Genomic DNA, 114,283 nt, shown 5'->3' on the forward strand with positions numbered 1-114,283 from the left:
GCACTGTGTGCTTCAGCACTCTGCAGCCCCACTCTGTGAGTTTGTGTGGTCTACTGTTTCGTGGCTGAGCTGTTGTTGCTTCTAGGTGCTTGCATTTCATATTAATAGCACTTACAGTTGACAGGGGCAGATCTAGCAGGACAGAAATTTCACATGGTGACTTGTGGCAGAGGTGGCATCATATGACAGTGCCATGTTTAAAGTCTACTTGGAAAAAAGTCTGGTTACATTGACTTACACTAAAAGTAAGGTGTGTTTTGTCCTTTTCTTGTAGAGTTATCACTTTGGAGATATGTGGGAGTGAAGTTTTTAATAAGTTTCTTTTTTCGTTCTTCAATTACAGGGTCCACTCTAGGTTAACTGATTACAGGCGGGCATCAGTGAGTCACATTTCTGGGCAGAGCTGTGATTCACACAGCTGTTAGCTGTTATTCTGTTGCCTGGCATCGCTGTTTCTGCCAACAAACAAGTGCTAAACTGGCCATCATTTTTTTCTCCTACATTAAGTTCACATTACAACTTGTAAGTGTGTGTGTGTGTGTGTGTGTGTGTGTGTATGGATGAAGAGGAAACCAAAATGAAAGCAGTTCTCCATCTGCTTCCTCTTTATGCGATCCATCATTCAGTGCAGTCCTCATTGAATTAATTGAGCATTTTGATGACTGCTATCTTAACTCTGGCAGCAAACTGCTGAGTTTCTAACACTACTAATTAGTCTTCAGTGGATGCAGTGAGCGCTGGAGCCTCTCCATTCCAGTTGTCAGGGTCACTCAGTGGCATTCAATTCCAGCTTTCTGAAGCACTACAAGGGCATAAAAACATAACAGGTTTTCACTGCTTCACTCTGTCATTTGTTTTGGTGCATCCAAAATCAATTACTACATATTATACACTTATTCTCAGCAGGGCGACAGACTATCTTCCTGCTTGGTTTAGTGCAGAACTCAAGTGAGGAACTTTCGGACATATTGTATCGTGTCCTTTAGTACTCCAGCAAGATTAATGTTTCAGTAACCACATTATTCATGAAACAGTAGATGAAAAGTACAACCCCATTTCCAAAAAAGTTGGGACGCTGGGCAGAATGTAAATAAAAATAGAATGCAATGATGTGCAAATCATGTAAACCATATTTTTAAAGGTAAATACTACAAAGACAATATATCGAATGTTGAAACAGAGAATTTTTTTTTTTTAAACAAATATGCCCATTTTGAATTTGATGCCAACAACAGGTTCCAAAAAAGTTGGGAGGGGGGCATGTTTACCACTGTGTTTCATCACCTCTTCTCTGTAAATGTTTGGGAACTGAGGAGACCAACTGCTGTAGTTTTGAAAGTGAAATGTTTTCCCATCCTTTTTGATATAGTATCTTAGCTGCTCAGCAGTTCGGGGTCTCTTTTGTCATATTTTTCATTTCATAATGCACCAATTGTCTTGAGTGGGTGACAGGTATGGACTGCAGGCAGGTCAGTGTGGCACCAAATGCTGCTGTAATACATGCAGAATGTGGTTTAACATTGTTTTGCTGAAATAATCAAGGCCTTCCCTGGAAAAGACATCATCTGGATGGCAGCATATGTTGCCAAAACATGTAGATATCGTTCAGCATTAATGGTGCCTTCACAGATGCCATGTGCACCAATACACCCCTAAACCATCATTAATACTGGCTTTTGACATGTGCACTGATAACAAGCTGAGTGGTCTTTAGCCCGAAGGACACAGTGTCCATGATTTCCAAAAAAAAAAATTCAAATGTTGATTCGTCAGACCACAGGACACTTTTCCACTTCACCTCAGTCCATTTTAAATGAGCTCAGGCCCAGAGAAGGCCTGATGGTTTCTGGTTCCTGTTTATATATGGTTTTAACTTGCATTTGTGGATTCAGCAAAGAAATGTTTTCACAGACAGAGGTTTTCAGAAGTGTTTCTGAGCCCATGCAGTAATTTCCTCTATAGAATCATGTCTCTTTTTAATGCAGTGCTGCCTGAGGGCCCAAAGATCATAGCCAGCAAATACTGGTTTTTGGTCTTGTCCCTTGCATACAGAGATTTCTCCAGATTCTCTGAATCTTTTAATGTTATTATGTACTGTAGATGATGAAAAGCAAAAGTTCTTTGCTATTTTACATTGAGAGACATTATTCTTGAATTGTTGCACAATTGTTGAACCCCTCCTCATCTTTACTTCTGAAAGACTCAGCCTCTCTGGGATGCTTTTTTATACCTAATCATGTTACTGACCTGTTGCCAATTAACCATCAGGTGTATTTTTTTAGCATTACACAACCTTACCAGCCTTTTGCTGCCCCTGTCCCAACTTTTTTGGAACATGTTGTTGGTGTCAAATTTAAAATGGGCATATATTTTTCAAAAACAATAACATTTCTCAGTTTGAACATGATATGTTGATACTGATATGTTGTCTTTGTACTATTTTCAATTAAATATAGGGTTTAAATGATTTTGCACATCATTGCATTTTGTTTTTATTTACATTTTGCACAGCGTCCCAAGTTTTTTGGACATGGGGTTGTAACTGGAAGCCATACTACAACTGTTCAAAATCCAGACTGTGGAAACACTGCACACCACTCAGTGTTCAGACTTATGGAAGGGTCCTGAAGAAGAAAAATATCCCCAAATTTCCCACTACCTCCACCATGTCTTAATTTTGGTGTGATATTCCAGTTGTAAAATGCACCTGCTTTATGGACTTGTCAATAGACGAGCATTGATGAGTTGTTTCTTGTGGTTAGTGGTGTTTTCTGCCTTGCTGCTCTTCCACTTTTCTCCAGTTGTTTTCTTACTGTGGAGTCATGAACACTGACCTTAGCTTAAGCTAGGGAGACCTGGAGTTCATTGGATGTTTTCCTCAAACCATTGGTTACTTTCTGGGATGAGTTGCCCCTGTGTCCTTGGGGAAATTTTATCAGGCTGGCCACTCCAGGGAAGATTCGCCAGTACTTCTCTCGATACTCTCAATTTGTAGGTAATGGTTTTCACTGTGGTTCAGTGATGTCCTCGAAACTGCTTTTCTAACCCTTTGCAGGCTGACATATTTTTAAAACCTTTTTTCCTCATCTCCTTTGGATTATTTTTTTGTTTCCTTGTATGCTTGTAAAACCTTTCTATCGTTTTAATTTCAGTATAAGTGAAGTTTTTTATTCAACGGTTCTGGCTACATTCAAGTCTGTGTTCAATTTGATTTCTTGCGTAACTAAGGGAGCACTTTTTAACATGGGTGATTTACATACTGGATAAATATACAATTTAATAATTTAAAAAATGTTTTCTGTTTGAAAACCTTATCCTTATCTGACACTCATTTTGTTTAAAGTTTGAAAAGCATTCACTGTGACACGTTTGCCATTATAGAGAAAAATATATATAACAACTCATACAGTATATCAAATACTTTCCCACAGCACTGTGGTATATACATTCTTTAAAAAGTTGGTTCTTCAAGGGTTCTTTTGTACGGACAATAGTTCAATATAACCGTTCGCATGCTTAAGTTGTTCTTTGCATTGTGAAATAGTTCTACACATTGATGGAGAATGGGTTGTGTATGGTTCTATATAGAACCTTTTGAAAATGGTTCTATAAGTTTGACATCATAACAATAGCAGAACCCTATTAGGTGATATATTTAAGCAAATGATTCTTTATGTGTTTATGGTTCTATATACCTTCATTATCTTTACTAAAGAACCCTTGAAGAACCATTTGTCTGTATTGCTTTGTTGGCTGGTTCACATTTACCATTCTGCACCTGTGTGTTTCGTTTGGTGCAGTTACCACGTCTTTCCCTGTTATTTCACAGTTCGACTGCCTGTTCGGTTCATGTTTTCTGCGAAAAGAACACCTGATTCACCTCTAAGGCTACTGTTGTGGTGTGCTGTCTATGAACAGTCTGTGCCATTTCGGACACAGCTTGTATGTCTGAGCCACAGGTCTGCTGTGCTCAAGCTCCTGCACGCCACACAAAACCACTTTAAACTGCTGCAACAGTTGCTATGACAACGGAAATAAAAGCAATTAAGGGTGATTTAAGAAGAAAAAGCTGATGAGTCGTAATTTCCACATGGCCTTTGGAGCTCTGCGAGTGCCAGGTGCTAATGTGCTCCCTTATCCCTTCCCAATCTCTTTGCGCGTGATTTCAGAGCAAAAACGCTGACAAATGAGTAGAAGTTTCCGTTTGGAGTGTTGTGTTCCAACACTGAGAAAAAAGAGTTTGCTAATGGAGGATTAATTTGGATGTGCATAAATAATGCTGACTGACAAGTTAGGACTTTTCACCAGTCAAAGGAGCAGCTCTGTTAGCATGGCCTTGCCAAAACTGGCTCCAACTGAGCTAAAATGTTGGGAAATCTGACAGGTTTTACTTTCAGAGTTCACCCTGACTGAAACTGTCTGACTTGTAATTGGCTGAGGGAAACTCAAATAAACATATAACTGCATGCCAATTTTTACACCCTGACACCCCCAGCTCACGCACACTCTGACAACAAGACCTGGTCACGTGCACAAAAACCTGAGGTACCTGAGAATGTGTCCTGTGGAAAAGTCTGAGTCACTGCTCATGTTCTTCTGCTTGTGTTCGTCTCTCCAAAACTCCTACAGAGACGTAGGTGCCTTCTTTCATCAACCATATAACGTCACATTGTTACACTTCTGATAAGTTCATCAAAGCTTGTATAACCCTAGTAACCCTAGATACACAGCAGGGGCATAACTGGACTATTATGAAACACTCAAACACAATCTTCAACATTTGGCCTAAATGTCTACACTACACTCTCAGAAAAAAAGGTATGAAACTGTCACTGTGGCAGCAGCCCTCTTGGTACCCTCAAGGGTACATCTCAGTACCCTTTGGTGGGGGACATAATTGTACTATAATCCATTATAATTATCTTTTCTAAGTTGTATTGATGCCACACACCCCATCTCATCTCCAGGCTTTTTATTTTATTGTTCTGTTTTAAAACATTTGGTTATGAAAAGGTACAAATATATACTATTCCACTGGGAAGAACTTACTTAAAGAACACCTTAAAACCACTGTTGTATGTTTGAGGGTATATTTACTTTATTGGTACCTTTCTTGATGAACGAAAAATGTCTATCTCTAACGGTGTAGGCCTGCCATGACGATGAAACAAACTGTATAAATTGTATAATCATAGACAAATTGTATAAAGTGTGTCATGTAGTCTCCCCCCTACCCCTACTCTACTTGGACTCTCCCTGGCACTGCCCACTTGCACACCTGCAATTCATCCTGGACTCGGTAACTGCCTCATATAAACCCCTTTGTTTGGTTTTAGAGTTTACAAAGTCTCTGTGTTGTTAACTTGAGTTTCTGAGCCTGTTCCTTTTGTACTGTTTTCTCTGTTTTGACCCTTGATTCTTCATATCTATAATGAAACTGTCTAAAGACCCCAAATTGGCCTTATTCATGAGCATGGCATTGTGAACTCAATCATAGTAATGTTTTTTCAGATTCCTTCTGATCCGCCAATTTATTATTTTGTGATCTCTGACCTTTACTATTGAGGTGTGATCTCTGACCTTTACCATGCGTGTGATGTTTTGATTTTGATTTCATCATTACAAATACTGAATACTCTTAACGATTCCAGGCTTTATGTCTTAATGTCTACGTTTACATAGATATTGCTCCCTGTTTACATTTACTTGTCATTATTTTGCTTCACTTAAAAAATAAATAACTACAATACTGGTTTACAGATGGTCTTCTTGAAAAAAAGTGTGGGTTTCAAACTAACACACTTTTTAAAGCAGATTAACTTACTGGTACATGTTTGGCACGTATTTACATATAAGTTTACTACATAATATGAGCACATAATACACAATAGAGTTGTCTACAGAGGTGAAGTAAAGCAAGTAAAGCTCATATAGAAAGTGTAGTTGAAATTCTATCTGGGTTGTAACTTGACTTCAGAAGTGATCTAGTGAATAAATGATGAAAGTCCAAACTTAGTTGGAAGAGAACAGTAGCACCAAATTTCACTCAAGATTTGGGCTTTCATCAGTATTGTTTAAATTTAGGCCTTGCTAGGCATGAGTGTGCTTTTTCATATTTTGATTGTATTGTCAGGTCTTGTTGCAACCTAGCAACCCATCAGGTTGGGGAAATGGACAGAACATTCAGTTAAGTGGAAATGGCTGAATAAAACAGCTTCAAATAGCAAAAGTTGCGGGACTAATAGAAAGCTCACACATATGGAACAACCTGTTCCAAAGATTCTGCAGACTGCCTGCCAATCAGGCTGTGGTAAATAAATATGATGTAACTAAACTGCTTCCTTGTGAGAAAATAGCAGGCCTAAGTATACATTAAGTGAAGAAAAAAACAGGCATTTATGGCAAACAAAAAACATCTGTACATGTTCTATATTAGGTATGAGTAATTCTGAATATGAAACATAAATGTCAGCTACCATAGACAACTGTGATTTCAGATACATCGTGGTCAAGTCAAGTTTGTTTCAAAGGAGTTACACAGAGGTATCACTAGTAGTTCCCTATATGCCTAAAAATTAAGGTTCCAAAATGGTTCTTAGCTTGGCTGTACAGTTCTAGGAAAGAAAAAACACTTCCAGTTGCATAAAATGTTTACATTACGGGGAGATTCCTGTTCAGTGACACCTTCATTGAAAGGTTCATTAGGCAGGGATGGATTACTGACCAGGCCATTGGAGCCAGTGCTCAGGGGCATCTGACTGCATTGGGGGTCTTAGAGGTGACTCAAACACTTAGGACAACCCACTGTATTATATGAAAGAATAGCCTTCAAATATGTCTGGATGGCCAGATTAATAAAATAAACAAAGAACTTTATCTGTTTTTAGGCTCCACAAGTTTTATATTATTACTGACTAAGAGATTTTGTTGTGACCATTCAAAAGGGATGTTTAAGACAGAATGTGAACGTGGAGTTCACTCTTCCATATGTGTAGGACTACTTCTGGTTTTGCATTACTACTCAATTTGGCTTGAAAGAGAAATAAAAAGAGAAGAAATTATGATTAAATGACAAAAGTCATAATCACAAACTATTATAATGTAGGCACAATAGAATATTTCTAATCACCAGGCCCCGTGCACAGACATTTTGGAGGGCAGGGCTCAAGGGGGTAAATGGGAAACCTGAACGTGAATTAAACTTACTTTCATTTACAGCATATAGCAACCACTCTTATCAAGAGAGACAGTGTAATTATGTTCCAGAGTGAAGCCAAATGTTAAGTGTACTTAAACACATATGGATTTGAACCCAGCTCTATCCCCACTACCGTACAAGGCTATAATGTTACCCACAACTATGCTACCTAATTTCGAGAAGCTAGGGAGTTATAACTGTTATTTTTCTATAATTATAAAAGCATACTTTAGTAAGTAATTAGCACCCTTTACTGCTGTTTGTTTGTTTTTTTGTTCCAAATAACCACATTATGCAATGTGATGCTTTTTTGAGATTATTAGTGCTTTATTGGTGGGATTTCCAGCACTGTGGTGCTGCGTGTATCTGAGACAATTCAGAGGTACTGAGGTGAAACATCCACAGGTGGTACTACTGCACCTGAGGGAGTGACCTTAGAGCCATGAATCCAAATGAGTTCAAAATGACCCGCAAACTGTATTATTAAGGCGATGCTGAGCTAAAATGGATTTTGAAAAATTTAAAACAACTCTCCATGCCAAATGAGAGCACTTGTACAGTCTGAGGACAAAGAGGCAAGGACTCTAGCCCTCCTTGGGGTCTATCTGTGCACATGCCTGCTAATCATTAATAAGGCTAATTTTGATTAGATTTCTCTTTTCATTAGTGTGTTATATAGCTTTTTGTGCATGTAAACAATCTGCAAAGTTATATAGCCCAAACTTCACACCAGAAGGAGGAACTCTCTCCCACAGAAACCACTTTTCTTGTTGGAATTCCAGCCCTTTTCTCTATTATAGTCTCATAACACAATCCTTGTTGCCTGCCTACAGGCAAGCTTGGCACACCCTGACACAAGAGAGCTACAAAGTAAAACTGTACCACTTTGAAACGTCCTGCTCCAGCCTAGCTTGCATAGCTTGACTGTGTCCAGCAGCTCGTTCCACTTGACTTTCACGACTGGACTCTGGTTCAAACTGATATGGCAGAACCGACGGCATTCTAAGAACAGCCACAGTGGTGTAGTGGCAGAACTTATAGCAGGATGCTCTGGCTCTGGCAGTTGACCAGTCAGAACACAGTTGGTGAGCTGACCAATTAGGTCACACTGGGCTCATTGGGAGTGGGGGCTTAAAGACATAGGAGCTCTAACAGAGAGTTTCAGAAAAAGGGTGAATAGAGATGAGTATGAGAACATTAATGTGTTTTGGAGAAACTGAAGCATATATATCTACTTTAGTAGGCCCCAAAAATAAAATTATTTACACTGAAAATGAACATAATCAGTCCCCTTTAAGAGCAAAGAGTGTATGAATTTGGTGTGGATGCTCAGGATAACAGGTTAAAAAGGTTTTTTTGTCTTTTTAGACATTAAATCCTAGGTCCAGTCACAAAGCAGATTGTAGAAAAGCGCATTTAACAGAAAAGTTTGCAGAAAAAGGGATTAGTCAGTTAGAGTTTATGTCTGTAGGCACGTGCATAATCTACACACTCAAATTGCACAATCTGCTCTTTTCTTCCTGTTACAGAAGAGGCACCTCTTATCAAGTGCAGTAGATAGAAAAGATAAGTAGCTTCATTCGTCATCATGCATACTCTTCTCTCTAGCCGAATTGATGAACATAAGCTGAAGGGTGCAGTCTGCGCATGCAGATTTGTTTCTTAGTCCTCCTTGTCTAATCTGAGCCACTCGCTTGCCTTCCAAACAAACACTTGCCTCTTCTCTCGCCCCCGGCAATAACAAGAGCTGACAGCTGAGGCGTACTGGCAAAATTAATATGAAAGGAATGGCGTTTCTTTTTTGTTTCACTCCACACCGCTTTGTGTTATAATGACGGTAATGGCCCCCTTGCTTCCTGTTCAGAGACCTCCTGCCTCTCTGTCTGCCTTTCAAAAGGTGAAAAGCTTTTAAGGTATAATGGGGACGCAAATGTTACCTCCTGGCACCGGAGAATTAGCCATGCCCCGTCACCTTTAACCACTAGCCGGGGGAAAAACATCCTTGACTGAGAGGTGTATTTGAGGCCAGAGTGGATAGTTCCTTGAGAAGCATGTGCACCATCAACTGCACTACAGTCATTCAGCGATGAATGTAAGCTGGTTCAGGGCTGTTTCATTGTTCATCTGTTTAATCTTTTACTCACCTGTCTTTACATTATGTGCTGAATGCAACTACATCATACTGCAGGACAAGTGCATATGGCATCCTGAATGTAGGCACATGTATATCTACAGCTATTTATACTCATCCAAGTGCAGCTCTAGGTCTTGCAGTGCTATCAAGGGAGATCAGCAAGGTCATCTTCTATGATGTTTGCAGTTGCTTTACCATTTGCATTGATCCACTTTTGACACGTGTTCTGTGTGGACGAATGCTAGTTGAAACGTCCTTCATGGCTTGATGGGCAGGAAATCGTTGTTTAAAGAGAATGTAAAGAGAAATCTTTAGAAAGGGCAGTGAACTGTGCATAGTTGTTTTTTTGTTATTTCAGATATCAGGGGGTTTCATCTGACCAAATGAACCTGAGGTTAACATTTTTAAAAATGTTTTTATTGATATTTTTATTGACCAAAGGAAGCCATATCAACTGTCAAGAAAAACAACTCTAAACTCAAGTCAAAGTCTTAGAAAGTCTGTTATATAGAAGCATGGAAGTTTATTCAACTATAGGACAAGAGCATACTTCTGTATGTCCTGTCTGGAAAGTAAAAATATTCAGCTTAGGGCATTCAGGTATCTTAGTTGGGACTAAAGGGCTACAATATGGCCAATATGTCATTCCAAACTTACTTTACAATTGAGATGTTCAGTGGAGTAAAGTGCAGATCTGGAAATACTGACACATAAAAGTAGTGTAACAAGGAGGTTAGGTCAGTTTGTGATACATGATACAATCGTACTACAATAGTCTAAATCTTGTACTGCTCATTTCAGTTTAACGTATTTCAAGTAAAGTCAAGTCAAAGTTTATTTATATTGGGCGTTTTACAACTGGCATTGTCAAAAAGCAGCTTTACAGAAAAACCCAGATCCGAGCCCCAGTGAGTAGGCCAATGGCGATAGTGGCAAGAAAAACTCCCTAAGAACAAGAGGAACAAACCTTGAGAGGAACCAAGACTCAAAAGAGGAACCCATCCTTCTCTGGTTGACACCAAAAGATTTTCATTCAGTATTTTCATTCATCTTTTGAAATGTCCTCATGTAAAACATAGATCCAAACCAGTCTCTTGCCCTTTGAAGATTCTTTACACACTCTTAAAAAATAAAGGTTCCTAAATAGTTTTTGGCTTCAATATATGTTTCTGGGACAAATACTTTAATCAGTATAAGAGATGTTCAAAAGTCACTTCATACGAGTGACAAGTCTCAAGTCTCTGGAGAGCTCTCAAGATTTTAATAGAGAATTTTAGTTTAGTTGTGTTATTAGCTGCAGTCATTGCCTTGTATAAAAGTAAACATCTGTTAAAATCCTATCAGGTTTGACATAGCTTAATCAAAGCTTCAGCCTGAAGGACAGATCTGAAGCTCTACACACAGTAACTGCAGTGTTTAAAGCAAAAGTTTTAAAGGAATATAATCTGTTGCTTATTAAAACTTCAGATAGATTAGCTGACAACTTCAGCTAAATTAGATATTGTGATAGTAAATTCAAACAGTTTTGTTCATGTTCTTGAGTTTTGAGTCTCGAGTTCAAGTCAGCAAAGTGAGAAGTCAACTGGGCGAGTCTGAGTTGCAACTTGAAGTGAAATGAAGTTGACTGCAGAAAAAAAAAATAGTTCTTTAAAGAACCATCCCTAGTAAGATTCTTTGGAGAACCAAATGTTGTTCCTCAAAGACAAAGCTTGGAGGAAGATTTTGCTTAAAGGGTTTAAATTTTAGGCTAGCTATTAATGTTATGGTAAAAAGTTAAATCTGCTCTTTTCTCCTCTGACTTGACCTACTCTACTTGAACTGAGAGTCCTCAGTCTGGACTGAACCGAAAGGAGTGACCTTCCCAGTCGCCCACAGCAAAGACCATTCAGGCTAATTTGCACAGCACATTCAACTTGAATTCAATTTGGATTCATTCAACTTAAAGTTTAGAAGACTTTGACTTTGTCTGGTTCCTTTTCCAATCACATGCTTTTAGAAAATATCTCCTCAGTTATCTCTAAAGGGAAAATCAAAGTATCTCCACAGACTTTCTCCAAAGGGGAGAATTACAGAGGCCCAGTCTCAGCTGAACTGCAGCCAGTGCTCGCATGTGGAGCCAGAGGGCAGGGACATGCCGCTTCGCTCTGAAGGCTGATCCAGAGATGGCAGTAAGGGCCAGCCAGCCTGGGCACTCGTCTGTCCTGCAGAGAGGAGCTGCAATGTGGCCTATGATCACTTCTGCCTGCTGAGAGCACCTAAGAGGAGCAAAATATTCAGACTAAGCTCCTGAGACTTGTTAGCTTAATGCTCATTACTAAGGCTGCTGGACCATGAAAGTTCCACAGGATACTTTTGGGGAATGTATTTGTTCAGAAACAATTTGTTTAATGCTTCCACTAGACAAAGATCTTGTTAATGTTTAAACAGCAGGAATAAGGGCAAAAAAACAGGCAGGATGTAAACTCATCATCTAAATCATTGGTCCCCAACTCTATACTTGGAGAAACTCCTGCGTTGCATGGTTTTATGTTTCTTGATTGAGGTCAATAAGAGGTTTTTAACTAGTTAATGACAAGAGTCAGGTATATTAGTAGCCCTTCAGTAGCCCCTCTGTAGCTTATGCAATTTGCCTGTAGATGAGGTGTTGTGCCCGATACACTCATACCCACATTACACCTGCTAACATGGCACTTCCATGAGGGTATGGCTGCTAAAATAATATATGGTCAGTGGTGGTCTTGAGGTAGTCCCTTTCTTTTGATAGATGGAGTAGGGGTGCTGACAATTGTAAATATATAAATTACACCTATATTATGTTTCTGCTGAAATGACGGTAAGTAAATGGTACCTAATAGACACAGTTGAGCAAAATACATTAAAAAAGTAGTGATAGCTGAATACTGACTACACTGACCTAAAATGTATCCAGTAGCGTGTTCCATTACAATACATAAAAAGTAAAATATTCAGAATACATTTAGAACACATTTACAAACAATCTTGGAAAGGCACATTGGATTTTTTTTTTAAATTCACTCTATTCTTCACTGTTTCTGTTGTACTCAGGCTTTAGCAGAGCTCAGTAACACTGAGATTAATGACTGATCATCACATTGATTTATCCGTCTACTCAGGCTTCAGTAGGAGCTTCAGTGTTTTTAAGAAGCTGTTAGTTGAGGTCCTTTTTTGAGTTTATCTAACAAGCATGTAACATGCTGTACACTGATTCTACAATAGTTACTAAACAGTTATTGGTGATATTTCTTCAAAGATGTTATATATACATTTTAAATTTAGTGGGTAAGAATTTTAAATGTATTCTTCTAAAAATATAAAAAATGACTGTATTTTGAATACTGATTTTGACAAAATGTAACTTGGACTGAATACAGATACTTAATCCTGTATTCTAAATACATATTCCCAGTACTTGTGTTCTGTTACATCCCAACCCTGCTATTTATTGCAATAAATTGGCAATTCAGCATAGATCTCACAGTTAAATCTAAAATCTTCTGTATTATACGTTCTTCTCTTTAGCATAACGCTTTATGTGTGCTTCATTTGAAAGTTGAGTAGGTAACAAGGTTAAGTAAATCAGAGAAGCTGACAAAGAGCACTGAGGTACACTGCTATGCTCTTCAATCACAGCTGGAATTACTTAAGCAGTCCTTAATTATTTCATTTAGAGCACTCATGCATTATTAATGTCCACAGTTATTAATTAAGTTCATGTTTCATATTGTTTATGATGCATGCTGCCAGCTCCCATAAGGAATTTTCCTAGAATTTACCTTAAGAAACATATATAAAGAAAAAAAAAATTGTTTCAGGCACTGAGGCAAGGGATACTGGAGAGCCACTAAAATGTAACTGGCTTTTGTCATGGACATTAATTTGATTACACTCGTTACTCCACAGACTTGTTTGATAATGCAGTTCCCTTCAAAAGCCTGATATAATCTAATCCCAGTGGGCTGTGTTCATATTGAGCTCTGGATTTTGATTGCATTAACACATAGTGTATTCAGCACTAGTGTGGGGGATAAATGAATCTGAGGAAGCGTTTCGCCAGATATTACAAGTACACAGCAATTACAGATAATAATGAAGGATAAATAGCATTGCCAGAGGGGTTTATTTAATTGCTCTGATGAACAAAGAAACACGTTGTACGTCAGAGTCCTAACAGGCAAATGTAGAGCAAGAGTTGGCATGAAATAAAGCCCAGCTTCAGAAAGTGCTGACAGCCTTAACTTTGTGATATACATGTAATATAGATGTGGTGGCTATAAAATGCTCATTATTTATTCATTAACAGTGTTAAAGGCCAAATCTGAAGATTTTATGCTTTCTGTTGCACTGACCAATTCATCTGTCAATACAAAACAACTCTAAAGGTTCTGAAATATATCATAGTGCGGGTGTCTTATAGATACAAATGGGTTTTATTCAATAGAACCCACATAATGTCCATTCTTAGTTGTGAAATTACAGTTGTCTCAGGGGCCAAATGAATGAAAAGAAGCATTGCTGCTGTGTAAGCAAATGAAAATGATATTTGATTGTTTGAGAAATGATGAAAGATGAAGTTGCAGTGTTTGATTTCAAGACAAACAAAATTACCCAGTCACTTGTTTTTCTGTTAATCTGAATGGAAAGACTAGAACTTTAACTTTCCATTTAAATAAAATAGTAATCAAAAACTGTGCTATAGAGGAAAATGAGGGAAAAACTGTAAAATTAAACTGTGAGTTTAGGATATACAGAATGATGAAGTATAAACTAACATGCAGTGATGGGAAATAAATTGAAACAGCATCCAATTTTGTTTTAATAGCACAAAAAAAGAATATCTTAAAAGCAGGCATGTGAATCAAACTACCAGGGCAAAATTACCCCTTTCCATGTGTAAGAAGCCTCTCTTGTGAATCTTGCACGCTCTTGTGAATTTCTCATATAATTTGTACAAAATGTGTAATTTATATGTCAAACTCTATGTGTAGGGGACTTCTTGTCCTAAAGGTCTGACTTTATTTTTCTATTTCAAAAGCAAAAAAATCCTCTCAAAACCAAATGTACTATTCTCTCCAACCCCATCTACAGAATCATATACTGTAAAAACAAAAAGATCATACTTATGTAAATGTCATTTATATGTCTCTCCCAGCCAGTAAAACTTAAACAGCAGTCTCTTTATTCATTCATCAACCCTGAGACTTCTCATTCATCAACTTCTATAAATTATTGTGAAACAATTCTATAACTTATGTAGTTATGACATTTATTTGAAATTGATCAAACATAGAGACCCTTAAGAGTTTAAGGGAAGGGGTTAATGGTTAATGCCTTTTGTACACTGTATACAATAAAGCTCGTGTAAACTAAAACTGCAGTGTGATTCTTTAAAGAATTGTTTAAAGGTTGTTTAGGGAATCTAAAGTGATATGGCTTCACTCTACCTTTGCTTTATTTTTAATAGTGTTGTTCCTTGAAGAAGAAAGAGTTGAAAGTCAGTGGTGCCTTTTCATTTTGAGGTGCTTTCAACATAGCCAGGGGTTAGAAAACCTCAACTAGCAACCTGAATGAAATACCATGGTACAACTGTATAACAGCCTTTTGTTGAAACTGTGGCTCGGTCAATATTCTGTGTTTTTAGGCCATTTGTTGGCAACCATTTAAAACTTGGCTCCTTAAATCAGATTAACCGTAAATAAAGCAAGTCATCTGTACTGGACCAGCATATATATACAGTTACATTTCAAACATTTCAAAGAATGCTAACTCACACTTGTGCTTGTCTCCAGTCTCTCCCTTTCCTCCTGCTTGTTACTTTTAATGAGGCTGTGCTAATCTACGTGAAATTTCCTGCAAGGAATCCAAATCAAACTGACTGTTCAATATCTTATCCACACTCACACAAATAAAGGTGCCAAAAGGACTCTTTGGAGTGATGCCATGGAATAACTACTTTTGAATGGTTCTTCAAAGGACCATTTTTGTAAATATGATGTAAGTATGAAAAACCATTTTAAAGTTGAGCCTAGACATATTGCAAAAGCTCTTTTCCAATTAAAGGTTTATACTACATACTTAAGCCAACCTTTATTTTAAAGAATTAATTATCCAAACATGCCATATCTATAGCCCATAAAAAAACTACAAACCTAGACTGTTCTTTGTTTACTAGCCCAGAAAACTGGTTCCAGAGTGTGGTTTTAACACAATTGTAAGCACCTTCATTCTCCAAGAAAAAAAAGTCTAAACTTTATGTCTTGTTCAAAACATTGTGTTGAAGTACTGGCATCTTGTGCTATACATATTTCATTTTGTCCACACTGTCAAGGATGATGGATTTAATATTGTGGACATGTGAAAATGTTCCATTTGGCCTGTTTGGCCAGAACTCATTTTGTGGCAATAAAAGCATTTACTTTGTGTAAGTTCACTTAACAATTCTTTACATAAAATATATATTTGGAGAAGGAACATGGAGACGAAAAAAGACAATGTTTTCATGAAAGTGTCAGCTCTTATGTATGAAATACCTTTGTCGTTCAAAGCACTGTTGGTCTTGTGCCACAACTGTTGAAACACAGGATACAGCACACCACATTATATTTCCAAACCTCATATTAGGTACAGTCCTAAATCTTATATTTTTTCATGTGTACTCTCTTCTAGCAGTCATACCCATGAAATAAGCGATGCTACAACAACAGACTGTAGAGCTGGTCTCACATCCACAAAGTTATGTAGTTACATCTGTCTGACACTGTTTTCTTTCTCTGTATAGTCCCGTCTTGCCGTGCTATCTATGAGTCACAGTGCAATCTGTGCAAAACAATGCATTGCGACGCAGAGGCGCAGAATGCTGATGATGTTTTTATGAAGACAGATGTGAAAATTGCTATTGGCAACCCTCTAACTTTGTTTTTCTATAACATCAGTGGAATGCAAAAACATGGGTTATTGCCGCCATCATTTTGTTATAGAAAGATCAGACAATATTTTTGTATGTAAAAGTGTTAAAGCTTTGTTTTTGTGTAGTGCATTTTATACATGTATTGATTCTTTTTCACTACTTTGGGGCATAACTTGAATAAACTACCCTATTACTATAAGACATTCATACATTACAGTCATTATTGCAACTCTGGAGTTAAACACTCAGAGCTGGTCAAATTGTTATCTTATTCCTTCAGAACGAATGATAGCAGCTACTCCTACAAAGTTCAGAAATAACAATACAATATTGTGCTTCCAACACAATTTTACAACCCAAACCCACAAGTGGTACCTGTCGCCATACACTGGGACACAAAAGTATGGGCACAATAACACTTCTCTTCAGTGCTTTTCAGTGCAATGACTCTTTCATGACCGTTTACTTTTTACACCATTTAAATAAATGCAGCTGCTCTTTATGCTATGTGACCATTTCATTATGAATGGACTAATATTTCGTTACTATAATATTGTTTATATCAGAGGTATTTCGAAATTCTGTCTCCTTTTTAGCAAAGCTGACGGTCTGGACTTTACCTCAGACAGACAGATAGTCCCAGTAGCATCCAGCAGCTCTGCAGACCAAGCCCCAGGCTGGGCAAAACCTTTGGGTAGAAGAAACCCCAGCTTGACTAAATGTTAGCCAACTAGCTATCTAGCTAAAATGTTGGCAAGGTAGCTCATATTAACCATAAGGTAAAAATGGTACATTTAGGGTTATGATTAATTACTTCCCCAACCACATTTGCTACTGCAAAATGTTCAGAACAAAAGGGGGAGGTTTAGAGTCAGCATAAGAAAGAGAGTTAGCCACACTCTCAACCACGTTAGCAAGTTAGCTAGCTAGCACACACCAAAAGAGTGACTTTAAGTCATTCAACCTTATGTAATTGTATAATGTGTCTGCACTGCATGCTGGTTTATGCAGATCTAAGCTGGTTTATGCTGGTTGACAATCATGACAGCATCCAAAACACAACATACTGTCATTGTTTTTCATTTCAGCTCAGCAGCTGCTCTCTACATTGTGTTGAAATTTCATGATGAATGGACCAATAGAAATGCTTCAAAATTGCTCATGTTACATTAACTTACACTAAAGGGTAAGAACATTTTTGCTGTATCAAATGACCATTGGTGGATACACTTGTTTTCTTTGGAGTTTTTTTTTTTGCTTGTGACTAGCTATGTTGATCTGTGCTGTTTTTTCTAGCAGGGATACTACAGCATACCTTCTCTGAAAATAATAGTTGTGCTAACAAATACCAAAGAAAAACTGACCTACATTTAATGTTAATGTCAGCTCCTCAGCACTTTAGCTAGCTAGCTAGCTAACTTATGTAGCTTGCTAGCTAAGCAAAGGGGCTGGGTCTGCTGGGCAGCAGTTAGATGTCCTTCTTGCAAATAATTCTGGAATTCATGCTATATTGGAATAAAATATTAGCTGCATATCTTTATAGTTTATTCATTTGCTTTTAGTTTGAACCTATAGATGTGGTCTTTACAGCCTTTCCTATTTAAAATTCTGTTAATCGTTAGCCCTAGTGAAACACAAACATGCCCACTGACTTTGCCCTTTTACATCCCAGTGACCGAAACACTAAACACAACTGACCTATCAGTGCTTTCTCTTAAGAACTGCTGCTAGACTGGACAAGCTTTACAAAACCAGCATTTCATTCAAGCTAATGAGAAATTGTAATGCAAAACTGAGTTTTTGTCAAAATACTTACATTTAGAGTGTCTTGTACAGTTTTCATTTATTTATTTATTTATTTATTTATTTATTTATTGTCATGTAATCGCCCACCTAATTATATGACATTTTCATTTACCACTTGCCTAGATTCAGTTAGTTACAACTAATCCCAGTAGCAAAGCATTTTAAATCAGAGACTGAATGTTACATATTGGAAAAAATATATACAATATTCTTATAAAGCTTGTCCATCCTCACAGTTGGTATGAAAAAAATGCTCATGTTTGCCCATAGCAACCCATCAACTCTTGCAAAAAGCATCTATTGTCAACCCATTAATTTGCCCATGTTGAGCCCCGGCTCAGTTTAAACCCAAAATATTTCCCATGCGTAGCTTGCATGGATATATTGACTGGAATAGTAGACACACAGGACTGAGAGGTGGCTTTATCTCCAACAGAGGAATTACTGTGTTTTCTCAGTAAATTCCCTTTTTTTAATTAAAAGTCCTGAAAACTCATTCAAGGTTTAAGAGTGTAAACATGCTTGCTATGAATCTTTGCATTTGTTTATATCAGCCTTGTATGATCTGTGAAGTGTTAGATTACATGGGGAGCATTCTTATCCTGTAACATAAGGTATATAAGATTTTTGGTTTAACTGCTCACAAGTATAGTAAAAATAGTAATGATTTGATCAGAACAATCCTTTTTGGGGAAGATGCATCCCCAGCTTCTATTTCAAAATGAGATAAATATAGTATCCATTTTCCAACCATGTCATTTTGTTAGAAAAAGGCATTACAATGTTATATTCTGACACACTAATACCAAACACCATGAACTTCTGCTGTATGAAACAAAGAACGTAAGAGGGTTTGCTGCATGGAACAGATGTTACACAGACAATATCAGCCCTTGGAAACATTAAATATGTATCCAAGAAAACATCTAACAAAGGATTCTCTGCTGTCAGAACGCACCTTGAAATCCAGAACAATGCTGGAGTAGGGTGGAAGGAGACCACCTCAAGTGCTACTACTGCTTCTATTCCTCCTACTACTAGTTCTGTTACTATTACTACTTATTTTACTACTACTACTATTCCTACTATTATACACTTCCCTAATGTACACTAATATACTACTATACACTATTTCTGTTCCTCCTACTACTACTGCTACTTCTATGACTACTCTTACTACTGCTACTTTTATTCCTACTACTACTGCTATTACTTCTATTACTACCACGTCTATTACTATTACTACTTCTATTTCTACTACTACTGCTTTTATTCCTCTTATTACTAGTGCTACTTCTATGACTACCCTTACTACTACTTCTATTCCTACTGCTACTGCTTCTACTACTACTTCTATTACTACTGCTACTACATGTATTGCTACTGCAACTTCTATTCCTAAAACTGCTGCTTTTATTCCTCTTACTGCTCCTGCTACTTCTATTCCTAATACTACTGCTACTATTTCTACTACTACTATTTCTATTCCTGCCCCTACCACTGCTTCTATTCCTACTACTGCTACTATTCCTACTACTACTTCTATTCCTGCTCCTACCACTACTTCTAGTACTACTACATGTATTACTACTGCAACCTCTATTCCTTTTACTACTTCTATTACTACTACTACTGCTTTTACTCCTTTTATTACTACTACTTCTATTCCTGCTTCTGCTACTACTGCTATGATTACAACCAGTACTACTCTTACTTCAACCACTACTAGCAGTATCACTACTACTACCACTACTTCTTGTTCTGCTGCTACTATTAATACTACAATTATAATAACAATAGTGATAATAACAACAGGCTACTGCTACTACTGCTTCTGATTTTCTACTATTACTACAGATAATAATTTTAGGCAACTTCTACTACTTGTAATAGCCTATTACGTCTGCTACTAAGACCACTACTACTACCCTATTACTAGCAGTACTTCTACTACTAATAATACCAATATGTGTTTGTTGTTTTGAACACAGTCTCTCACGTGTACTGTCTGTCTGTGTGAATGGTACAGTCTGCTCGGTTCTCCTAATAAATCGCGCGCCGCGCAGCTGTCCTTTCCCAGTATCCCTCTCCCTGCCTAAGCAGCGCTCGCGGTGTTGGTGTTGGGTGAATAAAGCGCGCGTGACCCCGTTTTTACTGCTCGCACCTTTTTCACTCTCTTCGTGGTCTCGGGGTTGCGCGGCGAAGTGCGGGCGCGCGCAATTTCCTCGCTCTTGCGCTTCGTTTTTTCGCGCGCGCGGAGTGGAGAGAGGGAGAGAGAGAGAAAGAGAGAGAGAGTGACAGAGGCGCAGGAAGGCGCAGGGAGCTCGAGTTTGTCTCTCGCGCGCTGCTCGCGGCCGGGCTCGGCGGATGCTCGGCGGGATACATGCGCGAACCCCGGCTGCTTCTGCGCCGCCGATGCACGAGGAAATATGCAGCGAAGCTCGGCCCTCTTCCTCCTCCTCCTCTTCCTCCTCACCGGCCTGCTCGGGCTCGGCTCGAGCTCCAGTTTCCCAAGTAACATCAACATAGGTGAGTAGAGGAGGCTCGAGCGCGGCGCGAATCTGCTCGATTCTCACAGGCGCGCGCCTCGGAAGTTTCGGGATAGAGAGTGGACGGAGACCACGAGAGTGGACGTAACTTTACTTTAGTGGGGTTTTTAACCACAGTGGACGTTTCGATATTACAGTAAATATTTAGTTTATTATTGTGTTGTGTCAGCGTGCTCGGCACATATGCTTTTATTATTATATTGAGCCTGTTTGTGTTCGCTTTCTCCTGAACGGCTCCATTTTTCCGTTTATCTCTGCAGGGGGTCTGTTCCCGACCGACTCCCACGAGTATGAAGTGTTTCGGTTTGCGCTCTCTCAGCACCAGGAGGTGCCCAAACTGGTACCACAGGTGGACATGGTCGACACGGGCAGCAGTTTTGCCATGACGTACGCATGTAAGTCTCTTTCTGTGACATATTTTGGTAAATTTAGCGTGATGGTGCTGTTTTCACGGTCACCTGTTAGCCGTTAGCAAGTCTTAACGCTGTCTGGTGAGATGGAGCATTTCAGTCATGCTGTAGAAAACAGGCTGGCTGGACGACGGACCAGCGTGAAACAAGGAGAGATAAGAGATAACACGGCGAGGTGTTTGAAAACCGAGCGAGAAATGAAAGGTCACAGTAATGCTTTGGTTGGCTTGGTCTTAGCTGTGAAGAGGACCTGATGGACATACTACAGGAGTGAAACAGTGAAAAGTTATGCAGTGAATGTCCAGTATTCAGTATCAGGGGTCTCGAGGTTCAGTCCTGGAAAGTTGGCACAGTTTGTGAATTTCTTTGCTCAGATTCATACTCCAAATTCATTTGTTGATTACCAGGTATGGAAATTGTGTTTGAACGTGAAAATCACCAAACTGGGCTGGACATTAGCTCTTAGTTTGAGATCACTGGTATACAATTATGCCAGCTCTATTAGCCTGTTATGCTCTTAAGACATCGGTGAGCTGCAGTTTCATAAATGAGACAGATTTCCTTTTCTTGTGCTTCTTATTCGTTTTTGCTAACCACATTTAACACATTTTGATAGAAGCAGCATCAAATGTAATCCATTTTCATCAAATGTTCATGGTGGTTACACAATCTTAATTAATTGGAATAAATGTAGTAGAACGTGAGAAAGCTAGTATCTTTTCATCTTTAAGCATGTTCACTTATCAGACCGAGCAAATCAGATATTCTTCTGATCCCCGAAAGAGACATTAGAAGGCTTGGCTGTCGCATTGTTGGGAAGATTACAGTATGATTTGCTTAACATGAAGAATCTTTTAACATCAAAAGGGATGGTGTTTGTGGAGCGTGAAGGCGAGAGGTGCGTTGGTGCGCTCCAAATCCCGCTGATATTAGCAGCTCCTGACAGGCTGGATGATGACAGCATCCTCACCCAAGACTCGGCTGGCGGTGTCACTCAACGACTGCTTCTTGTTTGAAGTCGAAGGTTGACTCAGGCAACTGACATTATTTATTTCAACTCCAGCCAGAGACTGCCTGAACAGTGTACGACCCCCATTGACACAGAGTTAGAAGACCCGTGATCAAGGAGCGTTTGGGACGGTTCTGATGACATCGGTAGGGATGAAGGCAGGGAGTTCTATAAAGACCTCCAGCAGAGCGTGGTACATAAGTCTGCTGTGTTTATTATAGTGTATCTGTCAGTCTCAGGTAGAGGCACCACTAAAGACTAGTATCAATGCTATAGGTCTTCCTCCTAGTACATTCCCCTTTTATACTTCTCCAGAATAAGAAATGAAAACCCAAATGAACCTGTGTGAAAGGAGAAGAACATTCTAGAGACTTGTAAAAAAATTTACCTATCCATGCTCCGCCCACAAATGCATTTTTTCTGTTATGAAGCTTTACAGAACACTGGCAAAGATCCCATTTAACTGAATGAGAAGTTATAGTGCACTTTGTTTAGTGCCACTACTAGAGATCGGTATCAGGTCGATATCAGCTGAAAATGCTGGACTGGATATTGGAGGGACATAAAGAATGAATCTCATCCAGTCCTGTAATCTCACATTGTGTCATGTCTTGTTGTTAGCTATATTTAAATAATTAAAAAATAATTAGATGTGGTATTGTACCATCATTGGCCAGTACACGTAGAATTACCAGTTAAAAATGCTAGGCTACTAAGCCGGACCTTGTTTTTATAGCTAATCGAAGTTACGCAAATTCACTGGCAAGTTCATTGTGCTAACATGCAAACATTAGCAATTGCAGGAGAAAAACACCACACCCAGTCTATTGTCATCGTAACAGTATTTTTACAAAAAAATGTCGTTTCTAGGGTTAAATGGAATTGTTGTCAGTGCTCAGTGACAAAGCTTGTCCTACCTAGCAACTGTTGCTATGACAGAACAAACCTGTGGGCGGAACATGGAAAGAACAATCACATGCTAGTATGATACATCAGCCAATGGGTCTGGGCTTGCTGGTGTTTGCTGGTGGGTCGTGTGCTCTGGGCTTTATAGGCAGTGAAGTTCCTTCTAGAGAGTTCTTCATGCTTTACACAAATTACACATCAGTGGTGCCCTCAGCAGCTTCTGTGGTGCCTGCTGGGCTTTTGGAAAGGCAACATAATTGTCCTTTGGGGGTGTGGAGATGATTGATCCTGAGGATGATCATGTTAGGTGTGAATATGAAGCATGTTGGGAGAGGGAGGACTTCAAAGCACAGTAATACATAGGTGCCACATCTGTGTGTGTGAAGTGTGAAAGCAATTTAATGGAGCTAATTACCTACATGGCCACAGAGTCTTCTCAGTGGGGTCTGTTAGTAGGACATGGTTTCTGTGTCATCCCCCCAATTATGTGTAAACAGGGGTAGACAGATTTGCACCCCCCCCCCACACCAACCGACACCCACCAAGTCCACCCTGACGTCACCCAATTGAGGTTAGGGACTGTTTAGCTAATCATTAGGTAGTATAGTGGTCAAAAGATACAGTATGTCTACTCATTAGGTAGTATAGTGCTCTTTATGTACAGGTTATCTACTCAATATGTAGTATAGTGCTCTTTATGTACAGTATATCTACTCAATAGGTAGTATAGTGCTCTTTATGTATAGTTTATCTACTCAATAGGTAGTATAGTGCTCTTTATGTACAGGTTATCTACTCAATATGTAGTATAGTGCTCTTTATGTACAGTATATCTACTCAATAGGTAGTATAGTGCTCTTTATGTATAGTTTATCTACTCAATAGGTAGTATAGTGCTTTATGTATAGGTTATCTACTCTATAGGTAGTATAGTGCTCATTAGGTACAGTTTATTTACTCAATAGGTAGTATAGTGCTCTTTATGTATAGTTTATCTGCTCTATAGGTAGTATAGTACTCATTAGGTACAGTTTATCTACTCAATAGGTAGTATAGTGCTCTTTATGTACAGTTTTTCTACTCAATAGGTAGTATAGTGCTCTTTATGTATAGGTTATCTACTCTATAGGTAGTATAGTGCTCTTTATGTATAGTTTATCTACTCTATAGGTAGTATAGTACTCATTAGGTACAGTTTATCTACTCAATAGGTAGTATAGTGCTCTTTATGTACAGTTTATCTACTCAATAGGTAGTATAGTGCTCTTTATGTATAGTTTATCTACTCAGTAGGTAGTATAGTGCTCATTAGGTACAGTTTATTTACTCAATAGGTAGTATAGTGCTCTTTATGTAAAGTTTATCTACTCAGTAGGTAGTATAGTGCTCATTAGGTACAGTTTATCTACTCAATAGGTAGTATAGTGCTCTTTATGTACAGTTTTTCTACTCAATAGGTAGTATAGTACTCTTTATGTACAGTTTATCTACTCTATAGGTAGTATAGTGCTCATTAGGTATAGTTTATCTACTCTATAGGTAGTATAGTGCTTATTAAGTACAGTTTAGCTATTCAATATGTAGTATAGTGCTTATTAGGTACAGTTTAGCTACTCATTAGGTAGTATAGTGATTATTAAGTACAGTTTAGCTATTCAATAGGTAGTATAGTTCTCATTAGGTACAGTTTAGCTGCTCCTTATGTAGTGTAGTACTCATTAGGCACTGTTTAGCTACTCATTAGGTAGTATAGTGCTCATTACGCACAGTTTAGCTACTTATTAGGAAGTATAGTGCTCATTATATACTGTTTAACTGCTGCAGTACTCATTAGGTAGTATACTACTCATTAGTATTTTTTAGCTGCTCATTAGGTAGTATAGTACACACTAGGTATTGTTTCGCTTCTTCTTATGTAGGTTAGTACACACTTGGTACTGTTTAGCTACTCATTTTGTAGTGAAGTACTCATTAGGTACTGTTCAGTGAAAGTGTAACATCAACTTATTTAACACATTCTTGTTTAAGACCAGGTTTCATAAAGTGATATTAGCAGTGATATTCAGCCAGTGGAACAGCATCTATGACAGCAGGCAGACCAGCTTGACAAGGGTGACCACCACAATCACCACACCATCACTTCACCTATTAGCAGTGGTTTACAGTTAATGAATTTTGACAAAATCTAATTTGATGCAGTTTGTTCCATGTCTGACCAAACAGCTTTTTTTTTAAAAGGAAAGAAGAGAGCACAAAATCTCCAAGACAAGTGGCCTACAGGCTTTGCCAAAACATGAAATGTGAAAAGGCAGTATCTATTCCTGTGTGCAACTCTCTGGCTCTACCAAGTATGATGAAAGAGGGGAGAGCAGTGTGCTTTAAAGACCATCAAAATGAAATTCTGCCCCTCATAATAAGATCCCAATCTTGTTTACTCCGTTTTATATGCTCTGCCAATTGCTATCACACCAGTCCAGAGAAACTGAGAGCTATCAAAAGAGGAGAAAAATGAAAAAGAGCTTTTGGAAGTGTGATTAGAAGGGTGGTTTGTCTATTACGCTGAACTCATTCGCCATATCCACAAATATTTATCTGTTTGTTCTGGTAAGAAACAAGTACACAGTCTTGACAGAAAAAATGTTTGTCATGTATAACTAGCTCACCACTTTTAGTGCATGGTTGAATATGAGATTCTTTGTTTTATTTGCTTTGTGCTTTTGTCTTTGCGCTTAGGTGCTTTGAAGCTGGTCTTCGGGTTTCATATCACAGTGCTCAACAAAAATGCTGTTTACCAGTAGAGGGAAAAAAAACACTTTTTAAATAGCTGCTGTGGCCTATTATGCATTCTATTGTAAGTGCCTAAGAAATGCCAATTCATGCCCTGAAAATGTCAGCCACGCAGTATAGCAGTTGGTGCGGTAATATAAATGTCTGTTAAACCCAGTAATTTCATGCTCATTTTGGTCTGTTTGTGTGTGCATGATTTGCTTGTCGGTTGCTGTCCTTCCTGAACCCAGTTCCCTAGCGAAAGATTAACTATTAAATAGACACAGAAATGCAAATGAAGGGTATTAGTCACAGTGCCCTGTAGTGAAGATACACATTATCATAATCTGTCATTGAAGATGATTAAAAGAAAAACAACACGTTCATACATAACCGATGTGGTGACCAGCGCATGAATTTATGTTATACTGAAATATGCATATTAAGTAGCACTCTCTACAGTCATGTGAATTAAATCCTTATCAAGCCAGGACTGCAGTCCTTAAGTGGCAAAGCAATTGAATGAGCAGTTGTGACTAAATTTTTGTCCCTTTTTTAATCAAAATATACAACTAACCTTTCCTTTTATTTTCACTGCCAAGAATCAGCCTTGTCTTATGGATTATCATCAAAATCTTTATTTGAGTATGTTTACATGTGTCTCCCAGCTGGGATGAGGCCTTGGTGTTTTAAAAAAAATGACCTGATATGTGTCACAGAGCAAGCAGTGATGTTAGTACATGAAGGGGATGCTTATGCTAACACATTCACAGTGCAGTGCAGGTTTGCTGTGACAGTTGCCTGAAAGGGCTGCCTAAGTGGCCTTGTCTCGGAGGAGCTCCGCTAATCGTTCAGCGCAGCCCGGCTCTGCCACGTTCATTTAATCTATTATTCATTGCATCATAGCTAAAGTGATTATTTTCCGAAGTTAAGACGTGTGCATATGCGGCAGCACTCCTCTCATGCCTGGCAGAAGTAAAAGGGGAGTGCAGTTGTTAAAAATCCATTTATGCTGGGAGGGGATTGGCAATATTTAACTGGAGCAGGACAGGTGCTCTCTGGGGGATGAAAAGTGATTAGAATTACCATATCAAGGAGGACACAGCATATTCAGATGATAGAGAAGTCCAGGATGTTCAAGAAAGTGCCTAAAAACCTCCAGTTATTCCTAATATTGGGACACTGGAAACAACAATACATGGACTGAGGGTGGAATATTCTTCCCAAGTATAAGCGGAATAGCCGAAAAATATATTTCACAGTGTAACTAAGATTTCTGGTATATCACACTATGTTATATTTATGTATCTATTTTCTTGTAAGCAAAACCTTTTAAATGCAAAACATGGCAAACTGGCTGGTGTCCATGTTCGGCTAAAGGCTAACCTCAAGAAACTGGCCATTCTTTAAATTTTTCTCTATAGTGTCCACTGACTCGACAACAGACTGGCAGAGGACTTTAGCATTTTCTTTTTGTCACTGAATAATGACTGAAACATCCCTGACTCCATTCAGCTAAACAGGATGTCTCTAGTGTTTTATCTGCACTTACTTGTGGCATAACATTATAAAGGTTACGACAAAACCGATACCTTTAGAAGAATTTCAACCGGCATAACAGATGAACTGGTATATCGCCCACTACTGCTCCAGAGACATACCTTTATTTCTCTTTCTTCCCTAGTATAAATGATTTTTGCTGTAGTTGGTAATGGGAAGGCCTCTAGGCATCAGGCTTGCTTAAGGGGGAATAAGCTTTTATTAAAATGGGTTGTATATAATACTAAAAAAGTTCTATGACTGCTGAACCCTTTTCGGTTCTATACACTCTTAAAGGTGCAAGTGGAATTGGACAAGACAAAATAGGGAGAAAAAAGGGAAAAAATACCAAATGATAATAATAATAAAAAATAAAATTAAGGTGCCTAAAGGGTTCTTTGCCACGCTGCCATAGAAGAATCGCTTTTAGTTCCCTAAAACCTTTCAGCGGCTGGTTCTTTGAAGAACAATTTTTGTAAATGAACTTTGAGAGTATGAAGAACCTTTTGAAGGTTAATAAAAAAAGGTTCAAGGAGAAGGTTCTTTGAACTTCTAAAAGGATCTTCACCTTCACAAATCTCTTTCTTTAGGGAACCAAAAGTGTTTTTCTTTGGGCATGTCTCAAAAACCATTTTTAGAAGATTTTTTACAGAACCACATACGTAAGAGAAAAAATGGAACCATTTAAGGATTCAAATAATTCTTTGAGCCACTATTCTTTTGTATATAGCACTGTCTTTATTTAATAAACACTTGAAGAACCCCCATTTTTAAAGGATTTTTTATCATAAGGCATACGTACATTTATTTGTAATGTAAACACATATGCTCTTTAATATGAGAATTTAAAAATAATGAATGAGGAAATAATTAAGTGTGAATACAAGAGGCAAAATCCCAGTAAGTTTGACAAGTCTCAGAGACAAGGCCTAGTACAATTGCCAGGAAATTTATCTAAAGGGCTTTTGTGTGAACAACAGCTAATAAATTACCGGGAAAGAGGATGATGTCTTTTTTACGTAATTATTCTGTTGTGCGCAGGTCATTTAACATTAACAATGAAGCAACCACAATAGGAAAGCTTGAAATCAATAAAGAAGAAGGACAAGGGGGCTGTCTGAAAATTGTAGTGTTTCAGAGATGGAGCAGCTAGTGGCCATTTGTGTGAGGACATCACAGCCAGTGTAATGAAACTTTCCTGGCAAATGTGGATGTGTGCATCCCAGTAAAAGGCTGTATGTTCGAACAGGCACGTGTACCGGTAGACCCTAGGGGGTGCTTGAGCCTCTGTCCTTTTGCCCTCAGACATGACAAACGCCTTTTGGTCAGCATGTATAATAATTGTCCTTTATATAGCCATTCTTCATGACATGTTTCAGTCTGGTACAGTGCTGGTGCCTGCGGAAATTTCTCTGCAGAAACCCTGACCTGTTACATGCACCATCTCAGTGCTGGAAATTCCGTCAGGAAAGCACTTATAATCTATTAAATAAAATGTAACATTGTATTATATGGCTAAACAAAGTTTGTTATTGTAAAAAACTTGGATTTATGCCAGGCTCTCTGGCGCTCTGAAAAAGAGTTACAATTCTAAGGTGCATAACCATCAAGTAGCGTAGTGGGTAACATTGCATTATATGTTTCCAAGTACTGTTTGGGCAGTAAAGATAATATTTTGGCAGTCTTGTGAAAAAAAACTCTATGTTTGGTTATCTGCAACATAATTACACTGTCTCTCTTGATAAGGGTGATTACAGTATGCTGTAAAGTAAATTTACATTGCTCTTTTTCCCTTGAGGCCCTGCCCCCTAGTATGTCTATGTGACACAAAGCCCAACAACGTATACCAATAATGTCCCTGGTTTTGAGTGTGAAAACACAAACATACTACTAAAGAAGGTGCCTTTTATTCTATGAGAGTGGATTGTATGCTGCTGTTGGACTGATAATTGACATCTACAACAGTGTACTGTCTCACAGAACATTGATGCTACATCCTCCTGAGAACCCTCAGGAATTGTCAAGCCAAACAAGATACAGAGCAAATGGTAATTGCTGAAAGCTGTTAATTAGAGCTGCACCTAATATCACATTGTTGTTATATTGCTGTGTGCTTCAATTACTATGACTTGCTATGAAACTCATCCCACACTTAACATTTTCTTGTGACATTTAAAAGCACTTGTTTTGTTAAGACTTTTGTCGACTCATATCTCATCTTAATGCCTGCCTTGCCTGAGAAGGACTCTGCCTTTTGGTTGAGTGGATACTACAAAAATTGGCTAATGTTCTTCTTGAAAATTAGGAACTGTACGTGAACAAATTGTTTTTGTGATTCAGTCAGTTAATTGTGCTGGCTTGTTAATTTTGGAAAACAGCCACGTCTGAGTAGAAATCGTTGTAAATAACTCAAATATCAAACAATATCAAACTCTTAAGAACGTTTTTAGGTGAATAGAGCTGCTGAAAATGTGGTGATGCTGGCATTTTATTACAATTTTAACACATCAGCCCTTTCTGACTTGTCATTTTGATTCTTACTGACAGACTCACATTGTGCATTGTGATTCAGATTTATCTTTCCGATATGAATCATGTGAAGGATATCCTGGCCTGCATAGACAAGGCACCTGCAGTGGCGTAAGGCTTTATGACAGCCTGTTCAGGGCATTCATCTGATCAGGCCCTGTCGGCCCTCGTTTCTCCACATATCAGTCCCTTTATCGCCCTGACAGGCAGCCAGGCCAAATGTCCGTAGCATGTCAATCAGCAAGGCTCCAAAGGGACCCATTGAGTCAGCTTACGTCAGACCAAGGCTCAGAACAAACAGCGCTTTGTGGGTCCTCTCTTAGGATTACATGGCTCATCTGAAGAGTACTGAGGAGGTGTTACCTGCTTGCTAACTGCAAAGGTGAACTCAACAAGTGACGAAAGACTTCAGAGAGAAAATGTGTCCTGATGTAAAGGGGTATCCTGACTGTGGGGCTTGCTCTCTGTCCTCATAATACAGGTCATAATCTGATATCGTCACTCTTGGATCAGCTGCATGGCCTTTAGCAAGAACTTCCAGCTCTCAGAGGATTTCAAAATAAAGCCCTGTCAGACAGTGAGGGCTGTGTTTGGCTCTTGCGGCATAGGTTGGCTCGGGGCGCTTCATTGTTGATTGCGTATGACAGGAATCTCATTAGCCTGATGTGGTTGGCTACTAGGAAAAAGAACCTGTCCTGAGGGGATCATGGAGGCAGCTGAGGATTTAGAGTGAGAAATCAGGCATGTTTATCTCATGATGTATTTCTCTGAGGGGCCAGATGACCTCTGCCCTTAACTGATATCATGAGATCAATGAGATGGTTAGCTTTAGTAACTTGGCTTAACTGCATTTCAAACACATCAACACTGTACATGGCATGATAGATAACAAAGAGACTGTTGTGGGTGGAAATAACAGAAATTTATCTGATACAGCTTGTATGTGGTTCATAAACTATGTGACATGACACAAATTAATTTTGGAGAATTTGTTGACCAGTTACCAGTGCTAGCTGTCATAATTAGCATCTTCTGAAGCCCACAGTGCTGGTTACTGTAGCTAGCTAGATGCAGTAAACAAAGCTAGTTCACTGCTAGTCTGTGGTAAATTATGCTAGTTTGTTAGCTAGCTCTTATTTTACCATGAGAATGCAGTTAGCAAAAGTAGAACAAAAAGTACAACTATCTTGTGACTGGAAATCTCCAATTTAATCTGGAGGTGTAATCCAAAGGTTTCCAATACAGTCTTAAGCAGAAACAAATACAGTTCCACTTAACAAAATATCCATGCTGATTATATAAACAGCACAGCCAGCCACTTGCTCTGCTCTTGCATTGTCAACCACTATCACAGCCCTAAGGCTTTCTGGTCTATTTCAACCAATTTCACCATTCTTTGCTGATTTTGATTTGCTTCTCATGGGTTATTCAAAGTACAGTCTGTAAAATCTCTAGGATTCTGCAGACTGTACCAGAATGTGGTTAATTTTCACCCTGCTTGGGGCAAACGGTAGCATTAGTTATACTATTTATATGTGAATTTTAATGTTTGCAAAATCCAGGTCTTCACTACAGAATATCTGTAAGTGTTAAATGCTTGTGCTGGACCAGTGCAAACCTTTAATAGGCATTCTTCCTGTTATTTCAATCCTTCATCAACATTTTTCAGGTAAATGGTACTTTGCCTCTAGAAGCAGGGATATAAAATGACATCAAAATCATATTGGCATTGGACAGATGTTTATATTCCGCCAATATTTCAAAACAGTATTTGATGACATATTTATTGTACTCCGGAAATAAATGTTAAATTGTCTGTAATGCTAATCTAGGTGGATGTAGTCTCAATTTCTACATTTTACCAATGTTCATTTATCAGCTTCAGCAAATAAGTACATGGAAAATATCAGACCTCTGCATCTGCCCACAATTCCCAGATCCATGCATTCCTACTTAAAAGTCATAGATACCACAAATGATAACAAAAGCATGATGCAATTTGATATTCATTCCTGACTCACAGCTCACTGAAACATGCGGTTTCTAAAATTTCATCTGATGAAATGTTTTATTATGATATGATTTTGATGAAAAGTTGTTGTATACAGTCACCATTTGCTGAAAGAAAAACATGCTTTATATTTTTGCCACACTTGTCATTTTTTGACATTGAAACAACCTGGAAAATTTGGAAGCACAAACTGTCGAAACAGAATGCAAATCAGATGTAAATGTAATTTGTTGCATAATTCGCTATATGTAAAAATCTATATATCTAAATGCAATATATACACGTGTTTGGTTCTCTCAAGATATCCATGCAGTTCTTCATTTTTCCATACCGTATCTACAGACAGGGTGCACAAAAACAGAGCACAGGCTCCCAGAGCAAACCAATGCACCCGCTTTCCCCAGATCTCCACAGGGGAGCCTGGAGATCAGAGGGGATAGCTCACCTCTGGACCCGGCTGTCACAAACATCGCACCATCGGCAAGATCGCCTCAGGCCAAAAGCTGTTTTTCTCCCCTGTCTGACTTCACCGCACATGCGACCCCGTACGCACAAGCACACAACCCTGCTAGAAGTACGCCCTACCAATCTTTCCAAGCACCACTGCTTTGGAATCTGTTAAACCATGTTCTTTTATATGACATTGGAAGAGGAAAGACTGATAAAAAGAAGCTGTGGTTTGCGCATGGAAATATAGCGTTATCTCTTCAAATGATACAGATAATGGCTTTGTGCAGCCTTGCACTGCTGTTTTATCTCCTGCAAAAAAGATAAGTATCTTGAAGTAATGACAGAACATTTGTTAATTTGCGCTATCAGTGCAGTGGCTGGGAGAATGCTGCTGATTTGTATGGAGGATGATGTATGAATGGAGCTGAGGGTGGTGGGTGGAGAGTGAAATAGTAGAGACTTGCTGCTAGAGAAGCTATTCCCAGTGGGCTGTTCTGGTTTGGTTTGAAAGTTTGCTTTGCCTGGAGGTAAGATTTCGAGTTCATATGTGTCACTGTAGTAGCACAGCCTTCATTCACATTCCTCTGAGCCCAAGGGAACGGACGTGGCTCAATGCAAATGACAAGACACTCTGCCACAATGATGGGCTTAGTGGGTCAAGTGTGATGCCTCGGCTTTGTTTTAGGAACCTATTACATCCGCTGTAAGAAATCTTGATTGGGCCAAAAATAAAAAATGACTTAAAATGAATGATAACGCAGACTAAAATATATGCTTAAAAAAGATGATTTTCAAGGGTTCTTTTGTAAAGACAATGTTTATATATAGAACCATCACACCTCAAAGATCCTCAAATGGTTCTTTGCAGTTCAGAAAATGGTCCTATTTATGTGTGCCATTCTAATTATGGTACAGTTGCCTCTACTGGGTTATGATAGATAGTTATTATATTCTCTATTGCAAAAATTGGGAAATTGAATGATGAAAAATAGTAATACAGCAAAAATAATCCAAAATGTGGCAGCAAGGAATGACGCTGGCTCATCCTGTTTGTCTGAAAAGTCTCAAGTGTGTGGTGTGAAGATTCTCTCTTCTTTCTACACACTTGCTGTGTTCCCTCCTTATCTACTTGAAAAATACAAACAGCTTGCAGAGTCCTGGGTCCCATTAGTCTCTCAGAGTTTGGGTTTCAGTATGAAAGCATGTTCTTGCAGAAGCCCCAAAACATCTGCCCTCAACTCAAAATGTGACTCTTTTTATGCTATGAATGGACATAGGTCAATACCTCGTCCCCTGTTGGGCACCAATCCGTGATGTCTTATCTTTATCAGAGGAGGAGGCAGTTGACTGGCTGAAAAATGAAGGCGATAGATTGGTCAGCATGGCTTTTGTATTGTGAGAAGGACCACAATTCAATATAAGAGAGACAGTCGCCTTGTTGGTATTGGCAGGAAGACGTCCCAAGTTGTGGAGACAGGGACGTCTACTAGCTACAACAACCTGAAAGATAATTTTTTTGTGTTTGAGCCAAAAGCCACAAATGATTAATACAGTTTGTGTTAGATTTTACCCATGATTTCAAACATATTTCTGAAATGTTAGCTTTCATTTTTGGGTTTACAGGTTTTTACTCAGTCAAGTAGATAGGAACCTGATCTTGTATGACTGGAACCGACTGCTTGGTGTAAAAGGTTCTTTTGTAAAGACAGTGGTTCTATATGGAACCATGAACACTCAAAGAGTAATTTGCATGATTAATTGGTTTTTTGAATGGTGAAATGATGGAGAATGTGTTGTATATGGTTCTATACAGAACTATTTTAAAATTGGTTCTATATAGCACCAAAAGGGGCTTTGCTATTGTGACAATAGCAGAACCCTTTTGGAGCTATATAGGTCCGTTTTTTTTAAATCGAGGAATTGGACTCTTTGAATAATCTTCAAAACAGTCACCATCAGATAAACAGTACTTAAAGCTTTCATCTTTAAGAGAGAGGATAAAAATCAAGCTCCACTTTTACTTTAAATCTGAAAAAAACAGGTTTCTTCCCATTCTTCCACTGTGAGAAGACAGTTCAAACAGATGTGTAGCTGTCAAGAAGCCACTACTGAGAACAGCAAATAGATGAAAAAAGGAACATTTGCAAATCAAACAAAGTAGGGATGTGGGAAGTGGGGGCTGCAGCCTGCATTCCCTGATTTCAGGATTTCAAATGATAAAAATAATAACAACAATAAAACATTCTGAACTTATCATTTGAGCATAGTAAAGACCTGTGTTTGCTTGTTTTAGAGTGGAGCTGGCATTTCTATATTTTAAAATCCGTATTAGCCCTGCATTGTTTAAGTGAATGCCGTATTTTCATTACAGTGAGCTGAAAACTGGACGCTTTGGCGCCGTGTCACAGGTTAAGGTGCAAAGAGGGGCTAGAGGTTAGTTCTGAGCCCCAAAGCAGCCTAATATTGCTGTTTTGCCTTAAAAATACCATAATAATACAGTAATAAGATTTAGATTAGATTAATTGTATTAGATTAAAAATGTTTAATCAATGTCCCCCACTTGATGGAGTTCCAATGTTGAATCTCAGTGTTTGACTGTGGCTGAAACAATTGGCCACATATCAACAATGTGAGTGGTCGCCGCTCAACTCATTTGCAGTTCGTCCAGAACGAGATAGCAAAGAGACAATGTGCATCAGCTGATTGATGTGTCAGTTATATGTATATATTGTTGTCTCTAGCTTCATTATAGCACTGTATGACATGTTCTGTTTAATGTAAAATAACAAGAAAAAAATCAAATGAAAAAAAGGCAAATCATCGTGCACAACATCCTCAGTCATGTCACAAATACGCTGTTTAAAATTTCAGCACCCCCTACTTAAAACACCTTCTTGCGTCCCTGAAAGAAAAAGAAACTGCTGGTGTTCTCAGAACAATCGACTGACTACCTCACAGCCCGTCATTTAGATCATAAGAAGTAGAACATGCAACCAAATTCTTAAGACTGAACTTTGGAGGAGTGGAAAAATATCCCTGCAGATTTCTTTAAAAAACTAAAAGCAAGTCTCCTGAAAAGAATAGATGCTGTAATAAAGGCAAAGAGTAGACAAATAAATACCGAAAAATTTGAAATTCTGTTTATAGTTGTCAAGGCTTTTGTTAAACATATGTTTTTTGCTTTTTCTGGCAAAAACTCACTGACTTTTGCACAGTAGTGTACCTAAAATTTTGCTTTTATCAGCCCCATACTGTGACAGAAGATGTGTCCTCTAAAACATCTTTTGAACTTACATGACATTGATGTCAGAGTGAAGGCACCTTAAGGCCTATGGACATGCAGATAAGCAATGCTCATATGGAGCAGAAAGAGGCAAAGAATTTTCTTTCAGACCAAAAACAGTTCACATCTCATATGCTTATATCATAAATCATATGAATAATCACATAATCATTAAACATATAGGCTACTGATTAATAAAGAGCTATAATTATAGCTAGCCAGTCCCTCACTTTAACACCTCTATAATCGGTGTTAAAGACTTGTTAATGACAAATATGGCACCCTCATTCAATCAAGATAAGGTGTAATACAACTGTATAGAACTAAGATATATAAAGATATTTTCTGAAGCTTTGAATTCTAGAGCACTCCTTCATAATTTCTCTATAAGGTAAAACTGTTAAGAAGTGAATGTTTTGGTGATGGAGTTGCCCCTGACAGCTACACTAATGTCTGGAAGCCCTTAGACTAAAATCAGAATGGAGTACTGTGGAAATGATTGGCTCTGACCAGCCTAGCTTTCAGGAGCTGTTACATGATTCATTAGAGCAGGATGACTGAGTTGTGTTTGAAATATTCTTGTCTGTAAAGGGCTTTGCATGTCCCTGGATATGAAAACTAGCTTCTGTTCCTGACTCTTATAACTACATACCTAACATATAACTTTAATAGTAGTTACTGAATAATTCATAGGATCGGATACTGAATACTGAATAATAAGCCTTTAGATTAATAGCTAAATAATGATAGAATGTCCATAACTTATTTCAGCAAAACTTTAATTGAAAACGGACAGAACCAAGCCATAAACATGTCATATGCAGTGATGAGTTGTCATGATAGATTATGTTCAGTAATATTATAGTCACATGTTACCATTACTGGCTATTCTCATGAGAGATGGCATAATGATTGATGTGATAACTAGAGTGCACATAGTAAAAATTATCATACACCATCATGACATCTGCCATGACATGTTTATGGCATGGTTATGACAATGTTATGTAGCAGGGTTCAAGTAAAGTACTTTTTGCTTTTTCAACATGTGTAATTGGTGTCAAATGATGTATCTAAACCATGGCCAGGACAGGGCTTCCTAACTTTCTGTTGCTCTTTTTCACAGTTTGCTCCCAGTTCTCTAAAGGAGTCTATGCCATCATTGGTCTGTACGACAGGAAGACCATGAACATGCTGATGTCATTCTGCGGGGCTCTGCATGTCTGCTTTGTCACGCCCAGCTTCCCCATCGACACCAACAACCAGTTTGTGATCCAGCTGAGGCCTGAGCTCCAGGATGCCCTGATTGCCCTTGTGGAGCACTACAAGTGGACCAAGTTTGTCTACATGTACAGCTCTGATTCAGGTAGCCTGTTTCCTCTCAGACAACATGAGGTTCTTTATACTTCAAAAATATTAATTTGCAGAAATAATTCTTTGAAGAACCATTTGTTTAAAGGTTATTTAGGGAATTAAGTATGGTTCTTTTAGGGCATTGCTCCAAAGACCCCTACTCTTTGTTGCTCTATAGAGTTGGTATATATCAGCATAGCATAACTGCTATCTTATGCAGGGCCAAGAATAATGCACATCATTATACCTGCCCAAGAAAGTAAAACAAATTCTAGGGTGATGTGACAGTTTCTATGCTAGTTTCTTTTGCTGGTATGATCAAGGAGTGTTTTATGAACTTTTCAGACTTGCAGTATTTATCCTATACAAATTTTTAATGAGGAGCTTTCTGGAGCCTGCTGTGAGAGCTTTGTTATGTTGATATGCGAGGAGGAATGTGATGCTCAGCAGTGCTGTTGGGCTTGGCTCTGAGTGTAATGGCCTTTATGCTATAGTCTGACGTTTCCAGTGCCTCCAGTGCAGTAAGCTCAGTTTCAGCTCATTGGGAACCATGAGATACCAGCGTGTAAAGGCCAGTAATTGCATTTAGTCACATGGCTTATGGAAGATCGCTGCCTTTACTCACTCAACTTGCCATAACTTAATTGACCTGTAAAGGATGTATTTATTACTACAACTAAATCTAAAATGGTGACAAGAAGGAGCGAAGCAATTGTTTTCCATGTTGAGTAAAGTCAATTGGTGAGGTTTATGAAGAAATCCATTTAATTCAATTTAATTCAAAGGTGTATCAGTAAAAAAGTAGCAAGTTTGAATTAAATATGAAATCTTATTATGGAACAATCTTCCCCACATTATTAAATATCATTATGGTGTAATGTATAAAATGATGTATCACCAACATTGAACATTAGAACACATTAAGAAAATGTAAAAAGCTTATTGCGCTTTTAAAGCGAACATTTTTTTACATGTAGCTCAATTTCCATCCATTAGGGGTAGTGTTTTATTTAAAATAATGATTGAAAATTAAACAATACAACTAAATGTAAGTAAGAAATGTAACTGTTAAACAGCGAGATGTTCATTTGTGAAGTTTTACCAATTCATTGTGTTCACTACATTCAGTGCACTGAGGGATTTACAGTCTGAAGCTTAGAGAGGCACCTTGATTTGTGATTCGCTGTTGGAAAGGCACTGCATTCCTCAAATCTCCTTTCTGAGATTTCTTGATCCTATTCCATACATGCCTGCTGCAGTGATTGGCAAGCCCTCCACCACATTGCAAGGCGAAAGCAAGACAATGAAAGGAGAAGGACAAATAACATTATGTAATATGTAAATCCTTTATTTGCATATGAAACATGCTTCGTGTTGGGTGGTTGTTTGTTTAGGAAACTCTACTCATGAGCCACTGCACCAGTGGGATAATTAATTGATGGGTTTGTCTACCTAATGTTCGCTGTCGCTGAACTGATCAAGGTTAGAGTGTAGTGTGGCACTCATGTTGAAACACCTCTGGAACCCCCCATTCTACTGTTGCCTAGATACAGCAGTGCTCCGGCTCAGGGCTATTTTGAACCTTTTAAGTAACTCCTTATGTATGTGTGTGTGTGTGTGTGTTAAAATGAATTCTATTCGAACATTCTGTCCAACCCTTGACAGCAACAACAGACCCAAATTGGGACATAATTTCACATGGTTTTTACACTCAGACCTTTTTGTGTCATATATAGATTAGTACCCTTTTGACATTTCTGTACATTTGACCTTCTTGTAACTCCAAAGTCTTTTAACCATTAGAAGGATGTCTGTCACAGTTATTACATAATCTCCTGGTTACAGTTATTTAAGCCAATTGCAGATATTTAAGCTGTCCTCTATTATTTTCATCAGTTGTTAGCTTTGTAACATGTTCATGTTGCAATAGATGTATTTGTTGTGTTTTATCAGTTGGACTAAGGCAAATGCATGTAAATAAAAGGAAACGGAAAACGTACTCATTGAGATGTGTCATAATGAAAGTTCTCATTGATGTTATAGTACCTTTAGAGGACTGTGGTAAGTAATGTTTGTTTACCTTACCTTGAGCTGTGTCTGTCTTCAGTATCAACATATAGGAAGAAAGATAGCTGATCAGCCAATTTGACTACTTGAAGCTTGACTGTTAATTATTATGGGAATTATTTATGGCAAAAAAAACCTGAAATAATACGATTGTGACAGGCCTGATCAGAAGTTGCAGTTATCACCACCTGCAACAAAACATGTGATTTTATTTTAATTGTCTTACCCATAGTTCATTAAAACAAGCAGATGATTTCTGCTGGAAGTGTAGATTCTAAACTTTCAGTCAACATTTATGTTTGTTAGTAGAAGAGGAGAAATTTATTATGATTTGAATTTGATTCAAAATCATTTTTACAGTGTTTTGCCATTTCTTCACAGCACAACAAGCAGAAAAAGTTAATGCCAAATGTAAATAGGATGTAAATGTTATTAATTGAATTACCTGCTAACTGTATAGTAATTATGCAATTCTGTTCAAATACAATTGCAAAATGACAGTAATAACTGCAATCGTCAAACTCTCAATGAGCCGCTGTCATTTATAAATGATAAGGATAAACAGTAATCCAATAATTAATGATTTTAAAATATAATTTTGTTAATTTAAGAAAAAAAAATGTAAGGTTTCCATTTTCATTTCTGTGCAAGACACAAGCTCTTTACAGTCTTGCTTTGATAAATAATGTTACCCGTTATGTTTTATTGTCATGTACAGATTACATTTTCCTATGCCAAAGATCAAAAAAAGTTGTGTAACACAAACAAACTTACAACACTATTTTGTGGATCTAGTTGAACTAAAAAAGAAATTGGTTGATTTCTTGTTGAGCTTATTTCAGTATGTGGTCCATGGAGGGCTAAAGTTATCACTTGATAAGCTAACTTGGTTCTAACGTTTTGGAGAACTCTGAAAACTCTGAAGCAGAGGTTTTCATGTCTAATGTTTGCATCCAGAACTCCACACCAAGAACGGGCGAGACGTTGAGGACGTGAGGCTACTCATAATGAGAGACTTTCGGGAACCTACAGTAAGAACTTTGTAGTGTAGCAACGTAGAGGAGCATGATGCTGCGCAATGCTGTTGGGCTGGGCTCTAGGTGTAGTGGCCTTTATACTAAAGACAGCACAATATGGAGTAAGTACGATATTGTGATTATATTGCTGCATATTGTGTGTATAGAGTGTGATATGCTTGCTCATTATCAAAAGTGCACCAGAGAGCCTCTGCTGTGACATAATTAAACACTTACTGGCCTGCATTTTGGCCAAAATTTGTTGGATCACTGGAATGATTGATGGATTAATCAAAACACCCATATAAACTCTTCTGGAACACCTGAGATTAGGATGCTCACAGCAGAAAAACAAAAACTAAATGTGATTTATTGCTCATCTGCATATTGCAGCCTTCTGCAATGTCAATACTGCAAAGTCCAATATTGCAATAACTATTAACAAAACAATATATTCGGCAATACTGCTATAGTCTTATTATTTTCGGTGCCTCGGGAACAGTAGGCCTAATATCAGTTTTAGGCTACGGGGCCCAAGACACTTCTTTTTCAAACTGATGGCACGGGAGAGTGAGCATCATGTGGCGACAGAGGGTAATTAAATGAGCACAGCTCTAAAATGTCCACTTGCCAGTCCGCACAGATGTTTCCCGAGTTAAACTGTAATATGCTGGACAGCTAGTGCTCCTCCCTCAAAGATCCAGAAAATGCAGTCAGGAAAAATCGCCTTACAACAAGAGCCAGCTTTGTGATGGGAACAAAAACAGCACCCTGAATTGGCCTCAAACGGATATGGACGGAAACGGAAATTGAATTTGTGTGTTTTCCGTGACATTTGGTGAACGTGTGACGCTCAGGTAAGTTCAACACTGGTCTAAACCCCCTTCTCCCCAGCCTTTAGCTCATCTCCCTTCGCTTCCTCTCTTATCGGCGCTGCTGCAGGAGCGTGACACGACACTAAAACGCGAGACAGATAGCATGCCGCGTCCATCTCTCTCTCTCTCTCTCACTCACTGTCTCTGTCTCTGTCTCTCTCGCTCTTTCTCTCTCACACTCTCCAGCCTTATCTGCAGGTTAGTGCTGCTCAGTGGGCGATAAAGCCGCTTTGCTCGCCGGTGTGAGGCAATTTCACAGCTGCCGAGACCTGTTCCAATGTGGTTGGTGAGGAGAGTGCAACAGCACGGCCAAAAAGCTGGCAAAGCATTTCGAAGCGCGATAGGACACAGTGTTTTAATGAACGGCGTCATGGCCAGCTCTCCGTGCTTTAACACTTGACAAGGCTGGTTCTGGCGTTTTGTTGCATAACCAAAGAAGCCCACTCTAATTAGCAAGTCTCTGATTAATCTGTTACTACGTGAAGATGAGGAAATGTACAAGAATATGGAGAATATGGCACTGAGTGTGCTGAAGAGCACAACATGTTCACCAGTTTTATATTTCGATGTTGGTGTTGGAAAGCAGATTTAGATTGTTACTGTGGGATACTGGAACACAGTAAATATTCTACATATTTGAATAACTTTTTAAATGATTGTAGATGATGTGAGTCCAAAGTGCATCATGGAAGCTGACTTGAATGAAAAGATGGGCAATTTTCTTGACACATAATGTGTCATCACTATTAACCATGTAAATGATTAACTGTTAAACTGTATTTAAAGTGTAACTTCAGCCTCAATATTACTGCTTAAACACTGAAGTAATTAAACGTTGTCATGTTGGTTAGCTTACATAGGAACAGTGACCTGGTCATTTACAACATTAGACACTGTACAAAACAACACAAAAAATGCAAAGTTTAATCACATAATACCACCAACAGACAATGAGGTCCCTGCTGGAAAAAAACCCAAAGAAACCATTAAATGTTTCTGTTGGTTCCTGGTGGTGTCCAGTAGTCACTAATGGTATGTTCTGTTTTACCTGATGGGTTGATATCACAGTGTAGAGGATTCTAATGGTTTAACAGGTGTTCTGGGACTGATTCCAGATGCATTTATTGATGTCCTATTGGGACATAAATGTGTCATACAAGACCCTAGTGGTCTCTAATGTTATTAGGCCAATTCGCATTAGAAAGGAAAAACAATCAGATTTCAATCCTGATGTTTCTAATGGACTTTTTCAGCAGGGATATAACTGATTCCATTACCTTCCCACCATGCACAACATTGACTATATTCTAGTGAACATTAGACAGCTAACTTTAGCTAACCTAGTAGGGTAACTTGTCATGAGATTGATAACTTACCTTCATGGTCAAGCAGGTAGTTCACAAATAAAAGCTTGTAGATGCTTGCTCATCTCTTAAAATAAAACCTACCCCACCAAACGAACAATGTCTTACATGGAAAAATGAGGTACATTTCCTAGTTAATAAAGACAATCAAACAAGTTCTCTGCATCAGAGATTTTATAAAGGAGGACTTTGTCTACATTTTCATCCTTCAGTGCTGCCGCTACTGTAATGTTTTCCCCTCATGATGATGTCCACTGCTATGGTATAAAACTTGCTATGGTTTTATCATGCAAGTTGAGGGATGTTTTTGAATTGTATGCATAAGTGTGCAAAAGCCAACTGATTCCACTCGATAGATTTTCTAAGAGCAAATATCTGCAAGCAATAAGACAGACAACTTTTTCGTCCATGATCTCTGAGAGGAATTGTAATGCACAGGGGTGGGAGTAAATGTAACACATGGGTTTGCAAAATTATAGAGAAGGGCATGATGGATGGCATTTATGTTCATTTTAATTTGGGTTAGTTATGAGTTACTTTAGGAGTTATGAGAACTTTAAAATATAGAAGTTTCAATAGTGCTTCATTATTATATATTTATTCAACTTTTAGTTTTTTCAACATATCATAGTTGTCAGCCCGTTGATTTAAACAAAACTGGGCTCTTGTGAAAGATATGTTTAAAGCTTTTGGGCTGTTTATTAGCGCACTGAAAACAATAATTCATTGAATTGAATTAAGTCAAATGTGTATATTATTTCCACATGAATAAAATATATCAGCACAGTTATTGCCAAACGTAAGTAAACTAAGAGACAAATTTGTACTAATATGATGTATTTTATTCATATGGAAATGATGCACATATTTGAGTCAAGTAGACTCGGCGCATTACTTTTTTCAGTGTATGTTTCAGAGTCTTGCCTCTGCATTCTCTTTGTAGGTTTTGTACAGCTCTTCCAACCTTGTCTAAATATAAATTCTACATTTTTAGTAAATGATATGCATTGTTAATGTATTATGCTAATGAAATGCAGTAAGGCCAACATTAGTAGACTGCTTAGCCCATCAGTGGCAGTAGTGTGGACAGCTCGGGGTCCCTGATACATGGCGGAAACAGAAATAAACAATTGTTTCTCTACTTTTTTATTGACACCAGCTCGGCAAACAGTGCATCTCTTCTAACTTCCTAGTAAAGTGGTTCAAGCTCAGTTTGCTAGCAGCCTAAAATGACTGCAGCAATGATCTAGTACCACTCCAATTATTCATTTCCATTATAGGATTTGTAGTCTAAGCTCAGTGATAAATGCAAAACCATCTCTTTGCATAAATTTGCTTATCAATTTAGTCTCTGTAATAGTCAGTTAAGGTCAAGTTTATAAATTGCGCATGGAGATGGTTGATCATGGGCGCCAGACAGGACAGATTTATGTCTCAGGCTTGCATGCCCTCATATTTCAGCAGCCACGAGGTCAGTGGCCGGGGAGCCATGTCTGATTGGCTGGCTTGTTTGTATTCCCGGTGTTTGGGCTGCTTAGATGGCAGTGCTTACAAACACTGCTCTGAGGATACTGCAGGTGCCGGTATTGATCTGCTGTCTGCTTTGAAGGTGCGATGCACTCTGCCTCAGGTAGAATTTGACTCTTGCTGTTGCTTTGAAGTTGAAATTCTGCTGCATTTAGCATGTCCTTCATATTGACCAGTTAGCTTAACATTAAAGAGCATGGGACAATTGCAGAGTTGGAGTGCAGAGCCTTTGATCCCATTGCTTCAAGACAGAGTCTGTCAGCAAACTCGGCTGATTCAGTCAGAACTCCATGAATTTCCTTTTTGAAGTCAATCAGTGTAGCCAGCAAGTGCTCACAGCATATTTAACATGCAAAATGACCGGTTTGATAACAGATAATCTTATTGTATACAGCTTACATCAGTGTGGTTCAGTGTGGTGTTAACCCTTAGAAGTCTAGTTGTTTTTTTGTAATATTGCATGTAATTATGTATTTAGTTATGTAATGATTTGCATTTATGTTTATATACTGTATTACATTACTGTATCTTACATTCTATATCTTGCACTTTTATCTCAGTATTACAAAATGAAAAATACATGGCAAATGTGTAAAGTCTACTTGTTCTTTCTACAAAACAAGACTGTATGCACAACAGTTACTTCTAGAAACAATTACAACACAACAATTACTTCATAAAATGTAAATCCTAATGAAACAACTCCTTTTCTACTTATAAATATAAGTGTGGTACCTACGTTTAAAGAAAAGGTCTGGTCAAAAAATCTAATTTACACAATCTTCTACTTATCCCAGATGAAGTTGATCAGCCAAGACATGTTTAGAGTCTAAACTTTCCTTCTTTAATTTAGAACTAGCATGGTGAAGCTGAAATTGCTAATACACACTGAAACTCAATATACACCAATAAGCACAAATCCTTTTCATTAATACGTCCCCAAAGCTTCTCTCAGCCCACTCAAACCGCAGCCAGGTCTTAATTAATGCCACACAGACTCAATATGATCTATGTGATTTTGGACACAGTGTGACTTGTCTGTGAACTATAAAAAGGAACAAAACTGCGCTGTGTGGGCAGCCAGTTTAGTCAACAGGGTCTGTAGTATTCACAGATCACCTCAGGAATTGGAGCGTTGATCTGCCATCAGTGTTGTTGACAATGGCCAAGCATTTCTTTGTTCTCAGATTTTTAGTTTTCTACATCATGTAAGTGCAGGACTAGCACATATGGCACTGCATGGTATGGTTGCAAATCCGTGATCACACATTATGTTGTCATTTACACTGCGCAGTGACCTGTGCCATACTTGAGTACCTATGCTGAATTTGGTTATTCTTTTTGCCAGCGTACTGAAACGTATAGATGAAGCCAGATATAATGCAGATTAGTGACTGGTCAAAAACGCAGAACCAACCTTTAAACAAAATAAACTGTCTATAGAATCAACGTCTGTAACTCAAGTAAAACTAGGGAAATCAAGGAAATCAAAACTTCAAGCCCCTCCATTGTTGCTGTTAATGCATGAGTCTATTGTTAACAGTAATGTCGCATGTGAAATCATGTGACCACAGCACAGCCTTCAGAGAACCCCAACTGTATTGACAGGTACTGTTGTACAGTGGGAAATGCAGACACAGGTACTTGATGAGGGGTTTGATAGTTATAAATTCGGATTAGTAACCATACTGAACTTACGAGTGGAAAGCACTGTTAAAGGAAATGCTCTTAAAAAAAACATTTTTTTTTTAAATTTTCTTTTTATTCTTGTCAAAACGTCCTCCTAACACTGAGAGTGACTTTTTCCAATTAAAAAGATATCTCCCTTTGCATAATCTAACACTTTGAGCTTTTAATTGATTATAAAACTCCAAATTGTGATTTAAAAATCACCCATTTGAAATAAGCAGCCAGGCTGATTGCAGGAAATAGTCTACTGAAAAGAAATGGAAACATTTCAAGTGACTTGCATGTATTTTTGTACCCCTTTGTAGTCAAAGTTGATCTTCCTGGGCCGAGCGGAAAGCACTTACCTGAAAATCAAAGCAGACTGAGGCGAAATAGGAGAGGGGGGCCCTTTTAATAAACCTAATTATAGCAGTGTGTCGGCTACACGGAAGACAAGCTGTCATGGTGGGGAAATAACTCCTGTTTGAAGAACAATCAGCGGTTCGTTCTCTCATTAGCTTTCCCCCCGTCTGCAGCGAGCCATCAGCTGCCTAACCAGAATGGATCAAGAACAAACAGTTCATTTAGCGACTTGGTGGTAAACCTAGCTGATTTGAAGCAAGGTTCGTTTTTCTGATGCACCTGTGCCGCTGTGTGAGACAGAAACTGCGGTGCTCTGAAGTCCCAATCAACTTCTCAGCATGACGTCTGACATGTACAAATGTTCAGCCAGAATTTCTTGAGGAAACTAGCCGAATAGTCAGCTAAGGTCATGTGGCTTCAGTTTCTTTTGCCAAGAGCTACGTTATTCTGTGAAAAAAATAAAGTACTAGCCAAAGTTTGGAAGAAAAGGAGTTTCAGTATTTTTAATGGTTTTCCAGGTTAGAATAACAGTAAAGACGTAACACATGTGGAATTATTATGTGGCCATGAAGCAAAAATTTGCTTTCTTCAAAGTCCCTTCAAAGCCCCTCTTTGCCTTGATGCAGTTTCACTCCCTCTTGGCATTCTCTCAAGCAGCTTCTCCCAAGTAGCTCCTGAGATGCTTCATGTGGAGCTACTGAGATGCTTTTCAAACAGGCTTGCAGATTTTCTACATAATCTTCTTACATAGACATAAATATTTGTCTTAGAACCAAATTATAAGCATTTAAGAAAGGGTTTATATCTGAATGTACTTAAAAAGTACACCTTTGTTACAGTGGTATTTGATTCTCTATTTAGTATTTGAAGGCTTTGTCTTCGTCATCCACAAAAAAAATGTAATAAATTCACTGTAAGTTACTTCAGATAACTACTTCACCTCTCCTTAGAGCACAACAAACTATGCTTTTTGTGTGGCCATTAAAGCTAAAAGAGCAAAGATGCCTAAGGAAAATCACGTATGTTAAAAGCACTTAAAATTCATACACAATAAGTAAAAGCACAGTGCTGGTTAGGGGTGCAACGATTATTCGACTTAGTCGACTAAAATCGACGACCAAATTAGTTGGCAACTAATTTAGTAGTCGATTAGTTTGTGACGTCATTACGCGTCTTTCTCGCGCTCACTAGGAATGTTTTGACATTACCGCTCACTGGAGAGATAACAGCAGCGCGATGGCAGCCTCAAGAACAAAATCCTCACAAGTGCAGGAGCTAAACTCAGAAAAAAAGGTTGTCAGTTGTGCTATTTGTAAAGCCGACCTTAGCTGGCATGAGAACACATCCTCCATGCTGGAGCATCTGAATAGGAAACACGTTCCCTCATTGGGTGAAGAAGATTCATCTCGGTAAGATACGCCGTGTCCCAAACCGCGTACTAGCTCACTAAATAGTGTGTGTAAAAATAGCGCTTATACCATTAGAAGTGCACTCATTAGTGTAGTGTGTGAAGTACAGAAGTGTGTGGTTTGGGACGCAATAGTTGTGCTAGCGAGCTAGTTAGCTGATGTTAATGTTAAAAGCCGTCCTACTTCATGTTTTGAGCTGTAACATTTTCTCTTTCGAAATGCAGGTTCTCTGGAAACGTTAATGGAGTTGGAACAGAGAAGCAAGTAACTATTATTCACAGCGACCCTGTTTACTTTCCAGATAACGCTTACGGTTTTAAACACTGCATCGTCGTCTTAACGCTGAGGCCGCCGGTGCGCGCAGATTCGGCGAACATAGGAGAGCGTTTACAAACAGGTCTCTGTTCTCCGCGAACGTTTAGCTCCACTCGCTAACAGTTTAGGTAGCTGGACAAAGGGTTACCGTTGAAATAAAGTGTTTGCACAGAATCGTTCAAATTCAACTGTTCATAGAGAAGTTTGCCACAAACTTTCGATCAGAGCGCGTCTTCTCTGCAGTGGAGAATATCTGCTCTCAGAGATAGAGAGCGTAGAGATGCGGACTTTCCTCCGTTTCAGTAAAGACCTGTGACTGTAGAATTAGTTGCAGCAAAGTGTAGACAGACAACAGAATGCACAGATCACAGACTGCACTGTTTAAATTTAACATTTAAATTTAAAGAAAAACTGATTTAGTTGTGTTATATTTTATTGCTGCTACTTTGCACATCCTTGGTTTTAACTTTTTACAGGAAAAATATATTGGAGTTTTATTTTTGTATTTTTTGTATTAGCAGGAAAGTTCATTAAAACAGTGAATTCTTGAATATTATTCATCGTTATTGTCTTCACTGTTCATTACCAAATGCATAAAACAACCTCAAGCTAAATCTAAAAGCTAATAGCTACCTAAAAGTTATTTGGCAATGTAGTGATTCATAATCCGAATAATCAATTATTCGTTTCAGTAATCGATCGATTATTCGACTGTCAAATTAGTCGTTTGTTGCAGCCCTAGTGCTGGTATACCATTGAGACATGTCAAGTTTGATTTGTGCAAGTATTGTGATTCTTATTGAAGTTCTGCCATGAGTCCAATTCAATATTAGCTTTTTTTGTCCCTTTCTTTTCTAATTAAGAAGGTTTACTGCAGGTTTGAAGGCTAAGAGCATGAATAGGAAATCTGTTTGTTGTGATAAAATCACAAACACAACTTTTTACTGCTGTGCTGAGAAGAGTTTCCTACACACACCACTAATACAGCACAGGAGCTGCACGGCAACTACCACATCAATGAAGTTATTATATTAACATCATACAGTATTTTTTAAATATAGTTCAGAACACTGTAGAAAGTAAGATGGTGTGATTTGACTGGATCTCTGTGAAGTTTACGCCTCACTGGTGCACAAGTGAAATAAACTTGATAGGTCAGACAGGTCGTGTTCAAATATTCAAATCTAATTGTTTTTAAGGGTGATTATTCAAGCAAATATTTAAGTACTTGTTCAGAAATATCAGTCCTGTATTGCACAAATTTTACATCATGAAAAGCATACATTTAGTCAGGCATGTCCAAACATGTGATTGGAACTCTGATTCGTTAAATCAAAACTTTGGGCCTTGCTATAATAATGATGGGGGTGGGTGATTTGGGCCTTGCTATAATAATGATGGGGGTGGGTGATATGTGAACACACATCATCGTGAAGGCATACTAGAAGATTTTATCACAACACATTATAGATATCCCAGTACTTTGTTTTCTGAAGTTAGATGAGTTGGAACAGAAAAAGTACCAGTAGCACCACCTGTAAAAATGCTCTCAAAAACCAAACATGTGATTGGAACTCTGATTCGTTAAATCAAAACTTTGGGCCTTGCTATAATAATGATGGGGGTGGGTGATTTGGGCCTTGCTATAATAATGATGGGGGTGGGTGATATGTGAACACACATCATCGTGAAGGCATACTAGAAGATTTTATCACAACACATTATAGATATCCCAGTACTTTGTTTTCTGAAGTTAGATGAGTTGGAACAGAAAAAGTACCAGTAGCACCACCTGTAAAAATGCTCTCAAAAACCAAACATGTGACTGGAACTCTGATTCGTTAAATCAAAACTTTGGGCCTTGCTATAATAATGATGGGGGTGGGTGATTTGGGCCTTGCTATAATAATGATGGGGGTGGGTGATATGTGAACACACATCATCGTGAAGGCATGCTAGAAGATTTTATCACAACACATTATAGATATCCCAGTACTTTGTTTTCTGAAGTTAGATGAGTTGGAACAGAAAAAGTACCAGTAGCACCACCTGTAAAAATGCTCTCAAAAACCATGAGTACAATGATTTTTATTCAGTGTTACTCATTCTGTATAGGACTAATTCCAGTGAAACAGAAATAATTATGTTCTCTTTGGAATGAAACATACAGATAGTGAGTTTTTTAAGTACTGAAATCCATGACAAACCCACAGAAGTATATTGTGACATAATTTATCACAATGATGATAAAGTCATCATATTACTCACCCAGAAATGATGCTTTAAGTTTAAATGCTATATGTTGTGCATTTATAACTGTAAGAACTTTATTTCCCAGGGAAAGCATGTAGATTACCAGGAAATAGTTTGGATTCATGAGAGGATGCACTATTGCCCCAAGACTGACACTAATTCACTAGCTGTACTAGGCCTCAGTTTTAAGCAGTATCCCTCTGTGGAGGGGTAAATGTAGAGCAGCAAAGACGATGGTTGCTGAAAAAAAAATCACACACTTCACAGGCTTGACTTGCTGTGATCACTACAGACTCTGCATAATATGGCCAGATTAAGTGACTTCAAACATGCTTCTGCCTTTCCCCTCTGCCTGCTGAAAGAGCCAGAATTTCCATTTTCCTTCAATTAAACAGAGCAAAGGCATTTGAAGTTCAGCATAGGCTCTGTTAACATTCAGAGCATGAGAGCTGATATGAAAAGGCACGTTTGCCATAGCTGGAGAGAAGAAGCTCAGACCCCCTACCGCTCTTAGGGACAGCATTTTCTGACAGATTTCTCTGGCACAATGGAGTGTGTGTTTTTCAGGAAATCCAAAGAACTGCTAAGCCAAATCCCCAGACTTTTAGTGCTACAGTACATACAGAGTTTCCATGACTAGTTCAAAATGGATACACAAGTCCAGTAAGGACACTTTTCTTAATGGAGACCTACACAAGAGCAAGCTAACCACATTTATTTCCATAGTAATTAAGGATGTAAATTCTGACTGTTACAAAATTAATCAGTGTATCATATCTCAAATTTCACCACGATTTACGATTATTTTGGTGCAGTTGATTTATTTTGATACACCGAATGGCCAGATGTGATTTGGGCAACAGTTTACACAGTAGTGATGATCTCTTAGGGCCAGGTATAATCTTTTACCAAAAATATATGTCTAGGGACAACTTTGGTTTTGTTGCTTGGCTGCAGCAAAACTCACTGCTAACAGGGGTCTTCCTCCCCCTCTAAAATCTGAAGTTCCTCTAGTCTTTGCTCTTTTAACATCCAAAGTACAATCAACAACACAAGCAAAAAACCTGCCAAGCGAAACGTTATAGTTAGCTAATGGAACTATTTTTCCCTTGCAAGAGTAAAATGATGTTACTGCATGCAGTTATGTTACTGCATGCATGTTTTCTGCACACACAGCACACATGTACTTGCTAAACTGGGGGTTTCTGTGGAGGGGGACTTTTCAGTCATTCATGGGCTAACAACAGGCTTGTTGTCCATCTGAAAATGTTGATCAGTGCACCATCGCCTCCTGCTTGTGGTGTTAGATTGGTTTAGAAATTTCACTTTCAGTTTGTTTCCACTCTAATAAGTCTACATTCCCACCCACATTTAGCCCAGAGTTTCTCATGTGCACCCAGACATTTTTATGAGATCACATCCGGCCCCACAAGACTAATATGCTCAGTACATTTTTTTTTTATTTTTTAAATTGAAAGGTTTTTGAAATTGAGCATTTCATTTTGGCCAAAAAAGAGTACATGCTCCATTGAATATTATTGTAATGAATTATAAGTGATTGTAATCATTCCAAAATCAACAGTTGAATCATCACCTTCAGATGCATCATGCATTTTTACACTCCTACTACCAGCACCCATTTATGTGAATAAATATTTTCAGTGGTTTAAGTGTTGCCTCTGTTACCCTCTCTTCTGTAGGTCTGACTGTGCTTCAGAAGATCCTGGACACTGCTGCAGAAAAAACCTGGCAGGTCACATCCATCAACTTCGACACTCTAACAGAAGCAGCCTTCCTGAAAGCTATCCAGGACCTGGACAATAAAAAAGAATACAAGATCATTTTGGATTGTGAGCTGGAGAGACTTAACTCCATCCTCAACCTGGTAAGTGTCCCCACATCTCCTTATTGACTGATAGCCATAACAAGTCATAGTGAGCTAGACAAGTGAAAGACTTCATCTAGATCAGCAACTATTGGATTTACACTCACACAAAAGTTTCGGCCCCTCTGGTCAAATTGCATAGAAATATGTTTAAATTACTGATTACTGTTTGTTTGCTGAATTTAACATATTGGAAACTTTCCAATGTCGTTTTATTTGCTGTGTTTAAATGTTTGCACACCACTTTTCTGTCCATTTGAATCAAATTAGTTCTATCTGTTTCCATCATTGTTAACATTAGGATCAAGCATTTGAAATACTAGTTATGGAGGCTTCAGTTAGTTTTAGAGGTTGGATTTATGTAAATATACTTTGTTAGGCATGACTGAAGACATCTCTGTGCTGTTAGAATGAACCAGATGTAAAGCTCTAATGAGGATTTATTTGGAAACAAATTTTTGCACTGTTTTAAGTTTGTCTAGATACAATCTCTTGAGTGAATCGATATGATATGATTTTGCACTGTGATTTCTCATGGACGTGTATCTGATATTGAGAGTTGAAATAGTGTTATGTTGATGGTCAATATTCTTTCAGTTCAGTCTTCGAGGCTGTTGCGTCCGTCTAGCCTCCATAACTTTTTTTTTTCTTAAAGGAAGCCACCCAACAGTATTCACGTGAAACACAAATGCAAATGTATGCCCAGTTTTAAAGGGTGGAGAAACTTAAGCACAAAACTGGCCACTGTTAGTAGCTCAAAGTTTAGTAAGTTGAGAATTATAGTAAATTTAGTGTATTAAGAAATATATTGTAGCATTGGCGCAGAAGAAGTACTGGACAACATGGCGCATATGGGCCTAGCCCAGCGCTACCCCAACATGAAACACAGGGAGGGGGTAATGCGGGAGGACACGATGTTTGAACACACAAAGCCCACCCTCCTCTGAGACAATTCAAGACGCAATGGCTACTTCAATATTTACAACAACTGCTGTAACTAATGTCCTTTTTCAGCCGGGAGCATGGAGCATTCCGAGAGCCACTGTGCATGGCCATACCCGCTAAGCTCCTCATGGCAAAGCAGCCCATGGTGGACGCCACAATATAATCAGCCACACTTCTGATATACCTGTCCATTGTCTGCGTAGTCTTCCCAAATTTTGCACAACCCCCCTTCAGTCTGCATCCAATTTGCACCTGAAACTGGCACAAAGGCTTTATACGTTGGGTACTGACTCCATTGGTGTTGATTAATTTACATGTAGTTTATCTCTAAGAAACTGATTGGGGCTTTAAGATATTCCAGAATTATTACTGCATTTATAAATGCCAAAACATGAGATGAACTTATCATCTTAAAGCAGAAAGCACTGAATGTTCACAGCCAAATAAACAGATTTGACATTCAGAAGCCTATATCAGGCTCTGTCTGTGTTGATCACATATGTAGGGATCCTATACTCAGCTCTGGTCTCTATGCTTATGCTGTGTGGACAGGAGCCAAAGTGGAATCAATAGCAAAAAGTGCAGAAAACTCGTTTTTTTTTTTACTTTCTCTTTGTTTGCATGTGCATTTAATCCATAATATTCTTGATCAGAAGTCCAGATTACTTTTTTTCAGGGACGTCATGTTTTTTCAAAAGCTTGAAAAGCTCACAGTTGATGAGTAAAGCACAATTGAATCATCTGTGTTACATTAACTTATGCAGAGGTCATTTGGTTCTACTCCTAGATGCCTAGGGCAAACTCTGTAGGTGATTTTGTAATGGTGCTTGCCAAATTTACAGCTAAAGCTGGTTTGATTACCACTGCTTGTGCTCAGAAGTGAATTAATTACTTCCTAAACCTTATTGGCAGAACATGGTCCATAGGGGAACCTATGAGAATGAGATTTTTGAGCATGAGCAATAGTGTAATAAAACCATTATGACCTTTTTCTCAGCAAGTTTGGCAGGTTTTGATGCTTGGAGACCAGGCTAAGTTTATTTGGTTAGGGATCACAGACAGGGTTTTAGTATTTTCCAAGGATTCTAGCGGATCGCTATAGCTCACAGGTGCCTGTGTAGGCCTGGTGCACATGTAGTCATTAAGGCTTATAATTGGGCTTCCCATGGAGACAGATGCCAAATCTTCTCCCCTAGCCCTTCTTGTGCGATTCCAGCTGCCCCCCACAGTCTGCTGAGCACAGATATTCCACACCTAGGGAGGAACGGAAGGTGCGCAATTAAACTCCTGAAAGATGGAACCAATTAGTTTCTAAGTGGGGAGGGGGCATGCTGAAAGTTACATTATGAACAACAGAAATGTGGAGATATGCTGTATGCAGATGATGAGCTTAAATGTGTTATTGTGTTTTGCTTTTCAGATTGCAGCCCAAAGAAAGAACTTAAAGAATTATCACTTTATACTGGCAAACCTGGTAAGTAAGTCTTGTCACTCAAACGGTATATTGAATTTTCCTTTATCTAAATTGTACATCATTTCCACCTGCATAAAATATAGTACTTTAACACAAGTTTTACACAGTCTTTTGCTTACTTTTGGCAATAATTGATGTCCATTATCTGCCCACAAATGCATTCTTTCATAGCAACTAATGCAAGGTTGGACAAGCTTTACAGAATGTTGGCAAGATCTTGTTCAGCGTAATCAATTTAAGTTTAAATTCGGTACAATGATAAGTTCATCTTGAATTTTCACTTTAAAATGCTGTGCTACTGAGCTCTTCAGGTTTAGTGAGATTTCTGCCAGTGCATATATGGGTGGATAGGTCAGTTGTGTTGGTGTGATTTATTTTATTCATGTGAAAATAATGTACACATTTGAATCAAGTAAATTCACTTAGAGCTGTTAAACGATTCAAACAATTCATTGCAATTGATCACATTATTTTTGTGGTTAATCAAGATTAATCACATTTGTCTTATTTGCTCAAATTTGACTCTGAGGAGACAATAGGAGTGGACGAAATAAGCTTCATCAGAATATATTTATTACTTTCAGTATTCTACATGAACATAAACCTAAAATCACATGTACACAGGGTGAACATGGAGGTGAATGGAGGTTTCCAGTTTTCATCACTGATGTCCAGTGAGAGCAACAGTGGCTGCATGTTCCATCTCTTCTGTGTTTATAGCAGCTCTCATACCATTAAGTCTTGATTTGAGGGGAAATGTAGAGTTTGCCCTTTGCTGTTGCTTTTGTTTTTTGACTACTTGTTGATTTATGTGTAGTTCTTGTGCCAGCACTGTCCAGTGTAGTCTTCCGAAAGCTAATGTTACTGATATTACTGATATCGCCAGCATCAGTGGTGTGTTGATATTTCAGACTCAGAGTACTTCAGTGATAAATCCACAGCATTGCAGTAGCTGGCAATACCTTTGGTTTTATCAGGAGCTGCTCTAGAGATTATCAAGAGTCAATCATAGCAACAGCACATGAGCAGCTGATCTTCAGGCTGGAACTACAGACAGTTTGAAGGGTTAAATCAAGAAATGTGTTAACAGTATTAAATAATATTAATGATGTTAATAATTCACCATACTGTCACATTATTCACTGCATTACATGTTCAGTGTGCCTCATCAACCTCTGCTGGTCCAAGACACTGAACTCTCTTAGCTTTAGGACACAACCTGTCAAGATATCTTTAGCACATCAGCTCTGACGGTAAGGTAAATGTTCAGGCAAATTGATCATGGTGTACTACAATTTTCATGTTCTTACTCTGCCTCATTTTTGAGTGACCAGAGCGGCTGTGCTTTTAAATGCAGAACACAATGGAGACAGATTGCGGATTACCTGCTGAGCCAGGAATTATTATCCTTGCTTCTCCTGGAAGGCATCAACATCAGACGTCTTTTCTTCTGCAGCTGGGGGAGAGTTGGTGTGTGTGTGTGTGTATATGTGTGTGTAGGAGGGTGTAGGAGTGGTGGTCTGGGAAGACTTGTTGTTTTAAGGCTTCCAGCATCTGTGTTTCTTTCCCTCTGTGTTGCCTGAATGATGCAGTTCTATCACACAGCTTTATGTAAAGTTTATATAACCACTGCAGCACTGAAATGTGCAGGATAAGGAGTCAAATTCCATCACTCATTGTTCCCAGTCACTGTTTATTTGCACAGCTGATAAAACTCATATAACACACACCGTGATGGTGGCTGCAGGAGCCACAGTAAGACCTCTGTAGTATTAGCCCTGCAGGAATTAAATCAGCTGAAGTGCATTGCTCCTTACTGCAGTATCGTTGACAACACAGCAAGCTTTGAGTAGTATCACTAGGTATGATAAGAAATCGTGTAACCCTCAAATCTGCTGAAATAGAAGTTATCTGGTGCCACTACTCGATGTAAAGTGATGAGGGTAGAAAGATGCCTGCTACTTTCATGCCGGCACAATCATGCATGCATGTGTGAAAGTGTTGGGGGAAGTGGAATAGACACATTGGTTTGGTGATTAAAGAAATATACCAGCATTTTTTAACCTAATCTCGCTTTTGCATCTGTATCAAACTGACAGTTTTTATTGTTTAAGCCTTAAACAAGAGAAAATGGATATGCCGGTGTTCTTGGACAAAGGAACATACCTGTGGTCACTTGCATGTGCACCACTTCAGCGAAGTAACTTAAGTGGAAAAGGAAAAATAAATCCACAATGAGAAATTGAGTTTGACATTTACAAAACTCACATTTACAGCTTTAAATTGATCCTTTAATCAATATTCAAGATGGTTTATGCAAGTGGGCACTGGACCTTAATTCATACAAAGTCGTCACAAAATTGATCACATATTGGTCAAAAAAATTGCAAATACTTCTCCGTGTTCCCTCCTCACCCCGTCCAGTCTTTTAGCCCCATCACTATATTACTCATGAATCACTGGATATTTTTGCTTCTGGAAAAGTAATCTGATACAGAATTTCAGTTATAGCTTTTAAAGCAGAAAACACATGCTTCACATAAACGTTTACTGATAAGAGGTTAGCAACTGCTTAGCTTGTTTGGTGTCAATGGATTTTTTGTTCTTTTTAAGTAAAGGGAAACACGTTGAAATTATTGTCCGGGCCAGGGATCGGCAACATGCGTCTCTTTTACTGCCCTGTTGCTGATCCACAGCCGAATTAGATTTTTAGGTAAAAGAAAGAAAGAAATAATCGTTCTTTGCAGTAAAATAAAGCTCTGCTGATCATTGTAACACAGTTTTAACCATAAACGGTCTTAAATGCTGGAGTTAATGTATAACTGCTAATTCACCCTTTAACCCTGAAGACTGGAGCCCAGGCTGCAGGTCACCATAGCAACGCAGATAACAATCTCGCCTAGCCAGTAGCTAATGAAATGGCAAAGAGAAAGATTTAAGACAAACATTGATAATTTTCAGACAAATTGACTTATTTGCATTTATAATCACTCCAGCTGGTTTCCTGATATGTATAATCTGCAGCTAGAAACTGTCAGACACTAAAAAGTCACAAAGCTGAAGTCAGATTCTCATTGCCAGCTTCTCGTTTGCCAGCTTCTTGTTAAAAATTTCCCATTCCACCTTAAATGGTACAGCAGTTACATTCTGGTGCCTCAGGCACCATTTAAGGTAGAACGTGGAAAATTCAAGCAAGAAGCTGGTGAATGAGAAGCTGACTACAGCCTCATAAAAAAGTCAAACGCTGGGAGACATGTTACAAAAAACTATTCTACTTTTGAGGGAAAGTATCCTGCCAGAGATGCGAGAAAAGCGGCTAAAACTGAGATAAAGCTTAAAGCAGACCAAAGTAAGTCTGCGCTTTCGTTTAGATTTTTTAGCCTATACTATTACATTAGCACATACTGACACATATTTACAGCCAAGATGGTAAAATGGACATAAAATGTTGTGGCTCCCAAGGTGGTTTGATTTTTGTTGAAAGGGCAAAATGCTCTTTTTAACATTTGGGTTGCCGACCCCTGGTCTGGGCTATTTGACTGTGGAACGCTGCGGCAACTAGAGATTAGGTTGAAAAATGCTGTTCCTTTTATTAGCCAACCAGATTACTTGTCTGGTATTTTTAAATAGCCTCACAAAGTGCAATAGTTGAACTCAGAAAGGGAATGCCAGTAGTATTTTACTAAAGAGACAGGTGCACCATCTTTCTTTACCTTTGAATCCTGCTTCTCACAATATTGGTTTAGTCTGTTAACTCTATTAAATTAGAGCAAATTAAGTGGAGATAGGCAGCTCCCAAGAAAATAATAGTCAAAATAGAGTGTGTGCAAGGCACTTAATACACTGGAAATGCTCTGTATCTTGACGTTTGAGTGTCATGGGGTTTACACTCTGCATATGCACTTCTTATGCTCATCAAGTAAGGAAGGAGCTAGTTAGTATTCAATACATATAAGCCTCCAATTCATTAGGTCGTTGAGCAATAGCATGAACTATCATAACTGTAATCATATCCACTTACTGCCATGTGCTGTCGTACTTCAGCTAATGGCATTATTTAGTGATGCATTACAACTGGGGTGTATTTCCAGTGTGAATTTTGTTTGCGTCTAGCACACAATGCAACAATTTTTAGACAGACTCCTTCACAAAAGTAGAAAAGTTGTGCACTCTACATTGCACAAAGCATTAAATTAACAAAAAGCACTTCATTTATGGTAATAAAAATACCCACATGTCTTAGTGCTGCACTTATACATGGTCAGTAAGATCAGGTCCATTCTCTGAATCTGTTGATATATTCCACAGTGTAATTAAACACTAAAAGGTTAGACCTTTTACATGTAAAAGGTTCAGGTCTCACTGGATGAATTAAGTGGAGCCGAGCCGGTATTTCGCCCAATATGACACCTCTGCTTCCATCTTGGAAGCCTGTGAGGCTGGGAGGTCAGAAATTACATGCCACAGAAAAGTACCATAATTGCTCCAATAGAGCAGTCAACTCATTATATAAATGAGATAGAGAACCATGGAGCATGTATCCCCTGCTATTTTACTTAACAAGTCTTTTTCCATATGTAATTGTGTTCAAATGAACAATTTCAGCAATTTTATTTCTGCTGTAACACTTAGATTGCATAGAGTTTTGCTGTAAAATAAAGTGTAAATGCGTTCCTAATGGAAAATTGACTGGTGAGTGGTTGAATTTTTAAAAAAAAGGCCAAATTACACAAAACTCGTGCACTTTTGAGTGTTTTTTGTAACGTGCAGCATAGCTTCACTTAGGGCTGGGCGATAAAACGATAATAATAATTCTTATGATATAACTTTCCTTGATAGAAATATAGGAAATGTTTGATAAGTGCTCAATATAAAAGACCATTCTCACACGTCCGCGTTCTAGGAACAGCCCTGGTGTCATTGTCTACTGCGAGGATAACGACACTACTTTGCATATTTTAGTATTAGTGCATTCCCAGGCAGCAAAAGTGAAACAAAGAAGTTGGTTCATGCAAGTTACAGCCCTGATTTAAACGAAAGCAAACTGAAGATCCTGTATGTGTGACACTGGACAGTGGGAGAACGCTAGCTTCCCAGGCTAGCTGTTTTTAGCAGCTGGCTAACTTGAAGCAGTGTTCTGTCACTTGCACAGCAAGTACATACCTAAAAGGGAAACATTGTTTGTCTAGTGCGAGAAAATCATACTGCAGTTAAAGCTTTTACACAGCAAGCATCAAATATAGTGTGGTTCTTTTCACCCATCTAACTACTACAATAGCATAGAGAAATCCAAGTGTCTGCTAGCTTGTGTTTGAATACTGTGATCCATCATTGACATACCGAGCCAGCTAATGTTTGCTGTTCGTATTAAGCTGATGTTATTTAGAAACTTAACTGTTTAGCACTTGTAACCAGATAACGTTAGCCTAACACTCGTCACCAAACAGCTAAAAACAATCTGTTTTTCTTTTAAAAATATGAATATTAATATATGAATATAAAAATTGTGGCCGTGCTTTTCCAGCTGGTGAAAACTAACTTTCTCCCATATCCCATGACAGATTTGTGAAATGTTCTGCTGTTTGGCAAGTGTTTGTCATGTTCTGACCATAAAGGATAGTTTAAAACAACAATTAACCACCCAGGAGCAAAAATCTGCCTTTAAACTTGAAAGAAATAACTATTTTGACATTTATTGTGATAATTATCGATATGGACTGATATAAATTTTTGAATCGTGATAACATTTTTAACCATATTGCCCAGGCCTAGCTTCACTATTTCATGCATTTTAGTGGCATTGGAGCCTGATAATTTGGTGTGCAGGATCTATTAGCCTTACACATTTCACAAAATAAATTTCTGTTAGTTTGATATGAAAAGAAGTGTGTTGTGTAACCCATTTTCTTCTGTCGAAATAAAACTTAATCTGGCAAAACACATCTTAAATGGACATGATGATCATTTAACTTGAAAAAAAATCTTTATTCTACAATATTCAGCAGCTGTGTCTTTGTCAGACCCTGATAATATCTGAACACTGACACTTATAGGCAGATTTCTGTAGACTGTCATTGGTGATTTCCTCTGCAACCTATGCTGTTCAAATGTAAATACTGACCCAAAATAGACAGTGCTAGCCCTAAATAGACATCTGAGATTATGTGTCATTTTGTAGTCAGCAACATGCCAAAATAAAGACCACTTGTTTTTCTCTGCAGTGTTTTTGGGAGTCTCCTCTAAGTCTCCTCTCCTCTGTGTTAAATGGTAAATGTTAAAAATGTTCCAGAGCTAGTATGTGCTGTCCTATGTATGTTTTTCCCCTGAACATCACTGGATCCTCTGAATTGAGAGGTCATTAAGAAGTCAAAATACGGACCTACATGCTACCGGCAAGGTAGATTTTGCACACTTAATTGTAAATGTAAGACAACTGCTGTACTTTAGCATAACATTAACTGCTCAACCTGTATGCTATTGCTGCCAGAGTCACTTAACTACTGGGTGTAATGTAAAGCAAGGTTGAACGTAGCATATGGCTGTTGTCGGAAGAAAACCTTGTATCTCCATTTTTGTCGTTTTTCAGTTTTTTAGATAATTTAAAAATACCTGTTGCTCTTTACATTGTATGTACATGTCATGATGAATAGACCGAAATGACCCAAAATGGCAAAACTCTGGTTCCATTGACTGTAAAGTATGTTTCAAGTTATCATTTTGGTGACATGAGGTTTTCTTCCGACAGCAGCGTTATGTTGCTTATAACAATATACCTATTTTGACTATGTAATGCCCTTGTAATTTAAATGATATAGTGATATTCAGAGGAGAAATGGACACAGACAAAATGACTCGGGTCTGGAACTTGGTTAACCAAAGCACTTGGTAATTTTTGAAAAAACCATTCATTTTTTTCATAGAGAAAAATGGCTCAGACCCAGGACTCACCCAGAAGCTATGGATGTTCTATAGATGTTCAGCTTGCCAGCTTAAAGAAGGAAAATATGTCAGAAAACAAAAAAGTAGTACTCACATATGAACAATACTAGGATAATAGCTGTCCAAATGTCCTATGTGGACAGTCATGGAGTCCCAATGAACTGAGAATTCACAATACACATTGTGAAATTCATAATAGTGCTCTGTGAGAAGGGAAAAAGACTCCCCCCCAAACAGCAGTTCCACACCAAACACTTTCTAGCTGAGTGCCTAATTGGATTCAGCAATGATGAAAAAAGATGTCAGCCCATAAATAATGATGATAATAAAGGCCTGCAAGGATGCAACACTTTGTGTGTGAGAGAGACCCATGGGGTTCATTTCAGTCTGAACCGGTTGCCTGAAGAGTACCATGCACTCTTACACAATGAGCTGTTATCACATGATGACTGATACTTTCATAGCATTTGTAATCTGTATGGAAAACACTGTATTATTAGTTGTAAATGTTCTGATCTCTGAAGTGTTGAATTACACACCTGTATCGCATTATGTAATTCATGCAGACCCTTATTGATCAGCTATTATCATTTCATAATCTCTGTTGTCTCAGTGCCTGAGTCTACTTCCAGCCTATTCATTTCATCCTTAAGCTAGATGGATCTCGCTGCATAGAAAAGCTCTGTCATGGAAGCTCTGAGCTAAGAGATAGTGCTGTATGTGTTTGAGCTTGTCTGAGCCACTGAAGGCTCATGTGTGTTTTCTCTCTCCACTGCACGTTTTGTGAAAGTCTAACGCACCTTATAATTAACTCCTCAGCAGGATTAGTCTACCACTGCTGCACTTTTAGAACAGACTGCATTTTGTGTAAACCTGTTTTTTTTCCTCTAAAACATGTTAAGGGCTTAACTTTGAAGGATTATTGCGCATACTTATTGAATTTTAAGTGGGATACTCATCGTCCACTTTACTGGAAACATCTACAGTACCTTGTTCTTGCACACACTCACCTACGTTATAGGTCTGTGATTACAGAGAGTAGCTCATCTGTTGTTCTGTGCTGTTTGTCAGCCATTCTCTGCCTTATTCATGTGACCAGTTTCTGACCACAGGACCACTGTTGACCAGATATTATTTGGATGGTGGATCATTCCCACCATCCAAATAATATCATTCATTATTTGGATGGCGGAGTACATTTTCTCTTTAACAGTAGTTATCATAGTACTTAAATTGTACTTGAGTTCATTTATAATAAAATACTTTTAGTTCACTACTTTAAGGTTTAATAACTGTTAAAGAGTGAAAAACAAATGTTCTTTTCAGCGTGTAAAACAGTTGGAAGAGCGCCCAGTTACATTTAAAAGATTCAGTTCTGAAAGCCAAGCAAAGCACAGCAGTAAGCCAGCTCCAAAAATGCTACAGTTCAGAGCTGTATGTGCTCAGAGACGTGAAGTTTAGCAGAGGTAGTCAGAGGGTAATGTTACCAGCACGCATGAGAAACATAACTTTGCCCAATTTGCCATTTTTTTAATTGAACTAAAGAAAATGACTTTATTTCGAGCTTTAATGCCTCCTGAAACCTGTCAAAATCTTCACTTTTCACAACTTGGCTTCCACCCTGAGGAAGCATACAAGAAATTAGCTGGCTGGCTAACTAATCTTAGCTAAACAGATACTTTGTTCTTTTACTATCTGCTTCTTGATTTGTTGTTTTATAATAACAAGGATGATAAGTATTGATTGCACATAAATGCTGTTGGGTATATGTTTTAGTGCCTATTACCTACTTAATTTAGCTAATGTGTGCTAACATTCAAGTGAATTAATTGGCTGTAGGGCACTACTATTACATTATTAATTGGGTAGTCTATTATTAAGTAATCTGATTTTCAAAAGGTCTAACAAAAAATAATAATAAAACAGTAACAAACTATGCATAGCTTACAATGTAAACATCTAACCATGAAATGCATGTAATTTAATGCCTTATGCAGTACAAAGAAAGATAAAATGTTAATAATGTACACAAGCAGAACACAATGTGATGTGAGTCTCAAGACTCAAAACTCATTTTTATTATTTTTTTTCCTTGTAATATCATATTTTGCTTTTATGTTATTTTCAGTGACATAGCTAAAACAGCTCAGAAATAATTTCAAACTGTGATTGTGAATATACACAGAAGTAAACTCAATGTAAATGTTTTAGTATTTTTTCAATAAACAGCTTATTTACTCTTACTTGAGTAAGACCTTCACTGATACTTTTAAGTCACTACAGTAACAGTACTCTTACTTAAGTAGGAATTTTCAGTACTCTTTCTACCCCTGCATGGTTCACTGAAACTGACCACTGATGAAGGGTTAGAGAATAACCAACACAGATCATGCCTCAACAAAAGGCTACAGTCTCTAACTGTATACCAGCAAAGCAGAGTTATAAGGTAGCCAGTGAGTGTATTTTAAACACTGCTATAGTTTTAACACATTAATCTAAAAGGTTCTGAAGTTGGATTTGCTCTGGCTCTTTTGCTGAGGCCTTGATCGTTTTTGCTCTCAGGGCTTCATGGACCTAAACTTCACGGAGTTCAGGAAGGGCGGGGCTAATGTGACAGGCTTCCAGCTAATGAACTACACGGAGCCCATGGTCAGCAGGACCATACAAGAGTGGCTGGAGTTTGACAGTAAAGACCTGAAAAGTCCTAAGAGGAGGCTTAAGGTAAAACACATTATCAGTGGCTACTGTTTCAGGAGAAGATTTGCAATTACGCTCTTAAAAATAAAGGTTTCTAAATGGTCCATGGCTTGGATGTACAGTTTTAGGAAAAATCTTTAAGCGGTAGGAAAATCTTTAAGCCGTATAAATACCTTTACATTATGTGGACGTTGTTTAACTTTGAATGACTCTTTACACTCACACATCTTATTTCTAAAAATGATTCTTCAAAGAACTATCCATTGAAAAGTTCTTTACAGTAAGGGGTCTCAAACATTTTCATGCCAGGACCCACATGTAGAGGTGGTGTTTGTCTTGCAACTCACCACTTGCAAGTCCACACAGCAGAGTTGTTTGCGCTTCTGGCTGCATTCAGACAGCAGAGCTTGTTTCCACTCAAAATGCCGTTGTAGCCACACAGATTCCTTGGGCTTGTGAAAATTGCTAATGTTCAGGTGGGCTGAATAAAACGAATCCTGCTGGACTTTTCCTCCTCATCTTTCTCCTCCGAAAAGAAGTGCAATAAGTACTAGTTTCTTCAGTCTATCCAATTGGTTTTAGCTCTTCTCTCGAGGGGAAAACTATATACTCATCAGGGCAGGTCTCTCACGACCCACTCGTTCCCACAATGCGACCTATAGTTAGAAAACCACTTCTTCAGACAACCAAAAGTCATCCTTCTGTGGCATTATCGAAAAGATTTATTTTTAATAAAATAATTTTTATAGTATAGCACTAACAGACATGGGCCTGGATTCACATACACTGCTGAATTCCCCCTAAATTCCTGCATATGCAACATTTTGGTGGTTTTCAGTGGAAAACCCGTGCTGATAGTGTGATTTAATACAGTTTTATTCTACTATTCCACTCTAAGGATCTATTGGCGAGTCCAAACTTCCTTTCCTCACTCCCAGAACGATATGGTAGCTATATGGTATTTACAGAATAATTCATTGAAGTTATGAATAATAGACTTTTAATTAATAATAGAGTAATAATTCTAGGGTTTAAAGTTAATGCATGTGGAACTGAGTGCTCTTAAAAGGACTTAGGGTTTTCTGAGTCTTTTAAAGGGAAATAACAAACTTGCTGTCAAAATGTTGCATCCTCAATTCTGATGGAACAGATTCAATGTTTTCCCTGCTTCAACAAACCTGTTTCAACTCATCAGTTAATCATCATTCGAATAAAAATAGTTGGAGGAGGAAAAACACTGAACTGTGCCAGATTTGCGTTTGAGAATCTCTTGTTTGTCCTCTTCTGTTGCTGTAACACTCACTGGTGTCTCTGTGGGGTTTACTCAGTACACTGGAGCGCTCACCTATGACGGTGTGAGCGTTATGGCCACTGCCTTCCAGAACCTCAGGAAGCAGCGCATCGACATCTCTCGGCGGGGGAACGCAGGCGAGTGCCTGGCCAATCCTCCGGCGCCATGGGGCCAAGGCATTGACATCCAGAGAGCACTTCAGCAGGTAACTCACATGCATGAATACACTGCTGACTGCGCTGCAATGATTTCTAATCCGTTCTCTGATGATCAGGTGAAGCATGAGAGAAAGAGCTTTTAAAGGGGGTTGAACTGTGGTGGCTTACATTTATACAATGGCAGTCAGAAAGAATTGCTCCGATGCACTTATAAGAATGCACTGTTGTAGGGCTGTCGTGATTGCTCGATTTATGTCCATTATTCAGTGAAAAAAAATTCAGTTAAAACTGACCTTTTTCATAAATTGACTGTGATTAGATTCATTTTCTTGTTGATAATACATACTGTCGCTGTCTCAAGAAAAACGTGTCTTAAAGTAGTAACTGCACAGGAGAATGCAAAAACATTCTCATGGATGCACTGATTTGTTCATATTGCCATATAATATCTGTTCAATGACTTCCTAATAGGGCTGAACAATTTGAAGAAAATATCTAATTGCAATTTTTCTGACCAATATTGTTACTATAAATAGCAAAAATTTTCAATAAATTGAAGTCCAGGGCTGTTATTTTAGCCAAGAAGAGGAGCATAATCCCTTTTTCTGGCTTGAAGCTTGAACACCGAACAAAGAGGTTGGTATAGTGTAGTGGGTAACACCTCTGCCTTCTATGCTGTAGACTGGGTTTCAGTGCACCCCCCCCACTTCGGGCAAGCACTCTACACTTTACCAATAAGAGTCCTTATGCAAGACTCCAAACACTTCCTTCACCTACCTGTGTAAAAGATCAAATTGTAAGTCGCTCTGGATAAGAACAATTGCCAAATGCCATAAATGTAAATGTGGTATACCTGACCGCCAGTTAGTGTGACTGTGTCACAGCACCTGCTTCTAAAACTTAAGCCAATGTTGATGGTAATGTAGGCTATAAATAAAATTGCAGCTCCTGGCACTCGATTAACTTGATTAAAATAATTAATCTTTCAGCCCGACTTCCTAGATTCTTAAAAATCTTTGCACTTTGAAAAGCTATGCATGGTTCTTTATTGTTCAGTTAAATCCAGATTACATGATTAATCATCAAAATAATTGCTAGATTACCTGACTGGTAATGTAATCTATGACAGAATGTGTGAGTGGAGTGGAGTGACAGAAATTTCTGTTCCTCGCTTTAAAACGTTCTGTGTTATCTTCACTCTAACTCCCCTCTGGGTTTTCCGTTTCCTGTTCCTCGCTTGCTTCCTACTCGTACCTTTGAGAAAACCCGCTCCATATGATTTATTCTTATTATGTTTATTTTAGGTACTGGGCATGAAATCAACTTCACTTCATGAATTGTGTAATGAGAAATTGGTTAAACATTCTGTGCTATACAGGTATTTTCCAGTAGCTATAGGTTTGAAACGATTGCCCGTTTCATCAGTATTTGTTCAAACGAACAATAAAACAAAAACACTGGCAAAAAAAGAAATAGACCGCACTGGAGTTTAGCATTACTCAGAAGAAGCTGTTTTATTGGTCAAAAGTAGCTGAAGGAAATTGGTAGGCTTTCATGTCGGATGAGTAACGTAATGGCAACTGCCTCAGATGGGCTAATAAGCTAAAATACTGGTACAACCCCAGATGCTGATGGAGACTTATGGTCTTTTACTGGTGTTTTTCATCCTCTTTGAATGATGTGCCATGTTAGTTTGTCAGAGATACATATTTTAACTGTTTTTGTTTCAAACATCAGCCTAGCCTATTTAGCTTTCTTTATTTTTGAGTAGCAAAGTATAACATAGCATAATTACTCGCAAATAAGATCAATTACGTTAAAACACAGTTCGGCATTTTACTGAATTGTTGGCGTGTATGTTCTCTTAATTTTCCCGTGATGAAAAGCAAATGACCTGAAGGGCAACGAAAGGCTGACACCCAGCTCCCTAGTGCCTGAGATGGCTAGGGGGCTAGGAGCCCCCCCGTCTCCGGGCTCCTTGATCCGGGCAAAGACACGCCACTCAGATTTTTACGTGCTCTGATCAAAAGTGACACTTCTATGTTAATGTTCAGCAACTGTTTTTTATGTGTTTAAAGAATTTACCATTCCCATTCACTAAAAGGAGGATAACCACAAAAACAAGGCCATTCCCTTTAATAGTTTGATAGCATGTCTTTAAAGGTCATATGTCTGTAGGGGCTGCATAGGAAGGATGCGCTCTTTGTCCAGCCAAAGAGCCAGTGTGACTGCAGGTTTTTCTTCTTCCAGCCAAGCAAGAGCACACAACTCACAATTGTTTGAAAACTCAGAATTAATTAAGTGGGATTAGGGATTCTTGCAGCTGCTTGGTTAGAATGAAAACCTTCAGTGCCACTTGCCCTCAGTTGGACAGTTGTGACTCAGTCGCTCAAATATTTCTGAGTCATCTATTCTTAGATGTTTGCATTTATATTTTGTTGTGTGTCAGCAGTTATTACAAGAGAATGATGCTTTAGCAATTTGATGTCATATCGAAAACTTAAGTTAAGTTTTACATGTATTTATTTAATACCATTTGATAACACCAGTTTCCCTTTATGCTGGTAAACTTTTCATGATGAATGGACAAGAAGGAATGGTCCAAAATAAATAGTGTGGAATAAAATCTCTTTATATTAATGCTCATTAAGTTCATAAAGTTCATAATTTTTTTCTTTTGTCTATAAAGTTACTGACATAAGGTGCCAGATATACAATAGCCTCCTTAAGAAAAACTTAGAAAGGATCTTTAGACAAACATTAAGAAGTTCTTAAGAAAGTAGTTAAATGCAATTTTTAGCAAGCAATAACTAGAATTGATGATGGAGGAAATAGATATGAAAAATCCTCCTTAGAAAATATGATAAGCTGAGAGGTTGCAGTTTTAGATGCTTGTCTTGTCAACTTTACAGTCTGAGGTAAAAAGTGTAAGTTATCACTTGTTCCCAGAATTATTATTGAGAGAAATGTTTTAGTAATTTAAAATAAAGACAATTCTTAAGATGTTTTTGGAAGAATAACAATTTATCTTAACTTTTTTCTTAAGTATGACATTAAAAACCATTTATGAAAATTTTCTTTCTTAAGACAGTTTTGTGAACCCAGCCTCAGGTTTTGTTATGACAGCAATGAAGTATTTTTGACTGTCAATGTATTATCTCTCTCTCTCCCTCTCTCCCTCTCTCTCTCTCTCTCTCTCTCTCTCTCTCTCTCACCCTTCCTTGTTCTTTCTCCAGGTGCAATTTGAAGGTCTAACAGGCCATGTGCAGTTCAATGAAAAAGGACATCGGACCAACTTTACTGTCAATGTAATGGAGCTCAGCCCAAGTGGACCAAAGAAGGTAAATCACACAAATGCAGCAGCTTCTCTCTGCCTGTTACTAACCATGATGTTACATCCAAAAGCCCACATCCCAATAGGGGGCTGGAGGGTTTAATCAACTGGGTGGGAATGAAGGTTCACAGAATGCATCCAATGCAACTTGGCCTGTAAATCTCAAACATGAATGGAATTAAAACATATATAATGGGCATCTAAAGTGATGTCACATAGCATCATTAATCCAAAGTGGATGAAAAGATGGATGTCAGTTTTACTAGGGAGATGATGTAATTTTTTTTTGTATTTAATGGGGGACTGATATCCCCTCACATCCCCCTTCAAATCCTGCTTACACCACATACAGTATTTACGATTCTTTCAATTGTATGCTCACAATTGCACACATATCTTTGGCTGTGCAGGACATCTATGTATTTCCGTTCAGCTGTCGTTTCAGCGTCTGCCAGCTCGCGTGATTAGCTGTAGGTAGCGCCTCAGTGTTATCTCAGAGGAGAGCAGTGAGAGTGAAGTGTTAGTCACTGGAGGGGTGAAAGGGGTGTGCATGCATTTCAAGTGATTGCGCTTCTTCTTAAGCCTCCAATATGAATATTTATCACCCTAAAAATAGCTGCGCCAAAAGTTCTTGCATTCTCTCTGCCATGATATTCTTCTCTTCTGTGCACAGGTGGGTTACTGGAATGAAAACGAAAAGTATGTGAGCACAGCGACGTACACCCACATACTTGATGAAACATTCGGCTTGCAGAACAGGACGTACGTAGTCACTACAATCCTAGTAAGTGTCTCTCGCATCAGATCTGTTGTTTGTGACTGACTAATTTTGGCATGATCTACCTTCCATAGCCATCACACCAGCTTTCAATCAAATTCTGGTTGATGTTCCCTCCTGTCAACAGTATGTCCACTATGTCTATGGTCTTCTGCCACTCATTTGCTCTGGCAGGGCTATGTGTATAAAGTCAAGACTTTCTTTGTTGTATGGCAGCAAGGTCTGTCCTATTTACTTCTCTTTGAAGGCTGTCCCAGAAAAGCCCCTCGTTGTGGCCACATCTCATCAGTGCAGCAAATTTCTTTTTGTATACTATAGTTGCTGCACTGTTTGAAGAGTTCAGCCCTCCTCAGAGGGATTTATTAGTTGCCGATGTTTGTCAGCAGCAAGGTGTGTGTTTGTGTGTGTGTGTGTGTGTGTGTGTGTGTGTGTGTGTGTGTGTGTGTATGAGAGAGAGAGAGGAAGCCCTATCAGTAGCTATACAAATAGAATAGCAATGCACAGATGAATAGCTTTAAATTTAATTAACCTTAGAAGACAACATATGCTTACTGTCCCTCAGGTACCGGTCCTGGTTTTGGCAAGCTTGACTGCCTTTAAAGGGTACTTCCACCAATTTCTCAAACATACTTAAGATGTGAACTAATATTTAACATATTTAAGATGTGAACTAAGTCATTCAAAATGGTTTGAAGTGAAATGTTCTATGCTAGAGTCCAGATTGTTCACAGTGGTGAGGATAGAAACCAGACATCTGAAGTGTTTAATACTTCTAAAAAGCTACATCACAGAAAGTTATTACACAATGTATTTACTATATGTTGCCTGGCATCCAAGACATTATTTTACAATTGTTTTGAGTTAAAATTCGGCTTAAAACACATTTTCAAAAATCCATTTATGATGGAAAGGTACATGCAGGACATTATGAGCCAAAATAGTCGCCGGAGAAAACATATTTTCTCGGATTCACCACTGTTTTATTGTCATCAACATTACATACCAAACTCAGAAGACATGAGTAGGTTTATTGGTCATTTTGGATAATAAATAAAATTACTATATTTGCGGTGTAGACATCACAACCCCTTGTCCCTTTCACTACGAAGTATATCTGAGCTGGTAAGTGTCTCTACAATTCACCATTTCACAATAAAGCGTTCTGAATGACTTCATTTACATTTCAAGCATTGAATTATACAGAAATTTTGAAAAAGTTGTGGAATTCCCCTAATTTACTTAATTAGGGGATAAAACTAACACAGGTAAATGCAGAGTAACATCAGTAAAACGTAGGAAATGGACTATGAGAGATACGTAATCCAAGTTTAACAGATATTTGAGAAATTATGCCCAACATGGACAGTTGTTTCCTAAAAGGTTCAGACAAATATTTCAAGCTCTATCAAATTATTCATTGTGTAACATTTTCTGTGTATCCTGTGCTTTACTGCATCACTGTATACACTGTGATTGTAGAAAGCTGTGTGTGTTAGGAGCAAGCAGCTACATAAAATTGGCTATCTTATTGTTTTGTTGGGGGTGGGGGGAGGAAGAGGGACCCTACTGTCCTTTTCTCCAAATGAGCCAACTGTGTTTTCTCTGACCCCTGGCCGTGGGCTGGGCACAGCTGTTATTCATAAAGCCCAGCAGTAGGGCTCACCTCTGCACTGAAGCAGCAGAGGGCTTTGAATGGATGAGCTGCTCAGGGGTTGACAGTGTTGCACCACCCACAGGCAGACCTCAGGATGGACTTGCACTGCCACCCCCGCCCCCACAGACCCCCACTGTCCAACAAGCCTCACAAGGACCTCTTAATGAGTAGACATCCATCCATAGCCCAACGAAGCTGCTACCTTGCTCATTAGAGCACAGTGTGCTGGCCTTTGCTGAGTGCTTTGAGTTATTACACATCCTTGTTCGCAAGATCATCCCACTTGATTTTGCACAGTAATCCTTTTACCACAAATCCATTTCTCCTGAAGGCAGGGTTTTTTTAGAAGCTATGGTTCATCACACTTCAGTGCTATTAAGTTCCCCTGTGTCTCACTGTAACGTTAGACCAGCAGAAGAGTGATTCTCTGGAAAGTGCTAAACATGTGCTCTGACCTCTTCAAAAGAGACAGGTGGTGGTCAGCCTGGTGATGAAGTCCACCCAGCCAGGCTTATCCCTGATAGAGGATAACCTAGTGCTGCCCTGTTACAAAGGAAATATTCAGATTAGCATAAATGGTTAGCATTGATCTCAGTGGGCTGCTTGTACATATATTTGCATTGAACATATGCTTGTCAAGCCTGTGGAATTTTATAAATAAGTGCATAGATTCATTACTTTTGGGATCAAGATTAATTTATTTAATAAACAAATCAATTTATTTTAAATTAAATTACACTTTCTTCAAAATCAACAAATAGTCAATTAATATTTTAAGTAATATCAAATTATGGATTCCCAAGCTTAATTAGATTTGCCATGACAAATTACCATGCCTTTTTATGTATTTTATGTTCTTGAGAACCTTGAGGCTAGAACTTTAGCATAGCATGGAAAACAGTCGATAAGCTAGCATAGTTATAGCAGCCTTAACCAACAGTTAATTATGCTAAGTAAATACAAAATGCTGTTATTCCAGCTACACTGGAGCAGATTTATTACCTTTTCTTGGTATCAGATAAAAATGTTCAGTGATATAGACTTACAAACGTTAGCAATGTAGGCTAATAAAAACACTATGTTTAACTATTATGAGAAATGAAAACGCCTAGCAGATGCTTGTTATTAATATTGTTATTATCTTAGATAAAACTTACAGAGTACAGACCATCAAAGACAGTTTTAATCAATAAAAGCCCATTATCTGACATGGATGAGATTGAGGTTGTACCTGTTGTGAAAATGTTATGCAGAGAACTGATTTTTCTCTACTACATTCCCCACCTTCAGGAATCTCCATACGTTATGCTGAAGAAGAATCATGAGCAGTTTGTAGGGAACGATAAGTATGAGGGCTACTGTGTGGAGCTGGCTGCTGAGATAGCCAAGCACGTGGGCTACTCCTACAGACTGGAGCTCGTAGGAGATGGCAAGTACGGAACCCGAGACCCTGAGACCAAAATGTGGAACGGCATGGTTGGAGAACTGGTATATGGGGTAGGTGACAGTCTTAATATTTTTATTATATGTGGTTACAAAAAACGTAATTGTAGTGAAATTAATGTTGGAGTCTAACGGCAAACTTCAATGATTGTCTTGATTGACTGAAGTGTGCATGAAGTTATTGTAGGCACACTGTGACTTTATGTAAGTTGCTTGAAACTTACATGAAACTAAATTTCACTTGTGTTGCATAATGTAAAGCCTCCTGCAATTGACTAAGCAATTCACCTGCAACAGGTGCAACAGTCTGAAGTTTCCTTGAACAGTCAGTAAAAACACAAATAATGTACCATGTGATCATGTCCAATGACATTATTTCAGCTAGTTGATTTTAGTCGGCACATTGTGGACAAGAGGATAAAACAGAGGATGGTCTACTGGTAATCAGTTAGCTTACTTAGCTGGCTAAACATGACAGCTTGCTAGCCTGCTGTATTGTGATCTATGTAACCAGGTTATTAATTTTCTCCCTCCTTGACATAAAAATGATTCAAAGATACAGATGTGGGCTAAATACATCACTGATATTTTTATATAGCAAGGACAATATGCTATACGAAAAATAGTAGCTACTAATCTACCTAACTAGTGGAATAATGAAATGTGTTGGATGGATTTATTTTTGATAGTTTATTTTTAAATTGCATCAAGTTTCATGGAAATTTTGTTTCTTGCAACCTTGCAACTAGTTGCATAAGTGTTTCACCATAGAAAACCAGCCTTAGAATAAAATAAAAAAAATAACATTAGTATGACAGGTTGAGCACTGTATAAACTGGACAGAAAAAGTCTGCCATCTTTTCCAAAATCTTAAGTTAGTAGATGCAAACATGCTATGTGTTTTACACATATATTCACATTTCTGATGCATGGGGTAGGTAGAAGTCTACTTCTGATTAGCATTGGTATATGCTGTTAGAAATAAATATGTGTAGTATGTAATGACATTTTTGTAAATTAAGTTTGAGTCCTTTTTCTGATATAGGCAAACTTGAATGATTTTCTTGTTTTTATAGTACAGTAACTTGAGGCACCCTGTGACTCAGTTTGTTATGAAAAAAAAAGAAATTCTCAGAATAAAAGCAAACAATATAAGCTATACGAGCAGTTCAGTATTGTGCAAATTGGGCAACGGGCTGGACTTTTCCATGAATCCTTTTAGGTTAGTAGCCACACACGTGTTCTATACTTTTAATTCACATATACCCCTTTGCATCGCCTGGAGGGAGTATTTTCCTCATTCCCAGCACTTTGTTACATTGACACAAATCCCTTCTGAAAAGGATAACAATGTGCTGGCGAAGTGTGCCACAGAAAGGCTAGGAGCAGACTGCACTGTGTCCAAGCCTTAAAGCCAACAACTTGACAAAGGTTTGTGCCTCTCTAGGCACTCGTCCAGAGGCTTAACCCTGGACTGTCTCAGTGCATTTTAGTCACCAATAGGTTCTTCAACAATGGCACGCTATTGTTTTGTATAGCTGTTGGCTTGATTAATGATGGGCAGCTACTGGAATGAGAATGATTTGAGCCTTTAAAAAGGTGTTCCAGGCTGGCCTTCACAGATGTTCAGTTTCTAGTACAGTGTACAGCTGTCACTTGCAGAGCTGGAAGATTCTGTCTCTGTGGTATAATCCGTCTGTCATGGTTGTGATACCAGGACTGTATCCTGTTTAGGGATGGCATAATATGCATATGAACATCCATCTTTTTGTCTGATTTAAGAGCAAGACAATATGTATGATATGAGACACTATTTGCGAGACAATACGTGTGAAAAAATACATGCCATGAATAGAAAATGGGTATAAAATATTTGTGACATCAGAAATACTTGACATTGAAATGATGTCAAGAAATTTGATAAAACAGTCAAGAGATTCCCAAAAGTGTCTGTAGAAGTCAGAAAAACAACCAAGACATTTACGTGATATGTATTTAAATGCATTATTTAAAATAAAATGCTAATTAATGTAAAATATGCTTATCGTATTATAGTGCAATAAATACAAAATATATCGTATCATGAAAATTATTGTCACTACACCTCAAATTCCTGTCAGGTTCTGCCGTGCGAATTATAGTTTCCTTCAAATAAGTAGTCCTAATATTACTTAAAAGAATGCCATTATTATTCAGGCTGGGCAGCAGTGCCTGTCCACCCAGACTCTTAGGGAAAAGGCTACTGGTAACACTGACAGACACTGGAGTCATTCTTAATGTGAAGTGGCATGCAGTTGTTCAGATGGGGGATACAGTACTGAATTAGGCAGTGTCTGTATATAACAGTTTTCTCTCTCAAACTGACATTGTTTGATTCGGAATTCTGACATGCTGCAAGAAAGCAAGTGCTGAACCCTCACTGGTATGCGGTTAGCACTCTTGTGGTTAGCATGTCTTCTCAAGCACTGAGCAACCAGAATGGATTTTAGGTGTTCTGAGATCACAGTGATGTCTCTTCAGATGAACAAAGATATGCTTTCTCTAGAGATTAGAGTTTAACCCTTTAAACTGCAGGCTTATTATTAAATACTCAGTATCTGTTGTGAATTATTCAGTACTACGAACATCTGTCACTTACTGTAATTTATTGTGATGTAAGTTATGTAGTTATGAGAGTGAGGAGCTGTGTGTGGGGACCCACACACAGACATGGTAAAGATATACAGACAGTTAATGGAAACACCCGAATGAATAAGAGGAAAAACCCAACAAGTGCAAATGCTTCTTGACAGGTGCACTACATGATACAGTTAAACAATTAACATTCTACCATGCTGGTATAAAAATGCTGAGCAGGCCCAGCTGACCTTGATTTTGGATCAGGATGGCAGTAGGAAAAGATCTAAGAGACTTGCGCTCACTGGTGCAAAAACCATCAGCACTGGACTACAGAGATATGGGAATTATACAGTGAAATGAGTTATCCTTTGCCATGCACTCCACAAGTGGGTGAGTGCAAGTGTGGCGTACACCAAGAGAACGGTAGAGCCCTGAATGTTTGACCTCTACAACTGGGGGTTATGATGGCTGTGTTATGCTGTGGGGGGTGGAGCATTTTGATGGCATAGTTTGGGTCCACTTGTCCCCTTAGAGGGGTCACTGAGTGCATTTACATGCTCACCAGTAATATGATCATTATTGTATTTCGGCAGTTATTTGATAGTTCAAGTGGTCACGTAAACAGCATACTCTGACTTCTTAGATCGGATTAAGGCCATTATCAGAGTACTAGAAATTTGATAAAGAGACCTGGATTTTTTCTGCGTAATCAGGTTTTTCAGCACATGTATACTCTTACTCTGATTTCTTTCATTTTCCAAAAGAACAATAGTAGGAAAAGGGTTTTTCTACTGTAATGATGTCAAGCCTGTAACAAGAGAAAAACCCTTTTTGGACCTATGTAGAACCCTATTCAAAAATGTTCCATATAGAACCATCCACAGCACATTCTCCATCAGTCTGAAATTGAGAACCCTTTAATCATGCAAGGGGTTCTTTGAGTGTTCATAGTTCTTTACAGAACCATTTTCTTTACTAACGAACTCTTGAAGAACCATCATTTTTAAGAGTGAAAGTCCATATATGGTTGCTATCCAAAGAAAAACATGTATTTCCATTTTTGTCAATTTTTATTTTTCTATGTCGTTTGAATATGGCAGTCCTCCTTTACATTGTGTGAAAATTTCATGATGATTAGACCAATAGAAATGCCTCAAAATTAATTAGGATAAAATCCCTTTACATGAACTCACATTAAATGTTATGGGCATTTTTGCCCTCTTCTGTAACCATTTTGGAGATACTATTTTTTCTTTGGACAGCAATGATATGCTGATTTTCACATAGGCACTTAGCATGGGCGGAGCGTTTTCCTACGGTGTGAGTATAAAATTGTAGGCTTTGTCCATACATGATGGACTATTCAAACTTACAGTCCAAGTCAGAGCAAGATTTCTAAAATTTAGAGGACATTCAGCTACAGCGCAACCAGCGAAACAAAAGACTCTGAAAAGGCATAAAACTCCACACTTGAGCTTCTCAAATGCTGTAGCCTCGGATGTGATTCCTGCTGTCACGGTGCTACAGAGACTGATGTTGAAAGACACAGATGAGGAGCAAAACTACAGGTGTACTGAAGCACTTTTCTGATATGGAGCAAAAGCTGCCCTTTCCCACTGCAGTGCTACTCAAATTAAAATACATTGCACTCATTTACACTAACAGATTCTTAATTCTAAGTAGAGTACCCAGTATGGTATCACTCTGGCGAGTACTAAACATATATGTACTCATACTTGTACTCAGTCTAAAAAAATGGTATAGATTGATCCCTAATTAAAATATCTGAAAACAGCAACATTATTTAAATAATCAGTACTTTTACCGCAACTGGAATTGAATACAATTGTTTATCAGTGATTTTTAATTTTTTTTCCATAAAGTAAGTAAATTAAGCACACATAAAAAGAAAAATAAATAAATTGAATTTATGCAGTGATATTAAAAGCAATTAGTGCTAATAATAATAATAATAATATTTTTGTTGTCATTTATGGAAGCATGTCTTTAATTTTTATCCATGTCCTTGAAGGATATTTTGATTATTTGAAATAGTATTTGACAGAATATTCAAAAATGAATGCGTTGGATAGTTTCAGTTTGCGCTGCATCTGTTGTTGATCATTGTTTGTTTGTTGAGCAGAAAGCGGACGTGGCCGTGGCTCCTCTCACCATCACCCTGGTCCGAGAAGAGGTCATTGACTTCTCTAAGCCGTTCATGAGCCTGGGCATTTCTATTATGATCAAAAAGCCCACCAAGTCCAAGCCCGGGGTCTTCTCCTTCCTGGACCCACTGGCCTACGAGATCTGGATGTGTATAGTGTTTGCCTACATCGGCGTGAGTGTGGTTCTGTTTCTGGTCAGTCGCTTCAGTCCGTATGAATGGCACAGTGAGGACACAGAAGAGGGGGCGGAGCAGCAGAGCCAGAACCGAACGCCATCTCCAGAGCCCAGCCAGTCGCAGTCCCAGGGCCAGCACGGCCAGAGCCTGCAGGAGAAACAGGAGAAGCAGCCTGAACACACCAACGAGTTTGGCATCTTTAACAGCCTGTGGTTCTCCCTGGGGGCCTTCATGCAGCAAGGCTGCGATATCTCACCCAGGTGAGTAATGTTGTTTTGAATTTCCATCCACTTTATTGCAGACAGGAGGATGAGGATGATAGTTTAGAAGTCAATCAAGGCAATCAAATCACCAAAACTCTAAATATGAAGGAGCCAAAAAGGTGTCCACCATTTATTTTTATTTATGGGTTGAATTATACAGTTAACTCATAAAACCAAATAAATTCAAGGTAATAATTTCAAGGTCACCAAACTCAAACCCATAAAAAAAGGTGGAAAATATAAAGAAAACAAACTCAACAAAAAATAAATGACATAATAAGGAGGAGAAGGGAGGAAGCAGCTAGAGCAATTTAAGGAGAAAGTAAAGATAGATGTATGAATCATCAGCAGAGAGGATATGACAAAAACAGGGCATATAAAAGCAGAAGCGCCAGGGGAGAAATATCTGAGTAATGAGAGAGAGGCTTTGAGGATTTGGGGCTCTTTTGAAAACCTCCAGCTGCAAACAAAAACTCCTGCGCTAGATTAATAGATCAGCTCCAGACATCACAGAAACCCAAACAAGTCCGAGGATCAAGATTATCCTGTCTTGAGAATACTGACAAACTGTTGAGGGCTAAGAAGGCATTGCTTAAGATTTGGTAGACAAGAAAATGAATGTCGAATTACTGCTTTTGGAATATGTTGTAAGTAGGAAGAATTGAGGTTGGAGCAGAATGAAGTTCAGTTATATTAATACTTGGTGACAGATGATTTTCATACAAATTATATAGCTCCCCTGCACACACTAATTTCAATCATGGTGGAGAGATACATGAAGGGTGTTGTAAGACAAAATAGTATGCAAAGAAAGTGTGTTTGTTCAGGTTTATCATGATTTCACCATTATTAACATTCAGAGGACACATGTAGGGTCACTTATTGTTTGAGATAGTAAATAAAATAGCTATATTTGCATTGTAGACATTATGACACCTGGTTCCTATCACCACCACTGTAAAGAAATCTGAGTAGATAAGTTTCTCTACAATGCACAATTTACATTAAACCACTCTGACTATGACTATGTTTATATAGTCATTGTTTTATCTCAACCTTGAATTATGTAGAAATTTTGAAAAATTGGCAGAATTATGCTTTTTTTTAACGCAAAAATGAGTTTTAATTATACAGTCAGTGCTGTGCAGTATGTGCTGTGTTCCAGTGGCCTGATGTTAAAATAGTGATTAGTTTGTTTTTTCATCAATTGCCTGCAGTAAACAAAGCTTAAATATACTAGAAATTAAAAGAAGGCCCTTCTGTCCATCTTCACTGTGTTGTGTTTTGCCGTTTTTCTCCCCCTCAAAGCCTCATCAAGGTCTGTGGCTTCCAGAGGTGGCAGTTCCACTCTTGTTGTGTCCTATTTCCCAATAATAGCCCGAAACCTCCTGCAGCTACATATTCCCTGACCTTTCATTTGCCACTCTCCTGACCCGAAGCTGTCCCGTCCCTTCGGCTGAACTGACACTTGTCGTACCATTTTCTCTTAGCGTTAGTCATTATGGGCAGCGTTAGCGTGTTAGCGCGGACTAGGGCTGCTGCTGCTGCCATTCCTTGATTGTCTCCTCTCTCCCCTCATTATACTGAGATGGTCCTCCTGAGCCTCCGGAAGTGCTGTCTCCTCCACCGGCGTTTGACATTTAGGTAGGACGTGTATATCCTCTGCTTGAGGGTAGCAGCCAGCGCGCTCGAATTAGATTCTGCTCTCAGTGAGATGGCTGTGACAGATGTGCTGGTGTGTATCATGGGCGTGCGTGTGTGTTCTGCCACGGCACTGGGCCCTGCTGCCGTGTTCCTCACCGCGTGAGCTAAACAGCTGTGGAACAGGTTAGTGCCCATTTTCAATCAGCTAAATGAGGTTGAACTCGAAGGGATCCAGAAGGTCTTAATGAAATCTTCACAGAAGCCTTTGATCCACTCTTATCGGGCAGATAACGTAGAAGAACCCTGTTGCTCTGGCCTGGTCTGACCTGAGGGAGCCGAGTGCCGAGGCTGGTGTCACATTAGTCGAGGCTCAGGGATGAGAGAGAGACTGGAGAGATGGCTGACATGGCTCTGAATCATCTCCTCAGTAGCTCAGGGCTTTAGACGGAGATGGAGAAACTCATTCAGACATGGACTCTCTCATAGCCATGGCGTCAGAGATGATGATCTACAAAGCTTGTTTATCAATTGGTTACAAATTGTAACAGAGAGAGTGTTGTGCATATTATAGGGCCTAAAGTCTTTTGTGTGGTTGGTAGACAGTTATATAAGCAGCATGTTATCGCTTTTAAGGTTTACAATCCTATTTCAGACTACTAAGCTGTTTGCTACTCAATTCTAGGCTGACATTTAGAAGTTTATTACTGTTTAGAGTTATTACTGTTTTTTGACCATGTGCAAAAGCCAGAGACCACCCTTCTTTTATTTCATTTCCGGTCGAAACAGCCACAAAGGGAGAAAACATGTTCAGAACAGAACATTACACAAGCCTTAACAAATAAATATAATAGTACATTTTTCAGTATTCAGTGCGTCCACTGTCTGCCTTTATTACAGCTTCCATTCTTTTCAGGAGACATGCTTTCAGTTTTTCAAAGAAATGTATATTTTTCAACACCTCCAAAGTTCGGTCTTATAAGCTGGTTGTATTTTCTGCTTCTCACAATGCAAGTAATCCCAAACACACTGCACTCTGGGTTGGCCATTCCATTATTCTGAGAAGACGACTTCTTTGATTTGCAGAGTTTCTTCTTTGTTGTGTAATTTTCTCAATAACAGCTTCTTGACAGCTATACATCTTTTCTGACTCATAGGTGTTTCTGTCCATCCTTCCACTGTGAAAAGCACCTGTGGGTTTTTTTCAGATCTGAAGCAAGAGAGCTTAATCTCTCTCAAAGATGAAAGCTTTAAGCACTGTTTATCTGATGATGACAGTTTTGGTGGTCTGCCAGGTCTTGCATTGTTAAAATCCCATTTTCTTTTTTTTTTTTTAAATAATCTTTTTTTTTTAACTTTCTTATGCCTAATCTCCTCAGAAATAACCCCTGAAAATGGATTATTTAAACTTAATAGCTGTTTTGAAATTAAATAAATGAGGAGTGGTCTCTAACTTTTGCACATCACTGTACATAATTGCATAATTAATTATAGTTACATAATGAATTGCATTATCATTTAATTTTATATTAGTTTCTGTATCAAGAAATATGCAAAGGAAATATACTTCCATATACATTTGACATACATGTAAATATTAAAAATGGACACTATTACATATATTTCATATACAAATGTGCATATATTAGCATATGTTCAAATATTCAAGAATGGTACAGGGAAATATATTTAGCACCTACATTTTACATCATCATTTACATTGCACATTTTTTTAATATGAGCAAATATATGGACATACTTTTTTCTTCCATTTAGGAAAACATGAAAAAAATACAGAGACTGTTTTTTGTTTTGCAAAACAAGACTGTACAATACTGTACTGTTCTGCAACACACAACAATAACTTTAAAATTGTAATCATTATAAAGCATCTCCCATTTCAGTTACACAATGTATTATTGAATTGCAAGTCACACTTTTAATTAGATTTCTTTGCTTGTTTCTTTGAGCCACGAATGAGAAACAAAAAGAAGAGCCATTTCAAGGCACCATAGGGGACCTATGAGGGTGAAAGTGAGCAGGAGCTCAGATCAGTACATTGAAACTGCATGCAAATCTGCAATCTTCAAGTCTGCAAGCCAGCAGTAAACCAGCTATGTGTGAGGTGCAGTGAGTTCACAAATAGGCTGCTTGTAGTATTTATCCATGACAGACAAAGTGTTTGTCCTTGATAAATGTCAGAGCTGCCACTCAGAGCCTTGTAATTCATGTCGGAGCATTTATCACTGGGGCTTTATCATCTGAGAAACACACCCCTTTCTGTCCCTGCCTGCGTTACCTCAGTTAGCCTCTCCGATTCTCTGATTAGCTTCTTAATCTGATAAGGCACATGAATGGATTTCTTCTCCTAACACTGATAAATGTGTCGGGGGAAAAAAAGCGGGCTCTTTGCTCCCTTCTTTCTGAGAGAGAGTGCAAATGAAGATTTGCTGTAGCCACTGGGGTAATCAGAGCCATTCTGTCTCAGAGCTGCTGTAATGTGAGGTTGTGAGGAGGTGGCAGAGTTGATTAGCTAGCTTGTGCTAATGTTCTGGCAGAGGTCTGCTATTGCATAGCTTAGCAGACTGGCACAGTGCTGATAGCGTGACACTAGTGGTGTGATGGAGTGGTATTATATCTTTGCAGGATTGTTCCACATGCCTGTTCTCCTGTTGTCCACGCTAGAGGATTTTATATGGCTTTTATACTGCATGCTAACACTGTCACATGAACCGCCGTCTTTACTGTAGCGCCACAGAACACATTACGCGACAGCAGCAGGCTCTGCTGCACACAGATGTGGGAATAGGCTCTGTAAGGCTGGCACATAGCTTAGTGTGTATTTATTTCAGATATAGGTACTAGCACGCATCTCACATTGTCCCCCATTAGATTATGCAAATGGCCTAAGCCAATTGTTTATGGTTTCAGTAGCAAGCAAAATGGCTGACTCACATTTAAATGCCATAAAATTCCCTTACATTTCACATTGACACACACCGAACCAGTTTAACGTAGAAGGCCTCAATTTATGTGTTTTATTTTCTGTGCCTTAGAAAATTATTGATTTTGACTAAACTGGTTTTATGGTAATGTGTGCATTCATTGCATTATTCATGTGGATAGCGCTGACATTTTCTCTCAGCAAAAGCATTATGTGGGCATTATCGTAAACATACAGTGCAGAGCAATGTATGCAGCGAGTGCTACTATAAAGTTCACAATGCGTACATTGGCCTGAACATGACTTCCAGGTAAAGTGGCAAAAAATAGGGTGAGTAAATGCTAGAATACATAGAACTGGTCCTAAGGGATTGTGTGAGTGTTGTGTGTGCATATGTATATATGTGTGAGTTAAGCAGCCCTGAGGAAATGTTACATGTAGCGTGCCTGTAGTGCAGAATAGAATGATTTGAATGTATGAGAGTACATGAGAGGGTGTGTGTGTGTTGAGGGGTCAGTTAGACAGTCTGGCTTGCGGCCAGTGTAACCACACAGCCCCAGTGGCCTCGTTACCCCCTCTCTCCCACTTCCCAAAAGGCATGGACTGTCGTTTCAGCTTAGCCTCCTATACTCTTACACGTGTTCAAAAATACTCAGCCCCTGCTTACTTACCACCATACACACTTGCACATTATCATGGCTTACAGCACACACAGACACACATGCACAGACTGCAGCTTGGGGCTTTTCCCACTGTGGAGGTGACCCTGCCACGGCCAGTGTGGAGACATTCTCAGCGATGTTAAACATGGCCTTGTCACTCGTGCAGGCAGAAGTCATTAGCTTGTCACAGCACTTTTTGTCTTTGATTTCACAAGATCTGTAATGGTAGAGACAGTACAGAGAGTATGCAGTATAATCTAGCTGCAGCCCTGCAGACAGGCGATCTGAAGCCCCGGGCTGGGCAGAAAAAACTTTGGCAGATGTAAATCTGCTCCTTTAAAATGAAACAGTTAAGATTAGCATGTGTGTAAATATCTTCTTTAAAATAAGAAGGGTTAAGGTGAAGGTTAGGTAGGTGCTAGATTTCAGCCATGTCAAAAACAGGCGTCTCCAAGCTGGGGACAGAGAGGGGGTGTTCAGCAAGCATTCAATATGTCTTTATCACGTCTCCCATTTTGCATTTTCTGGCCTGCTTTTCTGTATTTTAAAACAGGTCAGTAATTGTCTTTGGTGTATTTAATTCGTTTTTTACATTTTTCTTCATATTTTCTGTAATGGACATTATAGGTTAAATCCTTTAAGTTCTGTGCAAAAAAACCTAGCCTCCTGTTTGTTCCAGCATTATTGAACACATGAGAAAACAACCTAATGTTTATTGCTATTTAGAACAGTATATGAGGTTTGAAGTGCAGCTAGAATAATTAACGAATTCAATTTGAATGAGTTTTCATCCAAAACAGAACACCTGGCAACCCTAGAGTTAGAGTTAGCTATTTCCACAATCACGTTAGCTACTATACAGAACCCAGCGGTGATGGCAGCATCTCCACAGACCTCTCTTCAGACCTGTTGCAGATGTAAGCTCTTGTCATGTGTGTAGTTAAACTCAGTGTTTATAGTGGACTTACAGCAAACCCGTATGATGAAATATCCGAAATTGTTTTCTACCATCGCAAATTCTATGTAGTGATCCAGATTTTTAGATGTAGGGTATGGTGATTAGGGGACCATTTCGGACACTGCATCAGTGTAGGACGGAAGGGGCAGATTTATGGTGAAGATATTTTGGTTGTGGCTCTGTCTCTGTGGAGTCAGACGTGTGTGTGTGTGTGTGTGCGCGTGTCTTGTTAAAACAGCTTTTGGGCTCATAATATATGAGCGACCCATATTTGTAGGTTTTAGATATCCTATTAATTAATTGCGATGATTCATTAGAGGATTTACGCACAGCAATATGCTGCTAGTTTAAGTGAGCTGTGTGTGCACTGAAAAATGTTTTAACATACATGTCATCTTTATTAGCAACAACCAGCATGCTTAATTGCTTTCATGTAATGTTTTTTCCGAACTCCTTTCCTTAATATTGTTATTTTATCAACTTTAGCCAGGGTTTGTGTGTGTGTGTGTGTGTGTGTGTATATGTATATATATATATATATATATATATATATATTATTTATTTATTTTTTTAAATTTTATTATTATTATTATTTTTTTACTATTACAGGTGTCTCCCTACTGTAAATTTATAAATACACTGTATGGCCAAAGGTATGTGGAAAGCTGACCATCACACGTAAATTAACTTGTTGGATATTCCATCCAGAATCATGGGCATAAATATGGAGTTGCCTCCCTTTGCAGCTATAACAGCCTCCATTTTTTGGGAAGGCTTTCCACAAGATTTTCGAGTTTGTCTTTAGGAATTTTGTGGCAATTCAGTCAAAAGAGCATTTGTGAGGTCAGACACTGATGTTGGACAAGATGGCCTGGCTCACCATCAACATCACTGGCCCCACTCTGAGTTTGCACAGTCTATTGCTTCATGGCTGGCTGTTGTTGTTGACACTTTCACTTAGCACTTACTGTTGACCAGGGCAGATTTAGCACAGCAAACATTTCACTGCCACTGTGGTAAAGGTGGCATCCAGTGACAGAGCCACATTTAAAGTCATTGAGCTCTTTAGTACTACGCATTCTACTGCAAATGTATGTCTGTGGAAGTTACGTGGCTAAGTGCTTGATTTTATACACTTGGAAATAGGCGTGGCTGAAACACCTGAACTCAATAATCAGGAGAGGTGTCCACTTTTGGCCATAAAGTGTATAATGATGCGTCAGTCTGAAGGTGACAATTAAACTGCATTTACTTTTGGAATTTTAGAGTCAATTATAATAATATTCAACAAAGTATGTGCTCAATTTTTGGAATTTAAAAACTGAGATGTTGGTTTGGTTTGTCTTCACTGAAATAAGGCGCTTCTGCTGAGAATGTTCAGCCAATTTTGTGTGATCAGAGTATTTTTAGAAATAATTCTTAACAATACCAAAATATTTTAATCAAATTGTAGTGAATTGCTGCATTTGAATGTTGCATCGAATGTTTTTTTTTAAAGTATCATTGTGTGCAGAAATTTGCACCACTACTAAATGATTTATCAATCCTACGAGGTTTGCTGGAAGTCAGCTGCAACCTAGCTCAGGATAAAAAAAGAACAGCGTGGCTGTACTGTAATGGTTTTGTTGGCATTTGCAGAAGCCTGATGTTCGAGAACGTGGACCTCTTTATTCTCGTCAGCAGCAGGCTGCTGAGTGACTGACAGATTGGCTGGACGGAGAAACAAGTGGATTTCAAATCACTCTTGCAGCAGCCGAGCTGAAAAAAGAATGAGAGGGAGACAGAGACAGGGACTGAAGGTCTGAAGAGAGTAAGAGAGTGAAGGAGGGACGTGAGGAGCGGATAGAAGCTGTTGGCTGTCAGCGGCGGAAAAAGGAAAAGAAGCTGCTATGGCTCATTGTCTTTCTGCTCCTTTTGGCTGCTGTTATCTGCTCTGCTCTGGCATGCTCTCTCACTCTCTCTGCTTTCTGTCTCTCTCTCTCACTCTCTCTGCTTTCTCTCACTCTCTCTCTCACTCTCTCTCTCCCTCTCTTTTCTCCATCTCTTTCTCCTCTCTCCCTCTGTCTTTCTTTCTCTGTCTCTCCTCCTCACTGCATTGTAGAGGAGAGGTTCAGGTCCTGAAGGGTTTGGGGGGGTGTTAAAGGGGCATTTTTCCAGAGAAATGACTGGACTGCCATAAGGCTAGATTTGGAAACATGTCTGTGGGTGAGGATGTTCTCTTTGGCAAATTTCAGCTGTTTTTTTGTCCGGGCAAATCCTAAATGGTTCCTGGCTTATCTCCGCTACTTAGTGCAAAACAACATACTCATCTATTTTTACCCTGCTGTTTCGTCTTGTCTTTTTTCTCCCTTCCATCTCTCTCTCTCTTTCTCTGGTTAAAAGATGTGAGTCACCTTTGAAACAGCCAGAAACAGGCCTCTTGTGTTTTGACACAATTTGCTATAGTGCCCCTGAAACATTTCATCATCTGCTATTCGACTTTCTCAGGTACTTTATGATTAACACCATTAGATGAAGTGTAAGTGCAGTGTGAAGTCTAATGTATATAGTAACGAACAACTCCTGTAAGGAGATGTCTCTGATATAGCCAGAGGATAATATATACCCCCCTCCCTTTTTGCATACACATAGCTGAAGCACTAGTGAAGATTTACTGTTGTAGCAGTATTCTCTATGCACTCATATCCTGTTTAATAAGCACGCATGTTCTCTTATGGTGCTGTTTTTTGCCTGTATTGCCTGTACTGATGATACATTTTACAGGAAATACATGGTAGGAGTGACTCAAATATTTATAAGCTTGAATGATAAAAAACATTAGATTTTTCTGTGGGTTAGCAAAATCTTGGCTAAGCATTTTTCAGATCAGATTTGGAGGGAGCCATGTGAAAAAGAAGGTTTTCAGAAGGTTTTCACAGATGTGTAAGCAAGACACTTTTTGTATCATCTTGCAGTGTGGTGAGAAGCTTGGAGCCAGAATACCTCAGACCTTAATTGGGGAATTCCACCAATTTGTCTAAATTTCTAAATAACTAAACCATTAAGATGTTAACAAAGTGATTCAGAATGAAATGGTGAAATGGTTGAAATGGTGCGTAGTAGAGAAACTTACCAAACTTTCCAGGGTTTTAGACCAAAACCTCATCCAAAGTATCATAAAACAATGTCTTAAACATTATACAGTGTATTTGTTACCACTTCTTGTCGTAACTTTCTATGAGGTGGCTTTAATAGGCATTAACAACTTAGGACAACTTATCACCACTGCTGTGAATAATTCTGACTCAGTTTCTCTAGAATGGAGCATTTCCCCTCAAACCACTCTGAATGGCTGCGTTTGCATCTTAATAATTTCATTATGCAGAAATTGAGAAACATTGGTGGAGTTCCCTTTTACATTAAAGAAATATAGCATAAATCAGCTGTTCCTTTCATCCTTTTCAGGATCACTGTCAATTAACACAGAGCTTTGATCCCACACTGCTCTGAATGTTTTATTATGCTGAGGGAAAAATACTTAATTCTGCCTTTTAATTCAGTCTTCGAGGTTAAGTTACATAATCTCTAAATGCTGTCATTTTGTCTGTTTTGAAATAAAAAAAAGCTCCAACAAAGGCAAAATTTTGAAGATGTTTTTCATACAGTACCATTTTGAGCAAGCAAATAAATTCATAGAAAACACTTAAGGCTTTAGACACCTCTTACTTTTACCTGATTCAGCAAATGTTGAAAACATCTAAATTAAGCTTTTAATGATTCAGTTCTGGTCTGAATGTGTGAACACACTTTTTCGAAAACTGTGACACTGCATCCAACAACGACAGAGGCTGAGACAGCACTGCAGATGTGCAGCTCTGGCAGTCTTATCGCTGCTTCTGTTTGATGCTTTTGATGCATTATTTTAACTTCATCCAGTGTAGGCCTCTTGGCATCACAGTGGCTAGAGCATGTGGTTTAATGTCTTTTTATGGTAGCCATAAAATGTAATTTCTGAAGACATCCCTCAATAGACTTTTTTTCTTCAATAATGTTGGCAGAATATATTTCAATAAAAATATGTATGATTTACAAAACCGAAGTAAACAGGATTTGTATTCATATATGAATAAGCAAGTCAACATTTCTTAAAGAGTTTTCTTTTTTTTCATTATGACATGATTTTTAACATGAAGAAAGCTGCAGTTGTGCTCTCCAGTCTCGGCATGGCTGTTTTTGCAAAGAAGTGTGAGTGATTTTCACTGCAGGGGGTTCTCACCCCTCTCCTCTCGCCACTCATTGCTCAATAGCAGCTTAACACACAATGCAATGTATTAACCTCTTTACGCAGAGGGTAAAAACACAGAGAGCCAACAGCTTCCTAGTTAATCTGATAACAGAGTTACTAGGATTAATACTAAATTTGATTATATTAATTAAAATTGTCCATGTCCATTTTCATTTTGCTGGCAGCTTGGCCACTAGGGGGCCTGTGGAAAGAGGCTACTAAGACAAAGATTTCGTTTTAATGTGTAGACGCCAGTGTCTACAGCTCTAAGGGTCTGTGTGAAGAGGCTACAGAAAATGTATAATATGTGTTTTAAGCTATATAAGCCCTTAAATATCTCTAGGAGAAGGGAGCAGTTCTTTTTCTAATTGTTGTGTTTGTTGTTCTTATTTCATTAGGCTATTAGAATTTGGGACTAAGAACAATTAGAATAAAAAAAAAACATATGAAAAGCCTTAGCTCTTTTGACCTTTAGCATCATCTCTCTTCTTTAGGCAACTGTGTGAAAAGGTGTCCCACTGATAAGGTGTCTCAGAGCCCAGTGACCTTGGAGAATGTTCCTTTTCAACAGATGCCATTTAGTTGTGGCCATGAGAGCAGGCTAACTGCAGCTACAGTGAATATATATGAGAGTTTATTCTCTTCTAGTGGCCCAGGGTGATAAAGTGGAGCAAAGGGCTTCCATGAGTGGGCTGTGATTGTGGGTTTGGAGATTTGTGGACTTAAGCTAAGTTATCTGTCCAGTAGTGAATGATGAGAGGAGGCAGCAGATGAGTAAAACTGAGGGAAAGCTATGGGGCAGATCATGGTCTAAATTAGGTCTCTCAAATTCAGCTTACCTGGGAGCCACTAGCCAGGTGGTCTTTTCCAAGGGAGGCTTATTGAAAAATTACTGGTGAAAAAGGTGTTTTTTTCAGCTATGAATTTGAACTACATATAGTACACAGTCATTTAAGGACATCTTGAGCAATGTTTATTAGCGATTTTTCTGTCACCTCAAACCAGTCATTAACAGCTCTGATGAATATAGCTGAGCAGAGCATTTTCATTAACGTCTGTGCTTTCCTCAAATGCCAGAGAACAGATACTGATTTCTCTCATTTTAATGCACAGCTTATTATAAATGTCAAATTACTGATCACAGTAAACTCACTAATAGCCAGCCTACACTGTTGGCTCACAATCTTGATCTTTGCTGCCTCATGGACAGACATCTTTGAACCTGCAGTGTCAGATGCAGAATCAGCAAAAATGCCTGACCTGCTGCCCCTCGCCACAACATCTCAAGTTTTGACCACTTAAAATACCGAGCCTGTGGCCCAAGTAACCATTTACCTTGGAGATCTTTTCTTTCATCTAATTGCACCAAACCAGATTTTGGTTGGTTCGGAATTCATTAACAGTAACCGCTCCAATATCTAATGCAATGGCAATGTGATTAGTAATGTAGCATATTTTAATTAACATTTCCTTTTTCAAAGCAGCATCTTACAGATTTTTTGGTACTGAAGCTTGCTCCTTAAGTGTAAATACAGTGTATATATTAAACGTTTCTATAATTTTATAATAGCACATTTTTATCCGTCTATCCTGGTTAGAAGCCTTGCCCTGCTATATTTGTAACAGCGGTGCTCATTTCTTGTTGCTGTTCTGCAACTCTTTTCTGCAAAAAAACTGAAATTGATTTGCTGGTCAGATTTATAAGGATATATTGTAAACATGAAATTGCAAATTGTATATGCTCTTGAGTGAGATATGGACCACAGGCAAGTAGCTTGAGACCTCTGGTTTAAATTAATGTTTGTGTTCAGCTGTTTTATGGGCAATTTTCTTCTGCTGCCTTTGCTAATCCTTTTTTCCATTTTGTGGGCTGCTGTCAGCATGGATGCCTGACATTGGGCTACAGTTCTATAATAAACAACTACCTCCTTTTAACAGCTATCACACTAAATCAAAACAGCAATGTGTTAATAGAAAATACAGGATTAAAAGCAATTACTAAAAGGAAAGCCAGCTTTTGTGCAGAGGTGAGAAGAAATATTTCTGAAGGGAGCGACTGATGATGAATGTTGCGAAATCTAGCCACCTGTCAAGTTGTGTTAATTGCCAGGTCTAACATGTCAAACCTTATGCGTTTGCTCAAAGCAGTTAAAATGCGCCACATAAGGCTTTACCCCTTGCTTATCAGGATTTAGCAATACAAATACTACTTTGAAGCATCTGTTCCTGCCCATTTTGTCAGTAAGTAGTCAAAAAAGAACACACATGTCACTGCAGTAAACTGTCTTACTACTTATTAGCAAAGGCCTAATTTGTGTATCTGTTCATCTTGATCTTGTTTTAGCATTAACATTAGCTAACTGTCTCCGTGCTTTAGATCACTCTCTGGCCGTATTGTTGGTGGTGTCTGGTGGTTCTTCACCCTCATCATCATCTCCTCCTACACGGCCAACTTAGCTGCCTTCCTCACTGTGGAGAGAATGGTGTCTCCTATAGAGAGTGCTGAAGACCTGGCCAAGCAGACTGAGATCGCCTATGGGACTTTGGATGGAGGATCCACCAAAGACTTCTTCAGGGTGAGAAATGAATTCACTCATATTCCAATAAAAAAGGAATAATTCAGCTGAAAGGCAAGTTTACATTGTTTCTCTTTATACCCAGTGTAGTCAGTTAGCCAAGTGTCACAGTTTCCTATTCCTGGCTCCACTCTCTTCAGGCTCTTCTCGTGCCTCCTTCCTTGTCCTGCCTTAGTGTTTTCACATGTGTTTAATTAGTGACCACTCCCTCCCAGGTGTTTCTAGTCTTGTCTGCCGTATAAAGCCAGGCGTGCCAGAAATTTTGCTTGTCTCACAGTATGAGCAGCCTTATGAACCGATTTCTCAAAATCGTACCCAAAACCACACACTGTCACAACCACCGCTCCTGCACGGAGGCAAAAAAGTCCACATTTGTGGCACCAGCATCCGTATAAGACGACTTTGCTTCGTTTGACTGAGTTAGAATGCGAGTTTGTCTTCGTAGAGCTGTCTGTAGTGTTCTTCAGCTTCAGTGCACAGTGTGGCACAAGTTAGCAAAACTGTTGTAGCGGTTTGTCAATGGCTGAATCTGGCTTCTACACCAAAATAGTGACTGTTTGTCCAGTATGGAACTGTGCATACATAGCTGAATCTCAGAAGGCAATTTATTAGACATGTGATGCACTTTATGGGTGCAGGAGCAACTATTTTTAGTGGTGCACTATGTAGGGAGCAGGCAGCTATTTGAGATACAGACAGTGTTGTGATTAGGACATCGGAGACGCAGCTTGTTGTTTTGAATGAAGACAGAGCTGTCTGTCGGGGCTGCGTTTCATGTGCACTGTGAGCACCCATGTCGTGTCATGTCAGTCGGACTGAGTGTTTTCGTACAGTATGAGCACATAAATCCCAGGCTTTGGCCGTATACAGTGAGTGCTTCAAATGTACAGTGTGAGCTGTCACCAAAGAACAAGATTTCTAAAATCGCACAGTGTATGCCTGGCTTAAGTAGTCCTCATAGTTCTCTGCTGCTTTGTCTGGCCTCACATTGATTTGATTGATTGAAATGTCTTGAACGCTTTCTGTGTTTTAGTTTTGTAATCACTTTTTTGTTTTTAACTTGCCCATACATTCCCAGAGAAAGATCTTATTGCTCAGATGTTGCCCTTTTATGGCTCAGAAGGCTTAATGTAGATTCTCCTAAAATGTCTTAGTAATAGCATTAGACAAAAAAGGAGATCTGAGATAAAATGGTGCACATAAAAATGATAATAGTTACTCTCAGCATCAAAACTGAGAAGGCTCTTAGTCTTGGATGTGAGATGGATGTGTTCCGGTCTTTAGTTCATTTACAGATAAACATGAGCACTATGTTGGCAAGTCTGAGCACAATACATGACTTTATTGAGATCTCTACTAAAATTTAAGAGGAGACAAATGAGATTACATGGCTCTTTTGCTCGGGAGAAATAACTGAGTAGCAGGAGACTTAAAGTCTCCCTTGTTTTCCATCTAGTCTCATTGTTTTCTAGGAGAAATTACAAAGGTATTAAGGAGATCTTTTTTTATTTTTCTTTCCTATGGGGCCTGCCTCAGCGCCTCCTTTCTGGACACCAACACAAGTTTAATGGCTGAAGTTTGCTTTACTAGTTTTATCAGCACTGGGGCTACAAAGCTAATGTAGCTGACAAGCAATGGAAGCTAATAGCCCATCACATAGCATTGTGGAAAATATATGCCTAAATCATCACAGACTTACCAACAAATCATATTTAGTGATAAAAATATGTTGCATAGTTAAAAACATTGTTACCAGTATTTACAGTAGAAACTCGAAGCCTGACATTTGTCCATAATTTTCCATTTTGTCCCTCAGTTGGTGGGGTGTAAGCTAGTATTATTTTATAGCTATATTAGCTTCCAGTGCAAAACTGAAGAAGCAAACACCAGGCACCAAACTTGTCTTAGCCAATCAGCTATATATGGGTAATTAGGAGATTATGAGAATTTAAAGCTATATTTAATCATCTGTACCTGTAGGATCAAGCTTTCACATGATGTTCTCACTGATGTCCTGCCATTGTCTTATTACTCTTTAATCTGAAAGAGCTGGTTGTGTCATTTCCACCCTCAGAGATCAAAGATAGCTGTGTTTGAGAAGATGTGGTCCTACATGAAGTCTGCAGATCCCTCAGTGTTTGTGAAGACCACTGATGAGGGTGTTGCAAGAGTGAGGAAGTCCAAAGGAAAGTACGCCTATCTGCTGGAGTCCACCATGAACGAGTATATAGAACAACGCAAACCCTGCGACACCATGAAGGTTGGGGGAAACCTAGACTCCAAGGGCTATGGAGTTGCCACTCCCAAAGGATCTGCCTTAAGGTAAATTCGACGTACTTGCTAGTCAAAATCTAAGAGCTCTTCTTTGAAAGTGTCCTTCAAAATGTGATCTTGACGGGTGGAGAGATTACACTGGAAAGAGATATATGTGGTTAGTTCATGATGAAACAGTGAGTTGTTTATATTTGCATTCAAGTAATTCTAGTTATTTATCCCCCAAAAAAATGATTAAACATGAAATTTTAAATTTAATATTGATTTGTCTGCGTATCAAGATAAACAGGCAGAGTGAAGAAAGTAATGCATAAAATATGTTACGTCAACACAATTTTGTCTTTCAGATTACTTACTTTTGGCTTTTTTAGTAATTATGTTTGTGTAATGTTTTATTAATGGGCAAAGAACATACATTTTTGGATCAAGTAAATTCAGTGCATCATTTTTTCAGTGTTTAATGTATGGTTATAATTAAGCATCTGTTAATATGATAGTTTCAACTGACATTTCCTGAGTAAACTCTCTTTGCAGGTGATACTTTGGATTATTTGTGACTGTCCTCATCTATGTCCTGTGAATGAGTGCTATTCATGACACACAATGGAATTTATCCCATCATGTTTTCGTTGTCAAAACTATTAATTTAGAAATTATTAATGTTTTGTGTGTTTTATGTGTAAATGTCACACTGTTTCCACTTTTGTTTATCAAGTCTCTCTAAATTCATTCCATGGTGCAGTCTCATCCCATTCTATCACTGTTCCATCCATGTACTAAACTGTCATTTTTGTTTTCAACATAACCTCACAAATATCATGCAGAATGAAGCTAAATTAATCCCGCTGCTAACAAATTAACATTAGCATGGATTTCTGTGTATCTTTAAAGAGGCAGGGGGCCCAACACAGATAAACAAACTTTGGGACATGCTGAGGTATTAAATTGCAGAATACTTTTCTAGCTGAAATTGCTTGTGGCCTCAGCAAACAACAGTGTATACTTTCAGAATAGCAGTAAATATTCGTCATGCTGTGGAAAGGAGAAATGTTCGACATTTGGAGCAGGGCTTTATGTGTTAATCATTATGGTCATTCATGTCTTTTCACCATGTCTTATTACTGATATGTTGCTTTCAATCACACTGTTTTTCTCCTTTCCTCTCTGCTTGTTAAGGCCAGAGCACACTGACTCAGTGTTCTCCAACAAACACCAACAAACCCAGATGTTAGGTTGGTGTACCATGCCTGTGTTTGATGGATCTATCCATGCTCCACCCACAAATTTGTTAGTTACTGTTGGACAAGCTTTACAGAATGTTAACAAAAATCCCATTAAGCTAAGTGAGAAATTGTACTGCGCAACTTAACATATTTTTTTATCAAAATATGGAAATTTAGGGTGAGAGATTAATTTAAAATATATTTGTTTTGTATGTGTGTGAAAGTAAATGCTCTTAGGGTAGATTGGATGTAGTTTTTTGAAATCTTATCACACTAGTATTAGCATGGTAGCCAATTTGCTGTCCAAAATGCTTTGTTAGCATTTAAATAATACATAGCATTTTAAACTGTGAAGTTCGACCTAAACCTCATTGAGTTAAATGAGATTTTTTCTGGGTTTAATTTAATGCTGTAATAGGACAATGCTGAGTGCCACATTGTGGCAGAGAAATTGAGCAATGCTGGGAGTCACCAAGCACCTAAAGCATATTGCCCAAAAATTCAAAGCCATTGTTTATAATGAAGGTGTACACAACGCTGCCGACATTCAACGTTGACGCATGCCAGCGGTGTGTGCGCCTTCATTAATATGAACATTTGGATGCCGTGTCTGGTGTGTGGAGGTCTTAACTATTACCCATGTCTATTGTGTTGGTGGACAGAGTATGGATAGATCAACTGTTGGTAGATTCTGGAATGTACTCCCTCATTCACTGCTTTATTTGGCCTGTCAGTTCTTATTATGGAACAGTGTAAAGCTGACTGCCTACATCAAATTGTTGGTGTTTGTTGGGGAATACAGGGTCAGTGTGCCATGGCCTTTACCCTTCCTGACAAAGCAACGTATTTCAGAGATTAATGATTATGAATGAAGGCCGGTTTTCTGTTAGTCACCCATGAGCTGACCTCTTTCTGACCCCCTGTCTGGGGCAGGGCTCAGAAAGAGTTCGGAGGTTTTACTGAGAAAGACACTGTTGGCCAGGAGCAGAGCAGACCCATGGTCTGTTTGCTTTCCTTCCCAGCGACACACGCTCTCCGCCACGCAGTGGGAGGGTTTCCCCGTAACGGCACGGAGGCAGGAGCAGATGAAGACTGGGTAAGGGAGGAGCTGGCACATTAAGAATGCTCTGGCACAAGCTGCAAAGAATGAGGGATTTTCTAAAGAATTTATTACTCTTTTCTCTTTTGGCTTGTTACAAGAGAGCAACTTAAAGGCATTGCGATAGATTATCCAAAGCTAATCTGAGGCATACCGCCTTAATCTGGGAGTCCGTTTCCACAGGCCAAAAGGCCATCCCATGATAAAGAGCTTATACCCAGAGCATTGCTAATACCTCCTCTTCCCTTCCCAACAGTCCATGTCTTGCTTGGTAAAATCTGTCACACTTTGGTCACACTTGCATTTTTTATGACATCACAGCACAAGACAACTAAAAAAGTCTTGTAGAGACAGCAGGCACAGTCAGATCAGTTTTAGTTGTAGTTTTATTTATTTATGTATTTGTTTCTTTTTGGCTTGCTTTACTTTGTCTCTTTTTTTAAGACTTGATTCACTTTTTTAATTTCCGACAACCTCTGCCTCGCCGTCCCATTCTCACCACTGACGCTGACCCCAATTATCTTATTATCATTTCAAGAAACCCAGTAAACCTGGCAGTGTTAAAACTGAACGAGCAGGGCCTGTTGGACAAATTGAAAAACAAATGGTGGTACGACAAGGGCGAGTGCGGCAGCGGGGGAGGTGATTCCAAGGTCAGCCCCAGTATGAGCTATCCAGCGGGTAACCACCACGGTGGGGGGTAACCGGCAACAACTGACGCCAAACACTCTGGCACTTCATCTATACTACCATTATTACCATATGTAGTACCCTGTACTATGGGGCTATAACAAGAAGTATTGGCTGTAAAAAACTGCTTATACAAAATTAATAATATATGATTGAGAACATATCAAGATATAAGTGCATATCTGAGTGTTTCCACCACTTGCCGGTTACCCAAAGTGATATAGTAATACACATCTTGCAGTAGGGAGAAAGGCAACAAAGCTAGATGGAGTATTAATGCATATCACTTTGGGAGTGACACTTGATTTCTTCAGACTTTGTGATTGTGCTGTTTTTTCCCTTTGTTTTATCTACTTGTAGACATGTAGAACACATCAGTACATAATTATGGGTGAATGTTATGCTTAAAATGCTGAATAACATAAGATAACATGGGTAATGTTATTTATGTTATTTTCCTGGTTGAAGAATCCCTGTAAACCTAGCAGTGTTGAAGCTCAATGAGCAAGCCGTCTTAGACAAACTGAAAAACAAATGGTGGTACGATAAAGGCGAGTGTGGAAGCAAGGACTCCGGAAGAAAGGTCAGTTCACACGTTGGTGCTTTGCCTCACTCAGAGAATAAGCCTCACTCCCTTATTAAAAAAGGCCCACTCATCCTCTCTGGTACAGCACTGCATGCACTGTCTCCAAACTGCCATTTACCCAAACACAGCCAATACACAAACAGCTTTAGTTTCTCTAATGAGATTTAGTTTCCTTATTGACATTCAAATACAGTAGATAAAGGACCAGGGGGACAGAAGAAGCAATAAATATTTACACATTTACATAATTATGATTATGGGTATCTGTTAATTCTTAATTGTTGTATTTCCCTCAGTGAATGTAGCTACGTCTGGTGTTGTAGCATTAAGCATTTGAAAATAGTCTAGCAACTAAAGTTGGAGCCTACCCTTCATTTATTTCATTTCAAGTCAAAATGGACATCAAATGGAAGTTATTTATTTTTCAGTGTCAGGTAAAAAGCAGGAAACATATATTTACCAGAAAATGTACCAGAATAATCAAATACAGTTTCAGATTTTTCAGTATTTAGCATGTTCTCCATTTGCCTTCACAGCTTACATTCTTTTCAGGAGACCTCCACACCTCCAAAGTTCAGTCTTAGAAGTTGGTTGCATTTTCTGCTCCTCACAATCTAAGTAATCAGAATTGATGTTGGTGGTGGTGGTCTTGTATAGTTGTTTGGTGTCCTGTTTCCACCATATCGTTTACTTTTTTGCAATCCAGTTTTGGAAGCTCCTGTTTTTTGCCCCTTTTTATGTATTATCTCATATCTAGGAGCTGGCCGTTTTGACTGGAATGGAATAAATAAAGGAAGGAATGTCTCTGACTTCTGCAATGTATTGAACTTAACTTACTGCATTGTGGCACATTATAATAGATACCCACAGGCTACCAAATTAGACATAAGACATAAGCACTTCTAAAATCCTGTGAAGCTTATGGGCTGTGAAGCTGATGACTAGATACGCTGTTATAGTCATTCTACTCCATTTTCTTCAAGTCTGGTTACAAACAATTAGGCACTACTTTTAAAAAGATTAGATATCATATTAGTTCTTTGTATTGTTTTATGTACAGTAGTAATTTATACAATGTAAATTTAAATATTATAAACTAGACACAAAAAGGTATTTTTGATTTTTTTCAGTGATTTATTATAATAAATAGTATCTTATTCGAGTGAAAGAAGTTATGAAATAAGTGTGCTGAATTGTCTATTTAGTTACTTTTATTAAGTTATCTGACTCAATATCTAATTACCACTTTTGAAATATAAGCTGCTATGCATGTAAATTTTATTATAACTTTGTTTTCAATGATCTACAACTTTGTCATTTTAGAATCATCTAATCAGCAGCTCTGCTCATCATTCTGAACACGTTTTGTTTTTCTTCCTATCTTCTTACTAATTATTTCAAATTTGTGAAGTTGCATAAGACTAGCATAATAGAATCCCAAATTGTTTTTTATATTTTTGAAAATGTTGAATAGTCCAGTGGTCCAAACTTCTAAACGGTTTTGTAGGTAAAACCTAAATCCTAATATAAATGTGAAAAACAGACCCATGCATCCTTTCCTATACGAGTAAATGACAGTTTGGAGAGACACGCTTTGCTGTGAAATCCCTTTCACTCAATTGCTTTCCCCCCACAGAGGTCCGAAATGCTGTCTATTCTTGTCCATGTCTCAAAGACTATGTGCATGTTGGATGAGACCTTAGTACGGTCACTAAACTCATGCATGCCACTGGCTCCCACCACCCTGATTTGATGTCATGGCCACTGGGGACAGGGAAAGTACTCACAGGGCACCGCAGTGGCCTACGTATGAGATATTATACAATATGTTGTCGTACCAATTGACGTCCCATATAAGGATACTGTAGGTATCTCAAACACAGAGATTAGTTAAACTGTAAAATGGGGATATTATTTAATTAGACATTGGCTATTCCGTAATATTCTGACAGTATATTTACAATATGCAGAAAGTAAAATTCAGCTCTCCAAAGTTCTGGAGACTGATATGTGCGATCCCAGCTTGTGACTTGTGCATGAGTCCGCATGAAAGCTCTAGTTACACCCAGTAATTCAGTCTGTTCAGTAAACCATTTTATCATTCACAGTTGCTTTTATTCATTAAAATCTAATTAACATTAAAGCACAAAGTTATCATCAGATCATAAAGCCAGTAGGCATTTAAATGTAGTTATAATATGTTACTGTATTTGCCTAAGAGCAGTAGGTTTTATGTTATATGTTGCAGTATTTGTAGAAAGAGAAAGGAAGTATGCTCTGTGCTTTTGTGAATGTGTTGGTGTCTGTACTTTGTGTGTGCATGTATGTGGCTGGGAGTGTGTCTGTGTGTGCATATTTATATTGTACAAGTGTATCTCACTGTGTTCTCTGGGCTCTGCAGGATAAGACCAGTGCCCTGAGCCTCAGTAATGTGGCTGGGGTGTTCTACATCCTGATTGGCGGACTGGGGCTGGCCATGCTGGTGGCCTTAGTCGAGTTCTGTTACAAGTCCAGAATTGAGTCTCGGAGAATGAAGGTGCGTAAAGCATGCAGTGTCACTCAAAATGTACATTTTATTATCATTTGTGACTCTTGTGGCATAGAAAGGGTAGATGATATGGCAAAACTATAACATAGGCTTATGTGGACTATTGTACAGCACAGTAAAAATATATATTGCTATATGACCACACAGGCTCTTCCAGTCTTTCAATTTGCAAACAGTTGATTGAAACAGTTCTGATTAGACCCCCACCTCCCATCCATATCTTGTTAGTAATCCATCAGTCTGTCAATCAATGTGAAGTAGTTTCCATAGTTATGAGTGCTTGACTGCTGTCACACAGCCAGCCTGCTTCCTCAAGACAGGAGGGTGTTAGCAGTAGAGAGGTAACTGTGGGCGGGTGTGATACGGTAAGCCCCCCCTACTGTGTCTCTTTTTAATCCTGCAACACACTTCCTTCAAACGCTTCACTTGCCACCACCACAGAAAAATTAGTAAGAATACAGTGACATATTTAGATTCAATTACCCATGGAACCATATGGTGAGTCATAATTTTATTTTAGGTCAGCTGATGGAAAATGGAAAAAAATTAATCTTTTAACCTTGTGTACGCAGTACAGTCCATTTCAGAACATGATTTCTGCCTCTCAAATGGCAACCATTAGCTGTTCCCCCATCATTTAGCGGATTATTGTGATTACAGCAGCACATTGTTCTGGCGCTATATGGTTAGCAGGCTTGTTGTCAGATGCCATTTCATGCCATCTCTCCGGTTCAATCTAAGCGACACAGAGCCTTGATCTGTGCGCGTCTTCACCCGGCTCATCGTAAGTGCCATGTTTAGAATATCAGAGGCGCAAATCGCTGCTGCTAGCAGGCCAATTAGTCTGCATCAGGCCGGGAAACATAATCCTCGGCAATCCACTGAAGTGTGCTGGATTTGAATCATTTATTCGCCAAGGATGTACAAGCCCAACATCCACATCATTAGCTCCCGTTTCAAGCCTACAGGGTTTCATTATGTTAAACTAATGCGAGAGCGAGTGGCTTCCCGGCTAGCACCCGCGTCTTTTATTATTTTGTTATTATTTTTTAAACCGCTACATTATTGTGCAGGGCTGCCCACGTTGACACAAATATACAACTCAAGTGAAATATGGTATTTCATATCGTACGGCCAGTATATTCCAGAGCCAATGGAGGAACAGTAATTAGATTTAATGTAACATAAGATACATAAACAAGAGCTAAGGGCTCCTACAGATTAGTTGCAGTGACTCTGTTTAAGGCCTTATTTTTTCCAGTGAACTTGATACACTCATTGGCCACTTTATTAGGTCCATTTTGTCAGGTATTCTTACCATATGCATGCATTTTGTAGTATTGTAGTCCACTTTCAAGATTTGTATTTTTTTTCATTATGTATGTTGTTGAGAGTGGGCTTTACACATACAACAAATATCAATGCTATGTTTGTATATGATTATACTATAAAAAAATTAATTCCACTTTTAATAGAGAAATGAAAATGTGTTTTTCCATTCATGATAGTAATTATAATAATAATAAGAAGAAGAACTTTATTTTTATTGCTCTTTTCATACTAGTGGCATCTCAAAGTGCTTTACAGAAAAGTGGTAAAGCTTAACAGGAAATTATGAGTATTAAATTAAAATCATTTAAAGCAATGACGTAGATCAAATTAAAAAGATAAATATCAAGAGATGTAGAATTTTAATTAAATGCTAAATTAAAGAGATATGTTTTCACACGTTTCTTGAAAGTGTGCACTGAGCTCGACTGTCTAATAAAAGATAGAATTGAGCTCCACAGTTTAGAAGCATAATAACTGAAACAGGTCTCTCCATGGTTTCTGTATTTTACAGCAAGCATTTGCTGAAGGCCTGTATCTGGAGATCTAAGATCATGTGTTGGAACATAAGCAGATAGATTTTCTCTAATGTAACACAGGTGATTTAAAGACATTTAAAGCTTCAAAAACAAGTAGTGCAGCCAGTACAGTTCTTTCAAAACGCTCTTTTTTGGTTTGTTTTTTTTGTTTGTTTGTTTTTTTTAGGATCTGTACTGCTGCATTTTGTATGAGTTGTAGAGGATGGATTGTTCTCTTAGGAAGCCCAGTAAGAAGAACATTACTGTAATCAACTCCGCTTATCACAAATGCATGATTGCATTCAGATAGAAAAGGCCGAAGTAAAGCAATATTTCTCAAATGGTATAAAGCTACTTTAGTGGCTGTGTTTGCATGTGGGATTAAACAGAGCTCAGAATCTAAGACAAAGATTTCGTACTTCAGGTTTGGTATAGAAAGCGAAAGAGCCTAGCTTATCAAAAAGCAGCTAGAACATTTTGTAGCATTCACCGAGAAATATCCGATACAAAACTGGCAAGCCTGTCTACAGAGTCTTGATTTTCAGAAGGAATTAAAATGTGTAATTGCATGTCATTATCATAGCTATGGAAATTGATATTGTATTTGCTAATGGCATTACCTATTGGTAACATGTACAAAGAGAAAAGCAAAGGCCCTAAACTGAACCTTGTGGGATGTTAATTTTTTTTTTTTTTGGTGAATGATTTCCCAGTGTACCCAAGAACTGTCTATTTATTAAATATGAACACTGACTGTTCTTTTCAAAAAACTTGTTATATCCAAAATTGTTACCAGTATTTGTGCTGTGTTTTGGAATTAAAATGTGTGCATGTTTATGTGTAAAATTGCTGCACAAAAAATAGAAAACATGCTATAACTTTTGCGCAGGCCACATTTTTTTGTAGTATGCTAAATTCAGAAAACAATCAAGTGTTAACTTAGTATCACTTAGAAAATTAACAAAACATGTCAGTTGATCAGGGGTGCATACAACTGTGTATTATCCTGAGAACATATTTATTACACTTTTTACATTTCTTAACTAACAAAGGGAACAATGTGCACAAATTGCTGTTATATACAGTATTTAGTATCCTAGGTTAATACTGTTGGTAACTAAGGTGAGAAGCTAAGCAAAAATGTCTAAATTTATAACTATAATTCATTTGTTTTATTTTTCTCACAACTCAATAAAAATTAAAATGTAATGGAAATGTTTAATGTAATTTTGTTTTCATATCCTGGTTTATTGTTGCCATTTGTTGGTTAGTTTCACAACGACCCATAATTTTCATACTAATTTACAAGTGTTTATTGATTGGTCAGTTGTCATAACGTGCTGTCATTTCACCTCAGAAACACAACCTAATGTCAGAAAATCAATGTCACCTCACATGGATGTTATGTCAAATTGGCATTAAAGTTGACAAAAGCAGCCTTATGACAGATGATGTCTACTGCAGTACACTTAGAACTGTTTATGTAGGTTCACATGTCATGAACTGCTTATGTGGGTGTTATATAGCCTCAGATGTCCTGAAATAAATCAATGCAGTTAGTTGACTAGCAGAATTTTAACTCACCAAGAATGCTATGATCGATTAGTTGACTTGCAGACTTAAAGGGGACAGCCCTAATTCATAGACCTTCTGTAAATGTGGAGTTAATAATGTACTGGTTAGTCTGGTCTGAGCAGCCCTCTGTGATCTATTCTCTGCAGCAAATCATAGATGCGGCCATGCTGGGCTCCACTGTGACCCGAATGGGCAGCGGCGGGGAGAACGGCCGTGTGGTGGCTCACGACTTCCCCAAAGCGGCACAGACTCTGCCCTGCATGGGCCAGGCAGCGGGCATGGGCCTCAGCACCACTGGCATGTAGACGGCACTCATGCACTGCCACCGAGGGGAGAATGAAAGAGATGCTGAAAGCGAGAAGTGTTGCACTGCGACATGCTGTTCACCGGCCACTGAACTACAGCCAACGGACTGATTCCACACTCTGGACTCTTCAAGACGATAGAGCAGGAGGGGCAGAAATCTCTTTTCTAATACAAAGTTTGTTCATTTTTTGAAGCCTATCTGGTGCAATAAGAAGCCTGTGTGGGAGTTTTTGTATGAAGCTTCGTTTTGAGGGACTGAAGAAAGCGGAGGCTGTTTCCCACTCTAAGGATAGTGACACTTGCACTATGTCATTTCTTTCATTTGGCCTTGTTTTATTTTTCAGTTCATTTGATGAGAATGAACCTTGGGTCTGTTTTTTGCTGTTTGCCTGTTTCAAGCCTAAAGGGTTTCAGTATGTTAATGCAAGTTACTTTGTCTGCTAAGCTAAATGGAGAACATTCCAAACCCAGTCATTTCTACATGGTGTTTCCATCCATGAGAAAGAATGATTCATTTCATTCAAAGTGAGTGCTGTGTATAGACGGACGTCACTGAGCATGCCGGGTTTTGATTTGGCAACGCTACCTCGTAGTGTTTCAGTTCCATTACGAGATGTCAAAAGGTCTTCCTCCTTCATTAAACACATTGCCCAAACTTTCCTCCAAAGCACCCTGATAAGATTGTTCTGTAAGAAAACAGGAGCTGATCGCTCAGGCTTGTCATAGCCTTTGCTCAGTCTCACTCTGCCCTGCTGAACATGATGAATCACCTGCTCACAGTCTCTGAGCCGTGATTAGATCTGAGAGAAAGAGCAATCGAGAGAGGGAGAGCGGGGGAGAGACAGCCAGGGACAGAGTTAAGACAAAAGACAGCCAGAAATACTGAAGATGTGCAGCGTAAAAGTGGAAAATGTGGCAAAATGTAACATCATAATACTTGAAAATGTTCACAATACATAATATGTTTAGATTTTCTGAGGTTTGGTTACAAGTTGCAACAGACAAAATGTCAATTTTTGCAAGGATAAATCAATTAAGAGGAACAGAAGGAAAGATAAACACAAATATTCATGCAGTAACATAATGACATAATGTGCTGATGTCCATTGTATGCAGTTATTGTGAATTGGTTGTTGTTTACAGGCTCTCTATAATTGGTCTAAATTTTTTGGATAATGTCCAATGTTCCACAAGTACGGATGATACCTATGTTATCCCCAGAAATGCACGTTATGACATAATGTATCACAACAGCATATCATGTTGCCCACCCCTAATACAGTTGTATACAAACTTTGGGAACTCATGGCGAAACATATTTTGTTGATTTTTGAAGTGCAAAGAAGTAAACACAGCCCCTGCAGCAAACTATCTTCAAAAATATAATTTTCCAAATGTCAGTGCACACTTTCTCACTTCTTATTACTATTTTTATTGTTTTATATTTGAACTTAAAAATTAGAAAACAATAGTAATTTGGCATGTGTAAATGTTTAGGCATTTAAGTACTTAGTAAAACCCTAGGTTGAAAGCTAGGAGTCTTTCTATTCTTGCTTTGGGAATTTTACCCACTCTCTCTTGCAGATATTCTTGGGGTGTCTTGCTTGCACAACATGTCTAAAATCTACCCACAGATTTTCAATGATGTTGAAGTCAGGGGACTGTAAGGGCCATTCCAAGAGCTTCAGCTTGTTTTGGATCATTGTCCTGTTGTAGAAGCCAGGCTTTTTTAGTGTCAAATTCTTGACTCTCAAGAAATTTCTTGACTGTGAATTTGTTGATATTCAGTGGAATCTATTCTTCCATCTACCCATGCAATGTTTCCTTCACTTGGTGCCACACAGCCCCAAACCATAATAGAGGCACCCCTGTGCTTAAGAGTTATCTAGGTGTTCTGTTCATCAAATGCTGCTCCTTTTTTCTCCAAACATGCCTTTGGTGATTGTAGCCAAAGAGTTGTGTTTTTACTTAATCGGTTCACAGCACTTGTTTTCTAAATGCCTCTAGCTTATTTAGATGCTGCTTTCCAAATTTTAGATGCTGATTTTTGGGATAATGTAGCAGGTAAGATGTCCTTCTGATGACTCTTCCATGCAGATCATGTTTGTGCAAGCAAGACTGTACAATAGAATGGTGCACCACCACTCCTCTGTCAGCTAAACCTTCCTGCAGGTCTTTTCTGTCATATGTGGGTTTTATTTCCTGTCATATGGGGGTTTTGCTTTGCCTTGCTGGCCATCACAAGAGCAGTTCTGTCTCAGAGTTTTCTTGATCTTTCAGATCTTGCCTTTATGTCCACAGTTCCCCTTAACTGGCATTTCTTAATGGCAGGTCAGACAGTGGAAATTGTAAGCTGGAAGCATTTTATTTTTTATAGCCTTCATTGTGGGCATCACTCATTTTCAGCTCCTCAGCCAGCCGCTTAGAGGAGATCATGGTTGTTAAGTGTTACCATAAGGTTTGAAGAGTCAGACAGTTATTAGGCTCTGGAATTGTCATCAGCTGGCAATTTTTGACCTGTCTAACCAGCCCTAGCAGGTTCTGAGACCTTACAACTGAAAAGGTGTTCAAACTTTACATATGCAACATTTACTGTTCTTTTGTATTTTTTAAATTAATCATATATAAAAAACTGCATTAACAGTTGCAGACATTTTTAATAGTTTGGCAGAGGTTGCGTTTACTTATTTTCATTTTAAAAAATCAACAAAATATATTTTAATTTGGCCAGGAGTGCATACAACTAAGTAGTCTATTTGAGTTTAAAAGATCAAGCCCTTTTTCCATGTCATTTCATGCCACGCTGTCTTCTGTTCATTATTTACGTCTTTATAAGCGAGTGCTTGTTTACGTCTGCGTCCTTATCACCGTGAGCTGTAAGCGAGGTGGACTGTGCAGAAATATTCATTATGGAGAAAATGCATTTGTTGGAGATAATACAGTACATGGCCATGCACTGGAAACTTCACTGTTTGCGGAAAACCATGAAGAGAGAGAGGGTTAAGCTGAAGTTTTACACTGCTGTTGCAATAGCATGGAAACACATTGGGAAATATCCCTATTAGCAACAGCAGTTGTTTGTGGTTTGACATTAATTTGATGATTTAATGGCTTGCATCTAACAGTGGATTTGAGGGCAGGGAGAGAGAGCAGTGCCATTAGCCTGCTTATTAGCCTGACCGCTATTGCATTTTACAGTCACATTTTATGTGCAGTAAAAAAATATGCTGTAACAAAACATCACATCTGAAAAATGGTAACACCATAAGAGAAGGAAAGTGTTTGTAACAAGATTTTACTGTTACTATTGGTCCATTTGTCATGACATGTAAAGGACAGCATTTTTTTCAAATGATGGAAAAAATTTACATAGGGAAAAATTAGGATCTGGGGAAAAGTTTTGATCTGACAGCACTGATACATCATAATTAGGACTGCATAATGTGGACAAAATATTAGTATTGCAATGATATTGCTACACATTGTGAAATTGTGAAATATCTTAAAGTACATTAAAAAGACATTGGTGCGTCATTAACTTAATTTGCCTTTATTTTCACCAAAATAAATTATGTCTGTTACTACAATTTCTTTGATTATTCAAAATGTCCACATAAGCACTCATGTGGAACTGTGATTGGCCAAGATGATCACAATACAGTAAAATCATTCTGGGCTGGGTTTCCCAAAAGCATCTTGTCACAAACATTATACATGTATGGTAGAGTGAGCATCACACTGAACACTCTCCCTACCAGTCAAGATGATCTTAACTCCCAGATACTTTTGGGAATCTGGGTCCTGATTGGTTAGAGGGCTCATTTGCTCAGTTTGATAATGATCATATTGTGTAGCCATAATAATAATACAATTAAAACAGACACACAGGCTGATAAACAATGTGCCTACACTTGTGTTCTTCACAACAGTGATGCACCTCAGACCAAACTCTTGAAGAAGTCAAATTTTATAAGTTTTGCCTGTTAGTGCTAACTCGCTCATGTATCTGTTTGTTCCTGATAAAGTTCTGCTGTCCTGCTTGGTGTCCTGAATGGCGTGATGCTACCAACTCTGAAATGCAGCTGAATCAGGCTGATTCTGTCAGAGTTGTACTAGATCTGTCCTGTCACGTTGTACCGTTCTGAAACAGGATGACCAGAAAGTCGCTGTAAAGCACAAGAATAAATTTTTGCACAACAGCAATGTCACATCACCCCTCCGGCGCAAGCATCTGCTGCGTGTTGGTTTGATGTTTTTGTCGGGGCTAAGGCATCAGCTTCCGTCTGTATGTTTCCTCAATAAGCTCTATGGCGTGGTACAGTGGGGCGAAGTGTTCACAATACCTACAGTACTGATCATTTTTATACCTGAAGTGATTTGTAAAAAAAAATAAATGAATTCACTTTTTAAAAAAATGAATACATGATTAAAACGACAAGGGAAAAAATGATTGACCTTAATATGATGTGATACATTTGTGCTGAAAAACAGATGCTTTTATTGTTTTGCATTTGATAGATGATTAATTTAGTATGTTACGTTCAAATTTATTTATTTTCTTGTATTTATGGTGAAATTTTTGTCCTGTATATTGTTTCTTTTTGCTTTGACACAGTAGATTTCCTTTCAGAGCAGTCTGTTCCATTTTATTCGCATCAGTCTCACGAAATACCTTTCAGAAAAAGAGAGGAGGATGTGACTCGAGTTCTGAAATTGAAAACATGTCGACTAGGAGTGCGCAGAAATAAACTTTTCTAACCACACTGTTGGGTGTCTCGCTTTCTCTCATGTATGTTTGCACAAGTGGTGTGAAATCGAATTCACAGTGGTAATTCTAGCACAATTCTTGCTTTTAAAAATCCTTTCAGATTGGATTGCGGCTTGGTGCTGGGGGGTTATGAGGATCACTCGAGCTCATTTACTCACTATTGTGGCTTTCTGTTTTACCTTCTCCTCTCCTGCAGCTCAATCTAACAGGAGAACAGATGAATTTATCCCCACCGCTGTGCCGCATTGATATAAAACAACTATTCACGGGACCTTTGTGCTCCGCCAGTTCTTTCTGTTGCCTCTCGGAGCGCAGTATCGATCTCAATAAATGCCACATTTGTTCTCTCTCTTTTATTTCCCCCATAGGCCTGGCCTTTCCAGACAAGCCGCTTGGCGAAAAAATAGCCCGCTCTCACTCAAAGTCAATCACAAGAAAGTGCCAGAGGCTTTCATGTGTTGCAGTGTTCAATAACGCAGCTCTGTCTGGAGGTGGCTAAATCCGTGCCTGTGGATATGCATTTGTCTCAAATACATGAATACACCTAGACACGTTGTTATTTTGATATACCTACACATATTGCTCTGCCCAAGGCGATGGAGTGAGTGTATCATTCCTTTCTCTCACTACACCACTGCTGTGGGATCTGCAAGTTTGTGCTTTGATTGTGAAGATGAGATTTCATCAGTCAAACTACACAGAAGCTTCACGTTCCATTTATGTCAATAGAAATACTGTAGATCACACCAGCAGTGGCAAATAACTGTCAGACTCTTCAGGTGTGTTTTAATGCTCTGAAATGTAAGAACGGATTTTAATATCTCTATAATATCTCTTCCAAAATAACTGCAATCAGAATCGTTTCTCTTACTCAACGTCTATATGCCATCCTAAATCTGCATCGACTAAATTCCAGCTGCATTTTTTCTTTCAGTGCCTTTCCCACCACGTCCTTCCTCAAAGAAGCTGGCGTGTGTGTGTGTGTGTGTGTGTGTGTCAAAGCCACGATCTTGATCTTTGAAACTTAAGTGTGTAAGATTATGATTCAGAAAAGACAAAGTGTCACCTTGGATTTAGACTTGCAAATTTTTCCCATCACACATAATCATACATAACCTAATATTGCCATATCCTCAGATCAGATTTCCATGACTTATATGACTTTTAAAAAATCTTATTAAACACATCCTTATTCAATATGCCAACACGTTGCAAAACACCACACCAAGGAAAGTTTTTTTAGAAATACAAACCTAATTTCCAAAAAGGTTGGAACAGTATGTGAAATGTTAATAAGACAGAAAGCAGTGATTAGTAAAGTCTATATTAAACTTAATATATACTTAATATATAGTGGTCAGGACCCCTATGGACCCTCACAGAGCAGGTACTATTTGGGTGGTGGATCATTCTCAGCACTGCAGTAAAACTGATGTGGTGGTGGTGTGTTAGTGTGTGTTGCGCTGGTCTGAGTGGATCAGACACAGCAGTGCTACTGGAGTTTTAAACACCTCATTGTCACTGCTGGACTGAGAATAGTCCACCAACCAAAAATATCCAGCCAACAGCATCCTGTGGGCAGGGTCCTGTGACCAATGATGAAGGACTAGAGGATGACCAACACAAACTGTACAGCAGCAGATGAGCTATCGTCTCTGACTTCACATCTACAAGGTGGACTGACAAGGTAGGCGTGGAAAAAAAGCAGTGGACAGTGAGTGGACTCACTCCAACTCCAACTCCAAGAATTGTTCTCAGCACTGCAGCGACACTGACACGACAGCAGCGTGTTAGTGTGTGTTGCGCTGGTACAAGTGGATCAGACACAGCAGTGCTGCTGGAGTTTTTAAACACTTACTGCTGAGTATCACTGCTGGACTGAGAATAGTCCACCAACCAGAAAATATCTAACCCACAGCGTCCTGTGGGCAGCCTGCTGGACCACTGATGAAGGATTGGGGAAGACCAACGCAAACTGGGCAGCAACACATGAGCTATTGTCTCTAACTACATCTACAAAATGGACCAACAAGGTAGGTGTGTCTAACAGAGTGGACAGTGAGTGTTTAAAAACTCCAGCAGCACTACTGTGTCTGATCCACTTGTACAAACACTAACATAAAACTACGTCATTGTCACTGCAGTGCTGAGAATAATCCAGGGGATAACAAAATATGCAGAGAAACAGATGGACTACAGTCTGTAACTGTAAAACTACAAAATGTTCCTGTACGGTAAATGGAGCTAATAAAATGGTAATACTATGTTTGATTCCTGCAAAATGTTCCAAAAAAGTTGGGACAGGAGCATGTTTACCACTGTTACATTATGTTACCATTTAGCAACACTTCATAATCATTGGAATTTTTTGACATCCAAAGTCTTCAGCTGTGCAATCGCATGGTGCCTGTATTGTCATATTTTGCTTCACAATGCCACACATTTTCAATGGGAGACAGTTCTAGCCAGTCTAGCACCCACATTCTCTGATTACGCAGCCATGTGTAACACGTCCAGAATGTGGCTTGTTGCCGTCATGATGAAATAAGCATAGATGTCCCTGAAATAGACACTGTCTACAAGGCAGCATATTCTGCTGCCTTCTACACGATATATCATGATGTGTATATTGTGTCATATGACATATACACGTGATAAAAAATGTGTAGATATTAGTTTGAAAGGTGTAGATTTACAGATGTGCAGGTTACAGATGTCATATGCACTAATACCCGCCATAAAATGACAGCCCCTGACTTCTGAACTTTAAGCTGCTAACAATTTGGATGGTCCTTTTCTTCTTTGGCCAATAAAACACAATGCCATTATTTCCATGAACAATCTGAAATGTTGACTCTTCAGACCACAATACATGTTTCCACTGTGCCTCCTTTCAGATGAGCTTGAGCCCAGAGAGGTTGGCAACGTTTCTGGACATTGTTGACATATGGCTTCCACAATGCATAGTACAGTTTTAACTTGATGCATGCATTGAGTCCATGTGGTGATATCCATCACAGAAACATGTCAGTTAGTAATGCAGTCCAAAGGATCAAAGATCACGGGCATTTAGCTGTATCTTTCCCTTTACATACAGAGATTTCTCCAGATTTCCTGACTCTTTTGATGACATTATGCAATGTAAACAGGGAAATACCTAAAATCACTTGTTGAACAATGCTGTTTTTAAACTGTTGGATTATTTGCTGATGCAATTTTGGCAAAGTGGAGAGATGTGATCCACCTTAGCTTATTAAGGACCAGGCCTTTCCCGCATGCTCCTTTTATACCCAAATGTAATGGCATCATCAAGTTAAAAATTAAAATTTTAGTTTTATTTGCATTTCACTTACCGTTCCAGCTTTTTTGTAACTGAGGTTTGTAAATTCATTAATTCCATTTTTCGGCCTCTTTTTCACATCCGCTTTCCAACAATGAAATGCACCCAGTTCAGAGAGCCACAGCCTGGGGGCCACCGCAGGAGCTTTTCCTTTGCTCACCGCATATCATAACACACAAATTAATCAGTCATAATCCACAGAGACGTGCTTAGTGGAAGCTACCTCTCTGTAATTAAGCTTCTTCCATTCATTACACGCAGTGTTCTCTCATTAAAAACTTTCTCAAGTACTCATGTCATGACACAAAGGTGAGAGCAGTACAAGGAACCTTTACATCACCCCAGTGTTTCTGCACTCACAGGCCTAATCACAGACAATACCTCTGCTAAGATAACTATACAGTACACTGACATAACAGTGTTGAGAATAACATGAAAGAGAATCAGTAATTTATGGTCACTGAGTGCAAAAAAATGAACAGAATTGTAGTGTGACAGCATCTATTAGCAACAGGTTAGCAGCACTTCTCTTCCTTTGTTTTCTGAGAGGTTGGTCACTGGAAACCTCAAATGTAGGCAGCTGCTGGTAGTAAAGCCATTTAAGGCACTTCCATGAACATTTCCCTTCCTCAGTAATGATAAAATATTCATATTTCATTGTATAAACATGACAAACGGGAATCTGAGCCAAGATATTTTACACTGAGCAATGAAATTAGCCATTGCTAACAACAGGTAGCAGCACGGTGGCGCAGTGGGTAGCGCTGTCGCCTCACAGCAAGAAGGGCCTGGGTTCGATTCCCAGCCGGTCGACCAGGGTCATTTCTGTGTGGAGTTTGCATGTTCTCCCCGTGTCTGCGTGGGTTTCCTCCGGGTACTCCGGTTTCCTCCCACAGTCCAAAGACATGCAGTCAGGCCAATTGGAAATGCTGAATTGCCCCTAGGTGTGAATGTGTGTGTGATTGTATATGTCTGTCTGTCTGCCCTGTCCAGGGTGTATCCTGCCTTCCGCCCAATGACAGCTGGGATAGGCTCCAGCACCCCACCGCGACCCAGAAGGATAAGTGGTTTAGATGATGTATGTATGTATGTATAACAACAGGTAGATACCAGTCATTCATTCAGTAAAAGTAAATCAAACATGATTTGCTAATGGAATTACAACTAAAAAGACAAGATGTAAATAACAGGTACACCATATTAATGTTCATTTCACTACTTAGTGAAGTGGTTATGCTAATGATGGCCTGTATTGATGAAGCTTCTCAGATTAGCAGATCTAGGATCTGTTCCAGTCAGTAAAGTCAAAGTGAATAAGACATGAATCTGATCCTAAATCAGCACTCCTACTCTTTGTGAATATAGGCCAATTAAGGTAAAGGGGCCATATATATATATATATATATATATATATATATATATATTAGGGGTGCAGGAAAAAAACGATTCTTAGATGCATCGTGATGCAGACGTGGACGATTCTGAATTGATTCACAAATGTCAAAAATCGATTTTCTAAATATTTAATTATAACGTAATGACGGAACGCAAAAGGCAGAACTTGGAAGTGCGGAAGAGCAGCGCCCGGACAGTCTGTGGCGGCGCATAACAAAAACACAACTGGATGATAAGAAGAGCCATTTTGTCCTTTAACAAAAAACAAACCACCTTGGGAGCCACAACATTTATGTCTAGTGTGTCTCAGTATGTGTTAATGTACTAGTATAGACTAAACAATATAAACGAAAACACGGACTTACTCTACTCTGCTTTAAGCTTTAGCCATAGCTGCTTTTCTTCCGTCTCCGCCAGAAAACTTTTCCTCGAAAGTTGAATAGTTTCTTGTAAAATGTCTTTCAGCTTTCGGCTGTTTTACGAGGCTGAAGTCGCTTCTCACTCGCCAGTTTCTTGCTGAACTTTCCCGTTCCACCTTAAATTCTGACTGAGACGCCGAATGTAATTGCGGCACCATTTAAGGTGGAACAGGAAAATTAGAAAGAGAAGCGACTTCATCTTCGCAACTTTTTAGTTAGTGTTTGACAGTCTCTCGTTGCAGATTTAACGTACCAGGAAACCAACTGCGGTGCTTATAAATGCGACTAAGTCCATTCATCTCCAAATTGTCGTCCGTCTTTTTCTATTTTCGTTCGCTACTAGTTAGCTCGGCGAAACCTCGTTGCTACATGACCTACAGTCTTTCGAGCTCACCTCCTCTATCACGAGACCAAAACTGAAGTTATGAAATCACTAAAGACTATATAATGTGCTGCATGGACATCCATTACCACTGGATCTTATTTCACCTTAACAGCGCATTTTATCGCAGATGAGTGGCAGCAGCGTCTCCAAACAAGAGCAGTGAATGAGTGCATTCTAGTTCACTTGCCACATCACTTCCATTTGTTTTATTAATAAAAGATATTGGACGTAAATGCATTATGGATCATTACAAATACTTTGCCTTAAAACTACCAAGTCCTCAGACAGTAAGAAAATAGAAATCATGTATAGAAAAAAAAGATGCATTGAGATGCATCGATAATCGTTTTATAATCGCATCGCAGCCCTGTGAATCGTAATCGAATCGAATCGTGAGGTGCCTAAAGATTTCCACCCCTAATGTGTGTGTGTGTATATATATATATATATATATATATATATATATATATATATATATATAAATTAGGTACATTCACAGTGGTTTGGTTTGAAATGCTTCATTTTAGAGAAACTTACCGAGTTGCCGGTAGTTGTCAGAGTTGTTAACAGTGGTGATGATAGGAACCAGCTGTCCACCACTAAAACCTCCCTCATGAAGTGGTTATGAATGATGCCTGATACCTGAGAAATTGTTCAAAAATATATTTTTATCAATCTATTTTAGTCCAGTCATCGTGGAGGGATACATAAAGGATGTTCCAAGGCAAAATAGTCCCAAAAGAAAACATATTTTTTCAGAGTGACCACTACTGCACCACCAACAACATTACATAGCCCTATATAAACTCAGAAGACACATGTAGGTTCACTGGTGGTTTTGGATAGTAAAAGAAATGGCTATATTTGCATTGTAGACATTGGGACCTCTGGTTCCTATCACCACCACTGTACAGAAAATCTGGGTGTTAAGTTTCTATACAAATGAATTATTTCACATTAAATTACTCTGAATGACTTTGTTAACAAGATAAGGTAATCCTTTATTAGCCCCACAACAGGGAAATTCATAGTGCTACAGCAGCTAAGGGATAACAAGGCCTTCAAGAAAATAAGTAACAAGAAGATATATATTAAAAGTTATATCTTAACCACTATATTATGGAGAATTTTTGAAAAATTGATGGAATTCCCTTTTAAGTTAAAGTCTCATTGAAAAAATCATATGACTTTAAAAAAAATAATAATAATCCAAAAGTAACGGAATGCAATCAGATTA

General features: G+C 38.6%; 1 protein-coding gene across 2 annotated transcripts; it reads left to right on the top strand.

Annotated features, from left to right (window-relative positions):
* The first annotated feature begins 20,402 nt into the window (after nt 1-20,402).
* Nucleotides 20,403-107,502, top strand: gria1b (glutamate receptor, ionotropic, AMPA 1b). Of its 2 annotated transcripts, none has more exons than XM_036587952.1 (16): nt 20,403-20,592; nt 20,873-21,007; nt 36,642-36,881; nt 51,426-51,610; nt 53,976-54,029; nt 63,531-63,689; nt 64,994-65,161; nt 68,351-68,455; nt 69,122-69,232; nt 72,171-72,377; nt 77,086-77,543; nt 90,393-90,591; nt 92,666-92,913; nt 95,726-95,840; nt 98,865-98,999; nt 102,580-107,502. In XM_036587952.1, exons 1-16 carry the CDS (start codon nt 20,493-20,495, stop codon nt 102,736-102,738), a joined length of 2,778 nt encoding a protein of 925 aa, XP_036443845.1. In that variant the 5' UTR covers nt 20,403-20,492; the 3' UTR covers nt 102,739-107,502. The 2 variants fall into 2 exon arrangements, with proteins under 2 accessions (XP_036443845.1, XP_036443846.1); XM_036587953.1 differs by lacking the exon at nt 95,726-95,840 and adding an exon at nt 96,346-96,460.
* The last annotated feature ends 6,781 nt before the right edge of the window (nt 107,503-114,283 follow it).

The sequence above is a fragment of the Colossoma macropomum genome, unplaced genomic scaffold (assembly GCF_904425465.1).
Source record: "Colossoma macropomum unplaced genomic scaffold, Colossoma_macropomum, whole genome shotgun sequence".
Classification (NCBI taxonomy): domain Eukaryota; kingdom Metazoa; phylum Chordata; class Actinopteri; order Characiformes; family Serrasalmidae; genus Colossoma; species Colossoma macropomum.

Excerpts from the sequence above, each read along its gene's own strand:
- gria1b (XM_036587952.1), top strand. The coding sequence starts at position 20,493 with ATGCAGCGAAGCTCGGCCCTCTTCCTCCTCCTCCTCTTCCTCCTCACC. Across the intron at positions 36,882-51,425 it reads CATGTACAGCTCTGATTCAG|GTCTGACTGTGCTTCAGAAG; the intron begins GTAGCCTGTTTC and ends TCTCTTCTGTAG. Across the intron at positions 68,456-69,121 it reads GCCCAAGTGGACCAAAGAAG|GTGGGTTACTGGAATGAAAA; the intron begins GTAAATCACACA and ends TTCTGTGCACAG.